Source organism: Argopecten irradians, chromosome 9, assembly GCF_041381155.1.
Source record: "Argopecten irradians isolate NY chromosome 9, Ai_NY, whole genome shotgun sequence".
NCBI classification, from domain to species: Eukaryota; Metazoa; Mollusca; class Bivalvia; order Pectinida; family Pectinidae; genus Argopecten; species Argopecten irradians.
In genome coordinates, this window is record NC_091142.1 from 3,062,831 (window position 1) to 3,207,009 (window position 144,179).

Here is a 144,179-nt window from a genome sequence, read left to right on the forward strand (position 1 = left end):
TTACATAATTTCTTTTCTCTAGATTACAAAAGTAGTTGGAATTTTTTTCACCGTCTTCATACCACATGGCTTTAGATCTGAACATGACACCTTTTATTTTATCTCTGCGTATGTTTTCTAGTAATTGCTTTTTATTCTCCAAATCAGATAAGATATCTGTTGATGGTCTTTGGTTAACTTCTAATTCTAGTTCTGCAATATCACTCTCTAAACTTTTCTCTTGCCTCTTCATTTCACGTGTTTTATTTCCAGAATAAAGGATAGTCAAAGACCTGATTTTCATCTTCAGTATTTCAAAAAGTAATTGCGAGTTTATTCGAAATGTTGCATTCTCCAAATCCTGTTTATTCCCACTCGTAATATATTCATCTAACGTTTCATTAATACATTTTTTAACTAAATCAACATATTCTGTGTCACCTAACAATTTAACATTATGTTTCCAGTAGCCCTTCCCTCTCTGACTATTATCAAGATTGATATCTAACAAAATACATGAATGATCTGTTCGATAGCCTGGAAGAATTGATGATGATTTGGTCTTAGTAAATATGTCATTATGGTTTTTGTTTGCAATCAATCCACGCATATTTCATGAGGAGTTTTGCATTGAGTACCACCCACTTCAATCTGCCAGGAATATCGGCATTGCATGTCTACATGGGCAATGCAGCTTCGTCATCTTACTGCATCATCAAAATTACTTTTTCTGCGGTGGATCTTGATCATTATTTTTTAAAACTATGCTTGTACCATTTAAAACATATAGGTCACTTTTGTCACTGCATATCGTATTTTCAAAAATGACATCTTTTTACGATTTTGGAGAAACATGAAATGGACACGTGTCTGTTTATACAACTAATTCCTAGTGATGGATTCTCGACAAATACATCACTCAAGGAAACCGGTCAAATAGAACATACATACAACCCCTGAGTTTGATAAAGATATTATTAATGATTCCATTGATATCTATGATCAGCTTAAAGACGTAAATAAGAACCAGCATTTGCCCGTTTTTAACAAACGACATATACAGATGAATCAACAGATATAACTTTCAGACATGTAGAACCAGCTAAAACTTTTTTAGATAACCAGTCAATTCCATTTTTATTACACACAGTTATTTTCTGTCCATTCTTGCCATTAATACAAATGATTAATAACACATATCATATTTTTGTAAATTCTACTAATTATTGATGGCAAGAATGAACAGAATATAATTGTGTGTAATAACATTGTATTTGTCTTTTTAGTTTTTGTTTAATTGGATTATAATGAAGACATTTATAATTATTAACTTCTTTTTATTTCACAAAAGTTGTACAGAAACTTATTACACTTTAGTTCATTCGCATTTTACACAATGTCAGTATCACAATGTACATTATACAAAACTATTCATAAAAAGGTCATGAAATGCAAGATAATTAAAAAATGAAATGAAAATAAAATCACCACAGGATTAATACCAATACACAAAGTCGGAAGTTTTCATATTTAAGTAAGAACTTGCATTACAGAAGAAAAACAAGCTAACAGGTTAGTAACTTTTGGTCATGTTGTACTTCCTGATGTATTTCAATTGATCTGTGTCACCGCCAGGCTCGCTTGCGTCAGATGGTATATTATCAAACTGCCATCCTTCATCCTGCGTGTTTCCAATGCAATTCAGTGTTTTCGTGCCAGCGATGTCATTCGAATTGACACCGTAATACAGAAAGAAGTTACACATATCCTGTACGTGACTATATCTGAAACATACAAGTGTCGGTATATAAGTGTTTTATTGTTTAAGTCACGAGAAACATAATCGTGTCGGTATATAAGTGTTTTATTGTGTAAGCCACAGGAAATATTTCACACTTCTCAATAACAGTCAAATCACCCATCAGCAAACAAAATCGTTTTCCATCGGAACTTACCCAATGTCTACCTTGGTATCGCCAGTATTACGGAAGGTACATCTGGTGGCCTGAAAATAAAGTATCACGTTCAGTTACACGTGTTATGTGACTTGGAATGAAAAGAACATGACCAAAAGTAAGATTCTCATAAAATTGCAATCAATATGTTCTCCATGTTATTAAAACTTTAAGACTGATATGCATGTCTCACTTTCCGTTTTATGGTTTCATTACGTTGGATTATGATGGTGTTGATGGTTTATACTCACGACTATGTCTCCTGGATAAAGCACTAATCCTTTGTACGTGACATCAAACATCACCTGTTAAAGGGATGTTGCTACATTTATTATGTAATGGAATGATAACTATGACGTACTGTTTTCTTTAATAAAAGCAAAAAGACATACCTACAGATGTTACGTAATTCTTACACGTGACAATTAATTAATATTTTAATATACAGATAGTAAACATTTTCTCGTATATTTTAAAGATGAAAATATGAAGCAATGGAATTTGTTAATCAATTGACCGATTACCAGGTGTTATATAACCTGTTACCACGCCTTGTGTCTGCAAACGCATGTTTGCCCATTCAATGTCGGAACAAACATCGTAGCATACACAATACAAAATACAAAGTCACGTGCGGCTTGATTAACAGCTGGCGATCCATTAATTAGAGTGCAAAAACAGTGATATCTGATATATATGAGGAAATGAAGGGAGAATCTGAGTTAGTCTTCTAAAACACAAGAAAACATTTTAACTCAAGAAGGCAGATAATTCACAGGATCTTTGAGTAGGCAAACCAATAATTAGATCACATAACATCAATTGTATAATATATCTGCATTTCAAACGGAGGGTTGGACGTAAAGCAGCGAGAAGCTGGATGAAGTATCTTAGGGTCAGGCGCATTTTATATGACCTTTAAAACATTCGATTTTTCTGGACTCATGATGATTTCAGAGGTCAAAGGTCAGAGGTTAAAAATCTACAATTTTTGAACTGTGACAAACCAATTCCTTTGCAGACTAAGTATCATACATGTATTCACTCCGAATGTTTAATTTGTTAGCACTTATGAAAATTTCAAGTTCCATCCTTTGACATTTGACCTTTGAAATTACTACCATAAAATATGCAAGTAATCTAAAGGTATATCAATTAAGGCGAGTCAACGCGAAACGTCTCAATTTGATACATCATTAAATTTATAATACCTTTCGTTGACATTAAAGGGTTCGCCGGACACTTACTAGTGGGTACAGGGGATTTCCTCGGCCTATCTCTATCCACTGGCCCCGTCTCACAATATACCCAGACAACGCTACACCTTGCAGAAAAAAAACGAGAGGATTTCTCAAAATTAAACTCGTGTAAAAATACGACTCGAGTACATTTTTAATAATTTAGAGTTCATAATTGTATTGCATATTTATCGATCAAATAGGGATTGGATACTGTTTTGATTGTGTTAATGGTGGTATGAAAGCGATTTGATACAGACATATTCAATGTTTATTTACATCACATTGTAAATCCCCTTCCTTCATTTGTGTACATTACTGACAAGCATTATGTTGTCTATGTGCCGCCTAAGTGTCAGTCTTTAGACCAATATATAAGTCCGAAGATGCCTTTTAGTTAATTATGAATTCAAAGCAAATCTGTAATAGACCTGTGAAAAGTAAAAATGTATAAACTAAGTAAGATTTACATCTTATCGAAGCGTGAACTAGAGGTAGTCCAGTCATGCATTGGGTTTGTATTTGTACATTTATGTCATTTCGATTATGCTAATTTGAGCGCAACTCCTCTTCCATTGACTATATAGGAAAATATACGTAAATATCAAGGTATAAAATCATCAGTGTAGTGTAAATAGTATTTTGTAACTGGTAGGATATTGTACGTACCCGTGCACAAACACGTAAGGTTGCTTAAATTAACTCTCGAATATGTATTAATATTTCTAAAACAATCAAATGATAAGTATAAAAAATTAATTACGGACCTTTGCTATGAGTGTGTAATCCATATGCTAGGATTGGCGCAGGCGCAGTCCTGTTCCATTCACAGGCAGTATCAACCGTAAATTCTGTAATTTGGACATCATCAAAAAATAGTGTTATTCAGATATAAAATTTACAACCATAAGGGAAGAGCACTCTGACATGGATAATATACTCTTTAAATTACACAAGTTGAAGCAAATATTTTCCATTTTCCCGAAGTGCTTACTCAGTTTGTTGCTTTTTAAAACTGTATTTCTCTAATTGGATGATTTCTGTTAAAGACAAATTACAAACCTGAAATATCTAAACATGTGTAGGTATAAATATGATATGTAATCAATGACAAAAAGTGATTAAACCTTTTTTTAGAATAGCATTTCCAAATATGCCATCAGATTCATTTAAAATCAGATTATTTTCAATGTCAGTTTTCACAATTTCATGCATTAAATTCTAAGAGAAACTCATAAGAGATATAACGTTTTACTTACTGTCGACATGAGGTGGAATATAGCCGTTAATATTGTACAGACTAATAGCAGCTGCCATCCGGGGTCTGAGGGAAACGAAATAATAGTGCTGAATGGCATAACTGTAATCACGGAAAATAGTCTAGGTATTTGTTTCCCAATACACCGGATATGTTTTCTGTACAACACCGGTCGAGGTTGACATAATCTGTGCTTTAATGTTTATTTTAATTGTTTTATTATAAAATATAAACTTTATTTATTTTACATCGATTACCAAAACAAGCTATACAACTCATGTAAATCACTCTCGATGGCCAGGATGTAAGCGCGCGAGGGATCTTTGTGTGGGAGGAAACCGGAGTGCCCAAACAAAGAAAACCTACGTGATCGGGCAGGTGCCCCCTAACCTTCTCACGTCCGTGCCGAGGAACGAACCCCGGCCGGCTAGGTGAAAGGTGAGTGGCTTAACCACTACACCACACGGTCACCCTGTTGTTTTATTTGATTTAAATTATTGTACGTAGGGGCGCTTTGTAGGGTGATGGTATCGCAAGAGTTATAGGCATAAAAAATAACATAATTTGTAGTAATGGAAGTTTTTTTTTATTAGAAATGCAGTTTACGCTGTTTGTACTGAAGAATTGAAATTGGTTGAGTAAGTTTTTCAATATTATTTCTCAATGGTAACTACTTAACATGTGACGTTAATAGCATTGACGATCCGTACTGAATCAACAAGTGAAATTACCAGAATGTTTCAAATGGAATGTTATAAATTACCCGTATAATAAATAGTCTTAGATGATATTTCACGAGTGGTTTCAATTAATTAACAGAATTCAATAATGATATGTGCAACGAGCATTTAGACATATCGAGTTTAATACATTTCATATAACGTAGCCATGAGAATAAGATTACATTTATCACATAACTAGTATTTATGGAAATATAGATAGAAGTTTTAATATCGTTTTATATAGAGTTGCGAAATTGGACTAGCATTTGATGTTTCATCATGCGACGTCATATTTTGATTATGACGTGATTATTACATGTTATGTCACAATAAAGTAATTACATGTGTTTACTCTTATTGATGTCATAAACGCATGTCATGGCTGAACTGGTCTGCTATATTATAAACTAAGTGGCGAACACTTCCACGCCATGTATAGGTTGTGTGCAAACATACCTTCTACCAGATTGTATAAATATGTTGATATTCCAATATTGGAATATGACCCTTCGATCTTTTGATTGGTAGAATTTTTTAAACTTTGACCCTAACTACTTTTTGTCGGTGTCAACGTCATCAATAATTGGATGACGTCATACTGTTGTAACCCGATCGCTGCATGCAGATGCAGAACAAACAGCTATTGAAATCGGATGTGTTGCGGCATAAGAATACAAATTTTCTTATTGGTAGCATAAAATATAGACTCATTCACAAAAGTGTTATTTGTATTCAAATTCAAATAGATGTTCAGAAGTTGGAAATACATGGAAGAATTGTTCTTAATAAAAATTATTTGCTATTAATACATTTTTGAATATCAATGAGTCCCTATTTGCTTATGAAGATATCAAAACACTTTATTTGCATACGTCGGCAAATAACGTAGACTTATTCTGGCCTTCTAAAAGATGAATAGCAAGATCTCATTGTGACGAGTGCCGTCACACAAAGTTTCCACAGAGCCTAATTTGACAAGAGTGACCTCCCCTGAATGATAACAATAATGAGAACTTTTATTTCGCAGGAGTTAAATACTTTTTGGAAAGTTACATCATTTAAAGTTAATAAATTAGGCACAGCAATGCCTATAATTGTATTCGATTTGTGTTCTCAACCATTATATTTCTTTTTGTTCAATTTTGACCAATTGCATGCCGTAGCGGCCATCTTGGTTTATGTGACTAGTAACAATATGATCTATTCCGGGATACAAGCTAAGGAACTCTTCTGGTAGGAGTTAGAAAACGTTGATTTGGTCATGTGACCGCGAAAAAATTAGGGCACATTTTTCCGTCATGGCGGTGACACTTATAGGCAGAGAATACCAATGTCCTGGCAAAGGTCATAGTCGGTAATAATTGCTCGATAACGGAACTAAGATAAACTGTTATGTTTTGTGTTTCTTATTTGTTATCGATTTTTGGGAAAATGCACCAAGGTAAGTTATGAAATATTTGTGAGTGAGACGTCTGATTTCCAACTGCTAGGCGACAGCTCCATTTGATGCCGTAATTTACATATCATTTTCGTATAAAGTATCTAAATTCAATTTTCGTGCATATTTAGATTAAATTTAATACAATATGTTCTGATAATTAATGTTAAATGTTCTATCATGATATGTAATTTTCCACCGTGTTCAATCATTACATATGACGCCATTTTGTTTCAAATGTGCCCTAAATTAAGTCACGTGGTGATGAAAGTCACATGACTAAACTGACTGAATGTTGTATCCCGGAATCGGCGTATTTGCATGCCGTAGCGGCCATCTTGGTTTATGTGACTAGTAACAATATGATCTATAACTTAAAAATACAACAAAAACAGTCACAAAATTATTTTTTTATTAATAATCATGGTATCCTTCACTTTAAAAAAACTAGAATCTTATTTAAACTACATATTGAAACCGATTCCAGACCAATCGGACTAGTAGTTAGATATCTATAAGCAGTTCAATTTTGAACAATGAAAGGTTTTGGCGGCCATCTGGGTTGCTGGATGGAAAAAACCGGTCAACACATCTGAAGGTCACCAAAAATGACCTCACAAAATATCATGGCGATCTGACTTATAGTTTTCGAGAAAAACGTCGGATAAAGTCACGGCGGAAAAAGAAGAACCAGAAGAAGAAGAATCGAAGCAAACACAATAAGTTCCCCATTCCGTACGGGGAACTCAATGATGTAGAACCAGATCAAATAACCCGTGGTTGTTGGGTATGGAATTTATTTCACACTCGAGTAAGTTACAAAGGACACTCGATAAAGCTAGTTTCTTCAATATGTAACTTCTAAAAAATAACTCACTCTTGTTAAATAAAGTGCATAACCAACAACTTCTCGTTGTGATACCTCTATATATCTAAGAAACAATGTGCTATATTGTACTTACTTGTTGGTACGGATTTTCAGACGCATATGTGCGAATTCTGCGACACGATCTTCTAAAAAAAAAGTAGAAGAATCTTGAGCATGCCCTATCTGTTTAAATTATAAATATTTTTAATTATTAATAAATTATTTTATTCTATCATATTTCGCGGAGTTTTACCTTACAGACAATTATTAAATTTTGGACAATTGACCGATTTATGCGTGATTATTTTGGGTCGTTACCTTAAAACCAGTTGAAGATAAATTCAGTTCAGTTTGACTGTTAAAATATACACAATATCAAGAAGACCTTTCAATATGTTATTCAACACCAAAAACATTAACATTTGAGAATTACAATACTTACAATGCATAGGCCAATAATATAAAATGAATGTTTGCAGCACTGCCAAAATGTATGATATTTACGTCTACGGGCAGTAAAATGAGTACACACTGAAGATCCCTAGTCTATCTTTTCATTCACATAATTACAGTGTTATTAGTTATTGATTATAAAGTGACGTCTTCAGATATGTCTTCATATAAACACACATAAAGCATAAACAATATTTTACGGTGTACAAAAATCTTTGTAACAAATGTCTATAAAACATCTGTAAAATTTGTCCATGTCTTTGAATGATTTTCACAAGTTAGTTCATCAAAACTTTTGGTTTTCAATATATTACTGCAGAAAAAATAGGTTGACAAAATTTTCGCCAAATTATGGCATGTATGAATTTGTAAAACATATATATCATCATAAAACAATTTTGACAATGATAAGAATTAACAGATGAATTGATAGATTCCGTTTTTAGATTTAAACTTTCTTTTGCGTCCTCAACTACTTTTCAACGATAGACACATACTACTTAAGGATTAGCTTGAATAGATTTTTTATGTTATGGAAATAACACAAAAATCTGAGTGTACTTTAAATAAACCGCGAAGCTTATGATGAGAGTACACTAAGATTTTTGTGTTATATCTCCATAACATAAAAAAATCTATTCAAATTAATTCTTATAATTCATTTTACCAAAGATAATCTCTTTAATATTCAAAATTCACTTTGAGACCCTCTTGTCTATGAAATCATTACGCCGTCATCTCAGAAGTAACGTTACAAACGGCGACGCCATTTTTTCTTTATGGACTGATAAAGTAAATTTTTAAGCCAATGAAAATGCTCATAACAAGCAAAATTGAAATATATAAACACACTGAAACATTTGTTTGGAAAGATATAGCACAGGTGTATGGGGTTAACAAATGATACTTGAAATCACTGTAACTGTATGCTAATTAATCGACACCTGATTGGTTAAATCAGGTTAAATTGGTTATTTTTACCGTGGATTTTGTAAACCCCTCCCCCCTTTAACCTTATTTGGAATGCTAAATGAAACATTAAATTTAATGATAATATGAAATAAAACATTTTACCAGCGTGTTTAACCAAATACCTTACCAGAGATGTCGTCTCGGCCGTGGACCTGTAGTATGAAATAACGGGCTCTGTCTCCTGTGTATATACCGGTATCTGTAAGGGATAAATTGTCAAACGTCATAGCTACATGTTTAGCAGAATGCAGCACTCATTGAGTATGAGACAGGGAAATCTCAACCCGCAGTGTAAAGTTATTAAGTTGTTGAGTACAAGACTTAGCGAGTGTTTAACAGCTTCAGTAGCGAGTGTTTAACAGCTTCAGTACACCTAGTATTGAGATTTATCTTGTCTCGTCAACGTCAAGAGGGTGGATGTGAGCGAGGATAATTACGTTTTCTGAATATATACTTTTGACATTGCATAAATGACGTTATATAATTGTTCTGAGCGTGCAGGCTGTCTTGATCTGGGTTAGATATATAATGCCTCACCCCTGCCGAAGTGTGGGTACTTTGTACAAGTAGGAGAAAAATATTAATCTGTTTCACAGAATAACAATGAGATATGATAAGTCTATAATTAGGAATATAAATATTGCAAAAGATGCGAAACGAAATTGGGAATAGAAATGATTTCGTGTGAATTTAGATTTCTATTGACTCTATTGAAGGGTTTGTTATTTGAAGCCTACATGTATGTTAATCATTAATAAAATGATTAACGAAACTTGACGAGACATGAAGGAATTTTTTTTACCTTTAGGCAAAGTCCAACCTGGGGCGCCGTTAGTCCAGGAATACAAAAACACTCTTTTTGTGTTTTTACAAACATGATTCGGATCAACGCACTCCCTAAAATTTAACATTACAAAATGCATATAATTAATATTTATTGTACTTACTGCATTTCTTATTCTTTGAATTGTTGTTTCTGTATCCTACTGATTATGTCACGATGAGGAAGATGACATTTTAAGTATTTACAAATGTACAGTACTGTAAAGTTGTTTAATTTCTCGAGTGTAAAATTTCGCGATGTACTTTTTGGAACTTATTCGCGGAGGAGGGGGGTTAATTTTGCGAATTATCTCTGTAGCCTTTGAAAGAGTCATTCATACGACATGCTATAATATGTAAAACCGTTAATTTGAAAGATTTCGCGAGGTATTAAATGCGAATTTGATCCGCGAATTTAGCGAAATTAAAACCCAGCAAATTTTACCAACTATACAGTATACCATGGTATTGTACTAATCTCAAAACTAAATACTCGTAAGACGTTTATTTTATCGAACTAAACTATCAAACATTGATTTTTGTTATTACATATTCTAAAAGTCCTAGACTTAGATTGATAAGTTTTATATATTACAGTGACTTTCTTTGCTAGAAATTGGGCATTAATACTGAATGACTGTTGTATAATCCCATGTACAATGTACATTCCATGGCCACGATTGTTTCACGTTCTTATTCAATAAATAAACTTGTAGTATCTGTAATTCAAACGATGATGGGGACTATAATGTCACGAAACTCACGTCAAATGATGACGTCATTATTACCGGATAGTGGGACTAATCGACGTCATTTTGATATTTCGAAACCCACATATTTATAGTCTGATTTCAGTGCAAATTGGTATATAGAGGTCTTGAAGAATGTCAAAAAACATTTGAAAATACCCGGATACGACTAATACAGGTATTTGTCTCTATGGATAGTGAGCATGTGAGAAAAAATGCACGATTGCAAGATTGATTTCATATAGGATCTTACATGAGTGGGCATTTCATATGAGATTTTATGAAACGTGTCTTAAGAAGTTTTTATATTTGCGAGCTTTGGCGAGCTAATGTTAAAAATCCCATAGAAACTGCCCAGAGCCCAATATTCTTGAAACTTTGCATTTAGATAGTACTATTAGTTTTCCCTTTAAAATGACAACACTTTCTTCCTTTTGTGATTTAAAAAAGGCGCAAAGGGCGTGATATCTTCGTGTTCATTTTCATTAAAAAATTTCATTACAAACATGCCAAAATAGGTTTGTTAAATATTCTACATTTTTTTAATTCATAAATGATTTCAGTAGATCGTATACTTTATATTTAAGTCATTTGTTTTAGATTTTTAACGGACAATTTTGTTTGAAATACTATTTTTTACGAAATATTAACGCTTTTTTGGTAAAAAACGAAAATGAAACATTGCTCTTCGCCATCTCATTAACATTTACCCAGTTACGGGTTTTGTCCACAATTTTACCCTCATTTGAAATTACACTCATGTCATTTTCTGTCTATATGTTAATTAGTTTCGAAATTAAAGTCCTGGAAAACAGTTTTTGTGTAACTTGAAAATAGATAGTGCAAGTAGCAACGGACCACTTCTTTGTTAGTATAGCTAGCTATACATTTCCAGTTTATGATCCAGAGTCCGATTTAAGTGAAAATTATTGTACAGTTATAATTTTAGATGCTACAGATCATGGTAAGACTTTATAAAATATTGGTTGCCATCGTAACAAAAGGGAGGCCTCTGATTGGCTGAAATTTAAATGATGTCAGAGTTAAGTGAAAATTTGTATGTAGAATTAACGAGGTATGCTGAAATACATGGTATTATTTTCAAAAAGATTGGTTGCCATGGAAACAAATGGAGGCCTCTGATTGGTTGAAATTTTGATATTATTAGTTATAAGTGAAAATTGTTACATATGAGTTATGGGGTATGCGGAATGAGATAGTAACAGTTTTAAATACACTGTTGCCATTGTAACGAAATAAAAGCCCCCTGATTGATCATAATTAAGATTGTAGCTATTGTGGTGCTGGTTTTATTTTTAGTTTCAAAGGTAACTCAGTTTCCCCTCTTTATCATTTTTAATTCAATTTAAAATAGTTTTATATCTACATAAGAGAGATGGATAATCTTAATTTGTTATTTGATTTCTGATATAAAAAAAGAAACTATTTGTTTCACCCAAGAGCATACATTGTATCTAGTTGTTAGGCTCTGTATGTACTGTTATTTAAAAATACAGCTAATTTTATAGTTTACATGTTAATTTACACGTTTTGTTTGAAAATCAAACGTAACTCTGTTTCCCTCTTTAATCATTTTTAATTTAGTTTTAAATAGTTTTTATCTACATAAGAGAGATGGATAATCTTAATTTGTATCTTTTGAGTTTAAATTGCTGACGAAAATATATTTCTTTCCAATAAATATTTGATTTCTGATATCAAAAAAGAAACTAATTGTTTGACTCAAGAGCACATTTAGAAAATTATCCTGGCTACATTTCAGCCTATGAAATATTATTTTCCCGAATTTCAATTTTTCATTTTTTTAATGTTCAAAAGGTGGACACAAGTTGTCCCCTTGCCAAATACCCAAAGTATGTTAAGTAGTGTTAGAAAACATCATTTTAGGCCTTTTATGCCTTTTACAAAATTGATTAAAAACACATATAAACTAGTTATGTACCTAGACCTTTACCACTGCAAAATTTGAAGAAAAAAATCGGAGCGTGTGTGGATTTTGCAATCCCACCTTTGAGATACTGTAACTACAAAAACCTACATTAAACGTCAAAATATATTACAAAAATCCAGCGGAGGCCGCCATTTTGTCCCGCCATCCTCGTTATCCTGACGTCATTATATTGTTTCTGTCTGACGTGTCTGACGTCACAATGAATTTCCATCCAATAAAAAAAATCGCCCCAAGTTATATTACACAAGTGACATACGCAAAAATATTACACGGGCAAAATCACTGGATATCAGGCGGATTATATGATAAATGAGTATGTACAATGTACTTACCAGATAGCTGAGTCGGAGTAAGGCTCATCACACATACCCACAGTAATGTGATGGACATCATCTCGCTCTCCGATTGGCAGATATTCCGCTGTTAATCAATAGTTAATGTAATCTAAGCCAGGCAGTACTTAAACATCATATTACGTAACAAAAAATTAGTTTAGAGCAGTAGAAAATCTGGATAGTTCCTTAACAGAACAGTAGAAAATCTCGATAGTTCCTAAACAATAACACGTTTAGAACAGTAGAAAATCTGGATAGTTCCTAAACAATAACACTTTTAGAACAGTAGAAAATCTGGATAGTTCCTAAACAATAACACTTTTAGAACAGTAGTAAATCTGGATAGTTCCTTCCTTAACAGAACAGTAGAAAATCAGGATAGTTCCTTAACAGAACAGTAGAAAATCTGGATAGTTCCTTAACAATAACCAATTAAGACTAATTTCTGATTGCATGTATGTGATAACATTCTAATTAATATAATAAGAATTATGTTTATCAACATAATGTATAATTTGCTGAACTTACTAATGTATTCGTCTGCCTCTAGTGGAAAAGCCGCGCAGCCATATTCTACTTTCTATTAAAAGAAATAACGTGTAAATATAACAGTGTATTTTACTTTCTGTTAAAAGATATAACGTGTAAATATAACAGCGTATTTTACTTTCTATTAAAAGATATAACGTGTAAATATAACAGCGTATTTTACTTTCTATTAAAAGATATAACGTGTAAATATAACAGCGTATTTTACTTTCTATTAAAAGATATAACGTCAAAATATAACAGCGTATTTTACTTTCTATTAAAAGATATAACGTGTAAATATAACAGCATATCCTACTTCCTATTAAAAGATATAACGTCAAAATATAACGGTGTATTCTACTTGCTATTAAAAGATATAACGTGTAAATATAACGGTGTTTCTACTTTCTATTAAAAGAAATAACGTGTAAATATAACAGCGTATCCTACTTTCTATTAAAAGATATAACGTGTAAACAGTATAAGACACTTCCATACGTGGATATGAAGGATAGGGACATTCTACTCGAGGGTCACAAAATGTAGTAAAACCCGAGGCTTGCCGAGGGTTTTACAACGTTTTGTGATCCCGAGGGTAGAATATCCCTATCCTTCATATTCACGTATGAAAGAGTATTTTTCTCTCATACCTCGACGTTTTCTTGCAATTTTTCATATAATAATTTCCGCCATTTTGAAATAAAATCGAAAAAAATCTCTATGCATAAAAAATTGTGTGATTTTCAACGCAGATCCCGTTGTTTGTATCTTTTAAAGTAAATCCAGCTTAATTTCAAAAAGAAATTGTTAAAATTGTACCTAGAAAATGGTAATTTTGTTTACGCTGTGAGGTCACGAGGCTTTATTGCATGAGTAGCCATGCAATACAGCTTCAGACGACATGGGTATATTGCCCTAGACAGCCAGTATTTCACGTGTAGGTATGAGAGAAAACAGTGTATTGACCTTATAGTGGTGTTTACTGAACTCCAAAAGCTCTGTTACATGTTGAAATTTGCTGACAATTTACTTCTGACAAAACTCTCGAAAAAGAAATGAACGAGTTAGAGAAGTTGATCAATGATACATACACTGTATTGTCAAATGACCAGTGTCCAGTTGTTCAATAGGTGATTAGGCTAATCACAGTTTAACGATAATTTTCCAATCAGGATAAAATCATTTCATGTGATACGAGTTTTACAAAATTCTATAAGAATCTTAAGAACTTCATTATTTCCTTACTTGCTGAATTTAGTGAAGATATAATTACAAATTTTGCATTAAACGAGAAATGAAAATTTCACTAATAATATGATTAATCTAATCATGCTTTGAACAACTAATGTCGGTATCAACAAATTTTTTCTATATTTTATGTATATTTTATAAACTACATGTGTAACAGAACGTTTGGAGGGCAGTGTATAATTCGTGATATTTATGCTAGTTGTAACCAGCGTTATTCGTATACATGGCATTCTTAATATCCGTATACATAAAGTAAAATAATCAAAAAGTATTAAAAAATAAAATGTATCTTACATAATATATCTATCTCAACAATAATCATACGATTGATATATCAACTTTATATTTTTCAGCAATATTTGAAATATCCTTTATTTTAAAAATGTACTAATTGTTTGTAACGAGAGAATTTTCATTGGCTAAAAATGTAATGCAAATTCTAGTGATTTATGATCCATTGTATACAAATGTTGCTCTGTTTGGTTTGCCATATCTTTCATAGATGTTATATGTTCATAATAGAGTTTTTTGCGATATCTTGTAACACAGGTTTGTTGGCGTTAGAGTATACGTTTAAAAAAATATTCAATTTAATTATCCACTTTTTTTTTACAGATTACCGAAGTAAGGGAAGTAACTCGAGTTGCCTAAGTCGACAATCTTAGATATAAATGAGCATTTATATAATTACATCACTTAAAATTAATTATCCCATCCTCGATACTAAAGGATTTCCGATCTCTGACGATCTCTACACCCTTGGACTATCTCAGGGTAAAACTGAAAACAGCTCAGAGGAAAAAATCTGAACCAATCACAAGCCAGCAAAATTTTTCCTTTGATGACTACAGAACAAGAGACGCTCAACTTCAAAGCCACATATTCAACTACAGTTTACCGTTATACAGCTCTTTTGATGTACATCAAAGAACATAATTTATCTGTTCTATTCTGTTGTCATCAGTTGTATTATGATATTGTCCAGGGGTGTAGATAGATCGTAAGTGATCGGAACCCCTGGATTATCGAGGATGTGGTTATAAACGCTACGCTACATAATTTGCATGCATGCACGAAGTTCAGTTGAAATCTTTGACCCAGAATTCGCTGAAAATACTTGCGTTTTAGAAACATATCCCGACAACTAGAACCCAAACTTTCCTTAGATGAGTTACTCACTTATTCTTACGATACTTCCATGAAATCGTACGTAATGGTTTACTTACATTTTCTCCAACAAAGGTGCTAAGAGGAAGAGTCAGGTGTTTGTAATAAACTCCCGTGTCGTCTGCCCGGGCAACAACAGCCCCGCACACCATGGAAACCGTCAAAATTGCTCTATACGTTAACATCGTGCCGTCAGAGCTTGGACTAAAAAGGTATTTACTGACGAATGTTATATAAAGACATTTTTATGTTTCCAAGAAAACAAATAAATTTTAAAGTGAATTTTCATAGAACATTTAATGTAACACACATCAGTGTTTCCATTAATTAATTATTTTGACATTGTCCTATCTGACCCGGATCTAACCCAGGTCTGTACGACATCTGTGTTTTTTTTTTATTCTAAGTTGTTGACATTTTGTGTCCTTGTTTATCGACTTCAATGTCGTTTGTGATATATATTCTTAAGTTTCCATCGCTCATTACATACTGTAACGCATTTCGCGCAGTCTTTAAAGCGCTGATTCATGTACAGTGGTATATTTTGCAAAGAGTTTATCTGAAATTGGACCAAAAATTACGTTAATTCGCTCTCATAATTAATAATTTACATTTTTTTTTTGAATTTGCACTAAAACAACTTTATATGAAGATCATCAACATCTATGAACGTTTCTTCTTGATGCACATACATTGTTTGCACTAAGTGATGAAGCCTCTGGTCCAGACCGAATAATCTGTCTCTTAAAATGAGCTCCTTTTTCTTTTTGTTGCCGTTTCTTTTTGTTGTCGTTTAATGAAACGCTCATTTTAAAATGAGCGTATCAATAAACGACAACAAAACGAAAAGTAGCTCATTTTAAGAGACAGATTATTCGGTGTACCTCTGGTGCACTAGTGACCGTAGACTCGCTTATAGCAAAATCAAGGACGCCAACCCCAGCAAAACACATATATGGAAGATAACGTATCAAAACTACATATGTAGCTTTAAGATAAAATTTACAATGTTGTTCAAGCATGATGAAATTTCTTTGTACCAGCATGTCTATATACAATATAAAACTGTGTAAGATACAAAATGAATTTGTAAATAACTCTAGTCCATCATTAAATGAATAAAATGTCAAATATTAGAAGTGCACCTCTGTTCAAAGTACATGCAATTATAGTAAAAGACACATTCAATAGTAAATTTAAATGGGATCCACTGAGTTAACCACTTGTATATGTATCAGATTTAGCTTTTGATATAACAATGTTAAAGTAATTCATTAAATTTATGTATGTACATGTAAAGGACAAACACCGAATGAACAATTCTGATAACTATAGATTAGTCAAGTTGATGGACAGATTGAGACCCGAGAATGGTTCAATATCTTAACTAAACTACAGTTTTTGGAGTTTCTCCTACTTAAAACATGGCACTCTGATGTACAGCGCTAACTATGGCTACCGTGTAACTAATCTACAACTATACAGGTAAGGCCTTCTGACACTAAGAATAAAAAATACAACAAAATTGTATCTGTCTACACTGTTCATTCCTTGCATGACAGTTCATGAAATTCCATACCAATATATTCTTACAAGATTACTACTTGTGAGCTTGAATTCAGCTCATTTTGAGTGGAGATAATTACAAGAGGCAATATAACAATGGAGAAGTCAAACTATCTAAAAACAATTATCAAATTTCAAAAGGACGTTTGGGGGGGGGAGGGGGGGGGGGGAGTCGACAAAAGTAGGGAGGAAATGTTCGATGAAAAGTACACAATAGTTTTACCAGGTATATTTCGCGTCCAAGGAAGGGAGACAACTTGTTTGTGATGAGTTTGTCATGACCATCATTCAGAGAAAGGTATTAACGTGCGTGTATGCATGCACATCTCATTGATATGCATGACTGGCCAGGTAAACATGGCCTGTTAATCCCCGCCGTTACGGTAACATAAACATGATTAAATAATAATGACCTAAAAGTTATGCATTTACTTTGAAGCAAGTTCCGGTAGTTCGACCCCTGCGGTTTTTTAGTCGTACAATTGTCTCTAGATATTGTGGTATTCAATTAAAACACTTCATATCCATTATTCTGCCAGGAAGGCTGGCCGCATTAACCAATGATTAAAAAGAAGTAATGTTGATTAATTACCTATTTTAATTGTTTTGTTGCAGACGGATTCGTGCTTACCATCCTACGTTTTTATAGATTTTATATTGTTGTTTCCATAACAATATGAGGGACTTAAAGATCTGTAACGCTTATATATAGCATCGCTTCTATGTTTACTGGTATTAAGTAATATTTTATCAATATTATATCAAGGAAAAGACATATTTTGATGACAAACTTTTATTCTTATATAGATTTTTGAAAATAGGCATACATCCTGAAGTGAAAAAAAAAATGTGAAATTTCATCCCTCTTTAAAGTGGAAGAAATGCCCTATTTCAAAATGGTCGCGAAATTGGTAATTTAAATTTTTACCTACTAAAATTTTAAACTTAAATTAAAAACTTAAATTTTGTGTATAAAAGTTCAATAAACAATAGAAGTCTGATTTTTGACATAATTTGTATAGGACAACTTTTTTTTTGGTTTGAAAATCACAAAAAAATTGATTGATATTGAAACGAGATTTCAACTTCGACCAGAGCAGATCCTTAGTTGGTTAAATTAATTTTCACCGATATTTTATTTCTGCATTACTGTTTATCACCGGTAGTCAACATTCCGTCATTTCCTTATAGAGGCATGGTATAATATCATTATTAATTCACTTTTCAGTTAATCAGTTTTAAGATAAAATAAAGTAATTCTAAATGCGACTTTTGAGCCATGGCAAAGCACAAATTGAAAATCCGATTTTCATAACATACATGTGAACAGAAATTCTACACAACCTTGAGGGAAGTGTGTGATAAGGAACATTATAAGTCCAATGTTTTTAAGCTTCTATGTGACATTTGAGAATATCGTTGAGAAAGTTCCAAGTAAAGTACGTGTAAGCCATATTATTGAGTTTTCGCAGAGAATTACAGTGAAATATGTGTACATGGGCAATAATAAGTAAAACATATAAATTTAATGTTATGCATGCACCTGATTGCCCTTATAAAGTGTAATCTTGATTGATGTAGTTTGTGGCTATTTACAAGGTAGGCGCAGTTGTCACCGTTAGACATTACAACTGTAATGCAGCAATGTATATATATATATACTGTATATATACAATGTACATGTTTCTAAAATATAAATTTTATTGGACATAAAGTGTGTATCCGGAATTTTAATGTTATCTTTGTATGTTAGTAGCACTGGTCCAGAATGTTTTGTACCCTGAGGATAACGTTACAAATCTATTGTAGGAGAGATTGATTTGAGGAAACTCACTCTACATCATGTTGGATAACACGAGCGTATCTGCTTAATTCCAAGTCTTCGTTAATTACGAGCTTCGTCCAAGGGGAATAACTCATACAATATAGTTAATAATCTCCCCTCTGGCTATAAAACGTAATTCCACATACATCAACATAGACAAAAAGTGATGTAAATTTGAATCGTCGGAGAAACTATTTGTTTTGTAAAGATAAAAACATCAAGAAGGTAATTGGTAGATTTCATATACATTGTATTTGTTTTGTAGACATAAACATTAAGAATGTATCATATACAATTTGTAAGACCACTGGTACTTACAAACGAGCATCGTCGGCTTCGAGTTAAAAATCAGTTGAAACCTAAAAGTCATATTTCATGCTAATTTCACTGTAACGATATGTCGCGTAAACATTTGATATTTGAACATGGACATGTAACTTGATGATTTAGCTTTCCAAAAGCACATGTCGGCCTATAAGAGCCGAAATCTTGGGGATATATCTTCCTGGTTTTGAATAAAACACCGCAATGTTCAGTGCCTTCGGGTTTTGTCGGAATATTCCGAATCGTATCACGTGACTGACGTCCACACAACCTGCTCGTGGTGATCCAGGTACCTATAGCGAAAGCGCACATATGTTTGTTTACGTTTTCGAGGTCGACCACATGTTTAGTTTACGAAAAATCGTTGTCATTTTCTCTTGGTTTCAGAACTCTCATGTTACTTCGATATTGGCACAACGATGTTATGAAGACTTCGGAATGATTCGGCGTTTTTCGAGCCTATTTTTACATGTACATGTTAAAAAGATTTTTTCACTTTTATATCTAAAATACTTCCAGTGCTGCAGATAGACGGAGAGAAATGTGTATTACACTAATTAAACAGTTTTCACTATAACAAAAAGAGCCAAAGTTATAGACCATACAACTTTAATGTAACAGCAATATATCTTCTAACCATATCGTTCGGCAAAGACTGTGAGCTGTTTGAGAATCGATGAAATTCTTTGAAAAAAATATTGCCCAAATAGCTCCTATAATGCAAACGATCCTCGACTTGCTCGAATTGCTCGACTGTAGGGATATCGCTCGGTCAGATTATGTTATCCAAAACTTAAATATGTGATATTGAAATGTTCAAAAAGAAAATATCAATTATTTCCAACTCGTAGTTTTATCTAGCATGTGGTACCGGACACACATACAACTTTGAAGGTAACTAAATTGTCACACATCAGAGAGGGTCATCTTAATATGGAGAGAGCATGTCACTCTGTCGTTATGAGTCGTCAATCTGGGCTCCAAGGACCATGATTCAACAGGTGAAGCCATTTCGCGCTGTATCAAAGCCTTCAACGAAATTCCAATGGACACGTGAATTCAACAGACTGATTCATCAGTTGAGGTCTATCATCATCCAGAAATGAAAACTGAGATGCGCTTGTTCGACCCGGAACGCTTGAATTGTCGGTCAACTAATTGGTCTGTGTACGACACTGGATCACTTCTGATGTAGAAGTACCGTGAGTGCCCAACAGAGACACCAGCCCGCTGCCCAGATGACTGGAAATTGTGTGTTGTCGACAGTCGTTTTCCCCATCGAAGGAATAGCCTAAATTGTTGTTTAATGCCCTTCACCAAACTCGCTATTACGTATTTGGTTGCAAGAACCTCAATGTGGCCACGAACCATAAGCCTCTGCTGCAGACCCTCAATGACCGGTCACTTTGCGAGATAAACAAATGAGAATTTTGTACATAAAACAGATTAAATGTATAAAATCCTTTTGCTAAACGGCAGCCATTTAAGAATTTGAAACATATCTGACGAACGTGTAAAAAAGTCACAATTTGAAATGATTCTGGCAGCTTTCTTCTGAAGGCGCTCCAGAAGAAAAGTGTCTTAATTTTTTCATTTTAAAAATTTGACAGGATGTATTTTTGTATACATTAGAGAACATTAGAGAAGTTATACAATCATCAACTGAAACTCCTATGAGTGTATCATGCGTTACATTATCAATATTGACATCATTAATGATTACACATCATTCATCTTTTAGTTTACTTTTCCTCTATAAGGTGGAAACAAGCATAGCTTTAATTTTCTCAGTATTGATGCACATTTTATTTACATCACACCATGATGATATTGACTTAGCATCCTCGTTTCGGTTTGTATTTATAGGAATGAATATAGGCCAAGGTCAATTATATTCACAAACTGAGTAGGCATTTATGTTGGTATGCTACAGGCCTACTATAAGGTATCTAGGGCTTCTACAACTTGAATAGAAGATTGTTTAATGATTTTTTTCTCGAAAATGCGTGATTCCAATGCGCAGTGTAACACATGAGTAATATATTGTTCATCATTGACATCCTTACTTTAATCTAATTAAATAATTACTACCTTTGGTAAGAGAATCTAACAACATCACATTAGGGGTCACGTTCTGGTGACCTTTGGAAATGGCAAATTAAATTGCTGTTGCCACAATCATGATTGAGGACGAATGAGTTTGAAAAAGCTGTCAGATTTATTAACATGTACGTAGTCATTTCGTTCAAACGGCACAACAAAGCTAAATATACTGGGACGAAATGGCGCTTTCAATTGATAAAGCGATGTACAGAAAATACATTTGATCTAATGTAGAGGTGGTATAAATATCATCCTGATGGGATGTTGTCAGATCTTCTATTGAACGTAGTGGTTATAAGGATATGTACTTTAATTAGATAACTGAAACTTCAACCTTACATTTAAATATATCAAGAACAACAAATCTGTTGCTAATATTACCCGACTGTTTTGGCACAAAACTATGGCATGCGGAAACGACTTCCACATTATGTAACCATGTGACCTCTCAATAACACATGCTATTCGGTTTGATGGTACCAACTCGCAGAAGTTTGGGAAAGCGATTCAAGTTGACGCTGTTTCCATGAATTTCCATTTTAGGATATTTTATGATCATATGTTAAAAACAATTGTAATTTGGGGCAATTTCAGGAGTAATACACATTTTGAATAAAGGGACATCTATACTCGTATGGAAGATTTTGGCAGATCAACCCGTTGTTAGTATGATGTGACCGGGTGGGGTGTGTTGCTTGATGTATTCGGCGGCATGCTTCAGTGATATAGCACTATAAAAGGGCAACAGTTCCACTATACAAGAAGACATAACATGAATATACCACAGACTCACACAACAAGCAACACACACTTCACACACGCTTCACATCGCATCCCTGGGAGGCCGTTATTACATGACCCTGGTTGTTAATAGGACTTTGGTTTACTCAAACAAACAATCAAACAGTCGCATTGCATGGTGTATGTGATTGATTTAAAATCCAAAGATTATCATATTTTTGATATATTTGTTCATTAGTTCGGACACCAGTTTTCGTGTTTCATGCTTGAGTTTGTCAAGTTTTGACACGAAAGGGTATCTTAGCATAATTTGTGTAACTTTGTGAAACAAAAACCGCGTACGTATTTACGTACAATTACTTCATTTAGCCGGTCTATAGCGTTTCATAATAGACTAACTAATACATTTATCATTGATTTCGCTGGAAGATATTGCAAACCTCAAATAACTCATTGATCACTCCCATCAATTCGGTTAAGTTTTGTTGACTTATAGAAAGTGCGTTTTCATTATTCGACTGAACCTAGCCGCATCTAATTAGATTCTGAAACAGGAACTTAAATTTTGACGTGAGATCCGCCAAGGGTTCCGGCGAGAGTATTGTACTGGATACACTATAGGGTCAACATGAGTCATGGTTATGTATATAGCGTATCAACGTAATGCTTGTCACGTCTCTTACATTTTTATTCGTTATGGACAACGCACATGTCATGTTCTTCATTAGCAATATAAGATATATTATTATTGTATATTTTATTTGTATACAATGACATTTGCTCCAGTGGCATGGCTGACAGCTGATGCTGGAAAAGTAAAGTGATTTTAACATCGATGGAGCGACATTTACTAGGATTGCATTTTTAATTATCGTGGAAACAAAATTGGTTTTACTTAGATGTATCTATTTATAGGAGCAATAAGAATTGCATTTCAACTTTACGACATTTAAATTAATCAAATCAGTTGAAACACCAGACTATACGAAATTTATAAAGGTTGCTAAATGAAGAGTAATTTCAAGAAGTCGGCAAAACAACATAAATCGACATTAAAAATGCCTGCTGACAACGCATTGTCTCGTAATATACGTATATCATAACTTTACAAAACCAAATGTCTGTGCGATGCTTATGTAATACATATGTATTTGATTAATTATAGCGTAATTATAGGGCAATACTCTGCTGTCATTTCTTAAATCCACTTATGTAGCAGACGATTGATATTGGTTTATTAGCAGCACGTGATCATTTACATGTCAAGCAGCCCTGTAGGTAGGGCGTTTGAATTGTACCAGCAGCCACTATTGCATGGTCGTAAAAGGCGATTAACTTTAGGACCATATATTTTCTCTTCTTCCTACTTAACTTTCTTTTTCCTAACATCTCCCTTGACACCGCCTCACTTTTGGCTTTCTGTTTAGCGCTCGCTTCTGTGAGTTAGGCTCTGGGTTCTGTCCCATCATGCTACACACCGCATCCAGGGGAGGCCATCCTTTCATAACCCTGGCTGTTAATAGGACGTTTATTAATCAAACAAACAATAAATCTACACGAGAATGTACCAAAACTAGCACCCTCGACCTCTCATTATCCTAGTTATTTGTACTGTAAAATCTCCCGGGTTTTGATTTTTGATCTGAATCAACGAAATAATTTCCGACGAATTAGGTTTAAATGTCGTGAGTGTCCGTGGCACTTTGACACTGGATACACATGGCATTACCATTGTCCCCATGTTGGACATCGTGATGGATAGGACGATACACAATGTCACAGGTGGCTCCCAAACACAACAAAAACCAACAACACAGATTTACCTGGAATAACTTTGATTATTTTAAAGAGAAGGCGTAAATTCAGAGTCTCAGTTGTCGAACTGAAACTGTATGAGTTCCGTAAATAGTGAAAAACGTCAAAATGTAATGAAAAAATAATATGTTGGTGTGCTTGATTTTGAGCTATTATAAATCGAAGATAGCTATTTGACGTAAATTGTGATTTTACCGGAATTTCACTGTTTGAGCATTCACTCGACAATTACTACCCACTATTTTTGTTCAGAACAGCTGTATGTATGTTACCCCTACTCCCTATTTCTTTTTACCTTTTAGGTTACTTTAGAAAATTGCAAAATTGGTCAAAACGCATTCAGTGGTTTCGTCTTTAATAGTTGCAACCGATATGGTAAGATAAATACTGGTATTCTATTCTTAAACCCATGTAATCGGCCGCTAATCACAAGCTTTTATTTAAGTTATCAAATCTACGCTATTCTAAAAATAAATCTGATGAATTATGACAGTATTCAGACTGTTGGTAAAATCGAACATAACAAAGAGACAATCAATCTCTATCTAAAACACGAGCTGAGGAATAAGTAGTTTTCTTCAAATACAAAAGTTACAAGCTTTACACCATCATCACCATTGAAAAGTTTCTTATTTTTATTGTTCATATATCTAAAATTGATAATATGAATCCGAAAAAAAAAATCCACGGCACTATGCCCTCTATGGAATGAAGTACTTATTGCGCATGTACGAAAAGCAAATTAAATTACTTTATATGCATTTTTGTGTTAATTAGACACAAATATACACGATTAAATATCAGTTATTATTCTTGTATGCTCTGTTGGCGGTGGAACATCGGTTATATACTATCGTGACTTTTACTCGCAGCCAACTGTACAGTTTCATACAGTAGTATGTCGATGGGTGTTAACATAACTTATCTCTTGTAAATTTTAAGTAATACTTTAAAAATACCTGTTTTGCATCAGGAAATGGTTCAATACAGGGATAATACATATATCTTGGTTGAATTAAGATTCTACGATTCATTATATTTATTGACACAAATTAACGAATTAACGAGATAATAACTGCACTGATTGGGTCTATATTCAGGTCATACATATAATTATGTAATAAACATTGTTACTGAAATATTTTTTATTTTCAACCTTTCCCTAATTCACAACTAGGTCACTGATCTCTTCATCAAGATCTCTCGCTTCGGTGATCACTATTTCCGGAATTCATACAGTGGAGTTTGACCACTGTGAAATATTAATGAGTACCACCAGTACCATTATTATGCTACCTAGAACCAACTTTATTCCATATAATACCTACACAGGAATTGGGGGAACTTGTTTTTGTGATTTATTGCATTTTTGACAGTGAAATATATGGTTTTACGGCGAACATAAAAGCGATTATTTCACTCCAGTAACAATATTATAATCCCAAAAGATATTGCGATTAGTGTTAAAATAATGTCAGTTTTCAACGATGTTGAAATAAAGTTAAAAATAACGTCAGACAGTCGCTAATGCTTTCAGAAATAACAATTAGGCAGGGCGATAGATAAAATTTGGACATTGTACATGAGATACATTTTCTACTTACAGGAACTCACATAAGAACATGTACTATATGTAACGAATACGTACCAGGACTTTCAATCAAGCATATGCTAACATACAAACAAGAAATCAATAAAATCCATTCAAACAACATCTGATAACCCTCCATTATCAGATACAGTAATAGTTTTACTGAAGTTTTCATTTAAATGTCATTTCTGTTATCATTGGTTGATCTGTCCTTTTGTTTACCTTATGATGTACCTTATCATATACATCTATTAGAATCCTTGTTTACCTAGAAAAAGACGCGTTGACATTTCATGTGTACCACTGTTCGACACAAGTCAATACCCACCTGACACACATCACCGATACTGTTAACAGTGGCTGAGTCTCATTATACATCATGTCGGCGATAAGCCATCATAGTTCCTATGGCAATTATATCCAATTTAACATTTCTATTGATGAAAATATTATTGAAACAAAATTAATTTTGTTTCTGTTGTTCACTTTTCCTTCAGGGAATAACTGAAAACCATATTTATAATTAAAAAAAGATAGAAACTTTGATAGATATATTCTATACATTTTTAGATGAAAAATAAACATTAATTTTGATCTCATGAACTGACATCTCCGGTCACTCAAAGGAACTTTGTTCCCCAACAGAAGGTGTCGATTATATCTCCGGTCACACATGGGAACTTTGTTCCCCAACAGAAGGGTCGGGTATATCTCCGGTCATTCATAGGAACTTTGTTCCCCAACAGAAGGTGTCGGGTATATCTCCGGTCACTCAGAGGAATTTTGTTTTCCAATAGAACGTGTCGGGTATATCTCCGGTCACTCAGAGGAATTTTGTTTTCCAATAGAACGTGTCGGGTATATCTCCGGTCACACAGAGGAACTTTGTTTTCCAATAGAACGTGTCGGGTATATCTCCGGTCACACAGAGGAATTTTGTTCCCCAACAGAACGTGTCGGGAGTACCTCAAGTCACTCAAGAACTGTGTTACCCCAACAGAACATGTTTGTTTTTTAACATCAGGAACTTGAAATATTATCCAGGATGATTATCTTTATGCTTTCGTATTGTTTTATTTTAATTCACTGTCATTGCAATGATAAGTTCATCATGTGCTCTAATAAAGCATTCCTCAATACAGAAGTGTTAAGTGCTCATACTTCAGTCGAGACTTTCATGGTTAGTTCGCAAATCCAATGTGGGCGAAAATGTACGCGGAAGGCTGGCTGTATAGGGATGAATGTAGCCAGCGACAATGGAGGCCAGTTAAGGTGTGATATTGTAAGTAGCAGAGATCCGTCGCTGGACCCGTGTTCCTCTACTGAAACACACGACACCATGGTATTTTATGTTAAGGTAAGTACACAGAGCAGTGACTTAATGTAGGCAGAATTGTAGCTATCAATATTGATACAAAAGCCTCAACAAAAACGACGAATACTATTTTATAATAACTAATTTAAAATGTGACCTGTTTATATCTATTTTTTGTTTGTCTTTTTAATGCTATCCAGGCGGTAGAAAAAAAGAAAATGTAATGTAACCCTGGCCAATACTAACCGATATACATCGCTCGGCTAGATAGAACTGCTGTTATGATTTCTTGCAATCGTATTTGGTAACCAAATAAAATATTTTATCTGCAGGAGACGTACGAACCATGTGAAGAAGGACTCGGCGAGAAAATCCTGGAAACGGTTGGCCTAAACAATGTACGGAAGCTTCCATAATGTTACAAATAAGCTAAAGCTTAGCTATCAATATTGATACAAAGGCCTGAACAAAACAACGATTGATACATTATAAGATGATTAAAGATATGCAGAATGTTAAGCAATTAATAGATACGAAAGCCAGAATAGACACGAATACTATATTATGATAATTAGTTTAAAATGTTACATGGGCCCAGCTTCGAGAACATTAATTCTCCAACGGAAAGCATTGCAAATTTAACTTCTGTAATGCTTTCGTATGGGTAATTTTAAGTTAAGGACTTCTTTAAAGTTAAGAAATGTTCTTGAAGTTGGGCCCTGTTTATATATATATATATATATATAATTATTGCAGGAGACGCAAGAAGCACACGAAGAAGAATTCGGCGAGAAAATCCTGGAAACGGTTGGCCTAAACAATGTCGTGTTCGGAAGCTTTGATAATGTTTCAGCTAAACTAGAAGATGGCGAAAACATACGGATACTTCTGATAAACTTTCAGGATAAACATGATTTCCTGGTCCAAGTAGATTCGGCCAGAGTTTACCAGTCATCCGTGTGTGCTCAGTCAGTTCACAATTTCGAACTGAACAATGAAGTCCATATGTTAAGGATTCTACTTCTGATCTGTACCTCCGGCAAAGTAGAAGTACAGTCCTGGCGTGTTTGGGCAAACCTTGTGGAGCACTCGGCAGTCTACACCAACCTCACAACGCTTTGGTTTACTGATGGCAGACCCAGAACACATGTGATTAGTGTAACATGGGAAGGCGATATGGAGGCTTTTCGGAATGACATGTTGGCTGGGCAGGTGGTCTCCATATATCAAAAGACCTTGGGATGGTTTGCACGTATAATAAGTAGCAGCTTTGTGAATTTGTCTTACATAGCTCTGAAACACCCTTGGGAGTATCGCACATCGGTATCAAATGGCGTAACGTCAATGCACAGTCCCCTCAGATGGATGTCAAGAGTGTTCTCTGATCCGGATTACGTCTTCGTCAGTCAATGGTATATGGAGAGTGATGTTTTTATTGATCAGGCTACCAGACGCAACCCACTGTCGTTTAAGCTGGACAAATCTTGGATGACAATCAACGTTTCGCAGGTGACGAAATACCTTAATGAAGGACATCTTCTTCGGTCAGTGTTCGAAAACCGAGTAGAAACAATAAGTCTGTTAAGGCTCAATGCGTCGTCTGGTGAGTTTGTCTGTGGAGTTGATAGGGTTTTACTGACCTCTGATCAGACCCATGTCGACAGTACACTAACACAGGTTTATACCATATTAACATCGACAGGCGAACGGATGGAGTATACTTTCCTGGCGGGAAATTATAGTTGTATAAATGTAGGGACAAAGGCCATCCACATGGACTGGGTGGTGGATACTCTGGACTGGAACACACTTCAACTCTCACAGGGCAACTATGGGTCCTCTCTGGCAACGGGGTTACTTAATGCTGCACTAGAAAAGGCGAAGCGGATCCGCGTGAAAATGTCAATCGAATTATACGAATATTATTTCACTGCAGATAATATCCTGAGAGACGGAGACGTACTTATGGCTAGTTACTTTGGATTTGGGTTCGATTTTGAGATGGATTCTGGAAAAACGTTGTTGCTGAGAGTCTGGAGTAACGGCACGGTCATCGTAAACGAGCAAGTGAAATCCTCTGGGGGCACGGAATCCGTTTATTATGACGTGGAGATGTGGTGGTTTATTAATTAAGTCTAGCAACAGGAATAAGGCCTGCGAAAATGACGCTGAAGCTGAAATTTTCATCCTAACAAATACTATAAACAAGTTTACTTTCGACGAGACATGGTTTCTTTTTCTCATCCTTGATGATATTTTGTATGACGATTAATCTTTGTGAATTCCAAGGGCCTGTGGAAAATACGACATTTAATCCTACACGATAGTACCTTTCCGTATACGGTTCTCACGATATATATAAGTTGGTGGATGCTTTATAAATACAATGGAATAATAACCAAAGTAAATGTATGCTCGTGTGACAAATTGGCGTCCAACATAGGAGAATATGTCACATCAGTTATACTGACTCTCAGTTTTAAAGGGGAAATTCATTGAGGCTAATTCTGTTACATAACCACGAAGCAAAATATGGCCAAATTCCACGACATTGTTTTTAAAAAGCATTTTAATAAATACCATTGAAATTCTTTATGGTATAGCAATAGGATAAAGCAGGTACAATATGTACGCTGTACCCACGCCCGAGCCAATGTCACATAAGTGTCACAAATACAATACATAACCACCGAGGAGTTGATGAAATAGATTTTGTAGGAAGGAACATGCATCTAATAAGGTAACATACCACTGTAAGAGAGATTTTAGTAGATCTAGACAAAAGTTTGTTTTACTCCACTACCATAGTGGGCTTTCTCTCATCATAGTAAAACCAACTAACCTGACTTCCATTAGAACTGGGGAGGCTGAAGTTGGTTCCGAGATCCGAGTTCCGTTTAGCTTAAACGGAACTCGAAACTTCAACCTCCCTTAGAAATGGGTTTTTATTCGATAAATGAGCAAATTTAAATGTGTTTAGACTGAATACCCTTTAACCAGTCATTAATAAATTAGTGTCAACTGGTAAAAATTGATGGTATATTTTATCATTCCTAGTGTGACATGCTACATACCGACCTCAACGTGACCATGTATATTCTAATGCGAACAGTTGGAAATCATACAATACTTTGTTTTTGTTTGTTTGTTTGTTTGTTTGATTGATTAACGTCTTATTAACAGCTATGGCCAAGCAATACAATACAACTATGCATAAATTTCTATCAATACTGAAGGCTGCATTGTTTTAATTCCTAACAATGGCAAGCCGACTTAACATTTCTTGAAGGAGCAAGGTATATCCCGTATTTAATCGAATTGTATACAATATTGTATACAGCTTATAAGATATCTCATATAGTATATACGTATTTCATATAGTATACATTTAATTTTCTATATAAGATATCTCAATTAATATATAAGATATCATATAAAATTGAAACCTCGTTGCTATATGATATATCTTATATAGAATGATATTTCGTAGCATTTAAAACAAGAAACTATTTTTTCCCTCGAGCATCATTCGGATCACTGCGAAGCACATCTACGAATCGTTCGCAATGGCGGAGACTGATGAAGGTGTTGAAAAGGAGACGCTAGTGCTGTTTGGTTGCATTCAACAATGTATTGAAAACGCAGAATTTCTCTCATTGTCGGTTCGGAAATGGCAAGAATTTTAATGTGTAAATTTAAAACAAGTAGCCATAAATTCATAGTGGGTAAACTGGTAGATGGATTTATACGAATTATCAAAATAGAATTTGAACAATGTATTTTGTAAAGAGACTAAAAAAGTTTGAAGTTTGAACAAATAGCTGGTATATAATAGAATCAAGTAGGATTGATGTATAATGACATGTAAACTGATAAAAGTAAATTTTCCATCAAAGAAAAATATAAACTTTATTTATTTTACATCGATTGCGAAACAAGTTATACAAATTATGCAATTCATTTTCGATGGCCCGGATGAATACGCGTGAGGGGACTTAGTGTGGCAGGAAACCAGAGTGCCCGGTGAAAACCCACGTGATTGGGCAGATGACATCTAATCTTTTGATGTCCTTGCCGGGGATCACCCAAGTAAGTGCATATTTGCCCATCTATTGTTGAAACATAAGTTCAGACAACACACAGTTACGGCATGTGCCCGTGGACGTCCCTTTGATCAGTCCGCACTCATGATCAGGTATAATTTACAGGTATGCGATTCTAAGCCCCTCCCCTTCAAACATATCATTGGCTAGCAGACTCTAATTACAGGTGTCAGTCATTATAATATCAAGTGATTGACAAGGTGGAGCTTCTCTTGGTTGCTTACTTAAATCTTTCACATGCGACATGAACTGATCTATTTCTAAAATAAATTGCACAATGCAAGTAAAATGTGTAAAATGAGGCTTTCATCGGAAGCGCTATGATACATTGTATGAATATGTTCCATGCTACAGATAAGATATTCAATTTGTTGGTAATATTACTTGTGGCCATTACAAGAGAACGACAAAAGTATGTGGCCATGTTATCATTTTTCTTTAGGATATAGTTATTGTATTTTGATAAATCTTAATCAATTGTCCCGGGTGCGGTTTTTTGTTTTAGATTAATTTTCCTGTAACTTTATCTGAACCTTGAAGATTATTTGCAAATTCTGTAGCAAAGATTTTTTTCATAATTTTCTGTCACGTATTTCAACAGATATTTAATGTAACATTTTTATAAATTTCTCCTGTGAAGTTCTGAAGTGCTGTGAACATCTCGGGCTAAGATTTTGTAACATCCCAATCTCGGCTAACTCGGTTGGGATTATGTTACGAAATCTCAGCCCTCGACTGAGATAATCCGATCTCGATCACTTCCAGGTAACAGAGTTTATTAACGAAATCTCAGCCCTCGACTGAGATAATCCGATCTCGATCACTTCCAGGTAACAGAGTTTATTAACGAAATCTCAGCCCTCGACTGAGATAATCCGATCTCGATCACTTCCAGATAACAGAGTTTATCAATCAACCCATGCTTTATGATTTTCTGTCACTTACTTCAAGAGAAATTTAATCTAACATTTTTATAAATTTCACCTGTGGAATCATTGAAACACAGTGAACATATTGACGTTAATGTTTTGTAACACTGTATGTGAGTGAAATATTTAGTGAAATCAGTTTTGTCTGGTCTCCGTAAATATGAAAAAGAAATCTTTTATTGCACTCACTACAATAGATGTAACATATATAGAAGTAGTAATGATGTGTTTTCACGGTAACATGTATTTCAACCAACTTATCAACTCATACATCTTTGTTTAAGAATCCTCATAAAAACTATAAAATTGAAAACGGATACAAAAAAAATGTTTTGATTTTAATAAATAGGTAGAAGTGGATATATAATGTACATGGAGTTGTATTGAGTGGTATTGGGTAATTTCCGGGGAGATTTATTTGATATCTAAATACATATTTTGGGCTATAAATATTTTTTTTAATTTAGAATATAATTAAACTAAACAATATTAAAAAAAGGTTGAGACAAAAAATAGGATAGTGATATACGGGTAATATATATAGAGTTGAATTATTAGTTTAAATGTAGTATTGGACATTTAGATGTTATTTTGTATTTGGCATGAAGTAATACATATTGTAACGCAGACTGGTAGTCTCGCTTAAATCCCCTATAACATTATAAGTAATAAATAAAGTATTTGAATATTCCCGCTAGGTAATCAAGAAGTGCTGTACCTGTTGAACCTTGACAGAAATGGTCATGCAAATCGTATATAAAGTGGATCGCGGGGCTGAATTAAAGACATCACGCATAGTTCTGTAAAGAGCCAAACTCGGCTGAGTAAAAGTTCATCTATAAACGCTTCTACTGGCGACGCTAAAAACCACGATCCGATAACCTTGGGACCAGAAACTGCAATTAAAAAGTTAGAATACTCGTGGTGTCATGTACGGCACGCCATATCTTTGTGATACCCTTTGTAATGTTGATATAAGTTTTATCTCTGAACAATGGCTAATGCCGGAACAGGTTGATTTTCTTAACACTATTGATACAAGTTTTAAAGCATTTGGCAGATCAGACTGTAGAATAGCGATAGAGCCAGAAAACAGATTCCGACGCGATTTCGGAGATGTGGCTATACTTCTGGCGTAAAGATTTGAAAATCACTCCGCTTATTGAAGATGGTAATGACAGAATTATTAGTATATGTATAGACACCAAAAGTTCTTACGTGTACGTTATAGGTGTTCTTATGCCGTCTACTAATTTAGCTCATCAGGAATTTATTGATACAGTCTTATGTTTAAATCATCTGTATGACAAATATATCGAAATGGGTTCTGTAATAGTAATGGGTAATTTTAATGAACCATAATGAAGCTAATGAGAGAGGTCTTGTCATGGAAAAATGTATACAAGACCACCATTTGATATCGGTTAATTCCCAAAGCTGGTCACGTGGTCCTATCTATACATACATATCTGGTGATTGCAGTCATACATCCATGACAGACCGCATACTTCTAGAAAATTCGAAAGTTGATTTGATAGATTTCTGTTGTATAAATGATGACCACTCACTTAATATATCAGACCATCGTCTAATACAACTGAACTTTCGGACGATATGCCAGAAGCGTAAGACTCATTCATTAAGTACGGCGATTAACTGGAAAAAGGTAACGAGTGAGCACACCAGTAACTATTCCCAAAAGTTAGATATGCTATTGGATCAAATTAATAAACCAACGAATATATCTCAACTAGCTGATATAATGAATATCGCTGCGAAATCGTCATTTCCCGTAAAACGTTACACACATTATTTAAAGCCCTACTGGAAATATAACAATGTGAAATCCTTACATACCAATATGAGACATTTACGGCCAGTATGGATCGATGAAGGACGTCCATGAGGGCACGCTCATCAAACGTACAATGATTACAAAGGCGCAAAGAAATTATTTCGAAATGAATTGAACCTTGCGTGCGAACAGTATGAACGGGAGCAGTTCGAAAAACTAGAAAGTTTGGCAGAACTTGATATAGGAACATTCTATAAAGCTATACGAACAAAAAGGAGTATGATATGTTATTACTATCTGCTTCGCCTTCTCTGCTTCAAAACCAGCTAGACACAGTATTTCTATACTCTACGAAGTGGCGCTTAAAGCACAACTCTGCTTAAAGCTCAATTATGGTATTCGAACATTCTCGCAAATCGTATATTAATAATAATAACCAAATATCTTGTAATCTCGGAGAAAGAGCTATTCCGCTTGCTAACCGCAAAACGTTTTCCGGTTTATCTTTTACTAGTACTTACAATCGGACAACGGTATTAAGGAGTCTTGCTTGAAAGGAAGGAAAACTCTTAATTCCCTTCTTGGCATTGGCATTCATACTAATGGACTTAATCCTGTAACTAGTTTTAACATAATCAAGTCTGTCGTATACTCCAGTATACTGTACGGATGTGAACTTTGGAATAGATATACAAAGAAATCTGTCGAAGAATTAGAACTAGTAAATAAATATGCCTGTCGTCGCTGTATTGGGTTACCAAAAAGGTCTTCTACACTAGTAACCACCCAATGTTTGGGTGCGTTTAAACACAATTAGTGCAGTTACCATATTTTAGCATATTTTGTCTCTTTAATATTAATAATACACTTGGTCCTGTATTACACCAGTAGGTAGTGAAGACACTGTGATAGACAACTAACGCGCGGTAGTTAGGACATAATACTACCCGGGTTATCCTATACTATTTAAGGGACAATTACAATTCCCGGTAAGTGTAAATTGTGTCGGTACAGCTAAATACCGAATACTACCCCATACAACCCAATACCAAAGTCGGTATACTACTTATAAAACACGATTTTCTACCCAATTTGTATATAATATGATTTCCTTAATTTATATTTTGACTTCGAAAGTGAATTCATTTTCTAAAATATGAACGTTGATGCCAAATATCGCCGGGAAATACCCAATACCATCAAATATAAAGTCTAAATTATACTATCTATATAATTTTTATCAAAACATCTCATATTGTTTACTTGAATCAAATTTTATTATGAATTTTAGACGAAAATATTGTCGTCCTATCGAAATGTTTGTTGGTTGAAAATAACGACAAGGAGTAGGGTTCGAAGCTTGTTGGCGACTAATTTATTCAAGTTGTAGGTGGACAAAAGATCGTCTCTCAATCCAATGGCCCTGGCAGAAGCGGTGTCTTAGCCAGATGTTGGGTGTGGTGTGTGTGGCGGAAGTACCCGGTGCAGAAGTCAAGTCTCAAGTGTCAGTGTCTGTAGGTTTCAGTCTCAGTCTTCTTTTCAGTCTGACTGGGGCTTAGTGCGGCCCTCTATTTATAATGATTGGGTATATGACTGGTGCACATGCCATAAACGTCATAATTTACTAATTTTACTTTAGGATATAGCCTTACCAGCGCATGATGCAGGCTAACCGAAATATAAATGTTTTGATTCTCCAACTAAACTTGATTGAGACTGGACAGAACCAGCTGTAATATGACATTTAGCATTAACTGTATTGCATCGTTAAACAGGTGTGTGGACTACGTGATATGTCCTGTCATTCCTTCCAGAACATTCCACGTAGTCCGTACCATACTTATTCTGTAACAGTTTACTAATAAGTCGGTCACCTAGTTTGGCAATAAACATGTGCACATCCCATGTGATGACAGACAGACAGACATTCAATATTTCCTCTTTTACGAGAGATTATGTCAATCAAACAATATATTTCAATTTACATATTACAGTACATTATTTACAAGATAAATAATACATTCAGACACAGAAAAATAAAGAATTGTGTTCCTTTCCTTCAGCAATTTAATTCATAGACATTTACAGACATATTCACCATTAGATTTTCCCATTCATACTCATGCAGTTGCACACAGGAACGATCTCCAAAGAAAAAGTTACATTGGTTTTTGTCATCTGAATTTGTAAAAAAAATATAAGAGGGAACCTCTATAGCGTTCACTACTCCACCCATCATTATGTCACGATTTTGAAACAGTTTTGGACATTCGAGCAAAAAGTGAAGCACAATATCAACACTGAGTTTTCCACATAATTTGCACAATACAGAATCAAGCTCGAACACAAATGGATGTTTCATAAGTTCTACCAGATTCCACATACATTTGTGAGATTTTTGTCTTGTGCTCAGTTCTAGTATAGTGTTCATTCGTTGATTACTATATATTATAGTACATCTAGTTAATTCATCTTTTTTTATACAATTTGTCTCTCCAATGCAAAAAATAAAAATCTGTTACAAATCTTTTTACAAAGCGTTTCCAACACAATTGTGGTGGTACAAATTCGTTTGTCAAAAAGTCAGGTATAAAAGTATCAATATTGAACTTCTTCAAAATATCAAATATATCTGGAATAAATCCGATTTGTACCTTTGAGTATTCTCCGAACATGAACCGATATAATCTTACAATAAACAACGCTTTCCATACATATTTGATACTTCCCGGGCACAACTTATTCCAAAATAGCATTTTCTTAATCTCTACTTCACACCATATATTAAGCAAGATAGTAAACACCAAATGGGTCATGCTGATACATCTGTAGGGTATATCAAATATTGTTAGTCTCGTGATGTTACAGGAAATGAATTGGTTTTAAAATATTATCCCAGGTTGGTACGTTATCTTTCATACTAAGTGTTCACCTCGGGAAAGCATCACCCCTAGTACAGGCCCCTGGGGCCTTTTGAATTTTTTAAAGGAATGGTGCAGGTTTTGTGTCACAGTAATATGAAATGCATCTGGATTTTGTTATATTGGTTCGTGGGCAATGGGGTCCTTTGTGTCAAGTTTGTTTGGTACTATTATAAGGTATTTTTTTTATCTTTTTTTTATTATTTTATCCTGATTTAAGAATTGCCATTAAACTGTTATTAGCCTACTAATCTTTTGAACTACTGATCCCTGATGGATAGATAATCAAAAGAACTTTATAAAGTGTTTGTTAAGTTGTGTGGTCTATGACTTACTCTCTTTTTGTCATAGAAAAGGTATTTAAAATGTTCTACATATTTCCCTCTGCCTATCTAAACTTAAATATTCCATATTCAAACACAAAATTATTTAATATATCAGTATATTATATATTACTTTTTCTCGTGTACACTTTTAAAATAGCTCAGAATGCTCCGCTATGTTCCTACGAGTATCGACTATGTTTGTCACGTGATGCAGCTCGTGTTTTAAAATACATGGTATTTCTTACCTTTATCTAAATGGTATGTTGGTGCTTTTAATGGGTCTGAAGTATCATCATATTGCATCCATTTTCACACATAGTATGTTTACAACAGTTTGTTAGAGTGAAAATGTAATTTTGTGGATCTCATTTTAGCTGCGTTAATGTACAAACGTCGTGTGTCATTCCAGAAATCGTATGTAAAATCTACCCATTTGTGTCTTTCAGCATTAAGAAATATAAATCAAGTCAAAATATATAAATCAAGTCAAAAATATAAAAAGCAGTGTTTTATACACACCAGATATTTTAAAAATAAATACTTTGGACATTGGAAAATTTGAATAAGGAATTACGGTCAAGGTCATACATCTTAATAAACTTGGTAGCCCTTTATCTTGACATGCTACAGGTCCAATATCAATTCTCTAGGCCTTTCAGAACTTGATAAGAAGTATTTTAAATATTTTAAGAATTATTGGCCCATATGACCTTGAAAAAAGGTCAAGATCATTCATATTAACAAACTTGGTAGGCATTAATATCAGCATGCTACAGGTTTGATTTCAGGTATCTTGACTTTCCAGAACATTACAAGAAGTCTCTTTTTGAAAAAAATTGACTTTTGAACTTTGACCCTGAATTCCAACCGGTTATTGACATTTTACAGAAAACAAGTAAGTGACTGAAATCCTTTCTAAACTTTTATGATTTGGGATGATTTTCAACGCTTATATATCGTCACTTTCATTTTATAGATTCTCAGCATGTTGTCGCTATATTGAAAGTAATGTGTACACGCAAATTATAATTTCCATGTTTTAAAGGTAGAATAATATTTAGTCTATGTATTAATAAGACAATTGAACGCTTCGATTGATATTTCTACAAATGCTCATATTATAGCTATTTTCATTTGTTAACATGAAAAATCCATGAGGTTTTCTTAATTGTCTCTACAGAAATAACATCAATACACTGTATAATTGCGTTTTTACTAACAAAATTTGAAGCATTTCGGTTATGACACAACATCACATGTCCCGGTTAAATAATCTGTTTTTACAAAAAAAAAATCACGCTATTTTGACAATCACTGCTTGAATCGGAAAATGAATATGTCTCAAGGTAATAGGTAATATAAACTAGCGTTATAACGGATTTCTTCAACAAAAAATCTGAATGAACACATCAAAATTTGCCACTTTTTTCTGGATTGACCCTAGCTCCTACTGATTCCTTCATTATGGCCCATTTTAGCTTTCAACAGCAAAGAAAAAATGCGTTCATTCATAAACAATAGTTTACAGTCTCTATTTGTGACACTAAATTTCTCATTCCATCGACTTTTTTCAATCCATAACACATCCTTTTCATTACGCTGATTCATCAAACAGAAGCTACAATATTTCCTCTTTAACTGTCTGAAATAGATTAGTTCCTCGTGAAAATCAGGGGCTTGTGCTATTTTTTCCTCCAGTTTCTTATTAAAGAAATCATACAAAGCATAATCATAGTGAACTATTTCCTTGAAAATCTGCTCCTCCGTGGGACCAAAGTGGAAGCGCGATGGCATTGCCCTGCTGTTTAGTTTGCCTGTGATGATGTCCTTCAAATCCCAATTGAGAAGTCTTCTCATGAGGATCAAAGATTCGTCAAACCGCTCGACCACCATCACCAGATCGATCTCGTTATCCAGTTGGTGAAGATAGTTGATAAATTTAACTTTGTCGTATGAAGACGACAGTAAATTGGCCGGGAATCCAAAGTCACGTGACTGAGTGTTGAATGCAGTAGGTTTTGCCATGGAACTTTTTTGGGCATTCTCTAGAAACGATCGCACAGGGTTGGGGCCCGGAATAGCACTTACTCGTTGGCGATGATAATAATTTAAACTGGACGCAAACTGCTTAAATGGTTCTCGTACAATTGCTACATATACAGAATCCTTTGGAAGAAGCTGGTCAAATGTCTTCCTTGAATACGTAGCATGCACGCACATGATGTCGAATTTGGCTTTACCTGGCGGTGGGGGATAGAACTTGTCTCGTGTCACTTCCTGCTGCCACGGAAGGCCGGTCCTATCCCTAGGCTGGACTACAGCCAGGTCGTGGTTATACCCATACCGATAAAAAATGTTCTGAATACTTGTACTGGCGGCCTTGTGGACCTTTACGAAGGCCACATGGCGAACTGGACTCTTCACTGAAAACACCTTCTTGTGTGGCGGGTCTGATGAAGATTCCATTGGGGTCGTCGTTGGAATCTCGTCTGATGTGGCAGTGATGTTAGCGTAAGGGAGGCTTTCGTGCTTGTCCCGGTGGCTTTGTACGGGAGGATGTTGACGATGTCTATACACACCAGTGGAATAATGTACCACGATGATCAGGGACAACAGAAGTAGACAAACTCTAACAATGATAGACCTAAAATGCAACAAAATAAAGCTAAAATTCAACAGAAGTATGTAAACTCCAACAACGACAGACCTAAAATGGAACAAAATAAAACTAAAAGTCAACAGTAGTATGCAAACTTCAACAATGACAGATCTAAAATGGAACAAAATAAAACTGAACTTCAACAGTAGTAGGCTTACGATGACAGACCTAAAATTCTAACAATAGCTTAATGGGCCCGAATCGCCCAGCTGTTATATATTTTGCAATAATGCTACATACTGAAAACATAAGAGAGTCAATAAAACTTATATTTACAATTGCCACTGTTTCTGTATTGATAAACGTTGTCGGGGCAGTGTATTTCCCAATAGCTTGAGTGAATATACCTGTAAACATTGGCGGACTTTTTTTGACATTCCACAGAATCACGTGTCAACGTTTACAAATAACGTATGTACGAGACAATCGGAGACATACAATAAAACGCATTTAGTTTTTTTTAATGTATAACTGAGATTTGAGAGCTATTTTTGTGACGTCATGGCAAAAAAGGGCGGGATTTAGCGGTCAGTCAACGGCGCGCTTTTTTGAATGGCTGTTATGCTTGGATTAACATGAAAGCCGTATAATTTTGACGGCGAATAACACAGGTAAATGATTTTATCTGACGTTCTGGTTGACTTTATAGTTGAAAGAAAATATTGTGAATATAAGTATTAATCTCTTACTTTGCTTATTTTATGAGATGATAAACCCAATGGAGCACGAGGTAAAATGCGCAAACGCGAAGTGTTTACGTACCGAGTGCTCCATTGGGTTTATCATCTCATAAACTAAGCAAAGTAAGAGGTTAATCCTTAAATAAGAACTGTGTATAACCCAGGTAGTATTTGGTATATAGGCCTCTTAGTTAATGGCAAGAAGTCGTTTAAAGATTTTAGTCTATTTGATATTTGGGACCTTGAATGAAGATCAAAGTAATTAATTTGAGCAAACTTGGTAGCCCTTCATCCCAGCATGTTATAAGCCAAATTTAAGGAGTCAAGGCCTGTTACTTTTGGAGAAGAAGTTGTTTAAAGGGAAAAGTTGACGGACGACGGACGGAGAACAGACGGTCGACGGATACTCCACCACAGTATATGCACAATTGCCCTTCGGAAAGGACAAGTGAGCGAAAAGTTACTATGATTGTTACCATAAAAACATATAATGTTAGACGGCTGTACAATATCATTGTTCGGGAACGAAATAGTATTCCAATATATCGATATTACGTAAGAACAAAATGCTAGTATAACGTGTGTGTTTACATTGTATATATATATATCTCGAACTCCGCAAAATTTTCATTTAATAACCGTTGCCAGTGTATAGAAAATTGTGCATTCAAGTGTTGTCTGCATGACAAAACACAAAGAAAATAAATCATACGAAATAGAAATGACGTACAGTAGCAAACTCAATAAATAATGTTACAATACAGTTGCTAACTCGAACCCTATCAATCAAAGATCTTTTTAACTCGAACCCTATCACCTAAAGATCTTTTTAACTCAAACCCTATCACACACAGATATGTTTAACTCGAACGGTTGTATTGGTCCCGAAAAAAGTAATACATATTCAAGCACACTTTGCTTGAATACTCTGATAACCCAAAGTGTCCCATATTCCCGTCGAGTTATCGAGGTTCGACATTACTGTAAGATTGTTGGGTTATCTAGAGGTTTTAACGTAAAACACGTACCTGTTTATGACAATCTCCATCTTCATTGTTTTAAACATAAACTTGAAGAAATCCGTGGCTATCTCTCCTCTCTTCAGAACTACTCAATGGTTGTTTAGACAGTACAGCTGAGATGAGAACAACAAAGTTGACTATTGATGAAAATAATCATTTTACAGAATATCTTCTCGAATCACGTCGCTTACCGTGATAATATAGGTGAAGTATTTGTTTTCTGTTGTCTACATCGTTAACACAGAAATGAAAGACAAGAGTCTTTTGTATGATTTCTTACAACATCCAGGACATTTCTAGTCGTTATGACACTGACTTCTGTTGTATTGGGCTACCTTTTAGCTTGTATTCGGCGACATTTCAATATCGGCCATGTAGCCTCCAGCCCGATCATGTACATATGAACGTTTGCCTCAAGTAGCCTCAAGAAACACTTCTGTCCATTGATTTGGTCAGATAAATATCAATGTTTGTCAATAAGTATATATATATATTAAATTGGTCAGATAAATATCAATGCTTCTATTGTTATATGTGATATGTGGCCGTAATATAATTCACTATCTATATATGTAGTGCCGTACATTAGCATCGACATTACAACAAATGCTAAACAAAGCATTGATTTCTATACGATTGCCGTTCTTATTTTGGTATACTATTTCCGTAAATTTGCATGTAAGGGGGGGGGGGGGGGGGGTTTGTATAACAACAAATATAACGCAGACTTTGATAAACTTTAGAATTACCAATAACTATGCAGCATACTCTTAAACATATTTTATTGTTAAAACAAAACATTTAGGCAAAGTTCTTACAATTTATCAACTCCTTAGAAAAATATTGCGTATTTTATTTGTGTTCGGGGCTTCTGTCTTAAGGAGGTTTCCTTTCTTGATGATAACTAGATACGGAAATTAGTATGATAAACCTTCTTTGAAGGGAAAATGTATTATTTATGACGTGAAATATTCAGTAAAATGTATTTTTCTAATAAAAAAAGGTTTCATTTTTTGTGCAGGCAATCAAAATTATAGATAGGTTTCCGCGTATTTACTCTCAAGTTTTATTCTTCGTAAACATTCTTCATTTTTATATTTATCAAACTGTAAGATGCAAAATTAAGAGTAAAATCAAAAATATTGTTCATGAAAGTAAAGAATAATCAACTGGTATACAGCATGTAAACTCATAAAAACACTGATACTGTGAACGTCATGTTTTATTATAGAAATACATACATCATATAAGATACATTTCGAGAATACTTACGCGGTAATGAAAATTGTATGAAAGTAATTGTGTAGTCTGAAGTCATCTGTAGGAATGCATTTGTTCAGAAGAAGAAGTAATGTCTTTAGATGATAGCCACAGATAGGTCAATATATAGTCAAACAAATGAAACTTTTAAACAACGTATTAAAACTGACACACTCAATTACACACACACATCAACTATACATGAACATTATACATATATATGTATATGCCAATATGATTAGTTACGCAGTTTGTTAGTGACCTAATACGGATAAATATTGGGTCTGACCTAATAAAATTGTATCGGGCGAGGCGAAGCTGTAACGAATTTATCCCGTCGAAGATCCTTTCAATAAAGTAACTGCAAAATGAATTATGTATGGAAAATAAATAAGTGTTGCCGATTTCGGTTTCATTCAAACATTTTGTCTCCATATCATTTGATTGCCGTCGTCGCGAAGCGTTACTTGACCGCCATCTTGTTGCTAATGACGTTAGGGGCAAAGAACGATAACTCTATCGTCCAAACCTAATACGATATCTACTAACCTAATACGACTATATATTGGATATCACGTGACGGCATTTTAACCAATAGGAATACAAGATTCTTGTCTGAGGCGGGATAATAGGGAATTTCCACTATTCTCATTGGCTAATCCATGTATAAATGTACATGTACGTACATGATCACGTGAGATCCGATAATGTATATATTTTGTATAGCTCATCAACTCGGTGTTTCCAGTTTTAGTTGACATTCATCAATGGTGTTATACAGTCCTAGTAGCGTTAAATAATGACCAGGGCGATGCTCGAGTTCATCACTTTAGATTATACCAGGGCGATATTAACACTGAATCAATGTCATTAATTTTTATATTAGATATGCAATTTCTTTTAAAAAAATGTAATTTTACGGATCTTCAAAGATAATTAGATGAAAAACGATGGTCATAGGACGCCACGTATATACATGTACAGTATATATATGAAGATCATCAGACAGATATTGGGGTAAGTTCAATATTGGATGAAATTTTATTCAAGAAGTTAAAGATATTGTTTCAACTCTTAAGCTAAATAAAGCTACTGGTAAAGATACTATTAGTCACGAAATGTTAAAAAACACAGCTGAAACCGTGTGTTTTCCTTTGCAATTACTTTTTAATCTATCCCTGAGACAGTGTAAATTTCCTAGTCAATGGAAAACTGCTGTGGTAATGCCTATATTCAAAAAGGGTGAACGTTTTCTAACCTCTAATTACAGGCCGATTTCACTTCTAAGTACTTAAGTAAAGTTTTTGAGCGGGCTATTTATAAACATCTGCATAATTTTGTCATCGATAACAATCTTCTATATAAGTATCAGTCTGGTTTTCTTCCGGGACACTCTACCGTGTCCCAACGTTTAGAGATTTATCATAATATATGTGTATCATTAGAAAATAAACAACAAACATGTATGGTATTTTTCGATATTTCAAAAGCATTTGATAGGGTATGGCATCGTGGATTAATTAAAAAAACTCTTTTCATATGGTATCAGGGGAAATATCTATAATTGGATAAAAGATTATATAAGTGATAGAAATCAAATTGTCGTTATTGGTGATTGTTACTCAAATCCTTGTTATTTAAAAGCTGGCGTTCCTCAAGGGTCGGTTCCTGGACCATTGTTATTTTTGATATTCATAAACGATATATCTGAACATTTGTTTTCCTTATCAAGAATGTTTGCTGAACACACCTCTCTCGTGTATTCTTCAAATAACATCCAAGATATTCAACAACACATAAATCATGGTTTATCAATTATAGAGACGTCGCGCACAATGTTCGGTCACTTTTATGTAACGTTATTGAATGTAAAAGACGTCATTATCTTATAACATGACGAGCGCAATTGACGTCATTTCCGACATTCGGCAAACCTGCAAGACAAAGAAAAAACGCAATTTTTCGAATACTTTTTTGAATTTTCAGTAGAGATTTCGCACACGTATATTTGAGCAAAAACGTATTTTTTCATTCTGAATAGAAAACATACTTCCTAATATAAAGTCATTTTTTCAACGTCGTGAACTTGCGTGACAAAACAGTCAATCTAAAAATTTCATTTTGTGTCATTTCTGCAAGACAAAGGTTTTGTTCGATAAAAAAGTAGAACGACGTCGCAGTCTATATTTTCTGACATGTTATTAAAATAGAAGAAAAACGTATTTTTATATTAACAATTCATGTCTCTATCTCATGTATTAGTACCGTTTTGTACTGTGTGTATTTGTGATTTTTCACTTTTTTATCTTTTCTCTTCGGATCTGTCGATCGGCAAGTCTACAAACAAAGTCCACCATTTTGAAGTATGACGTCACAATTCATTATAACGAAATGACATCATGATAGTTCGTTTTCGGGGAATCTCTTTGTCAAATTTTACCGCCATGTGGTGTTCAGTATGACCACAGTGACATTTTAACTGAAACCGCATACAGGTGCGTGTTACATCTGTCGCGCCAAAAAACGTCATTTTCTCAACAAAAACACACCAATAGAAAAATAAATATTACAAATATTTTGATAAAAGTCCTCCCGTAATTGAATAAATATATCCTTTCTGTTTTTCAATTAAAAAAATAGTATTGCGCTTATATTATTTTACTGTTCAACGCTTTTTCCAATGAAATTCCGGCGTGACGTAAAAGTGACCGAACATTGTGCGTTATGTATAGAGCGCTGGTCAAGGGAATGGAAAGTATATTTTAATCCTAATAAAACTGAAGTAGTATTATTTAACGGTTCTCTTGAAAAATTAGATACTAATTTGCAATTTGATAACACGATTTTGACTAACGGTGGTTTACACAAACACATGGGTATAACTTTGAATGAAAATATGAAATGGGAAACGCATATTACTAATATCGCTAACTCCGCCTCACGGCATTTGTCAGTTTTGCGCAAGTTGAAATTTACATTAAAAGGGGAAACGCTGTCTAAATTATATACTGTGTTTATTAGACCTTTATTGGAATACGCGAGTGAGGTGTGGGATGGATGCACCAATTTAGATTCAGAAAAACTAGAAAAAATACAATTAGAAGCTGCAAGAATAGTTACAGGTTTAACCTCTTTCGCAAGTAGAAATTTATTATATATGGAAACTGGTTGGGACACATTATCGGAAAGACGGAAGCAGCAAAAATTATTATTATTTTATAAAATTCATCATAATATAGCTCCGTCTTATTTACATGATATTTTACCCGATAGGGTTAATGAAAGTACCATTTATAAATAATCATGATTATGTATCCCCTAGGTGTCGTCTAGTGCTATTTGAAAAATCGTTTCTTCCCAGTACGGTGAAGCTTTGGAATTCATTTGATTTGACAGTAAGATCTTCAGAAACTGTTACAAAATTTAAAACCCTAATCAAACGGAAAAAGACTGTAGCAAGACGGTCAGTTGGAAACAGAAAACTTAATATTATTCATACAAGACTTCGTCATGGTTGCAGTGCGTTAAATGCTGATTTATTCAAAGTTAATTTAGTTTTATCACCATCTTGTCGTTGTTTACTTCCTATAGAAAATGCATTTCTTTATTTTTTCCAATGTGACCAATTCAATAAACACCGTGTCATACTTATGAGAAAATTGTCTTTGTATAATACGAATATTAATTTGAAGTTGATACTTAATGGTTCTGATACACTTAGTCCAAAGATAATGAAAGCATACGCCTGACAATTCAAGAATATAAGAAATACCAATCGCGTTGTTTGATTGAACAACATTCACTGATTGCTAAATGATGATTGCTGGCATTTCATTGTCAAAACTTGTTTCATGATATTTTTTTCTAAAAGAACATTAATGCCAAAATGTATTTGTAAGATATTAATTGTAAAATCATTTATATATCATTTTAAATTGTTTACAAAATTCATGTTCAATTGTATGGAATTAATCACGCCATGAATGTCAAATGTTGAAACAATTTTACATGTAGCTATAAAACGTGGGTGCTGGTATGGCTAAACAAATCAAATGTGACTACCAATGATTAATGTTTGTTTGTTTCTTTTTTCTTTCTTTCTTTTACATATAATTTGATATACAATCATTAATGCTGCTATTGTATGTTTGATTATGTAACATCATATACATTTGTATGGGAGAGGGCAATTCTAAGTTGTATAACTTGTGCCTAATTCCTTTTGACTTCGTTCAAATAAAATATGTTTAAACTAAACTAATTGGATGAAATCGTGCAATACGTACATTTTCATCTATGTAATAGTTTTAATTAGCCTAAACTAAAGTTTAAGTAGAACTTCAAGTCAATAATAAACTAATACATCATTCCCGCTATCTCTTTAACACAGTTTATTTCAGTTTAATCAGACATTATCTAAATTTTGACCAATCTGTTATGTTTCCATGGTAACCATTATTCAACCATGTGATTTGTAAAATACTAGACACCCATGTGTTACATCACTTACATAAAATCTATCCAAAGGCCCATGAGTTATTGGTCATTTTACAAAACCTGTGTATAATGACATATGGTTACCATGGCAACCCAAATTCTAGGGAAATAAAGCCTTCCTTGCACATCTACATGTAGGTCCTAATATTACTATGAATTTCCAATGGAATTCGTCCGGGGGTAAAAGAGGAGTTTTCCTGACAAGATCTGTGAACGACAGAATATAAAAGAATATTCCTTGTTCCTTGATGAATACCAGTTATATTTCATCGAATGAGGTGGAAACACGAGATGAAATATTACTGATGTTAATCAAGAAATAAGGAATAGTCTATTTATTATATTTGTTTTCTTGCTTTCATCTGCCAAAGGTTATTCCGTCAGTGTATTTTACAGAGTTAATTGCCCTTGCGATTATTACGTCGTATTTTTGTGAGCATAACGTCATATTTCTACACAAAAATATGACGTCACTTTTTTGCACAAACTCATGATGTAACAATCAAAATGATATTTTCACTGTCAATGCTACATTCCGATTGGTCAAAAGTGAGTGAAAATATCAATAATTGATATTTTCACTGGAGTGGAGTATATCGCTTATACATTTGTATATTCACCATAAAACATTATATTTCAAAAAATGTAATAAAAATAAGTCACATAGCGATGTACATGTATAATACACATAAATATAACTCACATAGCGATGTACATGTATAACACACATACACATTTAAAATACAATTTACATAGCATATACATGTATAACATAAAGTTACATACGAATAAATATAACTCACATAGCATGTACATTTATAACACATATGCATATAAACTATCAGCACCTGGCATCAACATATACGAATCACATTACTTGTTTTAAAAATTAAATAATATCAAGTTTTTATAAATTAGCCACGTCCCATCGTTTTACTGACTGACGGAGTGAAACCAAGGGAAATAACCCTGATAGATCGTTACGATCCGTCCAGCGTTTCTCCGTAGTCTATCCCAGCTGTTAACTTAGAGAAGTCATTCGCAAGAGATTTGATAGACATGATAGCCTGGCGTGTAGACATGGGTTTAATGTTCTCGGTTCCAGGTAGACCTTGGCGTTTAGCATCCTGTGCCAACAGAATCTGCACTTTCTTGTCAATTTTATGGCATTCCTCATTACATTCTCGTATCCTGTCCAGTTTGGCTTTTTCGTAGTCCTGAAAAAAAAGACACAAAATTTTGATTTCTGTAGACTTCATTTTGACTATCACTGCGCTAGACGGCAAACAGCGAAATTAATCTGCATTGTTAAAATAGACTAAACAGGTAATCTTACATTTGTTTAGTTGAAACAATACTTATTTTATTGAAGAGGGATACAGTACAACATGCATATCATGAAAGGTTGGATTCAGGAAACAAGTACAGTGTATTTATATGCATGACATAAGCAGTTTGACAGTACTGTTTATATTTACTATAAAGTGTTTACGCTCGGGAGCTTGGGAAGGAAAGAAAATGGTGCAGGGATTGAGTAGAGGAAACTTGAGTTTAATTTGTTGAGAAGAAGAACGGTCATAGCTTGATCATTAAATAACACTTAACGGATCTGAACAAGTATATAACCAATGTGTGTCCTATTAACAGCCAGGGTCATGTAAGGACGGCCTCCCATGCATGCGCTGTGTTGCTTGTATGAACTGCGAGGTGCATGTTTTGGGAGACTACTATATTCGTGTTGTGTCTTCTTGTATAGTGGAACGGTTGCCCTTTTTATAGTGCTATATCACTGAAGCATGACTACGAAGACATCAAGTAACACACCGCATCCGGTCACATTATACGGACAATGGCGAACCAGTCGTCCCACTCCCAAAGAGATAATACTAACTTTTACACTGTTCCCATATAAAATATATTTTATAGTTATGTAATATAATCGTAAAAAAATACCAAATTTTGCCAAATAACAATCTGATAAAAATAAAGATCTTTCGGCTATATAACCACTGGTTTAACAGAGGATCTGATACCATGTCATTAGGGGTTAGTACTACCTGTTCTTCAGATCAAATATAGGTATAGGAAAGGGGAAAACAAACACTATTCTATTTTTAGAACTATAAAGATGCTCCACCGCCGACAGACCATAAATGATATTAATCATTTGAACAATAATTAGTGTTTAATCGTGTATATATATGTCTAATTACCACAAAAAAACAATATAAAATAATTTATTTTGCCTTTGGTGCATGGGCAATCGGTACGTAATTCCATATAGGATATAGTGCCACAGAATTTTTTCGGGATGCAATTAATTATTTTTTGTAACTTTAACTTGAAGGGAACTTAGAAGCTCAAACTTTTCAATGGTGTAAAGTAAGTAACTTTTGTAACTGAAGATAAAAAATACTAAATTGTCTGCTCGTGTTTTTGATAGTGAAAAAATGTCATTTGTCAGGGGTGGAGCATCTTTTTAATATGAGTATTTGTCTAAAATTATAATTGATAAAGCTTTCATCAAATTATCTATGTCATGATCTGATGACAATTTTTTCACCATGAATGGCTGAGGATGGTACCTTTCTCCTCTGTTCAGCTTCCATTTGTTTCCGCTCCAGTTCCTCTCTGGATGTTCTCGTGTCCTCCCGACGTGACATGTACTTGGCGAGACGCTGTGGTACTCTCCTCTGGCGGGATTCAAACTCTACTGTAAAGGCCGTTGTGTCTGGCCGCTGGTCATCTGCCATACTACATATAAAAGTGTATTATCAATGTTAATCAAATAACAAATAGTGGCGTAGGAAGAATAGATGAATTGTAATGGGGGGGGGGGGGGGCAAAAGTCCTCAATATTTTGTACCCCCCCCCCCCCCGCAACCACATGAGGAGATTTTTTGGTGATCTCCCCTTGTAAAAAATATTACGATTTAGAATGGCTGAAATGAGTTTTACGATGTATAATTTAATGATTTAGAGAGCGCCGAAGGCGCGAGATATTGTTTTTTTGGGGTGTTCGGGGTCTCCCCCAGGAAAAATTGAACGATTTAGAATGGCTGAGATGGGTTTTACGATGCATCTTGATGAATTTAAGAGCACCGAAGGCGCGAGGTTTTTGAATAAGGATAGTCCTTTTTCTTTCATATATGCATTTTTTAGAACATTTCAGTCGGCGAAAAGGGGGGGGGGCAAAATGAATGTTTGAACCCCCCCCCCCCCCCCCCCCAACCCCCGTCCTGGAATGGGGGGGGGGGGCAATTGGCCTATGAAAAGCTACTTTCCCGGATTTCATTTTTATTAAAGTATCTTATACATATAGTATCTGTTATAAGATTATACATATAGCATGTTTTTTAAAATGGTTTATTAGTGTGAACAAAATCGATAACATGCCAAACATTTTGAGCAAGCTCAATATCCTCAATTTTTATCCTAACAAAAATTTTTTTTTTTTTTTTGCTTATTTGTCAATTTGTCGTAGAATTATTCGTAAATATTATTATAAATGGATATAAAATAAAGAATAAAACTCTTTTATTAATAAAAATAATTGAAAAAATAAAAATTATGTTCAAAAGATGGACACAAGGTGTCCCCTTGCCATATTAACAACGTAACTTTAGAAAACATCATTTCAGGCCCTTTATACCTTTTTAAAACATACAAAATAAATAAAAAGCACATAAAAGTATAGTAGTTATGTACCTAAGCCTAGGCTTATGTCCTCATGTAACACATTTTCATGTGTCTGAGAGAAACAATTAAAATCTTTTCCGTTGGAATACGATTTTCTCCCGTAAATGATCATCGCATAACGACATTTGCAATTTTACTCTTCACTGACCGAGACGAAGAAATGTTACTGTGTACGTGTCCATAAGTTCTGTAGTCTTTCCATATATATTAACCGCTCAATATTATAGGCCTACAGAGGGTTTGTTAATTTTTCTATACGTGTTTTGTAAGCTTACGTGTAGACTACACAGGACAAAAGAGTAACGTTACGTGTATGGTCGAAGGGAGATAACTCGGAGACAATTTCCTTAATTTTTCAGTAATGAGAGGGTTGTCTTATATTCAAAATAGGAGTGCAAAATTGCATGCTTGTCCCCATGTATATATGCATGTAGATAAATAACATTATTGTATCGGTAACTATGATCTAAACCGACAGTAAGCTAAGGCCGAACGTTGCTGAATACATCATAGATTAATCAAAACCGGAACGCAAGACAAACACTAGGCCTAATGTTGACTAGGAATTACAGTACAGTATTTTTAAAAGTAAATATAAAATTGAGTTTTCTCACCTGTCCCCCAGTTTGGTAGATGTAGAAAATTATTGTCAAAACCTAATATCAACTGTCAGCCATTTGTTTATAGGTGTCGCTATGCATCACAACTTCCGTTTATAAACTTCCGGTGCACATGGTGGTATAACAAACTCCACTGAGATGTTGTGACTTCGATTTTAATCGCTGGTGGATAGTCTTCATGAAATCACTCAAGTAACATGAACTCGAAGAAGGAAGGGACTGATCTATTTAGAGACACACCCGTCCGATATTTAGGTTTGAAAGCAATACTGTAGTGACTGAATATAAGGGCTTAACATCCTCTTGTTCGGGTTTTAACCGAGGCCGTTTTCGTTTATTCGGAATAACCGGTTCGACCATTGATTAAAGTAATTATTTCAAGTATAAATCCTGACGAACTTGCAGTTTTTGATACAGGCCTTTGAGGGCTTTGTCAAGGCTCGTCTGGAACCAATATAAAATCACCAGGTCCATCTTTAAAGCCCCACTATCCGTATCTGTCATATTTTTTTTTCATGATTTAGAAGAATGGTGAAAAACAAATCCTGTTATAAATCATACAGAGATAGGACTAAATCGAAGTCAAGATGAGTGATAATGATTCGGAAACTTTTGATAAAAATCTTATAAATATTGAACATCGCTAGGTGGGTCCTAGTCCACTAAAAACTGACCATAATCGCAGGCTCAAAATTCTGACTGATCGCCTGTTTATGGTCAGCTACCTACTGCTCTTGAAAAGCCGGGGATTGTAGTACAAATCTGGCGACAGCGGTTATGGGACTTCTGTAGATATAATTGGGGTCAGAAAGGTATTGACAGTTAAAAGAAAACATTTGGCACTCACATGTCACATCCCAACTCATCACATAAATGATGCTATGTCCCTAGTTAGGGTCGAGAGTCCTAGAAACACTGATTCTTGGACGTCTCGAACATAACAAGGGACATAGCATCGTTAATGTGATGAATTGGGATGTGACATATGTATTAAAGTGAGTGCCAAACGTTTCCTTTAACTTTAAAGGCATATTTGACCCCAAACCAACATGCAGAATTCTCATAATCGCTGTCGCCAGATTTGTACTACAATCCCCGGCTTTTTAAGAGCAGTAGGTAGCTGACCATAAACAGGCGATCAGTCAGAATTTTGAGCTGTGATTATGGTCAGTTTTAGCGGACTAGGTGGGTCCCACTTAGTCACACAAGCCATAGTAAGCTGACGACATTGTAACGTCGTTGCCGAGAACGTCATGTGACAACCGTAGCAAGGTAAAGTGTGTCCAAACTTTTCTGAGAACAGGTCATGAATTTTCCGACTTCCGTTCGGCAATGATCGTAACTTCTATGGTGACCAGTTTAAAATGAAGGCATGTTTACAAGCTACACATATCGACTTTCAACAACTGATGTACCAAAGTTATTAATTAAGAAACCATTTTCAATATTCTTTGATATAACTTAATTTCAACTACATCTACAAATACTAACAATATTGGGCTTTAATTCATAAACGAACAACTACAGCTGAACAAAGTCCAACCAGTCAAACCGCATAATGGAAATCGGCCTGAGCCTAGGAAGCCTAAGGGGTCAGTTGTTGTTGTTGAGGGTTTTAACATACTGTCACATATAATTCGTTTCCGGGTACAAGAAAAGATACGAAATGGAGTAGGAAGGGTAAACAGAATTACTCAATTGGGTAACTTATTGATTACTACAAACATGTACTCAAATGGGTAACTTATTGATTACTACAAACAGGTACTCAAATGGGTAACTTATTGATTACTACAAACAGGTACTCAAATGGGTAACTTATTGATTACTACAAACAGGTACTCAAATGGGTAACTTATTGATTACTACAAACATGTACTCAAATTGGTAACTTATTGATTACTACAAACAGGTAACTGTTACTCAAATGGGTAACTGTTACCCATATGCAGGGTTGTGCCCATCCTGGTAAAAGTAAGTAGAGAAAGTATAGAATGGGGATCGCAGAGTCGTCTGTTATCCATTTATGTCTATTGATTTGGTAGACGACTCCTAGGTCCTAATATGTCCTATCATGGCATCATCTAGCAGTAACTAGCCCAACCAGAGCAGGAGGAACTTAGCCTATCAATTTGGTATATAGATTATATAATTTTGAAGCCCTTCTTATTATCTATGTACCCAATATTTTAAGTAAATCAAATACCTATAACTATCCTTTGGGCTGGTGTTATCACACCTACTTTTCATCGAAAGACCGCAGAGGGGTTTTTATCATGCGAGGCTGGGCATCCACACACGGGACACTGTCTTTAAGTACCATCCGACAGACTGAGTGTTAATAGTTAGTGGTTGATGTGCACTTGATCGTGAGCTATTTTTCCTAAGGGGTCACTTTCTGGTGGCCTTATAAAGCCCATTCATGCAGTAATTAGTGACGTCACAATATTAATGGTCAGTTAAGCTCCGCCCACTGGTGGTCTAACTTTGGTGGTTTGGCTTTGTGTAACTGTGCAATGTAAATTTTCAATTAACAATTTCTTCCTAATTTTCCGACTGATCCTTAAATGTCATACACCAAAATGGAGATGTGATTATGATGTCTTTTGCTGACATTTCTGTGTTGATAGTTATCAATTTGCCTGTATTTATCTCACTATATGTCTACAAAACCCAAGCCAATTTAGACCACCGGTGGATGTCACCTGTAGCCTAATCTATTGTTCTGACCAGTGTGAAGTCAGCCTGAATGGCCCTTCACCACCTTCAGATCAAATGTTTTTTATACACCTATAGCTAGAAACATGAATTGAAAACGAAAGCTTGTTCCAATAAGTATACATTTAGCTTGGTTGTGCTCTTTGCTCTTTTGGCGATATGAAGTCCTGTACAGTGTACGGAAATAATTCTGACAGCTCTTTAAATCCCTGAAATTTATGTCCATGATATGGAAGCAGAATTTGTGTTGATAGACTAATTCCAAAATTCAACAGAATGTGACTGCTTAGAATGGCATGTGGTCAGATCCTCTATCAGTAGGAGTGATAATATCTGTACATGTATCTGTGGTTTAAAACCAAACTACATGCATCATTAGGAAAACCTAGCAAGACTCGCAAGATTTCACAAAAAATAGACTGCATGTATTGGGAAATGTCCTTATAGCTAATTCAATAATATTAGACGTCAATATTTAGAAACTTCTGATGAACAGAATGTAATGTTCAAAAGTGTCTCGTCGCTATACCTCTAACATTGTTGGAATACCTTATAGCTTGACCATAAAAAAATAATATATTTTAAAGTGTGTCAGCTGAAATTAGAGAGTACAGGTGTATTGAAGTGAGAGGGTCTGGGGAACTTGTTCCCTAAATTACATACTGTATTAATGTCTGAATGAAGCACAAATATAACAGGTCATTTCTGTTAAACATATAAATTTCTACAACTCTTACATATTACACTGAAGGGGAATAACTCTTTATACATCCAAACTAAATTATCTCCCTTTGACTGCTGTACACCTATACAACCTATATATATAACAACATGGGCCAATGATTTTAGAATATAATTCATGTTTTTGTTATCTTCATTTTGGAAACAATGAAAAGAATTATAAGTATAATAATTGTACTCAGTATCTAGACATTTTAACTGGATACAGATTAAGAAAAACTATGGAATGCACATGTAATAAGGATCAAGTTTTACTCTAGTTCTGATTTGGTTTATTGAATATTTGCGATTGTAATAAATCCTGTATCCAATTTTTTTTATTATTTTTGGCAGGATATGCAAATGAAGTTGGGGAATCGTTCCGAGCCCAGGTGCCTGTAAGCGCTGTAAGACTTAGCTATGTTGTGGCTAGTGGATATGTGGTGGCTGATGCTATCCACAAGGGAAAAGAGGCATCAATGGTAGGTCTAAATAGGTTTATTGTTTTATGTACTAACTAGTGTATATCTGTAACAATTAGACAAGTGATTTTATCATATTACAATGATGCAAAGAATTTATAATAATCACTAAATAAAGAATCTTAATTTTGATTTTATTTTCATTTCTTTTTTCAAAAAAATGACTAAATCAAGAGAAAATGTCAACAATTTTCATAAACAAAACATGTGGTCGACCTGAGCAGACTGGATCTTCAAATAATGCTCGCGCATTACAATATTTGATACACACAATATTTTACGACAATGTGTGAATTGGATGTTTCAAATACTCATTCTGTGGACATATATGTATACCAGCATGATTTGCTCATATTAGCCAGAATAAAAACGTAAACAAACACATGTGCGCTGACGCTAGTTACCTGGCTTTACACGTGCAGGTTATGTCAAACGTCAGTCATGTGATATGATTCGGAATCCGACAAAACCCGAAGTCACTGAACATGGCAGTGATTGAAGGCGCTTTATTCAAAACCAGGAATATATGATCCCTAGATTTCGGCTCTCTTATAGGCCAATATATGCTTTTGGGGAGCTAAATAATCAAGTTACAGTGAAATTAGCATGAAATATAACTTTAAAGATAATTGATTTTCAATTTCAGAAAACCTGAAAAACTAAAGATAATTGATTTTCAATTTCAGAAAACTTGGGAAAATAATGCACAGAAAACATCACAGGTGCGCTGGGCAGTGCTTGATACATTACTATGGCAGGGATTAGCATCTGTAGCGATACCAGGGTTTACAATAAACAGAATATGTGCTCTTAGTGCATATGCACTTAAAAAGAACTCTCAGCTTCCAGGAATAACAAGAAAATGGACGACGACGATGATCGGGTTAGCCTGTATACCGTTCATCATAAAACCTATAGACTGGTCAGTGGATAGTCTGATGGAGGGTACTGTACGCAAGTGGTACCATGTAGGACCCGTCATGGAAACTGTAGTTCACCACGACAGAAATGACTAATTTAAAATATTAAAATAATATATAATCCGGGTAATGAGAATAATTCACGTACCACGTGATACCAGATGATACCCGGTAACATTTGTGCGGGACTATTGTTTGTATTGGTGATGTAATGACGTCAAAAGATGATATCTGGCACCAACGTCATATCATAAGATTACAAAGAGTTACCTCTCGTCACCACTGGAGATACTAGTCACTAGTCTTGTTCCGATTAATCGATTTAGTCGATGTCTAGTCGTTTCTACCCCGAAATCAATTAATCGATCTGTAATTGTTTATCATGATCTAGAGGAGGGGGGGGGGTGTTCTCGCCAAGGAAGCTAGCATTTTATCGGGAAAATAATTTTAATGAATGTAGCACTTAGACAAAATACGTTTTTAATTAGTCGATCATCAGTCACTTGCTTGGAAGTGATGATCGATCATGAAAATGCAAACTATTCCCAACACTATAGTCCCGCACAAACGTTATCGGATATCACATCAGTATGTGAATAAGTCCCTTTGGGATATCCTTTTTCATGCAAAGTTTTACAAAATGCAAAGAATTTTCATACTCAGTTTGCTATATTGTTTTAGTGACAGTTCTATTTCAGTTGTTTTTATATGTCTATTTAGTATGATTTTTATTTCGTGTTCTAACTAGTCTAATATGATTATTTCATGGTGTGAATTATGATATACATATCAAACATATAAGCATTACCAAGTATTGATGCCAAAAGTAATTTTAGAAAAATTATATTCATGTTTTAATAGTTGTTTAAACAATCTAATTAAAATAAAACTTTTAATTCTGCTCCACTACTATGCTCTACGATACGCTTAAATACAAGATCTAACAACTTCCTGTTTGGCCCCTAGGTATGACCCCTATTGTTAGCCAATCAGCATATTACCATAAAAATCTTCAGAAGTGTAACACAAGTGTAAACGGCTTTTAGGACATTCCAAATTGTTCCGATTTTAGACCAGGGGTCATGCTGAGGTGACTCTGAACACGGAGTTGTTAGATCTTGTATTAGAGCGTAACGTAGAGCATTGACATGGAGCGGAATTACAAGTCTAATTTTAATTAGATTGGTTGATTGGTTTTATAGGAATTATTGTTTATATAATGAGATACTCAGTTGTATTATAAGGTCAGTGCCTATTTAGTGTATTAAAGAAATTTTCATGATATCCTGAATTTTGTTTTACATTTTTCAATAAACTGTTAGATGTACAAGTACCGTATTCGACCCAATAAACGCCCAGGGTATTTAAAAGATTTAAAAAATGAAAAGGTGGTTTATAAGATGAATTGATAGCAAACCTATACAGTTTTGTGTGTAGTTTTGGTCTTTATTTATGCCTTGGAGGCAGTTGAAATTGAGGCCTCAAAAAAGGAGGATGGGCACTTATAGGGTCCAATATGGTACTATAGATATATATAAGTTTCACACTGAATTGCTGACATAATAACCACATTCTAAGGGAGATAATTTAGTTGTAGTGTAGTGAGAGGGTTTTGGAAACTCGCTCTCTAAGTTACATACCTGGTGTCCGAATGGGAAAAAAAACAACACATCCTTGCTGTTCCAATAGGAGATTTCAGAAAAGATGGCGATGACGTCACACAAAGGTACATCTCCGTATATCTGTACACATCCTTGCTGTTCCATCACCCCAAAACCAAGTTATCTTCCTTAGACTGCTATAGAACTAAATACAGAACATCTCCACCTACAAAACAAAATTTAGATTATATAATTTTACCAAGATCAGCATAGCAGCCTAAAGGAGATAATTTAGTTGTACAATGTGAGCTCCTTCTCTAAGTTAAATAATTGATTTCTGAAAAAAACATGTCTATTCTGTTACAAATCTTTATCTCAACTAAACACATTTTATACATCCAAACAAAATGATCTCCCTTAGACTGCCATACTGGTCTTTGAATCCCATGAGGGGCAAATAACTTGCTAATTTCGGCACATTTTCATTCATAAAATCCTAAAAAAATCCAGCATTCGCTACCTTAAAATGATGTTTGGGCCACAGTGGTCAAGTGTTGAAGATATCCTTACAAAGTAACACAAGCCCTCCACCACTGTGTCGCAAATTTAATCCCATGTGGGGCTGGGTTGCCAGGTACTAACCGCTGGTCGGTGGTTTTTCTCAGGTTATTCCGGTTTTCCTCTTCCATCAGACCTGACACATATCCTTAAAATACCCAAGCTGTTATTAGGATGTAAAACTGAAACAAACAAACCTTGCTATGATTGTCCATAACCATGGCAACACTAATAATCCTCTTCCGTCTGTGCATATTAGAGTTAGCTCCCTTGTGGGTAGGTATCGATTGTTACGTCATTATTTCGTGAACGCAATTCACGTCATTTTCTCTGAAAAGTATTATGTTACACTCACAAACACATGACGTCGCAATTGATACCTACTGGCAAGGGTAGATAACTCAGTAAGATGAAAATACAGAATGTCAATGAATGCAAGTTGTTACTGAGAACAGTATTTCACAACTTCCAGCAAAACCTTAACCTTGAAATGTCGGCCATCCCAATGGGCCTCTTGAAATTCTCAAAATCTAGCATTTTTAGGTCACCTGACTATAGGTCATGGTGACCTATTGCGATAGCCTTTTGTCCGTCATCGTCCGTCGTGCGTCGTGCGTTAACTTTTTGTTGTGAACACGATAACTTAAATGTGAACCGAACTTTGTATGTAGCTTAATATTAACAAGATCTCGGACGAGTTCGAGTTTCAGGGCTGCTGGGTCAAGTTCAAGATCACTGCTACTATTTTTAGAAAATCCCTATCAGCACTCTAGCGGCTTCATTCCTTGAGTGATTTTGATCACACTTCACACATAGACAAAGGATCATAATATCTCGGACAAGTTTGAGTGTGAAGATTGCCAGACTAAGGTCAAGGTCACTGTTACTATTTTTAGATAATTTCTTTGTCAGCACTCCGTCGTGCGTTAACTTTTTGTTGTGAACACGATAACTTGAGTAAATGTGAACCGAGATTGATGAAACTTTGTATGTAGCTTAATATTAACAAGATCTCGGACGAGTTCGAGTTTCAGGGTTGCTTGCTCAAGTTCAAGGTCACTGCTACTATTTTTTGAAAATCCCTATCAGCACTCTAGCCGCTTCATTCCTTGAGTGATTTTGATCACACTTCACACATAGACAAAGTATCATGATATCTCAGACAAGTTTGAGTTTGAAGATTGCCAGACAAAGGTCAAGGTCACTGTTACTATTTTTAGATAATTTCTTTGTCAGCACTCTAGCGGCTTCATTCCTCGAGTGATTTTGATCAAACTGCACACAAATATAAAGGACTGAAAAAGTTTGAATTTCAAGGTTGCAGGGTCAAGGTCAAGGTCACTGTTACAATTTTTAGAAAATCCTTTTCAGTGCTCTAGCGGCTTCATTCCTTGAGTGATTTTGATCAAATTTCACACAAATTTAAAGGATCATAATATTTTCGACAAGATGCAGTTTCAGGATTGCCAGGTCAAGGTCAAGGTCACTGTTACTATTTTTAGGTCACCTAACCATACGTCATAGTGACCTACTGCAATAGCCTATTGTCCATCGTGTGTTAACTTTACTTTGTGAACATGATGACTTGAGTAAATGTTAACCGAGGTTGATGAAACTTTGTATGTAGCCTTATATCAACAAGATTTTGTACGAGTTCAAAAATGGAAATTATTCGACAGTAACGTACAAGTTATTGCCTTTTGTTCTAATTTTATCATTGTGCTTGTGAACAAGATAACTTTGGTAAATGTGAACTGATTTTGATGAAACTCTGTATGTAGCCTTATATCAATAAGATCTAAGACGAGTTTGAAAAGGGGAATTTTTCGACGGTAACTATATTATAGAGTTCATGTCCTTTGTAATAATGCAATTATTGGACCTTGTGTTCTAAAGATATTGTAGTGCTTTATCAGAATTGTTAATTTTATAACCCTTGGCCTCTTTGTTTGCCCCTGGGGAGGAGGCTAAGTTTGCTATAGTTTATATTGAATACTTCTTGGGTATATTTTGTTTATTTTCTACTGGAAATTGTTCATACTTTTGATTCACATTATAACCACAAGAGGAAATTTTGCTATTATGTCATTTTGACCCTGTCTCATCCCCAAAGGCTGAGGGGTGGAGCCCAGTGGGGTCCAAATGGCTTAAATTTTTAGGTCACCTGACCATAGGATGACAAAATTAGAAAGAAAAATAACAACCATATGTCAGTTATGATAAATTGTTCCAGTATGCAAATTCATCCAAGACCTCATTGCATACAGAGTTTCATCAACATCAGTTCATATTTACTTCAGCTTCTGTGTTGAATACAGGAGGGAAAAAATTAACACATCATATAGCTATTATGTTGGCCCTTAAATGACAAATTACTATTGGATGTCAGGTGACCGTTAAGGCCCATGGGCCTCTTGTCTTCCATCAAATGATTGTCCATACCCATCACAATATCTTATATAATCTAGTATTAACATAAATATTTCTTGAAAGGACTCAGAGGAGATTGAGCTAAAACTAAATTGTAGCAATAACGACAGCTCTAGCAAACATTCAAACATGTTTGCATCATCAACCTTTCTAAAAAAATAATACACAAAATCACTGAAGCATGTAATGTTAGTTTATTATGTCCGATCCCAGTAAAAACCTGTACATCAGACAGCACATATACAATGTACATTGTACACATTGGACAGACTACACCTGCACCTCCCTAAGAAACAGTAATGAACTAATCTGTACTTTGATGCAAGGTTCACCACAATACATCAAAGGGTAACTGACAGGACTTTTAACGAATTTGCATTGATCAATATTACATGTAAATGTAGATTAAAAACGTACAAATGACATTTCCCTCTAATTATCATCTACAAAAATGAAAAGGATGTTTCATAAATCTTTTCAGGTAATTGAATATTAATTGAAACAATTGTACCACATTTCACTATGACAATTTACAGTGAACTACATGTACTGAAATACAAGTACCTACACTATCAGTTGTTTTAGAAATCGTTTGCGGCTCCAGTGAAATATTAAATGAGCGACGTCAAACATAGAACATTCAGTAGAAACTGTAACTTAACAGCCCATGAAACAAATGATGTTCATAAAGGAGGATGAAAATGTCATATTTGAGATTTCTTTATGTGAATTGTACAAGTATAAGTATTCTAAAACTCGAGACTTACAGCAGCCTTATAGATCCGGGCCTTAATGCATATCTTGTTACTAATGTGTGTTATCATAAATCTCAGAATGATTCAAACTAAAAAGCTTTCTATACTAGAAAATGTTTCGTACATTTTATACATGTACTAGCATAAAACATTTTCCCTGGTAGATGGCGTCATACTATACACAATTATGACCAGTTACAATGTACGTATATTCAATATTACAAGACTTAGTGTAAACCTGAAGAACATTTGAATTCCTTCATTACTGCAATCATACACATTTCACCGATAATCTAACTGTCGTCTACTAGGACCTGCTCATCAGACTAACACAGTACTGCTAACCTCCGATTATAAAAATCTAGTGATCAAAACAAACGTCATATGTACATGTGTAACAATTAAAGGTCAACTGTAACATTTTTTGCATTATTTCTGACCCATTTTTCAAAGTATTATAAAAAGATTCTAAAACATAATTTTTTGCTGATATTTGAACATAACATATTTGACCAAATGAAGGCGCTTGCTGTAAAAAGGGCATCCTGCCTTTTTTTCTTAAAAAAAAAAAAAAAGATAAAATGCTGCCGTGTTCAGCTATCAAGTATCACAAATAAACAACATACTTCTACCTTTCTTAGATTTTTATTTCCTATCCAATTTACAGAATAAAATAACAGCCACATTTTTATCCGATCTTAGATATTTTGAATGTCAATGACCTGGACTGACACAGTCGTAGTAGTCGTCAGCCTGGACTGACACAGTCGTAGTAGTCGTCAGCCTGGACTGACACAGTCGTAGTAGTCGTCAGCCTGGACTGACACAGTCGTAGTAGTCGTCAGCCTGGACTGACTCAATCGTAGTAGTCGTCAGCCTGGACTGGCACAGTCGTAGTAGTCGTCAGCCAACTGCCATATCATCCATATCACTGTTAGAGTCGTTGCTTTTAGATAGCTCAATGTTCACTGCAGTATTCTATATAGACAACAGGGTCCACGTGCTAGAAAACATCTAGCATCAGAGGATTTTCAAGGGGAAACTGTCCGTTTCAAAGTTTACGTCGATTCCCTTTGTCGTGACGACTGTTTAGCTGCAAGCTTTTGATCTATAGTCTGTTTCAGATAACTTTAGAAATATTTAACTTAATAATGACGCCCCATCGTCAGTTACCCGCGCCCTGTGCCCTCTTCAGGTCAAATACGGTATATCAAAATTGGCTTTTTAGTCCTATTATTAAATTATACTTTCCTTTTAATAATGATAAAAAAATGTGTTTAAAAAGTCTTAAAATAGTGCAGAAATAAAATCCTGAAATTTTTCATCTTTCTTAGATTTCACCCCTAACTTTGACTAAATTACATTTGATATGTTCCCTCTATGTGATAAGAGTTACTAGTATGATGTTTGCTTTACCTGACATGCCATTTTTGTGAGAAAAAGTTTTGTCCAGATGCTCAAACACAGGTTATTCGGTCAATCAGGTTTAATGGTCTGGCAGACAATATTTTCAAAGCACTGTCATTAATGGGAGGTCACGATGTATTAAAATTAATGATGGAGACATTGATAGCCACATGTAATGATGACGTCACATCATTGCCTAGTGCTTGTCAGCCGTCTTTTCCCTACCCCGCTGAAAGACAGAGTTATCTTTTCCCTCATAACTGCGGGATATTCCCAGAAAACCATGTCAAGTATGAGAGAAATATGTATTCTGAAAAGTTAACACGGTAAATTGGCAAAGTTACCAAGAGTTGGCAATACTGATGTACTGCAGATCAAAAGAGGAAAACAAATAATATACAGTGATATATACCCATCAAAAACAGTCCAATAACTCGCAAATATTGCAGTATACATTATTGTATAGTAGGCATGATAAATAGTCAATAAACATCAAACAGTAATTATAGTTCTATTCAGTGTTTGGGGAAGGGACTTTGATAACAAAATAGGATACCATAATTGTAATAATAGACTATATCAAGTACAAAAAAAAAGATGACTTTTCCATATCATGATGAACATTTTTAAACAAAGAACAGTACATTGAAGAACAGTAAGAAAACACAAAAGATCTAATTTGATAATTATTTCAGTAATTACATGAGTAATACTCATTATTTTGCGAGGAAATCAAATATGATATCATTACAATACATTCAGAAAATGTCACCGCTTTCTGTCACTGGCAAACGAAGGCTGAATGAGAAATATGTGGTACTTATGCTAAATATAGAAGTACTAAAAACAGGAAAGGAGAAGGTAGTTGTTCGGTTTGACTGCCATACATTGTACATATGTACAGGGCCCAGTTTCATGAACATTCCTGAACTTTAAGGAATTCCTAATAACTTAAATTTCCCTATAGAAAAGGATTAAAAAAGTGAAGAAAAAATCTTTAAATAAGGAGCCTTCCTTATGTAATGCTTCCCTATGGAGAATTTTATGTTAAGGGATTCCTTAACTTTCCTTAATGTTCATGACACTGGACCCAGGTATTATTGATACAAAGTTGATATGCATATTAATGGGTATTTTGCAAAATATAATACCATTTTTAATATAGCTTACTGTAAACAATTGTAACGTATTGAAGAATTGTGCTACACTGTAATAAAAAAAATCACTGAATCTGTATAACATATCAATGCACCCAGCATTTTCATCATGGAACCTGTATATCAATGCACCTATAGTGTTAATCTATAAAAGTCACAATAACCAACTATTGTAATTAAAGAAGTTGTATAACTGTATCATATCAGCCAAACTGATGTGGATTTGTGTAAGTTTCTGAAAAAGGTAAATGTCATTTGTTGAACAAACTTGGTAGCCCTTCATCCAAATATGGTTGAAACCCATTCAAGGATTAATATAAGGAGGAGTCAGATTTTAAAGCCAAATTTCAGCAAAGCTCCCATTTTGGACCTCGGTCATACTATCCCCATGGGTCTTACCTTGGTCCTTTATAAAATATGATTGTCCTTACCTAAAGTTCCCCCTTCTGAATCAATTAAAACCACTATAGACCAATTTTCATTAAGATCGGAGACTGAAACCTTAAAACAGGAAGTGGGCCAGCGGCCATCTTGGAATACCAAAAATCTTTAAGAAAATGTTTGCATATTGTTCGGCATCAATTAAAACCCCTATAGACCAATTTTCATTGAGATCGGAGACTGAAACCTTAAAACAGGAAGTGGGCCAGCGGCCATCTTGGAATACCAAAATCTTTACGAAAATGTTTGCATGTTGTTCGGCATCAATTAAAACCCCTATAGACCAATTTTCATTGAGATCGGAGACTGAAACCTTAAAACAGGAAGTGGGACAGCGACCATCTTGGAATACCAAAATCTTTACGAAAATGTTTGCATGTTGTTCGGCATCAATTAAAACCATTATAGACCAATTTTCATTGAGATCGGAGACTGAAACCTTAAAACAGGAAGTGGGCCAGCTGCCATCTTGGAATACCAAAATCTTTACGAAAATGTTTGCATGTTGTTCGGCATCAATTAAAACCCCTATAGACCAATTTTCATTGAGATCGGAGACTGAAACCTTAAAACAGGAAGTGAGCCAGCTAAAATTAAGAAAATTTGCCCTTTTGGGGCCCCACCCCTCAGTTCCTAGGGTTCAGACCAGACTCATTTATATAAAATATAATTGTGTTTCCCCAATGATGTTTCACACCAAGTATGGATAAAATTCATCCAAGGATGGAGGAGGAGTAGGATTTTAAAGCTAAAATTAAGAAAATTTCCCCATTTGGGGCCCCACCCCTCAGCCCCTAGGGGTCGGACCAGGCTCATTTGTAATATGATTGTCCTTCCCCAATGATGTTTCACACCACATATGGATAAAATTCATCCAAGGATGGAGGAGGAGTAGGTTTTTAAAGCTAAAATTAAGAAAATTTCCCCATTTGGGGCCCCACCTCTCAGCCCCTAGGGGTCGGACCAGGCTCATTTATATCAAATATGATTGTCCGTCCCCAATGATGTTTCACATCAAATATGGATGAAATCCATCCAAGGATGAAGGAGGAGTAGGATTTTAAAGCTAAAAAAAGAAAATTTGCCCTTTGGGGGCCCCACCCCTCAGCCCCTAGGGGTTGGACCACGCTCATTTATATAAAATATGATTGTCCGTCTCAAATAATGTTTCACACCAAATATGGATGAAATCCATCCAAGGATGAAGGAGAAGTAGGATTTTAAAGCTAAAATTAAGAAAATTTGCCTTTTTGGGGCCCTACTCCTCAGCCCCTAGGGGTCGGACCAGGCTCATTTATACAAAATATGATTGTCCATCCCAAATGATGTTTCACACCAAATATGGATGAAATCCATCCAAGGATGAAGGAGGAGTAGGTTTTTAAAGCTAAAATTAAGAAAATTTGCCCTTTTGGGGCCCCACCATTCAGCCCCTAGGGGTCGGACCAAGCTCATTTTATATAAAATATGATTGTCCTTCATCAATAATGTTTCACACCAAATATGGATGAAATCCATCCAAGGATGAAGGAGGAGTAGGATTTTAAAGCTAAAAAAAGAAAATTCGCCCTTTTGGGGCCCCACCCCTCAGCCCCTAGGGGTCTGACCAGGCTCATTTATATAAAATATGATTGTCCTCCCCCAATGATGTTACAAACCAAATATGGATGAAATCCATCCAAGGATGAAGGAGGAGTAGGATTTTAAAGCTAAAATTAAGAAAATTTGCTCTTTTGTGGCCCCGCCCCTCTGACCCTAGGGGTCGGACCAGGCTCATTTATATAAAATATGATTGTCCTTCCCTAATGAAGTTTCACACCAAATATGGATGAAATCCATCCAAGGATGAAGGAGGAGTAGGATTTTAAAGCTTAAAATAAGAAAATTTGCCCTTTTGGTGCCCCACCCCTCAGCCCCTAGGGGTCGGACCAGGCTCATTTATATAAATTATGATTGTCCTTCCCCAATGATGCTTCAAACCAAATATGGATGAAATCCATCAAAGGATGAAGGAGGAGTAGGCTTTTGTATAAATAGTCTTACGCACGACGCACGGCGCACGGCGCACGGCGGACGGCGCACGGCGGATGGCGGACGGCGCACGGCGCACGACGACGGACGAAAAACACGATGACAATAGGTCATCCTGACCTTCGGTCAGATGACCTAAAAATATGATTGTCCTTGGCCAATGATGTTTCGAAAAAAAATTTGGTTGAAATCTGCTTTGCGGTTAAGGAGGAGTAGCATTTTAAAGGAAAAAGTTTACGCACGACGGACGGCGCACGGCGAATGGCGGACAACAACAGACAAATCACGATGACTATAGATCATCCTGACCCTTCGGGTCAAATGACCTAGAAGGAAAATTTGCCTTTTTGGGGCCCCTCCCCTCAGCCCCTAGGGGTCGGACCAGGCTCATTTATATAAAATATGATTATCCTTCCCCAATAATGTTTCATACCAAATATGGATGAAATCCATCCAAGGATGAAAGAGGAGTAGGATTTTAAAGCTTAGAATAAGAAAATTTGCCCTTTTGGGGCCCCACCCCTCAGCCCCTAGTGGTCGGACCAGGCTCATTTATATAAAATATGATTGTCCTTCCCCAATGATGTTTCACACCAAATATCTATGAAAATCATCCAAGGATGAAAGAGGATTAGGATTTTAAAGCTAAAATTAAGAAAATTTCCCCATTTGGTGCCCCATCCCTCAGCCCCTAGGAGTCAGACCAGGCTCATTTATACAAAATATGATTGTCCTTTCCCCAATGATGTTTAACACCAATCATAGATGAAATCCATCCAAGGATAATGGAGAAGTAGGATTTTAAAGCTAAAATTAAGAAAATTTGCCCTTTTGGGGCCCCACCCCTCAGCCCCTAGGGGTCGGACCAGGCTTATTTATATAAACAAGAGGCCCATGGGCCTTAACGGTCATCTGACTCATGGCACAAAACAACAAAGTCACAGTATAAAGTATTGGTTAACGATTAATATAAACAATACAAGGAACTCCTTAGTTGAATATGTAAGTTTCTGAAAAAGGTAAATGTCATTTGTTGAACAAACTTGGTAGCCCTTCATCCAAATATGGTCGAAACCCATTCAAGGATTAATATAAGGAGGAGTCAGATTTAAAAGCCAAATTTCAGCAAAGCTCCCATTTTGGACCTCGGCCATGCTATCCCCATGGGTCTTACCTTGGTCCTTTATAAAATATGATTGTCCTTACCTAAAGTTCCCCCTTCTGAATCAATTAAAACCCCTATAGACCAATTTTCATTGAGGTCGAAGACTGAAACCTTAAAATAGAAGTGGGGCCAGCGGCCATCTTGGAATAACAAAATCTTTACGAAAATGTTTGCATGTTGTTCGGGCATCAATTAAAACCCCTATAGACCAATTTTCATTGAGATCGGAGACTGAAACCTTAAAATAGGAAGTGGGCCAGTGGCCATCTTGGAATACCAAAATCTTTACGAAAATGTTTGCATGGTATTCGGCATCAATTAAAACCCCTATAGACCAATTTTCATTGAGATCAGAGACTGAAACCTTAAAACAGGAAGTGGGCCAGTGGCCATCTTGGAATACCAAAATCTTTACGAAAATGTTTGCATGTTGTTCGGCATCAATTAAAACCCCTATAGACCAATTTTCATTGAGATCGGAGACTAAAACCTTAAAACAGGAAGTGGGCCAGCGACCATCTTGGAATATCAAAATCTTTACGAAAATGTTTGCATGTTGTTCAGCATCAATTAAAACCCCTATAGACCAATTTTCATTGAGTTCGGAGACTGAAACCTTAAAACAGGAAGTGGGCCAGCGGCCATCTTGGAATACCAAAATCTTTACGAAAATGTTTGCATGTTGTTCGGCATCAATTAAAACCCCTATAGACCAATTTTCATTGAGATCGGAGACTGAAACCTTAAAACAGGAAGTGGGCCAGCTAAAATTAAGAAAATTTGCCCTTTTGGGGCCCCACCCCTCAGTTCCCAGGGTTCAGACCAGACTCATTTATATAAAATATAATTGTGTTTCCCCAATGATGTTTCACACTAAATATAGATGAAATCCATCCAAGGATGAAGGAGGAGTAGGATTTTAAAGCTAACTTAAGAAAATATGCCCTTTGGGGGGCCCCACCCCTCAGCCCCTAGGGGTTGGACCACGCTCATTTATATAAAATATGATTGTCCGTCCCCAATGATGTTTCACACCAAATATGGATGAAATCAATCCAAGCATGAAGGAGGAGTAGGATTTCAAAGCTAAAATTAAGAAAATTTGCCTTTTTGGGGCCCCACCCCTCAGCCCCTAGGTGTCGGACCAGGCTCATTTATATAAAATATGATTACCCTTCCCAAATAATGTTTCACACTAAATATAGATGAAATCCATCCAAGGATGATGAAGGAGTAGGATTTTAAAGCTAAAATTAAGAAAATTTGCCCTTTTGGGGCCCCGCCCCTCAGCCCCTAAGGGTCGGACCAGGCTCATTTATATAAAATATGATAACCCTTCCCAAATAATGTTTCACACTAAATATAGATGAAATCCATCCAAGGATGAAGAAGGAGTAGGATTTTAGAGCTAAAATTAAGAAAATTTGCCCTTTTGGGGCCCCGCCCCTCTGACCCTAGGGGTCGGACCAAGCTCATTTATATAAAATATAATTGTCCTTCCCTAATGAAGCTTCACACCAAATATGGATGAAATCAACCCAAGGATGAAGGAGAAGTAGGATTTTTAAGCTTAAATTAAGAAAATTTGCCTTTTGGGGCCCCACCTCTCAGCCCCTAGGGGTCGGACCAGGCTCATTTATATAAAATATGATTGTCCTTCCCAAATGATGTTTCAAACCAAATATGGATGAAATCCATCCAAGGATGAAGGAGGAGTAGGATTTTAAAGCTAAAATTAAGAAAATTTGCCCATTTCTGGGCCCCACCCCTCAGCCCCTAGGGGTCGGACCAGGCTCATTTATATAAAATATGATTGCCCTTCCCAAATAATGTTTCACACTAAATATAGATGAAATCCATCCAAGGATGAAGAAGGAGTAGGATTTTAAAGCTAAAATTAAGAAAATTTGCCCTTTTGGGGCCCCGCCCCTCAGCCCCTAAGGGTCGGAACAGGCTCATTTATATAAAAAATATGATAACCCTTCCCAAATAATGTTTCACACTAAATATAGATGAAATCCATCCAAGGATGAAGAAGGAGTAGGATTTTAGAGCTAAAATTAAGAAAATTTGCCCTTTTGGGGCCCCGCCCCTCTGACCCTAGGGGTCGGACCAAGCTCATTTATATAAAATATAATTGTCCTTCCCTAATGAAGCTTCACACCAAATATGGATGAAATCAACCCAAGGATGAAGGAGAAGTAGGATTTTTAAGCTTAAATTAAGAAAATTTGCCTTTTGGGGCCCCACCTCTCAGCCCCTAGGGGTCGGACCAGGCTCATTTATATAAAATATGATTGTCCTTCCCAAATGATGTTTCAAACCAAATATGGATGAAATCCATCCAAGGATGAAGGAGGAGTAGGATTTTAAAGCTAAAATTAAGAAAATTTGCCCATTTCTGGGCCCCACCCCTCAGCCCCTAGGGGTCGGACCAGGCTCATTTATATAAAATATGATTGTCCTTCCCAAATGATGTTTCAAACCAAATATGGATGAAATCCATCCAAGGATGAAGGAGGAGTAGGATTTTAAAGCTAAAATTAAGAAAATTTGCCCATTTCTGGGCCCCACCCCTCAGCCCCTAGGTGTCGGACCAGGCTCATTTATATAAAAATATGATTGTCCTTCCCAAATGATGTTTCACACTAAATATGGATGAAATCCATCCAAGGATGAAGGAGGAGTAGGATTTTAAAGCTTAAATTAAGAAAATTTGCCCTTTTGGGGCCCCGCCCCTCTGACCCTAGGGGTCGGACCAAGCTCATTTATATAAAATATAATTGTCCTTCCCTAATGAAGCTTCACACCAAATATGGATGAAATCAACCCAAGGATGAAGGAGGAGTAGGATTTTAAAGCTTAAATTAAGAAAATTTGCCCTTTTGGGGCCCCACCCCTCAGCCCCTAGGGGTCGGACCAGGCTCATTTATATAAAATATGATTGTCCTTCCCCAATGATGTTTCAAACCAAATATGGATGAAATCCATCAAAGGATGAAGGAGGAGTAGGCTTTTGTATAAATAGTCTTACGCACGACGCACGGCGGACGGCGGACGGCGGACGGCGCGGCGCACGGCGGACGGCGGACGGCGCACGACGACGGACGAAACACGATGACAATAGGTCATCCTGACCTTCGGTCAGATGACCTAAAAAGTCACAATAACCAACTATTGTAATTAAAGAAGTTGTATAACTGTATCATATCAGCCAAACTGATGTGGATTTGGGGAAATTATCAAACAATTTGATTTATTTCATTATGCATTGTGATAGCATCCTGATTGGACTTTGATCAAATTTAAAATAAACTTAATGCAAAAGAAAATAGTAAATTGATGTCTATCAGAAACAGTTGAGCTCCGTCTCTTTCTAAGGTGAAGCAATTATATATAAATAGGGTGTACATGTACTTCCGTAAGGTCTTAAATTTACTTTGATTCATAAAGTTATAAACCTTAAGTATCCCTCTTTAGGAGACACTGCAGTCATTTTTAATTTCTCCCTTAAAAAAGTCCCTCATTGCACACCTATAGACTGTCGGCTATATCATTATGTTATAGTTAACAACAATTAAAAGCCAATTAGTTGCTGTAGAAATTTATTGAATTTGTGGACAGACCAACAGACAAATGGACATAGTGATTACAATATATATAGGGCTGTCCCATGAATACTGTGAGGCCCTAATTAAATAATGACCACAGCAAGGCTTCTAATATACCGGCCATGTCTATCACAACAGACTCACCGTAAACCTACTTTACTTTGAGGAGTTCTCTGTTTCAACATTTTGTAAAATCTAATCAATTGAATCAGATTTAATTAAAAGTGGGGTTTTTTTTTGTCTAGATTCATATAAATCCCAATCTAATTCTGCTCCACTATGATGACAAAATATACACTTTGATACATGAGTATATCATAGAGCAGGGTAGAGGAACTTCTTAATATATTAATTAGATTGCATATTAAATCCTTTGTATAAACCTAAAAGAAAATGAGTGTCTGTTTCCGAATTAAATTTAATGTATAAACAAGTTTAAAATTACCGCAAGTCACCACAAACATTGTCTGTTTACAGTGAGTTTTGAGCTCTTTTGTGAGTTCACCATATTCTTTTGGCTAGAATACGAATCATTACACTGTTATCACATTAAGCATATCAATGCTCTTAACAAACAACAACATGGCAACATAATTATTGTAACCACAGCAACAAAAAATAGGGAAAACAAAAAAATAATCACAGGCTTTATATTTTAAACAAGTTCTCATGCGCTTTCATGATGATTGGCTACAAGAATCTCTCACCATTTACAATGGGTATGATATACAGCACTCTCTACACACAATGTATACACGGACAGTTTTTACATTTTTCTAACAATCATCGTTTTGTTTTATAATGTACAGTACCAAAACATTAACTTACAAACACTTTAAAGACAAAACATCATTGTGACCTTGTCATCCATATCTAAAATATTCTACACTCGTCTTAGTTAAAAGAAACTTTTTATCGTGTTTCTTCAAATCAAACCATAATCTTCAGATAAAACAACATATAAGAAATGCGTGTGTACTTACACAAAAAACGAGGAGTTCTACATCAATTTCAACTTGAAACTTTATAAAATTTTCTTTAGGTTGTCTTCCTATACAATTATAAGTCATATGCGTACATATGTCAATATTTATTATCACAATTTTTACTTGGGCTATATATAAACATATAAATTAGGTATCAATTATTTTTGAGACTACTACATGTATTCACTTTTCGCACATTAATTCTATTTTACATCAGTCTCTCAAACAGTAAAATTATCTGTAGTTTTCAGAATTTCACCTTTCTGATTATGGTCTTCGAATTTCTGATTCAATGAAAGGGAGATAATCATATATTAGAATTTAAACTAGAAGTTTCTTTTGTCCTTGATTCCTAGGATACAAAACTAGGTGTAAATAAAATTATCATAAACATTTGAACGTAACTAAAGTGTCCTTTGATTAAAATCTCACAAAATGTTTTGGGAGTTTCTACAAACATCTTACTGATAGTTCAACTCTGCAGAATTCATATTTACAAAACCGTAAGATCTGATGGCCGATCTAACAAATTAAGTGCTTATCATACACAACTGGACCTATAGACTGACCCCTGCTGGACTTGTAGACTGACCCCTGGACTTATATCTACAGACCGCTTATAAGACTGACGAGTGGATCTATCTACAGACCGCTGGACTTGTAAGACTGACCAGTGGATCTATCTACAGACCGCTGGACTTATAAGACGACCAGTGGACTTACAGATAAGACTTATAAGACTGACAGTGGATCTATCTACAGACGCTGGACTTATAAGGACAGTTGATAGATGATATCTATATAGCACCATAACATAGGGGATGAGTGGTAGTGATAACAGTATTGTGATATTATCTGTGCATTACTTTTTCTGATTTGTGCCAGTTGTACTGCATTGATAAGGCATCGCCAAATGGAAAGCCCTTGGATTTTTCAATATGGCGGCATCCATATAAAAGCTACACTTCAAATTCAAAATATATTTACTTTCTATCTTACGAGCATTGCAGACATGAAAGATATAACACCTATAATGTTTCGAAATGCATTGAAATATATAATAAACAAAATTTTAACAAATAAAAATCTATTATGTTGTGTTTTCAACAAAACAGAAATTTCAATGACAAATGAAATAAATCGGGTCCGCCGTCTTCAAGAAACAAACTGGCACAGCACGTTCCATCACAAGTACAGTAGATTTGTACCGACAAAACTGGTGCGAACCCGCAAATAGAATTCACGATATGAAATAATGTTATAATTGCTAGAGAATACACAAAGATATTTTCTGAAAAACCCCGAGTATCAAAATGGAGCTGCTCTTTATTGTGTAATAACAAACATTTTTTTAGAGATTGTTTTTTCCTATTCATGTAGTACAAAGATGCCAACATTTGTCTAAAATGAAAACCAATATGACAAACCACAAACTTACTTCACAACAATATAAACTAGAACAGGTCTTCTCTGAAAGGCCTATATACTGTTAATCATCAACATTATAGTTTGTTGGCTTATTACTATTTCATATGATCTATTTGTGAAGATGTGATTTCACAAACACCTCTATCTTGCGATTACCTAGAATTCTCTAATGAACAGGCTCTGAAGGCAAATGTTATGGTGAGTAAATAATCATGAAAGATATGAATGCACAGTTGACTTTCCAATGAACACTAAATGCTATGTTACGGTTGAGTGATTATCATTACACCAGTATGACAACGGCACCATTCCCTGGGCGACTACTATCTCACTGTCACATTTTATAAATACAAAATGTATAAAAAGAATCTCATGAATGACAATTATTTGGGGCTTTCAAGGTGGTTTTTTTTTAAATAGTTTATAACATAACTCGAAAGCTTCATACTTCATGATTTTGACATTTTGTAATTACTCTCCAAATCATCTTAGATAAATTCTAAAAAGTAAATAAAAAATTTAAGTTTTCTGCTTTCCTGTGTGATCAGAAACTCTTCCTCATTTTTCAGAAGTGTCTATACATCCCAACACACTATGGATAAATGTGTTCTCCATTAACTGAGAAAGTTGGTACCTCTCTGCTAGCAGCTTGCTGGGGTCACAAAGCACTTAACATCAGCCATTCACAGTTGTTCTGTACCTGTGTCATCGGCAGTGAATACAGGAACCGCTATCTGTACCACAACACACTGAAACCATATTTATTGGCCAGCCACAGATCTCAGCCCATCTTAGCGACACAGTCTTGTACCAGGTCCTGTAAATTGTCAAACACTTGGAAATCGAGAGGTCTCACTTCCTTAGCGTTGTTGCTGTCACGGATCTGATTCCACTGCTGTAGAATATTGGCATACATATCAGCCATACTGTGATTGTCTGTGGTTCTGTACAGTCTCAGCAGGCCACGGTAGTCGTACTCCAACCCACTGTAGCCCTCACCAAATAGTTTCTTACCTGTAAATAGTAATAAACACACTGTACATCCCACTGCATCTGAAAACCTTTTTACATTTTGTTGGTGTTTGAACACTTTTTATAATCTGGATTATTTTTTCTGTGAAATTTAACTCAATCTGTTCACCCCTGAGATTTCATAATGGACTGGTCTAGTCATTGATTTAGAAGAGCCTAAGTGTGTCTTCAGGGGTGAATAAGTTAAGACTGAATAGATAGTGAAAATTGTCTATTTTTGTAAAGACGTTACGATTGCGCCTTGTTCACTTGAGCCCACATAATTTGAAAACCCTTTTATGATTAGTTATTTTTGTCCTTAAAAAAGGTCCATTTGTTTTGAGTTATTCTGTCTATTAAGGCCAAATTTAAAACTGAATATTCAAACAGCGTCATTTCTTAAAATTTGAATACTCACAAAAATTTTATAAGACATACATTTGATGAACTTATTTTTTTTTTGAAACAGTCCTCAGAAATCTCAGATAACTGGCATTTCTTGTATTTTCTTGCTAGATAGACAAACCTATTGCTATAGATCGTAGATAGAGCTTCCTACAAACCTATTGCTATAGATCGTAGATAGAGCTTCCTACAAACCTATTGCTATAGATCGTATAGGTAAGCTTGCTACAAACCTATTGCTATAGATCGTAGAGCTTGCTACAAACCTATTGCTATAGATCGTAGATAGAGCTTGCTACAAACCTATTGCTATAGATCGTAGATAGAGCTTCTACAAACCTATTGCTATAGATCGTAGTAGAGCTCAAAACCTATTGCTATAGATCGTAGATAGAGCTTGCTACAAACCTATTGCTATAGATCGTAGTATAGAGCTTCCTACAAACCTATTGCTATAGATCGTAGATAGAGCTTCCTACAAACCTATTGCTATAGATCGTAGATGAGCTTCCTACAAACCTATTGCTATAGATCGTAGATAGAGCTTCATACAAACCTATTGCTATAGATCGTAGATAGAGCTTCCTACAAACCTATTGCTATAGATCGTAGATAGAGCTTCCTACAAACCTATTGCTATAGATCGTAGATAGAGCTTCCTACAAACCTATTGCTATAGATCGTAGATAGAGCTTCCTACAAACCTATTGCTATAGATCGTAGATAGAGCTTCCTACAAACCTATTGCTATAGATCGTAGATAGAGCTTGCTACAAACCTATTGCTATAGATCGTAGATAGAGCTTCCTACAAACCTATTGCTATAGATCGTAGATAGAGCTTCCTACAAACCTATTGCTATAGATCGTAGATAGAGCTTCCTACAAACCTATTGCTATAGATCGTAGATAGAGCTTCCTACAAACCTATTGCTATAGATCGTAGATAGAGCTTCCTACAAACCTATTGCTATAGATCGTAGATAGAGCTTCCTACAAACCTATTGCTATAGATCGTAGATAGAGCTTTACAACATGCTATAGATCATACAAACCTATTGCTATAGATCGTAGATAGAGCTTCCTACAAACCTATTGCTATAGATCGTAGATAGAGCTTCCTACAAACCTATTGCTATAGATCGTAGATAGAGCTTCCTACAAACCTATTGCTATAGATCGTAGATAGAGCTTCCTACAAACCTATTGCTATAGATCGTATGTATTGATAGAGCTTCCTACAAACCTATTGCTATAGATCGTAGATAGAGCTTCCTACAAACCTATTGCTATAGATCGTAGATAGAGCTTCCTACAAACCTATTGCTATAGATCGTAGATAGAGCTTCCTACAAACCTATTGCTATAGATCGTAGATAGAGCTTCCTACAAACCTATTGCTATAGATCGTAGATAGAGCTTCCTACAAACCTATTGCTATAGATCGTAGATAGAGCTTCCTACAAACCTATTGCTATAGATCGTAGATAGAGCTTCCTACAAACCTATTGCTATAGATCGTAGATAGAGCTTCCTACAAACCTATTGCTATAGATCGTGTAGATAGAGCTTCCTACAAACCTATTGCTATAGATCGTAGATAGAGCTTCCTACAAACCTATTGCTATAGATCGTAGATAGAGCTTCCTACAAACCTATTGCTATAGATCGTAGATAGAGCTTCCTACAAACCTATTGCTATAGATCGTAGATCGTAGATAGAGCTTCCTACAAACCTATTGCTATAGATCGTAGATAGAGCTTCCTACAAACCTATTGCTATAGATCGTAGATAGAGCTTCCTACAAACCTATTGCTATAGATCGTAGATAGAGCTTCCTACAAACCTATTGCTATAGATCGTAGATAGAGCTTCCTACAAACCTATTGCTATAGATCGTAGATAGAGCTTCCTACAAACCTATTGCTATAGATCGTAGATAGAGCTTCCTACAAACCTATTGCTATAGATCGTAGATAGAGCTTCCTACAAACCTATTGCTATAGATCGTAGATAGAGCTTCCTACAAACCTATTGCTATAGATCGTAGATAGAGCTTCCTACAAACCTATTGCTATAGATCGTAGATAGAGCTTCCTACAAACCTATTGCTATAGATCGTAGATAGAGCTTCCTACAAACCTATTGCTATAGATCGTAGATAGAGCTTCCTACAAACCTATTGCTATAGATCGTAGATAGAGCTTCCTACAAACCTATTGCTATAGATCGTAGGTAAGCTTCCTACAAACCTATTGCTATAGATCGTAGATAGAGCTTCCTACAAACCTATTGCTATAGATCGTAGATGAGCTTCTACAAACTATTGCTATAGATCGTAGATAGAGCTTCCTACAAACCTATTGCTATAGATCGTAGATAGAGCTTCCTACAAACCTATTGCTATAGATCGTAGATAGAGCTTCCTACAAACCTATTGCTATAGATCGTAGATAGAGCTTGCTACAAACCTATTGCTATAGATACGTAGAGCTTCCTACACGACTAGAAGCTTCCTACAAACCTATTGCTATAGATCGTAGATAGAGCTTCCTACAAACCTATTGCTATAGATCGTAGATAGAGCTTCCTACAAATTGCTAGATCTGTAGATTGCTACAAATAGATCGTAGATAGAGCTTCCTACAAACCTATTGCTATAGATCGTAGATAGAGCTTCCTACAAACCTATTGCTATAGATCGTAGATAGAGCTTCCTACAAACCTATTGCTATAGATCGTAGATAGAGCTTCCTACAAACCTATTGCTATAGATCGTAGATAGAGCTTCCTACAAACCTATTGCTATAGATCGTAGATAGAGCTTCCTACAAACCTATTGCTATAGATCGTAGATAGAGCTTCCTACAAACCTATTGCTATAGATCGTAGATAGAGCTTCCTACAAACCTATTGCTATAGATCGTAGATAGAGCTTCCTACAAACCTATTGCTATAGATCGTAGATAGAGCTTCCTACAAACCTATTGCTATAGATCGTAGATAGAGCTTCTACAAACCTATTGCTACATCGTAGATAGAGCTTCCTACCTATTGCTATAGATCGTAGATAGAGCTTCCTACAAACCTATTGCTATAGATCGTAGATAGAGCTTCCTACAAACCTATTGCTATAGATCGTAGATAGAGCTTCCTACAAACCTATTGCTATAGATCGTAGATAGAGCTTCCTACAAACCTATTGCTATAGATCGTAGATAGAGCTTCCTACAAACCTATTGCTATAGATCGTAGATAGAGCTTCCTACAAACCTATTGCTATAGATCGTAGATAGAGCTTCCTACAAACCTATTGCTATAGATCGTAGATAGAGCTCCTACAAACCTATTGCTATAGATCGTAGATAGCTCCAAACCTTTGCTATAATCGTAGATAGAGCTTCCTACAAACCTATTGCTATAGATCGTAGATAGAGCTTCCTACAAACCTATTGCTATAGATCGTAGATAGAGCTTCCTACAAACCTATTGCTATAGATCGTAGATAGAGCTTCCTACAAACCTATTGCTATAGATCGTAGATAGAGCTTCCTACAAACCTATTGCTATAGATCGTAGATAGAGCTTCCTACAAACCTATTGCTATAGATCGTAGATAGAGCTTCCTACAAACCTATTGCTATAGATCGTAGATAGAGCTTCCTACAAACCTATTGCTATAGATCGTAGATAGAGCTTCCTACAAACCTATTGCTATAGATCGTAGATAGAGCTTCCTACAAACCTATTGCTATAGATCGTAGATAGAGCTTCCTACAAACCTATTGCTATAGATCGTAGATAGAGCTTGCTACAAACCTATTGCTATAGATCGTAGATAGAGCTTCCTACAAACCTATTGCTATAGATCGTAGATAGAGCTTCCTACAAACCTATTGCTATAGATCGTAGGTAAGCTTCCTACAAACCTATTGCTATAGATCGTAGATAGAGCTTCCTACAAACCTATTGCTATAGATCGTAGATAGATAGTAGATAGAGCTTCCTACAAACCTATTGCTATAGATCGTAGATAGAGCTTCCTACAAACCTATTGCTATAGATCGTAGAGCTTCCTACAAACCTATTGCTATAGATCGTAGATAGAGCTTCCTACAAACCTATTGCTATAGATCGTAGATAGAGCTTGCTACAAACCTATTGCTATAGATCGTAGATAGAGCTTCCTACAAACCTATTGCTATAGATCGTAGATAGAGCTTCCTACAAACCTATTGCTATAGATCGTAGATAGAGCTTCCTACAAACCTATTGCTATAGATCGTAGATAGAGCTTCCTACAAACCTATTGCTATAGATCGTAGATAGAGCTTCCTACAAACCTATTGCTATAGATCGTAGATAGAGCTTCCTACAAACCTATTGCTATAGATCGTAGATAGAGCTTCCTACAAACCTATTGCTATAGATCGTAGATAGAGCTTCCTACAAACCTATTGCTATAGATCGTAGATAGAGCTTCCTACAAACCTATTGCTATAGATCGTAGATAGAGCTTCCTACAAACCTATTGCTATAGATCGTAGATAGAGCTTCCTACAAACCTATTGCTATAGATCGTAGATAGAGCTTCCTACAAACCTATTGCTATAGATCGTAGATAGCTTCTACAAACCTATTGCTATAGATCGTAGATAGAGCTTCCTACAAACCTATTGCTATAGATCGTAGATAGAGCTTCCTACAAACCTATTGCTATAGATCGTAGATAGAGCTTCCTACAAACCTATTGCTATAGATCGTAGATAGAGCTTCCTACAAACCTATTGCTATAGATCGTAGATAGAGCTTCCTACAAACCTATTGCTATAGATCGTAGATAGAGCTTCCTACAAACCTATTGCTATAGATCGTAGATAGAGCTTCCTACAAACCTATTGCTATAGATCGTAGATAGAGCTTCCTACAAACCTATTGCTATAGATCGTAGATAGAGCTTCCTACAAACCTATTGCTATAGATCGTAGATAGAGCTTCCTACAAACCTATTGCTATAGATCGTAGATAGAGCTTAGTACAAACCTATTGCTATAGATCGTAGATAGAGTTTCTCTGCTTCATCGTATTTCCTCATGTCGTAGTTATAGAGTGAGGCTAGGTGTCCAACAGACAGTGCCACCTCGTAATCGTCCGTCCCAAGTAGCCTCTCTTTGATCTCTATGGCTTTTAAATGCATTTCCTGTGCTTCCTGTAGTATAACAAGTCAGTATTAAACAAACGACATCGGAAAAAAAAAATTCTACAAAAAGTTCAAAATAGCAATTTTCTACACCAGACAAAATTTTTCTATATAAAGTTAAAAATCAATGGGACTAATTCATGTACCACATGATACCTGATAATGTTTGTGAAGAACTATTGTTTCTATTGGTGATGGAATGACGTCAAACGATGATATTCCGCGCTACCTTCATTTCAGCGGGAAGATTACAAAGTGACCCTCCATCACCACTGGAGATGCTAGTCCCGCACAAATGTAATCGGGTATCATGTGGTACGTGAATTAGTCCCATTTCATTTGGATACCTTATCTAGAACAGTTCAAATCTTGAGCATCAATAGAAAAATGTTTTTCATCTTTTGAACTTCTGCTGTCACAATGAATAGGATGCCAAAAAAATCGTTTAGTGAAACGAAAAATAAAGAGTTGCATTTCCTAGTGAAATTTGCTGGGGTCAACACTTTTGAGACAATGATTGAAATTTTGTGCTTGTTGAAAACGTTCATATGTGTTGGCCACCATCACTTTTGTGAAGAAAAAAAAACATCATAATACAAGCCAACACCACAATTTGAAGAAAAATGCCTCCAAATCGCAACAAAAGACAAAAAAATAAGCTGACATTTCACTAAAATTATTGGCATCCTGTGTAATGGACCACATGTTAATACACAGGTTTCTAGAAAATATCACGGTGTGAGGAAGGCTTCCCCCTGATTGTGACGTCACTAGGTTGGACTAATTGTTTTGAAATGACACATCTCTATCTGTACTTAATATCTTGTCCTATTGAACAATGTCAATGTTCTCCATGTATTCATTTCCAGATTCTATTTCAATAACACAGGACTTATTTTGAATATTCCTGAGCTTTCCTAAAATCATGATTACTAACTCAAATGTCTATAATTAAATACTTCAGCAGTAAATATGAAGCTGTATAAATTTCAGACCTGTTTTGATCAATTAAATGTTTGACATACATTGTATCTGCGCATGGACTGGTACAGACGTCCTAGGTTGCCGTAGTGTTTGGCAGTCTGGACGTTGTTCTCGCCGAATGCTGCCTTGGCCAGCGCCAGTGACTGGAGGTGCAGATCCTGAGATTCTAACAACATGCGGTTTTCTTCCTCTTTATCATGACTGTCAATGGCAATCTCCTCTAGGATAAGGGCTACAGGCAAGAAATTGGGGTATGCATGACTACTACAGCTAGGTTTTACTACTCTGCACTTCAGTTTTTCGTATATTCAATAGTTTGCGTCCTCATTATCACCAACATAGTGATGAAAACATAAATTTGTAATCACGGACTTATTACAGACAACCTTCATATACAAAACACAAACATTTATACAATTATTCCCAAAACATTTGAATTCCCATTTGAGTCAATGACAAATTCTGACTATTAAGTATTCAGAGAGGTTTAAAATTAAATTTCAACTTTGGTCATCATGTTGAGTTCAAAAACTGGGTATATATTAAGTAACTCTCAACTGTATTAACTATACATATATAATAATTTATATGACTTACCTTTTACACGTTTTGAGGATGATAATAATAGATGTTCTTGTGGTAAAATATGGCCAAGAATTTCTATCGCTTTGTCAGCATGATCCCTACGAAAGCAATTGCAAGCATATTAATTTCATAGAATGTAATTTAAGGTTCAATGTGATTCATTTTCAAATAACTATAATAATTATAAAGCTAATGATATTAACTATTGTTGGATTAAAACCAAATCATCAGATGAGTTGCATCAATTGGACCACTCTATCAGCTAATTTCAATCAAGATCACATTTCTTGTCAGTTTATACATATCAAATACCCAAAGTGTCAGGATGACATTTTCATGAAAACTAGAAACAGACAAAAATACAACGATCATAACTATTCAGACTTTTATGTGGATTCCACAAGACTTTTTGTGAATTTTGAAGAAATCAATACAAGATCAAACAAATTTTAAAGGCCAACTACCTTTCTGCTTTTAACAGCTTTTAATTCAGAAGATCGGAAAGTAAAACATGTTTGATGAAATTTGTAAAATCTAAAAGTGACAGTCAGAAATGTTATAAGCTTATTGTTAATACCACATTTATCATCACCTTCTGAATAATTATTATGAAGCAAATAAAATGTTAACGCAGGTTGTCTTATGTATCCCACCGTCGTCCTTTATACCATGCAGCAAAATTAATCCTCACTGTTGACATAATTGTGTTGTAATCTCATCTTTGGCCATGGCCGTCAATATACATTATCTGATGTTATTATCTATCTTAGAAACTTTTCATTTTTGTTTTGGATAGGTAGTGGACCTTTGATAAGAAACTTTGAAAATTCAGCTAAATTTTGGAATAATATTAATTAGATACGGAACCATTGATACTATCATCCGTCCTGAGCCTCACTGAATTTGCTCTTTTCTACCTCCAGAATATATTTCTGGTTCTGACACTCAATTTACAGTTCTGCTTCTGAGAGTTGCGTTCTAGGAGTTAAAAGATCTGGAATGACTTTTCTTCTGGGAAGAGCGCAAATCGCGTTTTCCTCTGATAATTCTGCAGAACTACGTCATTTTTGAAAGCAGAGAGACACTATCTATTAAAGATGCTCCATCGCCGACACAGCATAAACGATACTCATCATTTGAACAATAAATGATGTTTAGTCGTGTGTATATAGTCTAATTAACACTAAAAATAATATAAGATAATTAATGTTGCTTTTGGTACATGTGAAATCAGTACTTTATTCCATATAGGACATAGTGCCACAAATTTTTTTAGGCCGCAATTAATCATTTTTGATTCCATATAGGACATAGTGCCACAAATTTTTTTAGGCCGCAATTAATCATTTTTGATATTTTGATCTTGAAGTAAAATGAGAAGCTCAAACTTTTCAATGGTGGTATTGTTGTAAAATAAGTAACTTTTGCAACTGAAGAAAAATACCAATTCGTCTGCTCCTGTTTTTGATAGAAAAAACCACCATTTGTCAGCAGTGAAGCATCTTTAACAGTGCAAATAAATACCTTGCATTTTTAAAGTTGCCAGAGCTGTACTCCTGTACATACGAGGCGTAGGCCAGATCTTCATGGGCAATAGCTACATACAGATTATTTCCACCAAACACAGACTGCCGAATATCTAGTGCCATCTGAAATATTCAAATAATATTGAAGGATAGAGACAAATCAATGTTTCTTTCATACCAAGTTTTATCAAATACATCTACAAGTTTTTATTTTTGTGAGGTTTGTTGAATTTCTTTTGACAAGATAACTACAACAACAAGAATATTTTGCAGAATTTCAAAGTCAAATTGTGCTGTGTAAGATTCAGAAGTGGAGATCATTTTATCACGACGTCATCAAATCTTGTTGTCATGTGATTTTACTGACATTTAAGGATTGGTTGTCAATTTTGTTGCATTGACTGATGAAGAAAGTTCATCTTGTGCAAATGAAGTGAACTGCGAAGCAGTTCATGTACCGTTTGCACGAGATTAACTTTCTTCATCAGTCAATGTTAGCAACAAAATTGATAATCAATCCTTATATTTACATATATTTAACCAATTTAAAATTTCCGCTGTTGAAAAAAAGTCAAATTCTATGTATTCGGTATAACATAATTATACAAATTTGCAACATTGTATCCATTATCGTACATGTATGTACAGCTACGGAACAGCCGCCAGTCAGTTCCTCTCATCACCAAGGCAACACAATATATAGTTCTGAATATAGCTTCATTCTTTGGACTTTATTACGATTCAAATCGGCGATTTTGAAATGTTGTTTTCATGTTTAAAAAATATTGGCTTAAATTTTATCACAAAAGGATTCTTATATCGCTTCAAATAGAAAATTTGCTGCGCAGTACTGAAAGTGCAGTGAATGTGTGATCCGGTTGCTCGATTTAGCAGGGGTCCTGTTTCAAAGAAAATGACGATTGGTGAAAATGCCGACTCACCTAGACGAGTCCTGCACTCATGATTTACAGGACTAGACAAGACAAAGTCCATAATTTCCTGTGTAAATATGCAAAGGCACTGGATATCAGACAAATGATGAATATATTACCTGATATACTTGAACTGCTGCAGTGATGGAGTCGACATTTAACAGATAGAAGCCGTAGTCCAGAAGAGCATCTGAGTATTTAGGGTGCTGGCCTCCGAACATCGACCTGTCATTGATACATACAATGCATTATTATTCTGTATCAATCAGATTATATACAGACCTCTCACTCCATTATATATAAAGAAAAGATCAAAATTGAAATAATTTGGTGACTTTTTAGACTGAGCAATGAAATGTCTTCTTCCATAATCTTTTATTTGTGTGTTGGGTGTCAATTAATACATAATACATACATAGTCCTCTTAAAAATCATTTTGTCCCATATCACCTTTACTTTCCCATTTAAATCAATTTGTCCAAGGTCACCTTTACTTTCCCATAACAATCATTGTGTCCCCGGTCACCTTTACTTTCCCATTTAAATCAATTTGTCCAAGGTCACCTCTACTTTCCCATAACAATCATTTTATCCCAGGTCACCTTTACTTTCCCATTACAATTATTTTGTCCAAGGTCACCTCTACTTTCCCATAACAATCATTTTATCCCAGGTCACCTTTACTTTCCCATTACAATTATTTTGTCCAAGGTCACATTTACTTTCCCATAACAATCATTTTATCCCAGGTCACCTTTACTTTCCCATAATAATCATTTTGTCCCAGGTCATCTTTACTTTCCCATAACAATCATTTTATCCCAGGTCACCTTTACTTTCCCATAATAATCATTTTGTCCCAGGTCATCTTGACTTTCCCATTAAAATCATTTTGTCCAAGGTCACTTTTATTTTCCCGTGTAGCCTCCTACAGTTGTCTAATGGCTTATGTATGATAAAATGACATGAAGCAGTTATTCTAACTAAACAAAATAAGTACACATACCGATAGTAAAAAGGACATGAGAATGTGACCCTTAAAAGGCGAGTATAGGGTACACATAATACAAAGGTCATGAGAATGTGACCCTTAAAAGGCGAGTATAGGGTAGGTACACATAATACAAAGGTCATGAGAATGTGACCCTTAAAAGGCGAGTATAGGGTACACATAATACAAAGGTCATGAGAATGTGACCCTTAAAAGGCGAGTAGAGGGTACACATAATACAAAGGTCATGAGAATGTGACCCTTAAAAGGCGAGTATAGGGTACACATAATACAAAGGTCATGAGAATGTGACCCTTAAAGGTTACACATAATGTAAAGGTCATGAGAATGTGACCCCTAAAGGTTACACATAATGTAAAGTTCATGAGAATGTGACCCCTAAAGAGTAGACATAATGTAAAGGTCATGAGAATGTGACCCCTAAAGGTTACATATAGTGTAAAGGTCATGGGAATGTGACCCCTAAAGGTTACACATAATGTAAAGGTCATGAGAATGTGACCCCTAAAGGGTACACATAATGTAAAGGTCATGAGAATGTGACCCCTAAAGGTTACACATAATGTAAAGGTCATGAGAATGTGACCCCTAAAGGTTACACATAATGTAAAGGTCATGAGAATGTGACCCCTAAAGGTTACACATAATGTAAAGGTCATGAGAATGTGACCCCTAAAGGTTACACATAATGTAAAGGTCATGAGAATGTGACCCCTAAAGGTTACACATAATGTAAAGGTCATGAGAATGTGACCCCTAAAGGTTAGACATAATGTAAAGGTCATGAGAATGTGACCCCTAAAGGGTAGACATAATGTAAAGGTCATGAAATGTGACCCCTAAAGGGTAGACATAATATGTAAAGGTCATGAGAATGTGACCCCTAAAGGGTAGACATAATGTAAAGGTCATGAGAATGTGACCCCTAAAGGTTACACATAATGCAAAGGTCATGAGAATGTGACCCCTAAAGGTTACCACATAATGTAAAGGTCATGAAAATGTAACCCCCAAAGGTTACATATAATGTAAAGGTCATGAGAATGTGACCCCTAAAGGTTACACATAATGTAAAGGAGGTTCATGAGAATGTGACCCTTAAGGTTACATATAGTGTAAACGTGTAAAGGTCATGGGAATGTGACCCCTAAAGGTTACACAAAATGTAAAGGTCATGAGAATGTGACCCCTAAAGGTTACACATAATGTAAAAGGTCATGAGAATGTGACCCCTAAAGGTTTACATATAATGTAAAGGTCATGAGAATGTGACCCCTTAAGGTTACATATAGTGTAAAGTTCATGAGAATGTGACCCCTAAAGGTTACACATAATGTAAAGATCATGAGAATGTGACCCCTAAAGGTTACATATAAGTGTAAAGGTCATGAAAATGTGACCCCTAAAGGGTACACATAATGTAAAGGTCATGAGAATGTGACCCCTAAAGGTTACACATAATGTAAAGATCATGAGAATGTGACCCCTAAAGGTTACATATAGTGTAAAGGTCATGGGAATGTGACCCCTAAAGGTTACACATGTAAAGGTCATGAGACTGTAAAGATCATGAAAATGTGACCCCTAAAGGGTACACATAATGTAAAGGTCATGAGAATGTGACCCCTAAAGGTTACACATAATGTAAAGGTCATGAGAATGTGACCCCTAAAGGGTAGACATAATGTAAAGGTCATGAAAATGTGACCCCTAAAGGGTACACATAATGTAAAGGTCATGAGAATGTGACCCCTAAAGGTTACACATAATGTAAAGGTCATGAGAATGTGACCCCTAAAGGTTACACATAATGTAAAGGTCATGAGAATGTGACCCCTAAAGGTTACACATAATGTAAAGGTCATGAGAATGTGACCCCTAAAGGTTACACATAATGTAAAGGTCATGAGAATGTGACCCCTAAAGGTTACACATAATGTAAAATGTGACCCCTAAAGGTTACACATAATGTAAAGGTCATGAGAATGTGACCCCTAAAGGTTACACATAATGTAAAGGTCATGAGAATGTGACCCCTAAAGGTTACATATAGTGTAAAGGTCATGAGAATGTGACCCCTAAAGGTTACACATAATGTAAAGGTCATGAGAATGTGACCCCTAAAGGTTACACATAATGTAAAGGTCATGAGAATGTGACCCCTAAAGGTTACACATAATGTAAGGTCATGGGAATGTGACCCCTAAAGGGTACACATAATGTAAAGGTCATGAGAATGTGACCCCTAAAGGTTACACATAATGTAAAGGTCATGGGAATGTGACCCCTAAAGGTTACACAATAATGTAAAGGTCATGAGAAATGTGACCCCTAAAGGTTAACATAATGTAAAGGTCATGAGAATGTGTACCCCTAAAGGTTACACATAATGTAAATGTGACCCCTAAAGGTTACACATAATGTAAAGGTCATGAGAATGTGACCCCTAAAGGTTACAACATAATGTAAAGGTCATGAAAATGTGACCCCTAAAGGGTACACATAATGTAAAGGTCATGAGAAATGTGACCCCTAAAGGTTACACATAATGTAAAGGTCATGAGAATGTGACCCCTAAAGGTTACACATAATGTAAAGGTCATGAGAATGTGACCCCTAAAGGTTACACATAATGTAAAGGTCATGAGGAATGTGACCCCTAAAGGTTACACATACTGTAAAGGTCATGAGAATGTGACCCCTAAAGGTTACACATAATGTAAAGGTCATGAGAATGTGACCCCTAAAGGTTACACATAATGTAAAGGTCATGAGAATGTGACCCCTAAAGGTTACACATAATGTAAAGGTCATGAGAATGTGACCCCTAAAGGTTACACATAATGTAAAGGTCATGAGAATGTGACCCCTAAAGGTTACATATAATGTAAAGGTCATGAGAATGTGACCCCTAAAGGTTACACATAATGTAAAGGTCATGAGAATGTGACCCCTTAAGGTTACATATAGTGTAAAGGTCATGGGAATGTGACCCCTAAAGGGTACACATATGTAAAGGTCATGAGATGTGACCCCTAAAGGTTACATATAGTGTAAAGGTCATGAGAATGTGACCCCTAAAGGTTACATATAGTGTTAAGGTCATGGGAATGTGACCCCTAAAGGTTACACATAATGTAAAGGTCATGGGAATGTGACCCCTAAAGGGTACACATTATGTAAAGGTCATGAGAATGTGACCCCTAAAGGGTACACATAATGTAAAGGTCATGAGAATGTGACCCCTAAAGGGTACACATAAATGGTAAGGTCATGAGAATGTGACCCCTAAAGGTACATTATAATGTAAAGGTCATGGGAATGTGACCCCTAAAGGTTACACATTATGTAAAGGTCATGAGAATGTGACCCCTAAAGGGTACACATAATGTAAAGGTCATGAGAATGTGACCCCTAAAGGTTACACAAGTGTAAAGGTATTGTGAAATGAATTACTGTAATAAAGGTCATTTTAAAGATCATGAAAATGTGACCCCTTAATGGGTTACACAACCCAAGGCACTTTTCAATTAATTAACACGAAAATTATTGATTGTTTTAAGAATGTCTTGATAAAGAGTGGACTGTCTTAAAATTTGACAATCAGTTTTGTCTAAATATAATTAGGATTACTCCTTTGAACCACATTAATACATTTGTATTAACTGTAAATATGCCTACAACTGGCCTGCAGAGATCTTAACTTTTAACTGTTGTTTCAAAAAAGAAATCCTTATTAAGATATTTGTAGATGAAAGCAATGTTTGTTGAAGAAAACACCAGCATCTGGACTGAATTACCTTGTGTGGTAATGATGCTGAAAGTTCTTTTACGGCTTTGCTACAATATTTAATTGCCTGAAAAAGTAGATGTAAATGTAAGATGCAAGATATTTCAATGTAAAATAAACAAGGGGGCATAACTCTGACTGTCTCAGTGTTACTTTTAACAAAATTATTGTTGCGGCAGCTTAATTTCTCATTTTTATGTCTAACAACGTTAACTTTTTCCCCTTGGTTTAATCCTGATACACTATTAAAAGCTTTACTTTCACACTTGAAAGTTGAAACATTTTGTGGTATTTTATTTCGGTGAATACTAATCAGTGGGGAAATTCACAAAATTTAACCACACATGAAATTGGTTTACATTAACTCATCCACCCCCGAAGACACATTTAGACTCTTCTAAATCAAAAGAATAGACTAGTCCATTATGAGTTTCAGGGGTGAATGAGTTAATTCTGTTTGATATGTCTTTTGATGACCTTTCATTAACTTTTGATTAATTCACTTACCCCTTAAAGTTCACAATGAACTGTTCCATCCTTTGAATAAGAAGAATGTGTCTAAAGGGGTTAATGATTAAGTTAAAAGGACGACAAATGTTTTATAAATTGAAATGCAGCTACGTTATACTGTACCTCGTCATAGAGACTTTCTGCAAAGAGTAAAGTACAACATTCAGTATGAAATGCCGACGTGTTTACAGGTACGTTCCTCTCATGTAGGACTTCCAAACACTGACACGCCACAGAACGAGTGACCTCTGCCTCTTTGTATCTACAGTTGGCATTCTGGACATGTAGTAATCTGTAACAGAGAATTCAGTATTCTGGACATGTAGTGTAACAGAGAATTCAGTATTCTGGACATGTAGTGTAACACAGAATTCAGTATTCTAGACATGTAGTGTAACACAGAATTCAGTATTCTGGACATGTAGTAATCTGTAACACAGAATTCAGTATTCTGGACATGTAGTGTAACACAGATTTCAGTATTCTGGACATACAGTGTAACACAGAATTCAGTATTCTGGACATACAGTGTAACACAGAATTCAGTATTCTGGACATGTAGTGTAACACAGAATTCAGTATTCTGGACATGTAGTGTAACACAGAATTCAGTATTCTGGACATACAGTGTAACACAGAATTCTGTATTCTGGACATACAGTGTAACACAGAATGCAGTATTCTGGACATGAAGTGACACACAGAATTCAGTATTTTGGACATGTTGTGTTACAAAGAATTCAGCATTAAAATACTATTTAAATAAGGCCTGCATTTGTAATGAATCCCTACCTTACACTGCAGTCCAAAGCTTTAAGAAGACTAGATGTGACGTCATCCATTTGACACAGAAGGAGACATCCTTTAAATACCTTTTCACTTGCGTAAAACCACCCTGCGTCACTCAGAAATCCACCTGAAAAATTTCTCAAGTTTATCTACTGAACAATTGAAAAACATTACTCAGTTTTGTGAATTTTTACTTGACCTTGATGATTACTAATTTTAGATTTTTTGCCAAATCCTGCATTATCATTAAAAATATGGTCATATATAAGTCTTTTAGTCATTAATATCCCTTCTATATATTACATATACAGTATTCTCTATAATTAGCGACCAAGGCACTTAAACAGCTGTAACAAGGGAGGGGGCAGCACTTAAACAGCTGTGGAGGGAGGGTACAGCTTTAACAAGGGGAGGGGGGGGCAGCACTTTAAACCGCTGAAACAAGGACGTGGGGCAGCACTTAAACAGCTGTAACAAGGGAGGGGGGGGCAGCACTTAAACCACTGTAACAAGTGGAGTTGGGGCAGCACTTAAACAGCTGTAACAAGGGAGGGGGCAGCACTTAAACACTGTAACAAGGGAGGGTGGGGCAGCACTTAAACGGCAACTGTGCAATAAGGGAAGGGGCAGCACTTAAACAGCATGAAAACAGATGCTGGTAACAAGAGGAGGGGGCAGCACTTAAACACAACATTGTAAACAATGGGAGGGGGCAGCACTAAACATTCTGTAATCAAGGGAGGGGGGGGGGCAGCACTTAAACAGCTGTAACAAGGGGAAGGGGGCAGCACTTAAACATCTGTAACAAGGGAGGGGGGCAGCATTTAAACATCTGTAACAAGGGAGGGGGGAAGCACTTAAAACAGCTGTTAACAAGGGGGAGGGGGCAGCACTTAAACAGCTGTAACAAGGGAGGGGGGCAAGCACTTAAACAAATCTGTAACAAGGGAGGGCGGCAGCACTTAAACAGCTGTAACAAGGGAGTGGGGCCAGCACTTTAAACAGCTGATAACTTAAAAGGGAGGGGGGCAGCACTTAAACAGCTGTAACAAGGGACTTGAGGGGGGGGCAGCACTTAAACAGCTGTAAACACGGACATCTGTAACAAGGGAGGGGCAGCACTTAAACAGGCTGTAACAAGGGAGGGCGGCAGCACTTTACAAACAGCTGTAACAAGGGAGGAGGGAGGCATCACTTAAACAGCTGTAACAAGGGAGGGGGCAGCACTTAAACATCTGTAACAAGGGAGGGGCTGGCAGCACTTAAACAGCTGTAACAAGGGAGGGGGGGCAGCACTTAAACACGCTGTAAACAAGGATCGATGGGCAGCACTTATACAGCATGTAAACAAGGGAGGGGGGGCAGCAGGGGGTAAACAAAACAGCTTTAACACATAAACAGGTAAGGGGGGCGGGAAGCACTTAAACGCAGCTGTAACAAGGGAGGTGCGGGCAGCACTTAAACATCTGTAACAAGGGAGGAGGGCCAGCACTTTAAACAGCTGTAACAATGGAGGAGGGCGGCACTTAAACATCTGTAACAATGGAGGTGGGGCAGCACTTAAACCGCTTTAACATAAGGGAGGGGCAGCAACTTAAACAGCTGTAACAAGGAGGAGGGCGGCTCTTAAAACACTCTGTAACAAGTAGGGGGGCAGCACTTAAAATCTGTAACAATTGGAGGAGGCAGCACTTAAACACTGTAACAAGGGAGGGGGGCAGCACTTAAACAGCTTGTAACAAGGGAGGATGGCAGCACTTATAAAACAGCTGTAACAAGGGAAGGGGTGCAGCACTTAAACATCTGTAACAAGGTAAGGGGGACAGGCACTTAAAACAGCTGTAACAAGGGAGGGGGGGCAGCACTTAAACAGCTGTAATACAAGGGGAGGGGCAGCACTATTAAATAACAGCCATTGTAACAAGGGAGGGGTTAAAAACACTTAAACAACTGTAACAAGGGGAGGGGGCAGCACTTAAACAGCTGTCACAACGGGAGGGGGGGCAGCACTAAAACAGCTGTAACAAGGGAGGGGTGGCAGCACTAACAGCTGTAACAAGGGATGGGGGCAGCACTTAAACAGCTGTAACAAGGTATGGAGGGCAGCACTTAAAACAGCTGTAACAAGGGAGGGGGACGGCACTTAAACAGCTGTAACAAGGGCGGGGGGGCAGCACTTAAACAGCTGTAAAACAAGGGAGGGGGCAGCACTTAAACAGCTGTATCAAGGAAGGGGGCGGCACTTAAACATCTGTAACAAGGGGGGGAGGGGGGCAGCACTTAAACAGCTGTAAACAAGGGGAGGGCAGCACTTAAACAGCTGAAACAAGGGAGGGGGGGCGGCAGCACTTAAACAGCATGTAACAAGGGGGAGGGGGCAGCACTTTAACAGGATGTAACAATGCGGAGGGGGGCACACTTAAACAGCTGTAACAAAGGGAAGGGGGCAGCACTTAAACAGCTGTAACAAAGGGTAGGGGGGGCAGCACTTAAACATCTGTACACAAGGGACGGGTGGCAGCACTTAACATCTGTAACAAGGGAGGAGGAGGCGGGCAGGCACTTAAACATCTGTAACAAGGAGGGGGGCAGCACTTAAACAGCTGTAACAAGGAGGGAGGGCAGCACTTAAACAATCTGTAAACAAGGGAGGGGGGCAGCACTTAAACAGCTGTAACAAGGATGGAGGGGGCAGCACTTAAACAGCTGTAACAAGGGAGGGGGGCAAGCACTTAAACAGCTTGGTAACAAAGGGAGGAGGGCAGCAGCACTTAAACAGCTGTAACAAGGGAGGGGGGCAGCACTTAAACAGCTGTAACAAGGGAGGGTCGGCAGCACTTAAACAGCTTGTAACAAGGGAGGGGGGGCAGCACTTAAAAAAACAGCTGTAACAAGGGAGGGGGGCAGCACTTAAACAGCTGTAACAAGGGAGGGGGGGGCAGCACTTTAAACAGCTGTAACAAGAGGGGGGGCAGCACTTAAACAGCTGTAAACAAGGGAGGCGGGGGCAAGCACTTAAACAGCTGTAACAAGGGAAGGGGGGCAGCACTTAAACAGCTGTAACAAGGGGAGTGGGGGCGGCAACTTAAACACTCTGTAACAAGGAAGGGGGCACACTTAAGCACTTAAAACAGAGGGCTGTAACAGCTGTAACAAAAGGGAGGGGCAGTGGCACTTAAACAACTGTAACAATGGGGGGGGCAGAGCACTTAAAACCGCTGTAATCAAGGGAGGGGGGGCAGCACTTAAACATCTGTAACAAGGATGGCAGGGGCAGCACTGTAAACAGGGGGCTGTAACAAGGGAATTGGAGGGGGCAGCACTTAAACAGCTGTAACAAGTGAGGAAGGAGGCAGCACTTAAACAGCTGTAACAAAGGAGGGGCAGCACTTAAACAGCTGTAACAAGGAGGAGAGGCACTTAAACAGCTGTAACAAGGATGGGAGGCAGCACTTAAACAACTTTAACAAGTGAAGGGGGCAGCACATGTAAACAACTGGTACCATGGGAGGGGCAGCACTTAACAGCTGTAATCAAGGAGGGGGGCTGCACTTGTAAACATCTGTAACAAGGGAGGGGGGGCAGGCACTTAAAACATCTGTAACAAGGGGAGGGGGCAGCACTTTAAACATCTGTAACAAGGGAGGGGGGGCAGCACTTTAAACAGCTGTAAACAAGGGAGAGGGGCAGCCACTTAAACAGCTGTCAAACAAGGGAGGGGGCAGCACTTAAACAGCTGTAACAAGGAAGGGGGGCAGCACTTAAACAGCTGTAACAAGGAAGGGGGCAGCACTTAAACAGCTGTAATCAACAAGGGAGGGGGGCGGAGCACTTAAAACAGCTGTAACAGAGGGAGGGGGCAGCACTTAAACATCTGTAACAAGGAGGGGGGCAGCACTTAAACCGCTGTAACAAGGGAAGGGGGGCAGCACTTAACATGCTGTAACAAGGAGGTGGGGCAGCACTTAAACAGCTGTAACAAGGGAGGGGGCAGCACTTAAACAGCTGTAACAAGGGAGGGGGCAGCACTTAAACAGCTGTAACAAGGGAGGGGGCAGCACTTAAACAGCTGTAACAAGGGAGGAGGGCAGCACTTAAACAGCTGTAACAAGGGAGGGGGCAGCACTTAAACAGCTGTAACAAGGGAGGGGGCAGCACTTAAACAGCTGTAACAAGGGAGGGGGGCAGCACTTAAACAGCTGTAACAAGGGAGGGGGCAGCACTTAAACAGCTGTAACAAGGGAGGGGGCAGCACTTTAAACAGCTGTAACAAGGAAGGGGGGCAGCACTTAAACAGCTGTAACAAGGGAAGGGGGCAGGCACTTAAACAGCTCTGTAACCAGGGAGGGGGCAGCTTAAAACACTTAAACAGCTGTAACAAGGGAGGGGGGCAGCACTTAAACATCTGTAACAAGTGGAGGGTGGGGGCATTTAAACAGCTGTAACAAGGGAGGGGGCAGCACTTAAACCGCTGTAACAAGGGAGGGGGGCAGCACTTAAACAGCTGTAACAAGGGAGGGGGCAGCACTTAAACAGCTGTCAACAAGGGAGGGGGCAGCACTTAAACAGCTGTAAAAAGGGAGAGGGCAGCACTTAAACAGCCCTGTAAACAAGGGAGGGGGGCAGCACTTAAACCGCTGTAACAAGGGATGAGGGCAGCACTTAAACAGCTGTAACAAGGGATGGGGGGCAGCACTTAAAACAGCTGTAACAAGGGAGGGGGCAGCACTTATAAACAGCTGTAACAAGGGAGGGGGGCAGCACTTAAACAGCTGTAACAGGGAGGGAGGCACGGGCAAGCACTTAAACAGCTGTAACAAGGGAGGGGGCAGCACTTAAACAGCTGTAACAAGGGAGGGGGGCAGCACTTAAACAGCTGTAACAAGGGAGGGGGGCAGCACTTAAACAGCTGTAACAAGGGAGGGGGCAGCACTTAAACAGCTGTAACAAGGGAGGGGGCAGCACTTAAAACAGCTGTAACAAGGAGAGTGGGGGCAGCACTTAAACATCTGTAACAAGGGAGGGGGGCAGCACTTAAAACAGCATGTAACAAGGGAGGGGGGCTAGCACTTAAACATCTGTAAACAAGTGGAGGGGGCAGCACTTAAACATCTGTAACAAGGAGGGGGGCAGCACTTAAACAGCTGTAACAAGGGGAGGGGGGCAGCACTAAAAACATCTGTAAACAAGGGATTGGGGCAGCACTTAAAACATCTGTAAACAAGGGAGGGGGCAGCACTTAAACAAGCTGTAACAAGGGAGCGGAGGGCAGCACTTAAACAGCTGTAACAAGGAAGGGGGCTGCACTTAAACATCTGTAACAAGGGAGGAGGTCAGCACTTAAACAGCTCCGTAACAAGGGAAGGGGCGGCACTTAAACAGCTGTATACAAGGGAGCGGGGGCAGGCACTTAAACAGCTGTAACAAGGGAGGAAGGGCAGGCGAGCTTTAAACTGCTGTAACAAGGAGGTGGGGCAGCACATTAAACAGCTGTAACAAGGGAGGGGGGCAGCACTTATAACAGCTGTTAACAAGGGAGGGGGCAGCACTTAAACATCTGTAACAAGGGAGGGGGGCAGCACTTAAACATCTGTAACAAGTGAGGAGGGCAGCACTTAAACATCTGTAACAAGGGAGGGGGGCAGCACTTAAACATCTGTAACAAGGAGGGTGCAGCACTCAACAGGAGGGGGGCAGCAGCACTTAAACAGCTGTAACAAAGGGAGGGCTGTGGGGGCAGCACTTTAAACAGCTGTAACAAGGGAGGGGGCAGCACTTAAAACAGCATGTAACAAGGGAGAGGGCAGCACTTAAACAGCTGTAACAAGGGAGGGGGCAGCACTTAAACAGCTGTAACAAGGGAGGGGGCAGCACTTAAACAGCTGTAACAAAGGTGAGAGGGCAGCACACTATAAACAGCTGTAACTATGGAGGGGGGCAGCAACTTAAACAGCTGTAACAAGGGAGGGGGCAGCACTTAAAACCGCAGTGTAACAAGGAGGGGGCAGCACTTAAACATCTGTAACAAGGGAGGGGGGGCAGCACTAAAACAGCTGTAACAAGGGAGGGGGGCAGCACATAAACAGCTGTAACAAGGGAGGGGGCAGCACTTAAACAGCTGTAACAAGGGAGGGGGGCAGCACTTTTAAACAACTGTTAACAAGGGAGGGGGGCTGGCACTTAAACAAAGCAGCTGTAACAAGGGAGGGGGGGGCACTTAACACAGCTGTAACATGGAACGGGGGGCAGCACTTAAACAGCTGTAACAAGGAAGGGGGAGGGAGCACTGTAAACTTCTGTAACAAGGGAGGGGGGCAGCACTTAAACATCTGTAACAAGGGAGGGGGGGCGGCACTTTAAACAGCTGTAACAAGGGGGGGGGGCGGCACTTAAACAGCTGTAACAAGGGAGGGGGGGCAGCACTTAAACAGCTGTAACAAGGGAGGGGGGGCACTTAAACAGCTGTAACAAGGGTGAGGGGGGCAGCACTTAAACCAGCTGTAAACAAGGGACAGGGGCAGGCACTTAAAACAGCTGTAACAAGGGAGGGACGGCACTTAAACACAGCTGTAACAAGGGGAGGGGGGGCAGCACTTAAACATGCTGTAACAAGGATGGGGGCACTTAAACAGCGTAACAAGAAGGGGGCAGCACTTAAACAGCTGTAACAAGGGATGGAGGGCAGCACTTAAACCGCTGTAACAAGGGAGAGGGCAGCACGTTAAACAGCTGTAACAAGGGACGGGGGGGCAGCACTTAAACAGCTGTAACAAGGGAGGGGGCGCAGCCACTTAAACCGCTGTAACAAGGGAGGGGGCAGCACTTAACATAAACAGCTGTAACAAGGGAGCGAGGGGCAAGCACTTAAACATCTTGTAACAAGGGAGGGGGGCAGCACTTAAACAGCCTGTAACAAGGGAGAAGGGCAGCACTTAAACAGCTGTAACAAGGGCTAGGGGCAGCACTATTAAACAGCTGTAACAAGGGGAGGGCGGGCAGCACTTAAAACAGCTGTAAACAAGGGAGGGGGCAGCACTTAAAACATCTGTAACTGCAAGGGAGCGGGGGGGCAGCACTTAAACAGCGCTGTAACAAGGGAGGGCATGTTTTCCGGGCAGCACTTAAACAGCTGTAACAACGGGAAGGGGGCAGCACTTAAACAGCTGTAACAAGGGGAGGGGGGCAGCACATAAACAGCTGTATACAAGGCGGGAGCGGGGGTCAGCACTTAAACCAATCTGTAACAAGGGGGGGGCAGCACTTAAACAGCTGTAAACAATGAGAGGGGGCAGCAACTTTAAACCACTTGTAACTAGGGATGGGGCAGCACTTAAACAGCTGTAACAAAGGGAGGGGAAGGGGGCAGCACTTTTAAACAGCTGTAACAATGGGATAGGGGCTCAGCACTTAAACAGCTGTAACAAGGGAGGGGGGCCTGCACTTTAAAACAGCTGTATACAAGGGAGGGGGCAGCACTTAAAACCATCTGTAACAAGGGAGGGGGGGCACGCACTTAAACAGCTGTAACAAGGGAGGGGGGCAAGCACTTATAACCGCTGTAACAAGGAATGGGGGGCAGCACTTAAACCATCTGTAACAAGGGAGGGGGGGCAGCACTTAAACAGCTGTAACAAGGGAGGGGGCAGCACTTAAACAGCTGTAACAAAGGAGGGGGCAGCACTTAAACAGCTGTAACAAGGGAAGGGGGCAGCACTTAAACAGCTGTAACAAGGGAGGGGGCGGCACTTAAACAGCTGTAACAAGGGAAGGGGGGTGTTAACAAGAATGGGGCAGCACTTAATACAAGCTGTAACAAGGAGGGAGGCAGCACTTAAAACCGCTGTAACAAGGGAGGGGGGGCAGCACTTAAACAGCTGTAACAAAGGGAGGGGGCAGCACTTAAACAGCTGTAACAAGGGACGGGGGGGGCAGCACTAAAAACCGCTTAGTGTACAAGGGAAGGGGGGCAGCACTTTAAACAGCTGTAACAAGGGAGGGGGGCAGCACTTAAAAGCTTCAGGTGTAAAACAAGGGAGAGGGCACCTTCGCACTTAACAAAAACAGCTGTAACAAGGGAGAGGGCAGCACTTAAACATCTGTAATCAAGGGAGGGTGGCAGCACTTAACAAAACAGCTGTAAACAAAGGAGGGGGGCAGCACTTAAACAGCTGTAACAAGGGAGGGGGCAGCACTTAAACAGCTGTAACAAGGGAGGGGGCAGCACTTAAACAGCTGTAACAAGGGAGAGGGCGAGCACTTAAACAGCTGTAACAAGGGAGGGGGCAGCACTTAAACGCTGTAACAAGGGAGAGGGGCAGCACTTAAAAGCTGTAACAAGGGAGGGAGGGCAGCACTTAAACCGCTGTAACAAGGGAGGGGGCAGCAGCACTGTTAAACAACGCTGTAACAAGGGAGGGGGGGCAAGCACTTCATAGTGAACCAAAATGTAAGTTGTGGACGAAAACTGAAAAAATATTTTTACTCTGCCTGGCCACGATTTCTCGAAACAAAAGTGCAGACTTAAGGTCAAAAACTCTTAGGTTTTTTCCCTAAGTAACTTCTATTGCAACTCATGACTTAAGTTAGTTTTTGACTTAAGTTTGTTTCGAGAAATCGGGGCCAGTACATGTACTTATTGCACATTAATCTGTTATACAGTAAATATGCATATTCTTTTTATCCTCTGAGATGCACTATATTACGGCATGATTCTCATCGATGTAATAGACTTGCAAGTTTATATATTATGGGATACAATGCTGATATTAGATGCATCACATGTTGTAAAACATTAAATCCATGGGATGGGTGGGAGGTGTTTATAAAACATTTAACTCATCCAGAAGAGGGGAGGGGATGCTTATATGGGGACAGGTGCTAATTACAGTGGATATAGTACCTGTAAACACAAAAGTCAGAAAAGGTCGTCTTTACCTAGTGACAGCCCAAACTGGATAGCTCTATCTCTAGAGACTGTGTCCGGACATGTGGATGGCATCAATTGTACCGTGAACGCGTCAGCCAGAATGTCGGACAAACGAACACAATGGTCCATTAACGCCTGGAAACTGTGATGTAGTAAATGTCTGAAAATTAAACAAACCCAGCTCAGTTTATATTGCTCAGTAGTGGTGGGCCGATTATCAAATATTATTGATAATCAGTTGGTATGCCCTCTCCAATTCCTGTAATACATTACGAAAATCCATAATTGTTTTCAAATAGGCACAATGTATGTTGTAGATTTTTATAATTTAACATATCTTTTCATTCATTACTGGGTTGGTGTTAGTCTACTCTCTATTCTCAACAGAAAATTAAATATCATCTGTCAATTTGAAAATTTATTAGGTTCCCAAATGTTATTATCATTAATGCTACGATTATCATCACTTCCTAAACAATCTCAAGTTTAATTAAAATGTATTTGCCATATTAGATATTCATCATTAAGAATTTAATGTATTTATAATAAGAACGGAATATTGGCTCATGCCTTGTTTCTAAAAATTAGGAACACTGATGGTAAATATCGCCAGGGGTTTTGCCAGTTATTTCGGAAAAAATATCATCGGTGTTTTACAAAATTGGGAAAATATAAAAAGTATAACTTTAACATTTATTTTCCAATTTTGAAAAGTTCTGAAAAAAAAAACCCGGAATCGCCCTTCACATGAGTCAGCCAATGAGAATGATGGTTCCACTTCCAATTTGTAGCATATCTAATAACACAACATATCTATCTAAATCTGCTGTTATATCAACTCTTGCGGACGCAGTGGCCAAGTGGTTAAGATATGTCGTCCACATATTATCACAAGCCCTCTACCTCTGGGTCGCAAGTTTGAATCCCTTGTGGGGCAGGCTGGTCGGTAGTTTTTCTCCTGGTACTCTGGCTTTCCAACACCAACAAACCTGACACATCCTTAATTACATGACCCTGGCTGTTAATAGGATGTTAAACTAATAAAACCCAAAACCTGTATCAACTCCAAACCCTTTTATATGTTACACATCAATTACTATAGTATACTAACCTTTTATCTATTATTTTCAGCACCTTTGAAAATGTGTCTAGATCTGAGAAATCCATTCCTAATTGGCATAGCTGGCCTTTGTTGTATAACTGAAAATAAAGACAGAAGAATGAAATGAATAGTCTAGCCACAGGTGTTCGTTTCTAATATAAACATAAGTATAATACTGGGTCAAGGTCTATAACTCGGCCGGCCATATAACAGTACCCAATTTCAGAAAAAGTATGATTATTAACCAACCGTATAGGATATGATAATAGGAATACTCTCAATCGACAGCCAGATAATTTATCTTTAATTTGGTATATGATACAATATATATCATGCCGTATAAATGTCACTAGGTATCCAGAAACATCGGAAAACAGCCAGATTTCAACTGGTCGGACACTGTGGTGTCCTCCGATAAACACGCCAGGACTCTAATGCGTAGCTCAAAAACCACTGCATGTCAACACTTCAGCGTCATAAGAATGAAAGTTTGGTAGAAAAACAAACTTACCGGTTAGTAAATCCATGGATAAATACCATCCATTTGCCTAACGTAGCCCTTTGAAATTTCGATTGAAAAATTTATGTCTCTAGCCGCCATGTAAGTATGTGTGCAGTAGATTTGTTTTGTCGGCGTTGATTGGCTCTCGAAAATTAATTGACCAATCAACGCCGAGAAAACAAATGTACTACACACATATCAACATGACGGCTAGAGACACACATTTTTTCAATCGGAAATTTCAAAAGGCTGTATTGAGCAAATGGATGGTATATAGATAAACACTAACATACCGGTAAGTTTGTTTTTTACCAAACTTTAATTCCTATGAAGCTGAAATGTTGACATGCAGTGGTTTTTGAGCTACCCATTAGAGCCCTGGCGTGTTTATCGGAGGACACCACAGTGTCCGACCAGTTGAAATCTGGCTGTTTTCCGATGTTTCTGGATACCTAGTGACATTTATACGGCGTGATTTATATTGTATCATATACCAAATTAAAGATAAATTATCTGACTGTCGATTGAGAGTATTCCTATTATCATATTCTATACGGTTGGATAATAATCATACTTTTTCTGAAATTGGGTAGTGTTATATGGCCGGCCGAGTTATAGACCTTGACCCAGTATTATACTTATGTTTATATTAGAAACGAGCACCTGTGGTCTAGCTAGCTAAAAACTTTACGATACATATGTAGAAGAACAGGGAAAATACACATTCCTGTCGAGTGCCCCGACCAAAACAGAACAGCTTACATACCGGGTTTGTGTATTTGTGAAATCATCAAATCTGAAATTTCTCATAAATCCCTAAATCAAAGCGTTCAGTCTTTGAGGTGACGTTCACTCATAAGTTTTTCTGTCAAATAATGTTTGTTTACAACAGTTTACATGTCAACAAATAATTATTTCGTTCCAATTTTAGCCCCATTTGTTTTGTAGTAGGCCTAGTTCACGCAAAATAACTCATTTTCTACCACAAACACTAGAAAAACACTTCTGAATGAAACTTTAGCTAATATGGAGATTCTCAATCCATATATCTAAGAATGATTCATGCAATGGACAGCTGAAAATGACGTTTTATCACTACTTGCTGATGGTAAGGCCATTTTTGTTCTCTTACAAAAAATAATGCTTAATCCATACCTTGTAATAAATATCAAACTGGACATTTTCTGGTAGTGCCTTTACGTCTCTTTTGTACCGATAATATGAAGATACGATGGCCGAAACAGCTGTGTTGTACAAGGAATCTGGAACCCATTCTAGCGCACAGGCAGACGCCATGTTGAATGACATTTGATGAATTAGACAGGATAAAAATTAGAGTTATCTGCCCTTGGATATCGATCGGCCAGGATTCTGACCTACTACTAGCATTACTTCCCTTACGTCACGTACACGCATACTGACACACAGGCGTTTGACCGACTCTAGATTAGATTTTTTTTTTCTATATGGATATATAGAGTTGCCCGTATAGAGCCAAAATCCTTATCGGGGATGAGACAATTAAAATAAAAATTGCAAATTGGGAGCTAAAAATTAAATTAACGTCATTGAAAGAATTTTTGAAGTGTAAAATTAGAACAAGTAGATATAACTGTGGAAAATGGTAAATGGAATAATTTTTAATATTAATTATAAAAATAGAATTTGTACTTATTGTGATACCAATGATATTGGTGATGAATTTTATTATCTATTAAAGTGAGGTTTTTGACCTTAGAAAGAAGTTTAACTATATGTTAATGAGTGCTACTGCACGAGACCAAATATTAGACTATTACAATTTCACAACTCATAAATATGAAAATAAAAATATTAGGAGATTGATGTAAATTTATCAAAATTGTTTTAAAAAGTCATGTAATTCGTCATAGGCACAGTTCTGTGGAATCAATGTGACTTTATAATTAGGTTTGCTGTTTAACCGCCGCCGACGAATGGTATTTTTTTCTCTATTAATTTAACACCATTACCACAATTGAAAAGTTTGAGCTTCCTTTTTCAATTCAAGATAAAACTATTAGAAATAATTAATTGCGTCCCGAAAAAATCCGTGGCACTATATTCTATATGGAATTTTACTGATCGTGCATACACCAGAAGCAAAATCAATAATTTTATATGCATTTTTATGTTAATGAGACACATATAAACAGATTATAATCAGCTATTGTTCAAATGATGCGTATCACTTATGCTCTATCGGTGGTGGAGCATCTTAAACGAATTCCGGTAAGTTCGTAAATATTGAACCTGCGTTTATTGAGAAAATTTTCAAGTATCTGAAAGATATCGGCATTTTAAACAAAATATGAACGTTTTCCAATCATATCATCGTATCAAATCAACATTTTATCGCTTCATCAACATTGTTCATGAGTTTTTTCATGTGTTTTAGCCAAAACTATTTTATCCCATGCAATCTTTTTATAAAATCCACATTTACCATCCGTGTTTTAGTTCTTACTAGCCATTTTCTTATCCCGATCTTTTATAAGCAATCATTGTTTATATTCTGTCTGGATCAATGATACTTATGCAAAACTTGTAGTTTGGCCCTAGATGACCTTACTTGTCGATGGGCCGTAAAACTCAAACAAACAAACAAAATTGAGAAAATGGCACCACTTTGATATCCAATTGTAAACTTAGATCAAGTTCTGGTTTTGACGAAATGAATCACTAAAATTCACCAACAACATTTTGTTTTTCAATTACGTGCTTGATCATCAATTCATCCATGGTCAATGTGAACATCGGGGTAATGTGAATGACCTGACAGGGTTCCTCAAGGTGCCGTCATTTGCCCGATATACATGTACATCCAATACGTAAATATGCCAACAAAAATTTTGTTACAATTTTGAAACTATTTACACGTTATAAAGACTAAAAATAAAACGTCACTTGACTTTTAAAAAATAATTTTATTCTAATAATAATACATATATTTTATTTTAGTGTAACACATTTAAAATACTTATAGAATTTACATAAAAAATATCCCGCCCAAATTTACATATGAGAAACGTAAGTGTTTAAAATCTTCATATCTTACACAGAACTTACACGTATCTTAGTTTTAAAATTAGTAGGTAATTTCAAACGTCTCGTATATTTTAATAACATATATAAAGTACCAGAGCGTCCCACACTCCTACCACAAGTCATTTATTTACATAAAATCCCCAGCCCCACCGACAAATCGCCCCACACCCTACCACAAGGGTACAGTCAGTGATCTTATATCCTCACCGATCCCCACCGACAAATCGCCCACACCCTACCCACAAGGTCAGTGAGGATATCCCCACCGACAAATCGCCCACACCCTACCACAAGGTCAGTGATTTATATCCCACCAATCCCCACCGACAAATCGCCCACACCCTACCACAGGGTCAGTGATTTATATCCCACCAATCCCCACCGACAAATCGCCCACACCCTACCACAAGGTCAGTGATTTATATCCCAGCAATCCCCACCGACAAATCGCCCACACCCTACCACAAGGTCAGTGATTTATATCCCACCAATCCCCACCGACAAATCGCCCACACCCTACCACAAGGTCAGTGATTTATATCCCACCAATCCCCACCGACAAATCGTCCACACCCTACCACAGGGTCAGTGATTTATATCCCACCAATCCCCACCGACAAATCGCCCACACCCTACCACAAGGTCAGTGATTTATATCCCAGCAATCCCCACCGACAAATCGCCCACACCCTACCACAAGGTCAGTGATTTATATCCCACCAATCCCCACCGACAAATCGCCCACACCCTACCACAAGGTCAGTGATTTATATCCCACAAGGTCAGTGATTATATCCCACCGACAAATCGTCCACACCCTACCACAAGGTCAGTGATTTATATCCCACCAATCCCCACCGACAAATCGCCCACACCCTACCACAAGGTCAGTGATTTATATCCCACCGATCCCACCGACAAATCGTCCACACCCTACCACAAGGTCAGTGATTTATATCCCACCGATCCCCACCGACAAATCGCCCACACCCTACCACAAGGTCAGTGATTTATATCCCACCGACAAATCGCCCACACCCTACCACAAGGTCAGTGATTTATATCCCACCAATCCCCACCGACAAATCGCCCACACCCTACCACAAGGTCAGTGATTTATATATCCCACCGACAAATCGCCCACACCCTACCACAAGGTCAGTGATTTATATCCCACCAATCCCCACCGACAAATCGTCCACACCCTACCACAAGGTCAGTGATTTATATCCCACCAATCCCCACCGACAAATCGCCCACACCCTACCACAAGGTCAGTGATATATCCCACCAATCCCCACCGACAAATCGCCCACACCCTACCACAAGGTCAGTGATTTATATCCCACCAATCCCCACCGACAAATCGCCCACACCCTACCACAAGGTCAGTGATTTATATCCCACCAATCCCCACCGACAAATCGTCCACACCCTACCACAAGGTCAGTGATTTATATCCCACCGACAAATCGCCCACACCCTACCACAAGGTCAGTGATTTATATCCCACCAATCCCCACCGACAAATCGCCCACACCCTACCACAAGGTCAGTGATTTATATCCCACCAATCCCCACCGACAAATCGTCCACACCCTACCACAAGGTCAGTGATTTATATCCCACCAATCCCCACCGACAAATCGCCCACACCCTACCACAAGGTCAGTGATTTATATCCCACCAATCCCCACCGACAAATCGTCCACACCCTACCACAAGGTCAGTGATTTATATCCCACCAATCCCCACCGACAAATCGCCCACACCCTACCACAAGGTCAGTGATTTATATCCCACCAATCCCCACCGACAAATCGCCCACACCCTACCACAAGGTCAGTGATTTATATCCCCCCACCGACAAATCGCCCACCCCACCCTACCACGACAAATCGCCACACCCTACCACAAGGTCAGTGATTTATATCCCACCAATCCCCACCGACAAATCGCCCACACCCTACCACAAGGTCAGTGATTTATATCCCACCGACAAATCGCCCACACCCTACCACAAGGTCAGTGATTTATATCCCACCGACAAATCGCCCACACCCTACCACAAGGTCAGTGATTTATATCCCACCAATCCCCACCGACAAATCGCCCACACCCTACCACAAGGTCAGTGATTTATATCCCACCAATCCCCACCGACAAATCGCCCACACCCTACCACAAGGTCAGTGATTTATATCCCACCTATCCCCACCGACAAATCGCCCACACACCCTACCACAAGGTCAGTGATTTATATCCCACCAATCCCCACCGACAAATCGCCCACACCCTACCACAAGGTCAGTGATTTATATCCCACCAATCCCCACCGACAAATCGCCCACACCCTACCACAAGGTCAGTGATTTATATCCCACCAATCCCCACCGACAAATCGCCCACACCCTACCACAAGGTCAGTGATTTATATCCCACCGATCACCACCGACAAATCGCCCACACCCTACCACAAGGTCAGTGATTTATATCCCACCAATCCCCACCGACAAATCGTCCACACCCTACCACAAGGTCAGTGATTTATATATCCCCACCGACAAATCGCCCACACCCTACCACAAGGTCAGTGATTTATATCCCACCAATCCCCACCGACAAATCGCCCACACCCTACCACAAGGTCAGTGATTTATATCCCACCAATCCCCACCGACAAATCGTCCACGCCCACGCCCACACCCTACCACAAGGTCAGTGATTTATATCCCACCAATCCCCACCGACAAATCGCCACACCCTACCACAAGGTCAGTGATTTATATCCCACCAATCCCCACCGACAAATCGCCCACACCCTACCACAAGGTCAGTGATTTATATCCCACCGATCACCACCGACAAATCGCCCACACCCTACCACAAGGTCAGTGATTTATATCCCAGCAATCCCCACCGACAAATCGCCCACACCCTACCACAAGGTCAGTGATTTATATCCCACCGATCACCACCGACAAATCGCCCACACCCTACCACAAGGTCAGTGATTTATATCCCACCGACAAATCGCCCACACCCTACCACAAGGTCAGTGATTTATATCCCACCAATCCCCACCGACAAATCGCCCACACCCTACCACAAGGTCAGTGATTTATATCCCACCAATCCCCACCGACAAATCGCCCACACCCTACCACAAGGTCAGTGATTTATATATCCCACCAATCCCCACCGACAAATCGCCCACACCCTACCACAAGGTCAGTGATTTACCACACAATCAGCCCACACCCTACCACAAGGTCAGTGATTTATATCCCACCGACAAATCGCCCACACCCTACCACAAGGTCAGTGATTTATATCCCACCAATCCCCACCGACAAATCGTCCACACCCTACCACAAGGTCAGTGATTTATATCCCACCAATCCCCACCGACAAATCGCCCACACCCTACCACAAGGTCAGTGATTTATATCCCACCAATCCCCACCGACAAATCGCCCACACCCTACCACAAGGTCAGTGATTTATATCCCACAATCCCCACCGACAAATCGCCCACACCCTACCACAAGGTCAGTGATTTATATCCCACCAATCCCCACCGACAAATCGCCCACACCCTACCACAAGGTCAGTGATTTATATCCCACCAATCCCCACCGACAAATCGCCCACACCCTACCACAAGGTCAGTGATTTATATCCCACCAATCCCACCGACAAATCGCCCACACCCTACCACAAGGTCAGTGATTTATATCCCACCAATCCCCACCGACAAATCGCCCACACCCTACCACAAGGTCAGTGATTTATATCCCACCAATCCCCACCGACAAATCGCCCACACCCTACCACAAGGTCAGTGATTTATATCCCACCAATCCCCACCGACAAATCGCCCACACCCTACCACAAGGTCAGTGATTTATATCCCACCAATCCCCACCGACAAATCGCCCACACCCTACCACAAGGTCAGTGATTTATATCCCACCAATCCCCACCGACAAATCGCCCACACCCTACCACAAGGTCAGTGATTTATATCCCACCAATCCCCACCGACAAATCGCCCACACCCTACCACAAGGTCAGTGATTTATATCCCACCAATCCCCACCGACAAATCGCATCCACACCCTACCACAAGGTCAGTGATTTATATCCCACCAATCCCCACCGACAAATCGCCCACACCCTACCACAAGGTCAGTGATTTATATCCCAGAAATCACCACCGACAAATCGCCCACACCCTACCACAAGGTCAGTGATTTATATCCCACCAATCCCCACCGACAAATCGCCCACACCCTACCACAAGGTCAGTGATTTATATCCCACCAATCCCCACCGACAAATCGCCCACACCCTACCACAAGGTCAGTGATTTATATCCCAGCAATCCCCACCGACAAATCGCCCACACCCTACCACAAGGTCAGTGATTTATATCCCACCAATCCCCACCGACAAATCGCCCACACCCTACCACAAGGTCAGTGATTTATATCCCACCAATCCCCACCGACAAATCGCCCACACCCTACCACAAGGTCAGTGATTTATATCCCACCAATCCCCACCGACAAATCGCCCACACCCTACCACAAGGTCAGTGATTTATATCCCACCGATCACCACCGACAAATCGCCCACACCCTACCACAAGGTCAGTGATTTATATCCCACCGACAAATCGCCCACACCCTACCACAAGGTCAGTGATTTATATCCCACCAATCCCCACCGACAAATCGCCCACACCCTACCACAAGGTCAGTGATTTATATCCCACCAATCCCCACCGACAAATCGCCCACACCCTACCACAAGGTCAGTGATTTATATCCCACCAATCCCCACCGACAAATCGCCCACACCCTACCACAAGGTCAGTGATTTATATCCCACCAATCCCCACCGACAAATCGCCCACACCCTACCACAAGGTCAGTGATTTATATCCCACCAATCCCCACCGACAAATCGCCCACACCCTACCACAAGGTCAGTGATTTATATCCCACCAATCCCCACCGACAAATCGCCCACACCCTACCACAAGGTCAGTGATTTATATCCCACCAATCCCCACCGACAAATCGCCCACACCCTACCACAAGGTCAGTGATTTATATCCCACCAATCCCCACCGACAAATCGTCCCACACCCTACCACAAGGTCAGTGATTTATATCCCACCAATCCCCACCGACAAATCGCCCACACCCTACCACAAGGTCAGTGATTTTATATCCCACCAATCCCCACCGACAAATCGTCCACACCCTACCACAAGGTCAGTGATTTATATCCCACCAATCCCCACCGACAAATCGTCCACACCCTACCACAAGGTCAGTGATTTATATCCCAGCAATCCCCACCGACAAATCGCCCACACCCTACCACAAGGTCAGTGATTTATATCCCACCAATCCCCACCGACAAATCGTCCACACCCTACCACAAGGTCAGTGATTTATATCCCACCAATCCCCACCGACAAATCGTCCACACCCTACCACAAGGTCAGTGATTTATATCCCACCAATCCCCACCGACAAATCGCCCACACCCTACCACAAGGTCAGTGATTTATATCCCAGCAATCCCCACCGACAAATCGCCCACACCCTACCACAAGGTCAGTGATTTATATCCCACCAATCCCCACCGACAAATCGCCCACACCCTACCACAAGGTCAGTGATTTATATCCCACCAATCCCCACCGACAAATCGTCCACACCCTACCACAAGGTCAGTGATTTATATCCCACCAATCCCCACCGACAAATCGCCCCACACCCTACCACAAGGTCAGTGATTTATATCCCACAATCCCCACCGACAAATCGTCCACACCCTACCACAAGGTCAGTGATTTATATCCCACCAATCCCCACCGACAAATCGTCCACACCCTACCACAAGGTCAGTGATTTATATCCCACCAATCCCCACCGACAAATCGCCCACACCCTACCACAAGGTCAGTGATTTATATCCACAGCAATCCCCACCGACAAATCGTCCACACCCTACCACAAGGTCAGTGATTTATATCCCAGCAATCCCCACCGACAAATCGTCCACACCCTACCACAAGGTCAGTGATTTATATCCCACCAATCCCCACCGACAAATCGTCCACACCCTACCACAAGGTCAGTGATTTATATCCCACCAATCCCCACCGACAAATCGCCCACACCCTACCACAAGGTCAGTGATTTATATCCCAGCAATCCCCACCGACAAATCGTCCACACCCTACCACAAGGTCAGTGATTTATATCCCACCAATCCCCACCGACAAATCGCCCACACCCTACCACAAGGTCAGTGATTTATATCCCACCAATCCCCACCGACAAATCGCCCACACCCTACCACAAGGTCAGTGATTTATATCCCACCAAACCCATCAAACCCCACCGACAAATCGCCCACACCCTACCACAAGGTCAGTGATTTATATCCCACCAATCCCCACCGACAAATCGTCCACACCCTACCACAAGGTCAGTGATTTATATCCCACCAATCCCCACCGACAAATCGCCCACACCCTACCACAAGGTCAGTGATTTATATCCCACCAATCCCCACCGACAAATCGCCCACACCCTACCACAAGGTCAGTGATTTATATCCCACCAATCCCCACCGACAAATCGCCCACACCCTACCACAAGGTCAGTGATTTATATCCCAGCAATCCCCACCGACAAATCGTCCACACCCTACCACAAGGTCAGTGATTTATATCCCACAATCCCCACCGACAAATCGCCCACACCCTACCACAAGGTCAGTGATTTATATCCCACCAATCCCCACCGACAAATCGCCCACACCCTACCACAAGGTCAGTGATTTATATCCCAGCAATCCCCACCGACAAATCGCCCACACCCTTACCACAAGGTCAGTGATTTATATCCCACCAATCCCCACCGACAAATCGCCCACACCCTACCACAAGGTCAGTGATTTATATCCCACCAATCCCCACCGACAAATCGTCCACACCCTACCACAAGGTCAGTGATTTATATCCCACCAATCCCCACCGACAAATCGCCCACACCCTACCACAAGGTCAGTGATTTATATCCCAGCAATCCCCACCGACAAATCGCCCACACCCTACCACAAGGTCAGTGATTTATATCCCACCAATCCCCACCGACAAATCGTCCACACCCTACCACAAGGTCAGTGATTTATATCCCAACCAATCCCCACCGACAAATCGCCCACACCCTACCACAAGGTCAGTGATTTATATCCCACCAATCCCCACCGACAAATCGCCCACACCCTACCACAAGGTCAGTGATTTATATCCCACCAATCCCCACCGACAAATCGTCCACACCCTACCACAAGGTCAGTGATTTATATCCCACCAATCCCCACCGACAAATCGCCCACACCCTACCACAAGGTCAGTGATTTATATCCCACCAATCCCCACCGACAAATCGCCCACACCCTACCACAAGGTCAGTGATTTATATCCCACAGATCACCACCGACAAATCGCCCACACCCTACCACAAGGTCAGTGATTTATATATCCCACCAATCCCCACCGACAAATCGTCCACACCCTACCACAAGGTCAGTGATTTATATCCCACCAATCCCCACCGACAAATCGTCCACACCCTACCACAAGGTCAGTGATTTATATCCCAGCAATCCCCACCGACAAATCGCCCACACCCTACCACAAGGTCAGTGATTTATATCCCACCAATCCCCACCGACAAATCGCCCACACCCTACCACAAGGTCAGTGATTTATATCCCACCAATCCCCACCGACAAATCGCCCACACCCTACCACAAGGTCAGTGATTTATATCCCACCAATCCCCACCGACAAATCGCCCACACCCTACCACAAGGTCAGTGATTTATATCCCACCAATCCCCACCGACAAATCGTCCCACACCCTACCACAAGGTCAGTGATTTATATCCCACCAATCCCCACCGACAAATCGCCCACACCCTACCACAAGGTCAGTGATTTATATCCCACCAATCCCCACCGACAAATCGCCCACACCCTACCACAAGGTCAGTGATTTATATCCCACCAATCCCCACCGACAAATCGCCCACACCCTACCACAAGGTCAGTGATTTATATCCCACCAATCCCCACCGACAAATCGCCCACACCCTACACAAATCGCCCACACCCTACCACAAGGTCAGTGATTTATATCCCACCAATCCCCACCGACAAATCGCCCACACCCTACCACAAGGTCAGTGATTTATATCCCACCAATCCCCACCGACAAATCGTCCACACCCTACCACAAGGTCAGTGATTTATATCCCACCAATCCCCACCGACAATCGTCCACACCCTACCAAGGTCAGTGATTTATATCGCCCACACCCTACCACAAGGTCAGTGATTTATATCCCACCAATCCCCACCGACAAATCGTCCACACCCTACCACAGGGTCAGTGATTTTATATCCCACCAATCCCCACCGACAAATCGCCCACACCCTACCACAAGGTCAGTGATTTATATCCCACCAATCCCCACCGACAAATCGTCCACACCCTACCACAGGGGCAGTGATTTATATCCCACCAATCCCCACCGACAAATCGTCCACACCCTACCACAAGGTCAGTGATTTATATCCCACCAATCCCCACCGACAAATCGTCCACACCCTACCACAAGGTCAGTGATTTATATCCCAGCAATCCCCACCGACAAATCGTCCACACCCTACCACAAGGTCAGTGATTTATATCCCACCAATCCCCACCGACAAATCGCCCACACCCTACCACAAGGTCAGTGATTTATATCCCACCAATCCCACCGACAAATCGCCCACACCCTACCACAAGGTCAGTGATTTATATCCCACCAATCCCCACCGACAAATCGTCCACACCCTACCACAAGGTCAGTGATTTATATCCCACCAATCCCCACCGACAAATCGTCCACACCCTACCACAAGGTCAGTGATTTATATCCCACCAATCCCCACCGACAAATCGTCCACACCCTACCACAAGGTCAGTGATTTATATCCCACAATCCCCACCGACAAATCGTCCACACCCTACCACAAGGTCAGTGATTTATATCCCACCAATCCCCACCGACAAATCGTCCACACCCTACCACAAGGTCAGTGATTTATATCCCAGCAATCCCCACCGACAAATCGCCCACACCCTACCACAAGGTCAGTGATTTATATCCCACCAATCCCCACCGACAAATCGTCCCCACACCCTACCACAAGGTCAGTGATTTATATCCCACCAATCCCCACCGACAAATCGCCCACACCCTACCACAAGGTCAGTGATTTATATCCCACCAATCCCCACCGACAAATCGTCCACACCCTACCACAAGGTCAGTGATTTATATCCCAGCAATCCCCACCGACAAATCGTCCACACCCTACCACAAGGTCAGTGATTTATATCCCACCAATCCCCACCGACAAATCGCCCACACCCTACCACAAGGTCAGTGATTTATATCCCAATGTATATCCCACCGACAAATCGTCCACACCCTACCACAAGGTCAGTGATTTATATCCCACCAATCCCCACCGACAAATCGCCCACACCCTACCACAAGGTCAGTGATTTATATCCCACCAATCCCCACCGACAAATCGCCCACACCCTACCACAAGGTCAGTGATTTATATCCACCAATCCCACCGACAAATCGCCCACACCCTACCACAAGGTCAGTGATTTATATCCCACCAATCCCCACCGACAAATCGTCCACACCCTACCACAAGGTCAGTGATTTATATCCCAGCAATCCCCACCGACAAATCGCCCACACCCTACCACAAGGTCAGTGATTTATATCCCACCAATCCCCACCGACAAATCGCCCACACCCTACCACAAGGTCAGTGATTTATATCCCACCAATCCCCACCGACAAATCGCCCACACCCTACCACAAGGTCAGTGATTTATATCCCACCAATCCCCACCGACAAATCGCCCACACCCTACCACAAGGTCAGTGATTTATATCCCACCAATCCCCACCGACAAATCGCCCACACCCTACCACAAGGTCAGTGATTTATATCCCACCAATCCCCACCGACAAATCGCCCACACCCTACCACAAGGTCAGTGATTTATATCCCACCAATCCCCACCGACAAATCGCCCACACCCTACCACAAGGTCAGTGATTTATATCCCAGCAATCCCCACCGACAAATCGCCCACACCCTACCACAAGGTCAGTGATTTATATCCCACCAATCCCCACCGACAAATCGCCCACACCCTACCACAAGGTCAGTGATTTATATCCCACCAATCCCCACCGACAAATCGCCCACACCCTACCACAAGGTCAGTGATTTATATCCCACCAATCCCCACCGACAAATCGCCCACACCCTACCACAAGGTCAGTGATTTATATCCCAGCAATCCCCACCGACAAATCGCCCACACCCTACCACAAGGTCAGTGATTTATATCCCACCAATCCCCACCGACAAATCGCCCACACCCTACCACAAGGTCAGTGATTTTATATCCCCACCAATCCCCACCGACAAATCGCCCACACCCTACCACAAGGTCAGTGATTTATATCCCAGCAATCCCCACCGACAAATCGCCCACACCCTACCACAAGGTCAGTGATTTATATCCCACCAATCCCCACCGACAAATCGCCCACACCCTACCACAAGGTCAGTGATTTATATCCCACCAATCCCCACCGACAAATCGCCCACACCCTACCACAAGGTCAGTGATTTATATCCCACCAATCCCCACCGACAAATCGTCCACACCCTACCACAAGGTCAGTGATTTATATCCCACCAATCCCCACCGACAAATCGCCCACACCCTACCACAAGGTCAGTGATTTATATCCCACCAATCCCCACCGACAAATCGCCCACACCCTACCACAAGGTCAGTGATTTATATCCCACCAATCCCCACCGACAAATCGCCCACACACCCTACCACAAGGTCAGTGATTTATATCCCACCAATCCCCACCGACAAATCGCCCACACCCTACCACAAGGTCAGTGATTTATATCCCACCAATCCCCACCGACAAATCGCCCACACCCTACCACAAGGTCAGTGATTTATATCCCACCAATCCCCACCGACAAATCGCCCACACCCTACCACAAGGTCAGTGATTTATATCCCACCAATCCCCACCGACAAATCGCCCACACCCTACCACAAGGTCAGTGATTTATATCCCACCAATCCCCACCGACAAATCGCCCACACCCTACCACAAGGTCAGTGATTTATATCCCACCAATCCCCACCGACAAATCGCCCACACCCTACCACAAGGTCAGTGATTTATATCCCACCAATCCCCACCGACAAATCGTCCACACCCTACCACAAGGTCAGTGATTTATATCCCACCAATCCCCACCGACAAATCGCCCACACCCTACCACAAGGTCAGTGATTTATATCCCACCGACCCACCGACAAATCGTCCACACCCTACCACAAGGTCAGTGATTTATATCCCACCAATCCCCACCGACAAATCGTCCACACCCTACCACAAGGTCAGTGATTTATATCCCACCAATCCCCACCGACAAATCGCCCACACCCTACCACAAGGTCAGTGATTTATATCCCACCAATCCCCACCGACAAATCGCCCACACCCTACCACAAGGTCAGTGATTTATATCCCACCAATCCCCACCGACAAATCGCCCACACCCTACCACAAGGTCAGTGATTTATATCCCCAACCCCCCACCGACAAATCGCCCACACCCTACCACAAGGTCAGTGATTTATATCCCACCAATCCCCACCGACAAATCGCCCACACCCTACCACAAGGTCAGTGATTTATATCCCACCAATCCCCACCGACAAATCGCCCACACCCTACCACAAGGTCAGTGATTTATATCCCACCAATCCCCACCGACAAATCGCCCACACCCTACCACAAGGTCAGTGATTTATATCCCACCAATCCCCACCGACAAATCGCCCACACCCTACCACAAGGTCAGTGATTTATATCCCAGCAATCCCCACCGACAAATCGCCCACACCCTACCACAAGGTCAGTGATCTATATCCCAGCAATCCCCACCGACAAATCGCCCACACCCTACCACAAGGTCAGTGATTTATATCCCACCAATCCCCACCGACAAATCGCCCACACCCTACCACAAGGTCAGTGATTTATATCCCAGCAATCCCCACCGACAAATCGTCCACACCCTACCACAAGGTCAGTGATTTATATCCCACCAATCCCCACCGACAAATCGTCCACACCCTACCACAAGGTCAGTGATTTATATCCCACCAATCCCCACCGACAAATCGCCCACACCCTACCACAAGGTCAGTGATTTATATCCCACCAATCCCCACCGACAAATCGTCCACACCCTACCACAAGGTCAGTGATTTATATCCCAGCAATCCCCACACCGACAAATCGTCCACACCCTACCACAAGGTCAGTGATTTATATCCCACCAATCCCCACCGACAAATCGCCCACACCCTACCACAAGGTCAGTGATTTATATCCCACCAATCCCCACCGACAAATCGCCCACACCCTACCACAAGGTCAGTGATTTATATCCCACAATCCCCACCGACAAATCGTCCACACCCTACCACAGGTCAGTGATTTATATCCCACCAATCCCCCCGACAAATCGCCCACACCCTACCACAAGGTCAGTGATTTATATCCCACCAATCCCCACCGACAAATCGCCCACACCCTACCACAAGGTCAGTGATTTATATCCCACCAATCCCCACCGACAAATCGCCCACACCCTACCACAAGGTCAGTGATTTATATCCCAGCAATCCCCACCGACAAATCGCCCACACCCTACCACAAGGTCAGTGATTTATATCCCACCAATCCCCACCGACAAATCGCCCACACCCTACCACAAGGTCAGTGATTTATATCCCACCGATCACCACCGACAAATCGCCCACACCCTACCACAAGGTCAGTGATTTATATCCCACCGACAAATCGCCCACACCCTACCACAAGGTCAGTGATTTTATATCCAACCAATCCCCACCGACAAATCGCCCACACCCTACCACAAGGTCAGTGATTTATATCCCAGCAATCCCCACCGACAAATCGCCCACACCCTACCACAAGGTCAGTGATTTATATCCCACCAATCCCCACCGACAAATCGCCCACACCCTACCACAAGGTCAGTGATTTATATCCCACCAATCCCCACCGACAAATCGCCCACACCCTACCACAAGGTCAGTGATTTATATCCCACCAATCCCCACCGACAAATCGCCCACACCCTACCACAAGGTCAGTGATTTATATCCCACCAATCCCCACCGACAAATCGTCCACACCCTACCACAAGGTCAGTGATTTATATCCCAGCAATCCCCACCGACAAATCGCCCACACCCTACCACAAGGTCAGTGATTTATATCCCAGCAATCCCCACCGACAAATCGCCCACACCCTACCACAAGGTCAGTGATTTATATCCCAGCAATCCCCACCGACAAATCGCCCACACCCTACCACAAGGTCAGTGATTTATATCCCACCAATCCCCACCGACAAATCGCCCACACCCTACCACAAGGTCAGTGATTTATATCCCACCAATCCCCACCGACAAATCGCCCACACCCTACCACAAGGTCAGTGATTTATATCCAACCAATCCCCACCGACAAATCGTCCACCACCCTACCACAAGGTCAGTGATTTATATCCCACCAATCCCCCACCGACAAATCGGCCCACACCCTACCACAAGGTCATTGATTTATATCCAACCAATCCCCACCGACAAATCGCCCACACCCTACCACAAGGTCAGTGATTAATATCCCAGCAATCCCCACCGATAAATCGTCCACACCCTACCAAAAGGGGCAGTGATCTTGTAAATAGATTAAGAGGCATAAATACTAGAGATTGGCTTTGTAGTATGGTTTAGTATCAAGATATCTTCATTTATGATCTAATTCATCAAATATATCAGAACCTGAACTTCTAATAAACAAGTTATTTTGTTATTGCCTTGTTTGCCACTACTATATTATTCTTTTTTTTGTGTTGTACGGCTCCAATAGTCAGATTATGGTGGCATATTTCTGCCATCGATTTGCCACTCACGACTTAATGATGTCTACATAATTAAGGCATAAAGTCGACATCATATCGGAAGATGTCGACATAAACAGAAGAATAATGTCGACTTACACCACATATACCTGCCCCAACACAATGATTCCAAGATAATTATGTAGAAAGTCGGTAATTCGGTGATTAATCGTGTTTATGCTCGGGTGTGATACCGACTTGTCAGGTATTGATGTCGACATCTAAACTAAAAGATGTCGACATCTGGTCTTGAAAGAGGAAATCAAAGGCCATGCGGCAAGGCACCATACAACAGAGATCGACGTTGGTTTTGTTAATTCGGGTTTTTAATTTATTTGATTTCAAAATTAAAAATTGTGATTCTGCACATCCCGGTCACGCAGCTGTAGTCTGCGTGTGCGTAGCTGTTAGTCCGAGCTGAGGAAGTAAGGAGTGCAGAAGGACACTGCTTTGTACAACGAATTTCCATCCTCTTGGCCATAATCATTTATTAATATATATAACCGTGGGTTGAAAATTCGTTTAAAAGCTGTGTGTGTGTTTTGTGGATTAGCATTTGTACCAAGTCCATTTGGTACATACCGTACTATACTATATCAAAAGAATGAATGAAAAATGAAAAATGCAAAACAATGATTTTTTCATGTTTTATTTTCTTGCGAATCACGCAAAATACCAGTTACGTAATTTAAAAGCCATAAAGATCACAGTACAGGTACACAATACACATTGGGAAACCAGCTTTACTTGTTAGCTTGCCCTGTCCATATTTATACATAAATCCCTCAATACACTTTAAATACAAAGGCACAACGAATTATTGTTACGGTCTTAATGGCCAGATTCAACCTTTGGACTAAAAAATCCTCCTGGGACGCGGTTTTAGCTCCAAACTCGGGATATATCTACAATTATTTTTTGTAGTAAAAACGTAGTAAAACAAGTCACGTGCTTATAACCTCATTCATGCCATTGGTCGGAATATACAATTGTATTATGTGTAACTAGTGATCACATGATTGTATGTTTACTTCCAAATATGGTGATAGTGTGCTTGCCATTTCTTCACACCCGAGCATAAACACGATTAATAGCCGAGTTACCGACTTCCTACATAATTATCTTGGAATCATTGTGTGGGCAGGTATATGTGGTAAGTCGACATATTCTTCTGTTTATGTCGACATCTTCCTATATGATGTCGACATAATGCCTTAATTATGTCGACATCATTAAGTCGTAAGTCGGCAACTCGATGGCAGAAATTATTATATGCCACCATATCAGATAACCGTTTACGTTAAGGCCCATGGGCCTCTTGTTCAAGTTAAATCTACGACTTTAAACTAAAAAACCCTATTAAGATTAATCAAATTGTTATGAGAAAGTCCCTGGGATCTGTACCCTGGCCTAGACACACCAACACCATAGTCTATAAAAAATTGTAGTGTCTACTTCTGCTTAACGCACAGCGTAGGTGGGACGACTGGTTTGGCCGTTGTCAGTATAATTAACCAGATGGGATGTACTTGCTCTGTGTCTAAGACGGGAAGAGTCTTGATATTGTGAGGGTCACGCTTTAAAACGGGAAGAGTCTGTATATTGTGAGGGTCACATTTCATCTGACTTTAGTTTGTCAGATGAAAGATCAAAACTGTAAAATTCCGTAAAATTTGTGTCAGATAGCTCGCGTTGATTCCCAATACTTTAAATCCAGTGCATTGAAAGTACTGTATTTTTCAAAATATTATTTACTTTTGGTGATGAATAACATATTAAACGCTTATCTTGATTCGTGAGTATGAAAATACGGCACATATAACTTTATATACATTTATACAGGTGGTATAAACACTATGTGTAAGCAGTAAAAACGTCTAAAATGGATACTACAACTGATATAATGATAAAGTTATTAAAAAAAAGAATTTCGCAAAACAATCCTTGCCAACTTACCTACTCACATATAAATCTGTACTGAATCTTGAATTTCATTCAAACCAACGAAGAACTTGATTTACATTTGGAGAATTAAAAAAATAATGTAGAAAGATATAGGAATGAATTATTTTGAAGTTGCCAAAACATCAATATAATGAATTGAATAGTTTTGTGCTATTTTATTAAAATCAGATATTATTGCATTTTATTAAATTAATGACCTATTTACACAATTGGTCTTGTAAAGACGGTATCCATGTATACGATGTAGTACGTGTATGATGTGAGTGGTGCGTGTTTTGGGAGACTGCAGTAAATTCGTGTTGTGTCTTCTTGTATAGTGGAACTCTTGCCCTCTTCATAGTGGAAGCCAACGTTGAAAAACAGACGTCTATTAAGTACTGGACATGTTAGAAGGGACCTTGTGTTCCCAATCAGGGGCGGTCTAGGCCGAGTGGTTAAGATGTCATGACATATTACCACAAGCCCCCACTTCTGGATCGCGAGTTCTAATCCCCTGTTGCCAGGTACTGACCGTTGATCGGTGGTTTTTCTCCGAGTACTCCGACTTTCCTCCACCAACAAAACTGTCACGTCCTTAAATGACTTTTGATGTTAACAGGATGTTAAACTAATAGTACCAAAGTGTTCCCATTCCTTTGTTGTTGTTGCCGCTATTTTTTCAAACAGTTCAATGTAATTACCAATTTATCTTACAGTTATGGTTTATCACAGAAAAATGCAAGTAATGATTTAGCTGAGTTGTGCTTTTATCAAAGTACATGTATTAAGAACAGATTGCCGCAACTCTAAATTATGAAAAACTTAATTCTGTTGTTGAGCTCATACTACAGATAAATGTATTACAATTTTCCTAAATATCGATATTACGGCCATTTAATAATGGAGTAACCAATTGTTGTACTTGGTTTTACATTTGTGCGTCATCTTAGCATTTGTGACAAAATAACACCGCTTTCGTATAGAACAACTGTTACCATTCAACCAATAGAAAATATCAAGAAGGAAATACACTATTGTTGATAAAATAAAGATGTAATATTTGTAGATAATTATACCCCTGTCTGTAGTCGTGTTCAAAAACTTCTAAATGGTAATTATCCTATTGTTAACTTGTAGTGCAATTGTACATTGTAATGTATATATTGATTAACATTGAGAGGTTTTTGTAGACTTGGTCCGTCGCCCAATCTCTATAGTCATATCATCAGTGTATAAATTATTCTGAAATAACTGAGCATTATAAGTAAATGTAAGTAATAAACATACCTTTCGTACCCGTGTAGAACAGGGAAACTAAAATGACCCCTTTGATAATTTTGAGTATTATCTGGCGGTTTGACTGGAGATTTCCCATCTGACATTAAACAACGGACTGTAGCAGGCTAGGTTGACTGCGCGCTTATGACTTTTTAGAAACACAGCATTAAAACAGAAGACAATTCGAGTTAGTTTGTATTAAATATTCATAAATATTATTACGCGGTTTCTGTGTTCTCCGCCATCTTGCACATAATTAATATGTTGTCATATGTATGTTTATTGTAATCCTATATGCTGTTTGCATTCGGAATAAAATGAATTGAATTGTTTGGGTTTTTTTTTGTTATTGTTTTTCTGATAATATTTAGTCATATATATCGATATTAATAAAAAAAATAGAATGAGGAAATCATACATGTTAATTGCTTATTTGTATTGATAATGTTATACATGTGTAAGTATCTATTTATATATATACCGGCATCATCAATGCTCGAGGGGTTACTTTCTATGATGTTATATCCATCACTGAAATATGTCACATGATTTCTCGAAACAGTCTTAAATCAAAACTATAAGTTTTTCTCCTTATAAAGCTTAGTGAAAAGTTGACTTAGGTCAGTTTTTGACTTCAGTTTGATTTGAGATATTGAGGCGTAGCTGAATCTCACAACAAAATTTCTGCCATACCCCAATTATATTAAAAAAGTGACAGCTTATGATTATTCTTTCAGACTACATGTACTTTATGAAATAAATTACTTTTAGATTTTCAAAAATATAATTTTTCCAACTCAAGACGCAACGTCAATGTATACATTGTGAAGTCACAATAACCAGTTTCCAGTCTCGGATTTGTTTCTTCATAGAGATATGAAGACAAAGAATCGACCAATCAGAAAGTCGAATTTGGTTGAAAACAAAGAAAACATATTTCTTTATAAATCTTTGTCTTATAATTTGTTTGCAATGGCTTTTAAGCCTATTGCTGTAATGAAATAATATAAGACTCTTTCATAAGTGGATATAGGGATATTCTACACGAGGGTCACAAAATGTAGTAAAACCCGAGGCTTGCTGAGGGTTTTGCAACATTTTGTGATCCCGAGGGTAGAATATCCCTATCCTTCATATCCACTTATGAAAGAGTATTTTTCTTTCATACCTCGATGTTTTATTGCAATTTTACAGCTATAATATCCCGCCATTTTGAAATAAATTCGAAGAAATCGACGGCTGGAAGTCAATTTTCCACAAATGAAAAATTACTTGATATTTTGATAACCAATTCCGTTGTTTGCATACTTTTTAGTAAAAACCAGTCATATTTGTGATAAAATGTTAGAAATTTTACCGGGGAAATAAAGATTTTGTTGACGCCGTGACGTCACGAGGCTTTATTGCATGGGTAGCCGTGCAATACAGCCTCAGGAGACACGAGTGTATTGCCCTGGACCAGCCAGTATTACACGCGTAGGTATGAAAGAAAAACATACATACACTGTTATCATTAAATCGTTCTGCCTAGTTTGTTTGGACCAAAAACATGTCCGGTATTTGTGCCCTCTCTAACGGCAAGCAAAACTTCACGTGGTGAACCTATTCACATCACAACAAGGTTTAATCTGGATGTAACATAAAAGATATCTCGAACCCGTCAATCGATCCGCGTCATGGAGAAGCCAAACTAAATTAAGTATTAATCAAAGAAACAAAATTTCTATAACGGTGACAGCATAACCTGGATATGTATTCTCGCCGTGCACATTAATATTATTTGTGGATCACGAGGATGATACATGGATAAGAAGTTACATCACCGGGGTTTGACTATATAGATATTTATCTCTCTCTATATATAAGTGTAATACTGTTTAATACATATATATATATATATATATATATAGCATTGTCTATAGAGCCAAACGCCTGTGGTTACACATACTGTAAACCAACTAATTTTTGTGTGCTTTTAAATTTCGTAGAAATCGCGAAAATATATCGTCGCGAAATTTTGGCGTCATACATTGATACAGTAGAACATTAGGAATGTAAATCGTGAAAATAGATACCCGCGGAATTTAGGTGTCAGGCATACGTACCGCAAGTCGACGCAAAAAAGTAGTTAGGAATGAAGACGCGAAATCAAGTCACCGCGAAAAATAGGTTGACTTACAGTTTTTCGAGTCATCGACTTATCAGGGTTTTGTTAATCTTACACCATGTTTCGTGTTGATCTGATAATATATCTTTCATAAGGAAAATTTGCATTTTATTTCATTTCTTTATTTTCCTTATGAACCTTTATTTACCTTAAATATGTTGTAATATATACAGTTTCCTTTACAAAACTTCTACATTCTTTGTAATTGTTGTCTTGAGAACTGATATCTTAATCTTATGGGAAATGTCACCACCTTGAGTATAAAAGTATTTTTGGGTTTGGTCAGTCTTATTAAGCTAGGCTTTTCATATTTTCTTTAGTACATAATCCTTAACAGAAAATTATACATCTGCTATTTACCGAAAAGCTCAAACCGCAGTGACTCTTCCGGTCAGTTCTGACACCAAGAACAATTTTTATTGTCCGAGAATTAAAACAAGGTGAGCACTTGCAATTAGTCCCGGTCAAAGCCATTAGCATGACGTAACAGTATTAGTGACGGGTTGAGTTGAAATATTTGGGCGTAAAAACCCCAGCTTACGTTTGACCAATCAAAGTTTTGTCATTGATATTTGTATTTTGAGTTAATTTTTATTATCCAATCAAATTCTCGTCTTTTCGCGGACAGTCACTTTAAAGTGTCTCTAGTGCCCAAATTCATCACTTCTCTCTGGGACAGAATATCTGTAGTTGTGAATAAAGGATATTTTGAAACCTCTTGCCATGTTTTACAGTTGCTGATGCAGCATTTAACCAAAGGGCGATAACTCTAAACAGCTATACTTTTAGAGAAGGTAGCACAGGAGGGATATTTCATAAGGAAAATTTGCATTTTTATTTCATTTCTTTATTTTCCTTATGAACCTTTATTTACCTTAAATATGTTGTAATATATACAGTTTCCTTTACAAAAACTTCTACATTCTTTGTAATTGTTGTCTTGAGAACTGATATCTTAATCTTATGGGAAATGTCACCACCTTGAGTATAAAAGTATTTTTGGGTTTGGTCAGTCTTATTAAGCTAGGCTTTTCATATTTTCTTTAGTACATAATCCTTAACAGAAAATTATACATCTGCTATTTACCGAAAAGCTCAAACCGCAGTGACTCTTCCGGTCAGTTCTGACACCAAGAACAATTTTTATTGTCCGAGAATTAAAACAAGGTGAGCACTTGCAATTAGTCCCGGTCAAAGCCATTAGCATGACGTAACAGTATTAGTGACGGGTTGAGTTGAAATATTTGGGCGTAAAACCCCAGCTTACGTTTGACCAATCAAAGTTTTGTCATTGATATTTGTATTTTGAGTTAATTTTTATTATCCAATCAAATTCTCGTCTTTTCGCGGACAGTCACTTTAAAGTGTCTCTAGTGCCCAAAATTCATCACTTCTCTCTGGGACAGAATAAAGACCACAGTAAACTTAATCGGCTGTCTCCTCATATTTTACAGGTGAGCATTTTCTATTTTTATTGTATCTAAAATATGTACATTATTTTATAAAGTTTGTAACGTTAGCCAATATGCATCAATACTTTTTTGTTATTTTGTATCACGGTCTCAAGAAATATATAATAATATATTTGAAAAATGTAAAATGCATTAAATTTGACATTGAATGAAATTCAGAATATGATGATTTTTATATTTTTATTTACATTGTAACCTTACAAATGACCGGTTATATAAGGCAATCAGTCTACTGATTATTCACGTTTTATCTTTTTTTTATGGGCATGTTGTGAGATATGGTAATATTTAGACGAAGTACTGTCCTCATATGCATTGCATTAAATTTATTTTGTATATCACGGCATTGAATAATGCAATCAAATTAAAACCATTGGTATTGTGCTACCTGACTCATAAAAGTATAGATGTTATAGAGTTCTCGCCCTTTGGTTATATGATGCGCTCAGCAACTTGTATAACATGGCAAGTAGAGGTTTCAAAATATCCTTTATTCACAACTACAGATATTCTGTCCTTGTTCGACATGTATTTCCTTGTTCAGGTACCTGTTTGTTTTATGCGTAATTGATTATAACCTTCTGAACCTATGATTTATTCAAATCAAACGCTTATTATATTTGAATACTGCTTTTCGCCCATTCACCTTCTACACATGCAGATTCTGATATCTGAAATAACCATTGCATTGTTAATAAGCTGCATATATAAATACTTGGGTTCAGAATGTTATTATAATTCTTGTCATACTTATTTTATGTGAATACATATTTTATAATCTGAAACTGAGGTACTGTCTTAGTGTCAGGTTTTGAATATTATAATACTTATGCTTTTGTTTGTGTACATATAACATTATCTTTGAAATTGTCTTTTGTGAATCTAAAATCCTATTTTTGGAATACTTTATGAGCTTGAAACATTTTGTTAATCAGAAGTAAGCACATTCAAAAGTCAATTATTTCAAAATTAAATAAGCATTTACTATAAACATTTATTCTGTTAATGAGTTAAAATTAACTATTTTATCACAAGACAATTATTATGTTTTGTGTAATTCAAGATATTTACAATTCTCATTTTGTTATTTTGCTGAAGACTGAGGCATTAACAATACCTCTCACTCCAAGTGAACTCTACCACATCTAATTTCCCCCATTTAAATGTATTGATTATTCCCCTTTGTTCAAAGCTAAAGCCTTGACCCTTGAATTATTGTAAAGTCTCAATTTAACATGATCTTAACTTATGTTGGATTAATTTCAATGTGAATACAGTTCATTCATTTATTTTAATTCTACAATTGTAAATGTTCAAATAAGCCTTATCATGTCCTTGTCCATTATTTGTAATTTAATCTCTATCAAGTATTGTTCCATGTCCCTTCTTAATCTATAACTATGATGTTCTGTAATGATTTATATTTTGTATTATCACTTCTTTCTGGGACAGAATAAAGACCACAGTAAACTTAATCGGCTGTCTCCTCATATTTTACAGAAACAACATAAAATTACACCGAACCTAACAAAACGCGGTGAAATATCAATAGGACAATCATCCGTCTTCAGTTATTATGTTTTAACTGGTCCGGCTTATTCGAAAGACACGTAAAATATATTTGGTATCATCTAAGGTTTGCAATGCATGCCATACATACGTTGTATACCAGGTAATGTACTTGAATATGTTTATGTGTTTATCAATAGCTATAAACAAAAGTGAGGAGGATTTGTCACTCAGGGTTTTGGACGAATACGTTGCGAGTGCTTTTGTGTTTGTGCATTGACCGTGACGTTGGGCGACGACTGATTTTCCTTTGATATCCGCCGGCGCAGCTTTTGAAGTAACTTGCGGGTGCCAGGCTTACCGTCTTACTTTCTGAAGTGGGCCGTCATTTCATGAGCTGTTGTATTTTTTAAATGAACATTTAAGACAATTCTTCTAAATCGTCCGTCCTTAAACCAAGGACTAGATATCGTGACATTTATTAAGCTTTACATTGGTGTTTGACCCGACAAGTCAAGTATTGTGGAGAAAACTGGCTTTTACTTCCAGTCCTAGGCGTCTCGTGTGGTGTTTAGTAGTGTAAAGAGACAGTGACAAATCCTTCTTACTTACAAATCCTTGCTATAGATATTTAATACCTATTTTAAATAGTAGGTCTCAATAGGTTCTACTGTAAATCAAGTTATTTTAGCGTGCGATATTTCTTCTATTTCACAGGCATTAAGAAAACGCAAAATTAAATCGCCCCGAAAATATTTCAACTGCAGGTGAAGTTATTACATAGATGAAAGTCGGCAGGCTTCAAAACGCGAAATTATGTCACCACGAAAATCACTAGTTATACAGTAATGTATAAAATATATGTCACGATATATAACTCATACCATCTTTATTTTTAATAGAAACTTTATTTATCTACAAAAATGACTGAGAATGTATTATTCGATAGAAAAAACTAGTAATATTATAAGACTCTTTCATATGTATATATGAAGGATATAGATATTCTACCCAATGGTCACACAATGTTGTAAAACCCGAGGCTTGCCGAGAGTAGAATATCCCTACCCTTCATATCAACGTGAGAAAAAGTTTGTTTTTTTCTCATACCTCGACGTTTTATTGCAACTTTCCTACTCTTATATTCCGCCATTTTGAAATAAATTCGAAAATAACGCGACTGCAAGTCAATTTTCCATTCATGAAAATTTGCGTGCTGTTTTCAACGCAAATGCTGTTGTTTGAATCATGAAAAAAAAATGATAAAATTGCACGAAAAAATAGTAATTTTGTTGACGCTGTGACGTCAAGAGGCTTTATTGTATGGGCAGCCATGCAATACAGCTTCAGACGACATACGTGTACTGCCCTGGACCAACCAGTATTACACGTGTAGGTATGAGAGAAATAATTGTATATAAAATGTTTTATAACAATAAATATATATATATATTTTGCTTTGTTATCTACAATATAATGCAGATAGAATGGGAATTTACGTCACATATAGAACTAAATAGTTACATGATAAATGGTGACAGATGGTGAAATATACCAATACAAACCCCTTTAAGTAATCAAACAATACAGAGGACTTAAACCCTAAATCACTTGAAGATGCTCCACCGCTGACAAACGGTATTTTTTCTCTATAAAAAACAGGAACAAACGAATGTTTTTTTTCACCTGTAACAAAATTTACTTACTTTACACCATACCACTATTAAAAAGGTTGAGTTTTTAATTGTACTTCAATATTAAAATATTAAAAATAATTAATTGTGCCCCGAAAAAATCTGTGGCACTATGTCCTGTATGTAATGAAGCACTGATTGCGCATGCACCAAAAGCAAAATCAATCATTTGTATTATTTTTGTAATAATTAGACATATATTTGCATGTGTATATATATTCACGATTAAACATTAATTGTTGTTCAAATGATGGGTATCTTTGTTTTCTGTCGGCGGTTGAGCATCTTAAACTCATGATTAACAATATCGATATTTCTTAAAAGAAGAAAGTCTTAGATCAGGGCCCGGTCGTTCAAAAGGTGATCACCTTTATCTCCTAATTATAAAAAATATTCAATTATAAATTGTTAAAGTGAGCATGTAGGTAAAGATAGGAATATTCAAGAAGTTCATAGAGAAGTTTTGTTAAGTTTGTTTAACAAGAAATTATTTTATCTTGTTTTGAAAATTGTCGTTTAACTGTAATAAGCCTAAGACTGTTTTAATAACTGAGTCCAGATATGGAGAAACTCTGTGAAGTAGTTTATGACTAGATGCAATTATATGAAAATAGACGAACTGATACACGACAAACAATCGATAACATACGATGTACGACGTAGGCGCAACGGACCTGGGGAATCAAAACTACATTGTATGTAAACAACAATGGAAGAACGCACGATTAACTGAATAATACAAAAATGGAAAGCGAAAAAAATGACATGACAAACGAAACGCTAACTGTATGCAGTGGAAAATAGATATCAACGGCCTATCAAAACTATGATTTTCCTATCTAAGTCACTTAGAGATAACGTAAGTAACTGTGATCAACAAAACATCCGTTAAATGCCTATTACCTTTCCAAAATGGCTTTAAATATTTGAAATGTAAATGTAAAACGAGATTGATTATTTTGTAGAGCCGCAAACGTTATAGGCTTACCGTTAATATTACATTTATCATCACCTTCTGAACAAGTTAATTTAAAGTTAAAATAATTAAATGTTGATTTCAAAACGCGAGTCGTCATGTTTCCCGCCGTCGTCCTAATTATCCCGCGTAAGTTGACTATCACTACGCCAGACGGCAACAGAACGAAATTACTTTCCATTGGATAACGGAAGTAATCTTGTATTTATTTGGTGTTGTAACCTCATCTAAGGCCAACAATATACATTTCTTATGTTAATGTTGTTTTAAAAACATTTTTTTGGAAAAGGTAGTATATCTTTCATATGATTATTTATTATTTTATCACAAAGTTACACATTACGACAGCCTTATCCAACCAAGAAGTCAGCTGAAGAACACATGTGAATGGGCACACAACAAACGTTTCAACACTACTCCCAAAACTCATTTTCACACTTTCAGTATCTGATGTGACCACCATTTACATCTAAACAAGCTCAACAACCTTCGCGGTATAGAACAAACCAAACGCTGGATTCTGACTTGCTGTTTTCTTGAAGCGCAATTTCAAGTTGGTGTCGCGTCTGAGGCTGTGGTTCACGTCGTTTCACAGCTTGACTAAACTGGTCCAACAAATGTTCAATCGGACTGAGGTCAGGGTAGAAGACGGGCCAGTTGAGGAAGTCTGTTGTCAACCTCAATGAGTGCGCACGGGCATTTTCTTGGTAAAGAACATCGACGGCTGGATGATTCTACGGTCGTCACGCTACCACCATCTATCACGGTGATGAAAGCGAGACTCATTCGTGACCAGGACATGTCTCAATTGTCTCATGAGCCATCGATGATGACGCCTGGTCCACGTCAGACACTTTTGACGTCGACGTGGTGTCAGCACGATTGCACGAAACAGACTGCGCGGGTTTAAACCGGCACTACGCAAACGGTAAATGACTGTAGAAACGGAAACCCGTCTTCCATTGATGCCATTCCTTGTTCTTGCCGTTTAGGCAGCTGTATGAAAGCAGTCACGGAATGGGTTTCCCGTATATAGCGGTCTTGTCAAGCGGATGTCACTCGTTGCCTCCCGGGATGCTGTGTATAGTTCAAGGAACCAGTTTGTTGGTAATTCTGTTGAAGTCTTACAATAGTGGACGGCGAACTGTCCATTGTCCATGTAATTTCATGGCGTGAAAGTTCACCTACCAACAAGCCCATAATTTCGTGACGCTGGTTGTCCGTAAGTCGTTGTTATCACCAAGGACTAGACACGTGTGGTAGATGGACCAAGCGCGCATTAATACAAAGTGCACCTGCACAAAGGTACGTTTTCGACAATTGGCCACTTCACGGCCCGGGGTTGATTTCAGTCATGCGATTCATTTTTGATTTTAATGGGCTACATTGAACGAATGGAAGATGTAGATATAAACTTGTATATGAATGAGTTTGTTGTCTGTCCAACTTTCTGAAGCTGACGTGTTGACATTCAGCGGTTTTTAAGCTACCCTGCGTGTTTATCGGAGGACGTTACGATGTCCGAGATGTTGAAATCTGGCTTTTTTCTTTTGTTTCAAGACGATTGATGACAAATGTGGTATAATGACAATTTAACGATGAATTATATGTCTGCCGGTTGAGAGTATTCACAATGCCATATCTTATAATTTTGCTTAAATAATCACACATTGTTTGAAATTTATTTTTGTCTTAAAACCGACAGACTTCTTGACCTAGACCTTATATTACACATGCATTGTACATTCGAGTCTATGAAGAATGTCCGTCCTTTTTTTGTCTATGACTTCATAACCTCAAAAGATATTGAGAATATTGCTCAAATGGCCAGGGATTGCCATAATATTTTTTTATCCAATAGTTCTGATTTGTGTCAAATTTTTTTCCAGATGTTTTTTGCGGATCGTTGCTTCTATTTGTCCGAACCCGGGCTTGGGGCTATTTTTTTCTTCCTTTTCATCTCATTCAGACGTTTGGGAATGTTCATCAAATCCACGCCCACAATAAAGAGGGCTGGAATCGCGAACATTATGGACGCCAATACACCCGCCATTGCTGCTGACGACTTCCGGTCATCCGGGGCAGAGATCTTCTTTCTGGTGGCCTCTACAAAATATGTAAAAATCAGTCTGGAATGCATTGTATAGAATGTTAATGCCACAATGTTATATCGACTGGTCAAAAATAATAATTGACTTTTTTTTAGTAATCTAGGTTTTTGTTTTAATTATTTATATTCTATTGGTTATTCCTTTCAATATACAACACTTTCATAAGGAGCACGTTTACAAAGAATTCGTGATTATAACGTAGTTACTTTCAATTCCCATCAATGTTCCTAAAATATGTCTGTAATAAGTGTATAGCGATTTACGCTTACAATGAAGTGATGACGTAGGCCCCTAGAGATTGATTATAACTGTATTTTTATTGTATACAGATGAATTATCATTATCATGAATTATTCTGTGATAACTTTAAAAGAATAAATCGCAACAATCAAATAAATGATTTTTTTTGCAGTAACAAGTATCATGTCTGCATGAATACTTAAAAGCATGACGTGAATAAAATGACTTTCCTTCTTCAAAACCCTGTTAAATAAAATGTCAATATTGTAATTAACGTTAACTTACTCGCGGTCTTCTTCTTATCGACGGTAAGTTCTTTCTTTGTTTCCTCCATGGCAGTCGCTAACTCCTCCTGGGTCAGATTTTTAATCTCTGGGACCTGTCTTCGTCGACATCGACATCGCTTCCGTTTACGTCTAAATTCATCTACAGAAGTAGAGAAAGCGATATACAACTATGTAATATATACCATAAGGGAGATAAAATTATACGTTTAAATCCATCTAGAGAAGAAGAGAAACATGTACAGCTGTATAAACTATACCGTATTTTGCGAGACATAAATTTTCACGTATTTTCGCACAATATTTCCAGCGCGAAAGCATAGATTTCGCAAATAATTGCATCAAGTGTTATTTCAAAATGATGATATATTGGTCAAGGAAGTAATATCAACGGTTATTTTTCGGATAACACTGGATTCTTATAGACATATGTCTGTAGAATACGAATTATTTGAAGTAGTAAATGTAGGAAAAAGAAGTAATTCTAACCATATGTACAGAATATTGCTTAATTTTCTAGGCGATCTGCCCCTGAAAAGTGTTTTTGTCAAACATTGGATAACAAGTATGTGAAAAAAGTGGTAAAGTGGAAACATTCAATGTGATACGAATAGCAACATACATGTAGAAGAGGATACATGGGGGAATCACAAGTTTATATATATATTTCTTTTATTTTGAAAGACATTTCATAGCAATAAGATATAACAATCAAACATGTAAAATATAGATAGTGTACTAAACATTCATCCACACATTCACAAATAAGTTGTTTTGAACAGAAAGCATTGCCTATTTTTAATAAAAGAAAAAAGGCAGATTAGAGAAGGAATATAGAAGAATAGATGAAGGGAAAAGAAAAAAATGTTGGAGAAGATTGGATAATAAAGAGATATAAAGACAGGACTGGGAGAATGGGGCGGAGGAAGAGATACACAGACAGGATTGGGAGAATGGGGAAGAGGAAGAGATATACAAACAGGACTTGGGAGAATGGGGAGGAGGAAGAGATATAAAGACAGGACTTGGGAGAATGGGGAGGAGGAAGAGATATACAGACAGGACTTGGGAGAATGGGGAGGAGGAAGAGATATAAAGACAGGACTGGGGAGAATGGGGAGGAGGAAGAGATATACAGACAGGACTTGGGAGAATGGGGAGGAGGAAGAGATATACAGACAGGACTTGGGAGAATGGGGAGGAGGAAGAGATATACAGGAGACAGGACTTGGGAGAATGGGGAGGAGGAAGAGATATAAAGACAGGACTTGGAGGGGAGAATGGGGAGGAGGAAGAGATATACAGACAGGACTTGGGAGAATGGGGAGGAGGAAGAGATATAAAGACAGGACTTGGGAGAATGGGGAGGAGGAAGAGATATAAGACAGGACTTGGGAGAATGGGGAGGAGGAAGAGATATACAGACAGGACTTGGGAGAATGGGGAGGAGGAAGAGATATACAGACAGGACTTGGGAGAATGGGGAGGAGGAAGAGATATACAGACAGGACTTGGGAGAATGGGAGGAGAAGAGATATAAGACAGGACTTGGGAGATGGGAGGAGGAAGAGATATAAAGACAGGACTTGGGAGAATGGGGAGGAGGAAGAGATATAAGACAGGACTTGGGAGAATGGGGAGGAGGAAGAGATATACAGACAGGACTTGGGAGAATGGGGAGGAGGAAGAGATATAAAGACAGGACTGGGGAGAATGGGGAGGAGGAAGAGATAATAAAGACAGGACTTGGGAGAATGGGGAGGAGGAAGAGATATAAAGACAGGACTTGGGAGAATGGGGAGGAGAGAAGAGATATAAGACAGGACTTGGGGGAGAATGGGGAGGAGGAAGAGATATAAAGACAGGACTTGGGAGAATGGGGAGGAGGAAGAGATATAAAGACAGGACTTGGGAGAATGGGGAGGAGGAAGAGATATAAAGACAGGACTTGGGAGAATGGGGAGGAGGAAGAGATATAAAGACAGGACTTGGGAGAATGGGGAGGAGGAAGAGATATAAAGACAGGACTTGGGAGAATGGGGAGGAGGAAGAGATATAAAGACAGGACTTGGGAGAATGGGGAGGAGGAAGAGATATAAAGACAGGACTTGGGAGAATGGGGAGGAGGAAGAGATATAAAGACAGGACTTGGGAGAATGGGGAGGAGGAAGATATAAAGACAGGACTTGGGAGAATAGGGAGGAGGAAGAGATATAAAGACAGGACTTGGGAGAATGGGGAGGAGGAAGAGATATAAAGACAGGACTTGGGAGAATGGGGAGGAGGAAGAGATATAAAGACAGGACTTGGGAGAATGGGGAGGAGGAAGAGATATAAAGACAGGACTTGGGAGAATGGGGAGGAGGAAGAGATATAAAGACAGGACTTGGGAGAATGGGGAGGAGGAAGAGATATACAGACAGGACTTGGGAGAAGATATAAAGACAGGACTTGGGAGAATGGGGAGGAGGAAGAGATATACAGACAGGACTTGGGAGAATGGGGAGGAGGAAGAGATATAAAGACAGGACTTGGGAGAATGGGGAGGAGGAAGAGATATACAGACAGGACTTGGGAGAATGGGGAGGAGGAAGAGATATAAAGACAGGACTTGGGAGAATGGGGAGGAGGAAGAGATATAAAGACAGGACTTGGGAGAATGGGGAGGAGGAAGAGATATAAAGACAGGACTTGGGAGAATGGGGAGGAGGAAGAGATATACAGACAGGACTTGGGAGAATGGGGAGGAGGAAGAGATATACAGACAGGACTTGGGAGAATGGGGAGGAGGAAGAGATATAAAGACAGGACTTGGGAGAATGGGGAGGAGGAAGAGATATAAAGACAGGACTTGGGAGAATGGGGAGGAGGAAGAGATATAAAGACAGGACTGGGAGAATGGGGAGGAGGAAGAGATATAAAGACAGGACTTGGGAGAATGGGGAGGAGGAAGAGATATAAAGACAGGACTTGGGAGAATGGGGAGGAGGAAGGAAGATATAAAGACAGGACTTGGGAGAATGGGGAGGAGGAAGAGATATAAAGACAGGACTTGGGAGAATGGGGAGGAGGAAGAGATATAAAGACAGGACTTGGGAGAATGGGGAGGAGGAAGAGATATACAGACAGGACTTGGGAGAATGGGGAGGAGGAAGAGATATACAGACAGGACTTGGGAGAATGGGGAGGAGGAAGAGATATAAAGACAGGACTTGGGAGAATGGGGAGGAGGAAGAGATATAAAGACAGGACTTGGGAATGGGAGGAGGAAGAGATATAAGACAGGACTGGGAGAATGGGGAGGAGGAAGAGATATAAAGACAGGACTTGGGAGAATGGGGAGGAGGAAGAGATATAAAGACAGGACTTGGGAGAATGGGGAGGGATATAAGACAGAGATATGGGGGAGGAAGATATAAAGACAGGACTTGGGAGAATGGGGAGGAGGAAGAGATATAAAGACAGGACTTGGGAGAATGGGGAGGAGGAAGAGATATAAAGACAGGACTTGGGAGAATGGGGAGGAGGAAGAGATATAAAGACAGGACTGGGAGAATGGGAGGAGGAAGAGATATACAGACAGGACTTGGGAGAATGGGGAGGAGGAAGAGATATAAAGACAGGACTTGGGAGAATGGGGAGGAGGAAGAGATATACAGACAGGACTTGGGAGAATGGGGAGGAGGAAGAGATATAAAGACAGGACTTGGGAGAATGGGGAGGAGGAAGAGATATACAGACAGGACTTGGGAGAATGGGGAGGAGGAAGAGATATAAAGACAGGACTTGGGAGAATGGGGAGGAGGAAGAGATATAAAGACAGGACTTGGGAGAATGGGGAGGAGGAAGAGATATAAAGACAGGACTTGGGAGAATGGGGAGGAGGAAGAGATATAAAGACAGGACTTGGGAGAATGGGGAGGAGGAAGAGATATAAAGACAGGACTTGGGAGAATGGGGAGGAGGAAGAGATATAAGACAGGACTTGGGAGAATGGGAGGAGGAAGAGATATAAGACAGGACTTGGGAGAATGGGGAGGAGGAAGAGATATACAGACAGGACTGGAGAATGGGAGAATGGGGAGGAGGAAGAGATATACAGACAGGACTTGGGAGAATGGGGAGGAGGAAGAGATATAAAGACAGGACTTGGGAGAATGGGGAGGAGGAAGAGATATAAAGACAGGACTTGGGAGAATGGGGAGGAGGAAGAGATATAAAGACAGGACTGGGGAGAATGGGGAGGAGGAAGAGATATACAGACAGGACTTGGGAGAATGGGGAGGAGGAAGAGATATAAAGACAGGACTTGGGAGAATGGGGAGGAGGAAGAGATATAAAGACAGGACTTGGGAGAATGGGGAGGAGGAAGAGATATAAAGACAGGACTTGGGAGAATGGGGAGGAGGAAGAGATATAAAGACAGGACTTGGGAGAATGGGGAGGAGGAAGAGAGATATACAGACAGGACTTGGGAGAATGGGGAGGAGGAAGAGATATAAAGACAGGACTTGGGAGAATGGGGAGGAGGAAGAGATATAAAGACAGGACTTGGGAGAATGGGGAGGAGGAAGAGATATATACAGACAGGACTTGGGAGAATGGGGAGGAGGAAGAGATATACAGACAGGACTTGGGAGAATGGGGGAGGAGGAAGAGATATAAAGACAGGACTTGGGAGAATGGGGAGGAGGAAGAGATATAAAGACAGGACTTGGGAGAATGGGGAGGAGGAAGAGATATAAAGACAGGACTTGGGAGAATGGGGAGGAGGAAGAGATATAACAGACAGGACTTGGGAGAATGGGGAGGAGGAAGAGATATAAAGACAGGACTTGGGAGAATGGGGAGGAGGAAGAGATATAAAGACAGGACTTGGGAGAATGGGGAGGAGGAAGAGATATAAAGACAGGACTTGGGAGAATGGGGAGGAGGAAGAGATATAAAGACAGGACTTGGGAGAATGGGGAGGAGGAAGAGATATAAAGACAGGACTTGGGAGAATGGGGAGGAGGAAGAGATATACAGACAGGACTTGGGAGAATGGGGAGGAGGAAGAGATATAAAGACAGGACTTGGGAGAATGGGGAGGAGGAAGAGATATAAAGACAGGACTTGGGAGAATGGGGAGGAGGAAGAGATATACAGACAGGACTTGGGAGAATGGGGAGGAGGAAGAGATATAAAGACAGGACTTGGGAGAATGGGGAGGAGGAAGAGATATACAGACAGGACTTGGGAGAATGGGGAGGAGGAAGAGATATAAAGACAGGACTTGGGAGAATGGGGAGGAGGAAGAGATATACAGACAGGACTTGGGAGAATGGGGAGGAGGAAGAGATATACAGACAGGACTTGGGAGAATGGGGAGGAGGAAGAGATATACAGACAGGACTTGGGAGAATGGGGAGGAGGAAGAGATATAAAGACAGGACTTGGGAGAATGGGGAGGAGGAAGAGATATAAAGACAGGACTTGGGAGAATGGGGAGGAGGAAGAGATATAAAGACAGGACTTGGGAGAATGGGGAGGAGGAAGAGATATAAAGACAGGACTTGGGAGAATGGGGAGGAGGAAGAGATATAAAGACAGGACTTGGGAGAATGGGGAGGAGGAAGAGATATAAGACAGGACTTGGGAGAATGGGGAGGAGGAAGAGATATACAGACAGGACTTGGGAGAATGGGGGGAGGAAGAGATATAAAGACAGGACTTGGGAGAATGGGGAGGAGGAAGAGATATAAAGACAGGACTTGGGAGAATGGGGAGGAGGAAGAGATATAAAGACAGGACTTGGGAGAATGGGGAGGAGGAAGAGATATAAAGACAGGACTTGGGAGAATGGGGAGGAGGAAGAGATATAAAGACAGGACTTGGGAGAATGGGGAGGAGGAAGAGATATACAGACAGGACTTGGGAGAATGGGGAGGAGGAAGAGATATAAAGACAGGACTTGGGAGAATGGGGAGGAGGAAGAGATATAAAGACAGGACTTGGGAGAATGGGGAGGAGGAAGAGATATAAAGACAGGACTTGGGAGAATGGGGAGGAGGAAGAGATATACAGACAGGACTTGGGAGAATGGGGAGGAGGAAGAGATATACAGACAGGACTTGGGAGAATGGGGAGGAGGAAGAGATATAAAGACAGGACTTGGGAGAATGGGGAGGAGGAAGAGATATAAAGACAGGACTTGGGAGAATGGGGAGGAGGAAGAGATATAAAGACAGGACTTGGGAGAATGGGAGGAGGAAGAGATATAAGACAGGACTGGGAGAATGGGGAGGAGGAAGAGATATACAGACAGGACTTGGGAGAATGGGGAGGAGGAAGAGATATAAAGACAGGACTTGGGAGAATGGGGAGGAGGAAGAGATATACAGACAGGACTTGGGAGAATGGGGAGGAGGAAGAGATATAAAGACAGGACTTGGGAGAATGGGGAGGAGGAAGAGATATAAAGACAGGACTTGGGAGAATGGGGAGGAGGAAGAGATATACAGACAGGACTTGGGAGAATGGGGAGGAGGAAGAGATATAAAGACAGGACTTGGGAGAATGGGGAGGAGGAAGAGATATACAGACAGGACTTGGGAGAATGGGGAGGAGGAAGAGATATAAAGACAGGACTTGGGAGAATGGGGAGGAGGAAGATATAAAGACAGGACTTGGGAGAATGGGGAGGAGGAAGAGATATACAGACAGGACTTGGGAGAATGGGGAGGAGGAAGAGATATACAGACAGGACTTGGGAGAATGGGGAGGAGGAAGAGATATACAGACAGGACTTGGGAGAATGGGGAGGAGGAAGAGATATACAGACAGGACTTGGGAGAATGGGGAGGAGGAAGAGAGATATACAGACAGGACTTGGGAGAATGGGGAGGAGGAAGAGATATAAAGACAGGACTTGGGAGAATGGGGAGGAGGAAGAGATATACAGACAGGACTTGGGAGAATGGGGAGGAGGAAGAGATATAAAGACAGGACTTGGGAGAATGGGGAGGAGGAAGAGATATAAAGACAGGACTTGGGAGAATGGGGAGGAGGAAGAGATATAAAGACAGGACTTGGGAGAATGGGGAGGAGGAAGAGATATAAAGACAGGACTTGGGAGAATGGGGAGGAGGAAGAGATATAAAGACAGGACTTGGGAGAATGGGGAGGAGGAAGAGATATAAAGACAGGACTTGGGAGAATGGGGAGGAGGAAGAGATATAAAGACAGGACTTGGGAGAATGGGGAGGAGGAAGAGATATAAAGACAGGACTTGGGAGAATGGGGAGGAGGAAGAGATATACAGACAGGACTTGGGAGAATGGGGAGGAGGAAGAGATATAAAGACAGGACTTGGGAGAATGGGGAGGAGGAGAGAGATATAAAGACAGGACTTGGGAGAATGGGGAGGAGGAAGAGATATAAAGACAGGACTTGGGAGAATGGGGAGGAGGAAGAGATATAAGACAGGACTTGGGAGAATGGGGAGGAGGAAGAGATATAAAGACAGGACTTGGGAGAATGGGGAGGAGGAAGAGATATAAAGACAGGACTTGGGAGAATGGGGAGGAGGAAGAGATATAAGACAGGACTTGGGAGAATGGGGAGGAGGAAGAGATATACAGACAGGACTTGGGAGAATGGGGAGGAGGAAGAGATATAAGACAGGACTTGGAGAATGGGAGGGAGGGAGGACTTGGGAGAATGGGAGGAGGAAGAGATATAAAGACAGGACTTGGGAGAATGGGGAGGAGGAAGAGATATAAAGACAGGACTTGGGAGAATGGGGAGGAGGAAGAGATATAAAGACAGGACTTGGGAGAATGGGGAGGAGGAAGAGATATAAAGACAGGACTTGGGAGAATGGGGAGGAGGAAGAGATATAAAGACAGGACTTGGGAGAATGGGGAGGAGGAAGAGATATAAAGACAGGACTTGGGAGAATGGGGAGGAGGAAGAGATATAAAGACAGGACTTGGGAGAATGGGGAGGAGGAAGAGATATACAGACAGGACTTGGGAGAATGGGGAGGAGGAAGAGATATAAGACAGGATGGAGAATGGGCAGAGAGATGGGAGGAGGAAGAGATATAAAGACAGGACTTGGGAGAATGGGGAGGAGGAAGAGATATACAGACAGGACTTGGGAGAATGGGGAGGAGGAAGAGATATACAGACAGGACTTGGGAGAATGGGGAGGAGGAAGAGATATAAAGACAGGACTTGGGAGAATGGGGAGGAGGAAGAGATATAAAGACAGGACTTGGAGAATGGGGAGGGAGAATGGGGAGGAGGAAGAGATATAAAGACAGGACTTGGGAGAATGGGGAGGAGGAAGAGATATACAGACAGGACTTGGGAGAATGGGGAGGAGGAAGAGATATAAAGACAGGACTTGGGAGAATGGGGAGGAGGAAGAGATATAAGACAGGACTTGGGAGAATGGGGAGGAGGAAGAGATATAAGACAGGACTTGGGAGAATGGGGAGGAGGAAGAGATATAAGACAGGACTTGGGAGAATGGGGAGGAGGAAGAGATATAAAGACAGGACTTGGGAGAATGGGGAGGAGGAAGAGATATAAAGACAGGACTTGGGAGAATGGGGAGGAGGAAGAGATATAAAGACAGGACTTGGGAGAATGGGGAGGAGGAAGAGATATAAAGACAGGACTTGGGAGAATGGGGAGGAGGAAGAGATATAAAGACAGGACTTGGGAGAATGGGGAGGAGGAAGAGATATAAAGACAGGACTTGGGAGAATGGGGAGGAGGAAGAGATATACAGACAGGACTTGGGAGAATGGGGAGGAGGAAGAGATATAAAGACAGGACTTGGGAGAATGGGGAGGAGGAAGAGATATAAAGACAGGACTTGGGAGAATGGGGAGGAGGAAGAGATATAAAGACAGGACTTGGGAGAATGGGGAGGAGGAAGAGATATAAAGACAGGGACAGGACTGGGGGAGAATGGGGAGGAGGAAGAGATATAAAGACAGGACTTGGGAGAATGGGGAGGAGGAAGAGATATAAAGACAGGACTTGGGAGAATGGGGAGGAGGAAGAGATATACAGACAGGACTTGGGAGAATGGGGAGGAGGAAGAGATATAAAGACAGGACTTGGGAGAATGGGGAGGAGGAAGAGATATACAGACAGGACTGGGGATGGGGAGGAGGAAGAGATATAAGACAGGACTTGGGAGAATGGGGAGGAGGAAGAGATATAAAGACAGGACTTGGGAGAATGGGGAGGAGGAAGAGATATAAAGACAGGACTTGGGAGAATGGGGAGGAGGAAGAGATATACAGACAGGACTGGGAGAATGGGGAGGAGGAAGAGATATAAAGACAGGACTGGGGAGAATGGGGAGGAGGAAGAGATATACAGACAGGACTTGGGAGAATGGGGAGGAGGAAGAGATATACAGACAGGACTTGGGAGAATGGGGAGGAGGAAGAGATATAAAGACAGGACTTGGGAGAATGGGGAGGAGGAAGAGATATAAAGACAGGACTTGGGAGAATGGGGAGGAGGAAGAGATATAAAGACAGGACTTGGGAGAATGGGGAGGAGGAAGAGAGAGGATATAAAGACAGGACTTGGGAGAATGGGGATGAAGAGATATACAGACAGGACTTGGGAGAATGGGGAGGAGGAAGAGATATAAGACAGGACTTGGGAGAATGGGGAGGAGGAAGAGATATAAAGACAGGACTTGGGAGAATGGGGAGGAGGAAGAGATATAAAAGACAGGACTTGGGAGAATGGGGAGGAGGAAGAGATATAAAGACAGGACTTGGGAGAATGGGGAGGAGGAAGAGATATAAAGACAGGACTTGGGAGAATGGGGAGGAGGAAGAGATATAAAGACAGGGACTTGAGGAGACAATGGGAGGAGGAAGAGATATAGGATCGGACAGATTATTCAACGTGTTTTCTCTCTTGTATATCAGAAAACGGGCGATTTAAACAAAACGTAAACATTATTATTTTTTTCAAAATCGACATGCGACATAATCCTTGGCAATAGCTAACATTTTGTTTGGAGTTAAGTATTTTAACTTCTGTAAACTAACTTTTTTCCGCGAACGATATATTTTCGCGAATTTCGTGACTCAAGTTATTTCGCGAAGTTAATCTCGAATTGTTATCTACATTGTGGATCACTTACAATGATAGGAATTCCCAATTATTTTTGAAAATCCGCGAATGTTTTTCATCTCAAACGTTGTTTTGAAATGAACATCGCAAAATTTAAAAACCGAGAAAGAAAGTCGATTTACAGTATATGTTAGGAGCAGTACAAAATAAATTTTATTCTACTAAAAGACTGATTTCTGTTGTTTTTTCTCAACGTTAAGGAAATGGAAGTGGTATGAATGGTTCGTCCGTTATCAGTTTGATATGATTTTTAAGCGTCAGTAGTATCAACTGGAGGAGTCTCCCAATACACTCTAGCATGTTCAACTTAACAGATGTTTTAAAGATTAGGTGACCCTTTCATCTTTAAAACGCATCACTACGTATTTTTGAAAGAAATTGTCCTACCTATTCTCAAATCCTGTCAATCTTTATTTCATACGCGCTATTTCAGCAACTACAATGGTATATTTTTTAAGTATATTTTTATCAATAAGACACTGAAAGACTGATCTTTGAAACATTAAATAATCGAAAATCGACTAAAGTAATCGTATCAGGTATTAGTTACCTCGTGCTCAAACAAAATACACCAATTTATAAAGTGTTTGGACCTTCTTGGACGATGCTAAACGTTGACTATAAGATAATTGCAAAAACATTGGCCAACAGAATAAAGAAAGTTCTTCCAGATATCATACATCCGGATCAAAAAGGTTTCGTTCCTGGAAGAAACATTGCCGACGCGAATAGATTGATACAGGATGTATTTGAATATACTGATTTAGAGAATGAAGAGGGGTCTGTTATCTTTCTAGATCAACAAAAAGCTTTCGATAGGGTTGAATGGGGATGGATAGACAAATGTCTCGAGCGGTTTAATTTTGGAATAAATTTACGGGGTTGGGTACAAATGTTGTTAGTGGATGCGTAGACATGTATTAAGACAAATGGTTTTATCTCGGAATATTTTGGCATTTCAAGATCTGCAAGGCAGGGCTGTCCAATCGCACCAATTTTGTACATTATTCAAGCAGAACCTTTGGCATGTTCAATTCGCAAAAGCAATAGTATAAACGGCTTAAAACTTCCAGGTCAAATTGAAACAAAAATTAACATGTTTGCTGATGATACGCAATTGTTTCTTAGAGATGAAAAGTCAATTACGGAATCGTTTAAAATTTTAGGACATTATGAAAAAGCATCAGGCTCAAAAGTAAATCTACAAAAAACTACTGGAATATATCTTGGAAGATGGAAAAATAATCTACCTAGATTTACAGCAATCAATTGGACACGAGCGAACATCAAAACACTAGGTATTCACCATGGGCATGAAATAGATAACGACGCAATATGGAGAGACAAAATAAATAAGATTAATAGTTGTATGCACGTTTGGAAAGCGAGAAACCTGTCTATCTTCGGTAAAAATGTTATTATTAATTCACTTATTATATCTAAGATTGGCCACGAATTAGACGCTCGTGGAATACCTGATAAATATTTGAAGGAATTAAACACACTAATTTGGAATTTTTTGTGGAATGGGAAGGATATGGTTCCTAGAAAGGTGATGCGTTCTCCAAAGTGTATTGGAGGCATGGATGTTATGGATGTTAGTTTTTTCACATTGAGTAAACAAATAAAATTGTTATATAAAATCATTAAAACTCCCATTACTTCATGGAATGCAATTGGTCAGTACTGGCTGCAATCATTAGACAGTAAGTTTGGAAGCAATTTCTTTCTGTGTAAATGCTCAGACACTAATTCGCTAAACTTTAGTCGTATTTCTAAATTTTACAAAAACTTGTTATCAGCATGGTCAACACTTTTAAGAGTTAATGATGCAAGAAACATTCAGGAACTTTTGAATCGAGAATTATTTGGCAA

At 38.4% G+C, this 144,179-nt stretch overlaps 6 protein-coding genes and 1 long non-coding RNA gene across 8 annotated transcripts in view; 1 reads left to right on the forward strand and 6 right to left on the reverse strand.

The window, feature by feature from the left end:
* Positions 1–1,295: 1,295 nt before the first annotated feature.
* LOC138331097 (peptidyl-glycine alpha-amidating monooxygenase B-like) lies at positions 1,296–15,928 on the reverse strand. Of its 2 annotated transcripts, none has more exons than XM_069278556.1 (12): positions 15,770–15,928; positions 13,290–13,341; positions 12,759–12,846; positions 9,686–9,780; positions 9,011–9,082; positions 7,553–7,601; positions 4,432–4,496; positions 3,940–4,023; positions 3,182–3,258; positions 2,186–2,239; positions 1,935–1,984; positions 1,296–1,763 (listed from the first exon to the last, which is right to left on the reverse strand). In XM_069278556.1, the coding sequence occupies exons 1-12, from the start codon at positions 15,893–15,895 to the stop codon at positions 1,553–1,555; spliced, it is 1,023 nt and encodes a 340-aa protein (XP_069134657.1). In that variant the 5' UTR covers positions 15,896–15,928; the 3' UTR covers positions 1,296–1,552. The 2 variants fall into 2 exon arrangements, with proteins under 2 accessions (XP_069134657.1, XP_069134656.1); XM_069278555.1 differs by having other exon boundaries at positions 7,553–7,604.
* Positions 15,929–38,504: 22,576 nt separating this feature from the next.
* LOC138331185 (galactose-3-O-sulfotransferase 2-like) lies at positions 38,505–41,451 on the reverse strand. The gene is made up of 2 exons (XM_069278663.1): positions 41,432–41,451; positions 38,505–39,708 (listed from the first exon to the last, which is right to left on the reverse strand). Exons 1-2 carry the CDS (start codon positions 41,449–41,451, stop codon positions 38,505–38,507), a joined length of 1,224 nt encoding a protein of 407 aa, XP_069134764.1.
* Positions 41,452–47,059: 5,608 nt separating this feature from the next.
* On the reverse strand, positions 47,060–51,599 carry LOC138331099 (uncharacterized). The gene is made up of 3 exons (XM_069278558.1): positions 51,496–51,599; positions 49,768–49,936; positions 47,060–48,399 (listed from the first exon to the last, which is right to left on the reverse strand). Exons 2-3 carry the CDS (start codon positions 49,933–49,935, stop codon positions 48,163–48,165), a joined length of 405 nt encoding a protein of 134 aa, XP_069134659.1. The 5' UTR covers position 49,936; positions 51,496–51,599; the 3' UTR covers positions 47,060–48,162.
* On the forward strand, positions 51,585–57,625 carry LOC138331098 (mitochondrial fission process protein 1-like). The gene is made up of 3 exons (XM_069278557.1): positions 51,585–51,756; positions 55,294–55,421; positions 56,108–57,625. The coding sequence occupies exons 1-3, from the start codon at positions 51,699–51,701 to the stop codon at positions 56,435–56,437; spliced, it is 516 nt and encodes a 171-aa protein (XP_069134658.1). The 5' UTR covers positions 51,585–51,698; the 3' UTR covers positions 56,438–57,625.
* A 3,480-nt stretch (positions 57,626–61,105) lies between these two features.
* On the reverse strand, positions 61,106–64,485 carry LOC138331100 (uncharacterized). The gene is made up of 2 exons (XR_011209654.1): positions 64,366–64,485; positions 61,106–64,323 (listed from the first exon to the last, which is right to left on the reverse strand). It is a non-coding gene; the product is annotated as an uncharacterized lncRNA (long non-coding RNA).
* An 8,799-nt stretch (positions 64,486–73,284) lies between these two features.
* LOC138331189 (amyloid protein-binding protein 2-like) lies at positions 73,285–102,501 on the reverse strand. The gene is made up of 12 exons (XM_069278666.1): positions 102,341–102,501; positions 100,693–100,781; positions 99,590–99,741; positions 90,659–90,782; positions 89,990–90,158; positions 89,247–89,423; positions 84,674–84,799; positions 83,621–83,745; positions 82,109–82,194; positions 81,553–81,743; positions 80,371–80,536; positions 73,285–74,925 (listed from the first exon to the last, which is right to left on the reverse strand). Exons 1-12 carry the CDS (start codon positions 102,491–102,493, stop codon positions 74,693–74,695), a joined length of 1,791 nt encoding a protein of 596 aa, XP_069134767.1. The 5' UTR covers positions 102,494–102,501; the 3' UTR covers positions 73,285–74,692.
* Positions 102,502–127,775: 25,274 nt separating this feature from the next.
* Positions 127,776–144,179, reverse strand: part of LOC138331102 (uncharacterized) — a 19,525-nt gene continuing 3,121 nt past the window's right edge. Inside the window, exons 2-3 of the mRNA XM_069278559.1 lie at positions 132,149–132,289; positions 127,776–131,618 (exon numbers count right to left, since the gene is read on the reverse strand). Coding sequence (XP_069134660.1) covers positions 131,425–131,618; positions 132,149–132,289 — 335 coding nt within the window. The 3' untranslated portion in view covers positions 127,776–131,424. The remainder of the gene's footprint in view (positions 131,619–132,148; positions 132,290–144,179) is intronic.

What these genes read in the sequence shown, in the direction of transcription:
- LOC138331189 (XM_069278666.1), bottom strand. Translation starts at nt 102,493, where the DNA reads ATGTCATTCAACATGGCGTCTGCCTGTGCGCTAGAATGGGTTCCAGAT. An exon ending in CTGAAAATAATAGATAAAAG is followed by an intron (nt 99,742 to 100,692) that starts GTTAGTATACTA and finishes TTTAATTTTCAG; the next exon opens with ACATTTACTACATCACAGTT. An exon ending in TCTACGATCTATAGCAATAG is followed by an intron (nt 74,926 to 80,370) that starts GTTTGTACTAAG and finishes TACTATTTACAG; the next exon opens with GTAAGAAACTATTTGGTGAG.
- LOC138331097 (XM_069278555.1), bottom strand. Translation starts at nt 15,895, where the DNA reads ATGTTAACGTATAGAGCAATTTTGACGGTTTCCATGGTGTGCGGGGCT. An exon ending in TTTATCCAGGAGACATAGTC is followed by an intron (nt 1,985 to 2,185) that starts GTGAGTATAAAC and finishes CTTTATTTTCAG; the next exon opens with GCCACCAGATGTACCTTCCG. An exon ending in GATACCAAGGTAGACATTGG is followed by an intron (nt 1,764 to 1,934) that starts GTAAGTTCCGAT and finishes TGTATGTTTCAG; the next exon opens with ATATAGTCACGTACAGGATA.
- LOC138331185 (XM_069278663.1), bottom strand. Translation starts at nt 41,451, where the DNA reads ATGGAGATTGTCATAAACAG. An exon ending in ATGGAGATTGTCATAAACAG is followed by an intron (nt 39,709 to 41,431) that starts GTACGTGTTTTA and finishes GTTGCATTTTAG; the next exon opens with GTCTATCATTGTTAGAGTTT.
- LOC138331099 (XM_069278558.1), bottom strand. Translation starts at nt 49,935, where the DNA reads ATGGCAGATGACCAGCGGCCAGACACAACGGCCTTTACAGTAGAGTTT. An exon ending in AAGCTGAACAGAGGAGAAAG is followed by an intron (nt 48,400 to 49,767) that starts GTACCATCCTCA and finishes CTTTTTTTTCAG; the next exon opens with GACTACGAAAAAGCCAAACT.
- LOC138331098 (XM_069278557.1), top strand. Translation starts at nt 51,699, where the DNA reads ATGAACTCGAAGAAGGAAGGGACTGATCTATTTAGAGACACACCCGTC. An exon ending in CACACCCGTCCGATATTTAG is followed by an intron (nt 51,757 to 55,293) that starts GTTTGAAAGCAA and finishes TATTTTTGGCAG; the next exon opens with GATATGCAAATGAAGTTGGG. An exon ending in AGGGAAAAGAGGCATCAATG is followed by an intron (nt 55,422 to 56,107) that starts GTAGGTCTAAAT and finishes TTTCAATTTCAG; the next exon opens with AAAACTTGGGAAAATAATGC.